Source organism: Rattus norvegicus, chromosome 10 (assembly GCF_036323735.1).
Source record: "Rattus norvegicus strain BN/NHsdMcwi chromosome 10, GRCr8, whole genome shotgun sequence".
NCBI classification, from domain to species: Eukaryota; Metazoa; Chordata; class Mammalia; order Rodentia; family Muridae; genus Rattus; species Rattus norvegicus.
In genome coordinates this window covers 4,842,668-4,986,846 of record NC_086028.1, presented here as the reverse complement: position 1 = coordinate 4,986,846, position 144,179 = coordinate 4,842,668, and the positions used below count along the sequence as shown (strand labels likewise).

At 43.5% G+C, this 144,179-nt stretch overlaps 3 protein-coding genes and 2 long non-coding RNA genes across 11 annotated transcripts in view; 2 read left to right on the top strand and 3 right to left on the bottom strand.

The window, feature by feature from the left end:
• Nucleotides 1-6,700, bottom strand: part of Zc3h7a (zinc finger CCCH type containing 7 A) — a 39,491-nt gene extending 32,791 nt beyond the window's left edge. For 2 of the 6 annotated variants that reach the window (XR_594546.4, XM_063269282.1), the window contains exon 1: nt 6,562-6,700. The gene's annotated coding sequence lies outside the window, so the exon portion shown is untranslated. Of the gene's footprint in view, nt 4,511-4,552; nt 4,747-6,338; nt 6,474-6,561 lie in introns of those variants that run through there. The other 4 variants (XM_008767490.4, XM_063269280.1, NM_001108262.2 and 1 more) reach the window with 4 other exon arrangements.
• A 36,420-nt stretch (nt 6,701-43,120) lies between these two features.
• Rsl1d1 (ribosomal L1 domain containing 1) lies at nt 43,121-55,008 on the bottom strand. Its single transcript, NM_001329198.1, has 9 exons — nt 54,853-55,008; nt 54,008-54,144; nt 53,122-53,257; nt 51,122-51,270; nt 50,937-51,038; nt 48,612-48,705; nt 48,409-48,531; nt 44,812-45,066; nt 43,121-43,919 (listed from the first exon to the last, which is right to left on the bottom strand). Exons 1-9 carry the CDS (start codon nt 54,955-54,957, stop codon nt 43,659-43,661), a joined length of 1,362 nt encoding a protein of 453 aa, NP_001316127.1. The 5' UTR covers nt 54,958-55,008; the 3' UTR covers nt 43,121-43,658.
• A 52-nt stretch (nt 55,009-55,060) lies between these two features.
• LOC100911627 (uncharacterized) lies at nt 55,061-65,955 on the top strand. The gene is made up of 2 exons (NR_131094.1): nt 55,061-55,444; nt 63,470-65,955. It is a non-coding gene; the product is annotated as an uncharacterized LOC100911627 (long non-coding RNA).
• Nucleotides 65,956-82,660: 16,705 nt separating this feature from the next.
• Nucleotides 82,661-119,160, bottom strand: Gspt1 (G1 to S phase transition 1). 2 transcript variants are annotated; one of them, NM_001003978.1, is made up of 15 exons: nt 116,756-117,298; nt 103,498-103,536; nt 103,355-103,396; nt 102,118-102,348; nt 100,238-100,271; nt 98,290-98,367; nt 95,929-96,109; nt 94,409-94,563; nt 94,092-94,232; nt 91,356-91,449; nt 90,195-90,275; nt 86,965-87,138; nt 85,403-85,492; nt 84,785-84,953; nt 82,661-83,153 (listed from the first exon to the last, which is right to left on the bottom strand). In NM_001003978.1, the coding sequence occupies exons 1-15, from the start codon at nt 117,102-117,104 to the stop codon at nt 83,101-83,103; spliced, it is 1,911 nt and encodes a 636-aa protein (NP_001003978.1). In that variant the 5' UTR covers nt 117,105-117,298; the 3' UTR covers nt 82,661-83,100. The 2 variants fall into 2 exon arrangements, with proteins under 2 accessions (NP_001003978.1, XP_017452485.1); XM_017596996.3 differs by having other exon boundaries at nt 82,678-83,153; nt 102,118-102,345; nt 116,756-119,160.
• On the top strand, nt 117,548-122,359 carry LOC120095016 (uncharacterized). Its single transcript, XR_005489990.2, has 2 exons — nt 117,548-117,715; nt 119,092-122,359. It is a non-coding gene; the product is annotated as an uncharacterized LOC120095016 (long non-coding RNA).
• Nucleotides 122,360-144,179: the final 21,820 nt, after the last annotated feature.

Below are 144,179 nucleotides of genomic sequence, written 5' to 3'. Positions count from 1 at the left end.
CTTCCCCAGGACCTGATTCTATTTTCGGTATCCACAGGGCGGTTCACAACCATCTATCTGTACCTCCAGTCCTAGGGTATCTAGTGCCCTCTTCTGGCCTGTTTGGGTATTGCATACACTCAAAACACCTCGATGTGTAAGAATTAACAAATGAAAATCTGGGGCGCTGGAGAGATGGCTCCATGGCTGAGAGCATCAACTGCTCTTCCACAGGTCCTGAGTTCAATTCCCAGCAACCACACGGTGGCTCACAACCATCTGCAATGGGATCCAATGCCCTCTTCTGGTGTGTCTGGAGAATGACGGTGTACTCACGTAAAATAAATCTTAAGAAAGGAAGGAAGGAAGAAAAAAGAAGAAAGAAATCCAGGAACTGGAGTGATGGCTCACTAATAAAGCACTTGCCCACACATGGAATTTGATCCCAGTACCCATATAAATGCCAGGTCCAGGAATGTGCACCTGTAAAGCCAAGGGAGGATGATCCCTGGGGCCTGCTGACATCAGCCTGTGCCCTCCACACACATATGAATCATTAAATTAAAATGTGATCTATCATTTTGCTGTAAGCAATAATGTTAAAATACATATAAATGTCCCTCCCTAGGGACTCTCCCGTTACCCAAACATTTAGTAAAACTCTATCTATTCTACACTGACACACTAAAGGTCATCTTTCTCATATACAAAATTTTATAGCTGTTGACACTTTTTTTATTGATGACTCTAATTGTAAATTCATTTTTAAACAATTTCATGTTGCTACATGTACATGCACTAGGAGAGAGGAGGGCCCTGGATCCCCTGAACGGGGTTACAGATAGCTGTGAGCTAGCTAGCTACCATGTGGGTGCTGGGAACCAAGCCTGTCTCCTCGGAAGAGCAGCAATGACCTTAACTGCTGATCTAATTAATCAATTGGCCCCACTAACTGTAAGTTTTTTCCCCCAAACCTAGCCAGTTCCTTGATCCAGAAACTCAGTGCAGACTGCTCTTTTGTTCACAATTCCACATTCTATCAATCACAAGCCCACCAATGACAGCACGGGAGTACTGAGCACCCCAGCCTGGAAGGCCTCCTCCCATGCCCCTGTTTCCATCCACTTCCCACAGGGAACGAAGAGAAAGGCTCTGTAAGAACACAATCTAGGGCTGGAGAGATGGCTCAACGGTTAAGGGCATTGACTGCTCTTCCAGAGGTCCTGAGTTCAATTCCCAGCAACCACATGGTGGCTCACAACCATCTGTAATGGGATCTGATGCCCTCTTCTGGTGTGTCTGAAAACAGGTACAGTTACTTATATATAATAAACAAATAAAATCTTAAAAAAAAAAAAAGAATACAATCTAAAAGCTGGGAATGATGGTGTGCTCCTGTAGTTTGGCTGTTCTGGAGACAAGAACATCACGAATGCAAGGTCAGTCTCAGCTTTAATAAAACACCATATCTCAAAGAATCAAAACAAACAAACCCTGCCCCCCAGCTTCATTGTGTGGGAAAGTCTATCAGTGAGTGCACTTAAAAGAAGAAAACCTTGCTTCCTGGCACTAAAGGAGCTTCCCTTCCAATGACTCCCTGCATGCCCTTCCTCCTCCAGGCCACATGGGCTTTCGATGGGCAGTGAGACAGCCTAAAGCACACGACACTCAAAAGCACTGTGCTTGCTGCTCTCTGTCCACAGCATACATCCCAGTCTTCCACAGAGCTGGCTCTTTCTCATTCCAGAGTCCTGGCTTAAATGGCACATCTTGGGACCTTACCTTATCACCTCAAATTGCCACAATGTCCACCTTAACCTCTATCAATCCCTTAAACAGGGACCTTGTCTCTTAACACTGACTGTATGAACAACGGACATCAGGAACTCTGTAGAACTGTTCACAGAACATGGAACAAGCCGCACACAGCAGCATGCACCTGAGGACACAGCCAGAAGATCAGGAATGCCAGGCTCTTCAGGGCTACAGGAGGAGACTCTGCCTCAAAACAAGCAGTGAAGGACAAGCGAACAAATGAAGCACCAGAAGAAAGGGTCCACACAGGGAGTGGCTGGAGGGAGGGCACAGCAGCTATGGTGGGACTCAACGTCCAACTAGCCGGAGAAGCAAGATGAGAATTAGGAACAGACATAGATAGAAAGCCTCGAAAAACCATAAGGGACACCACATGGAGTACGGCAACCCTAAGGGACACTCCCAAGGAGTACAGCAACCATAAGGGACAGCCCCAAGGAGTTTTGCAATCCATTTCCTACACCAACAAGAAAGTGAGGGAGGGCTGTTAGCAGTACACATCCAATCAGAAAACCCAGTTCATTAACTCTAACAAGCTAGAATCTCTGATCTCTTTTCGAGATCAGCTGCCTTAAAATTCATTGTTTGCCTTAAAATTCATTGTTTGCCTGAAGTTATGTGAAGAGGAAGGAAAGCGCCCTGGATCCCCATTCTAATCCCGTTTGATCAGTGTCTGTTAGTAAAAGGCATTGATTGTCCTTCAGTCTGGCACAAGCCTAGTATGGTGAAATCCATGACCTTTCAACTTTCACAGCACGAGGAAAAACAGCTTCCATGAACAGATCCCAAGAACAGTGAGATGTTTCTACAACATCCTGAGACAGAAATGGCAGCTGGTGTTCTCTCTCCTGCCACAAGCTATGCCAAGTGCTTTACCTGCAGTTAAGTCATCTGACCTCAGTGCTCTGAAGACACATAAAGCTGGCCTCAGGCCACGGAACTAGGAAGTGGCAGAGCCACACTTCAAAGCCAGCCTGGCTCCCATGCACCTCACTATTCTGTATCAAGGGCCCAAGGCTCCTGGAGGAGGGTCAGTGCCTGTCTTAGGTGGCCTGGGCAAAGATGGGCACTGGATGGTCATTCAAGAGGAATGGCATTAACATGCTCTGCACATACGTACACACATGTGCACACACAGAGACATACTCAAGAGGAATCACTGAAAGCCTCCTAGCTCAAGCTGGGCCAGGAACACATCTAAGAAAACTGTTCCATGACTACGCTTGGCCAGGACATGTTTAGATACAAATACTCATGTGAAGCAACCTTCTTTACAAGACAGACCAACAGACAGACTACTAGTGGGCCTGACTCAACTGCCATTATGGGACTGGCAAAGCATCCTGGATGTGTATATGATCAAGATATGTGTATGAAATTGTCAAGATATAAATAAAAGATTATTTTTAAAGGGTGCAAGAAAGTAGTCTGGTATTTTTGTATTGTTGCTTTTAAAAAAATCCCTAAGGTTTTATTATTTTTGTGTGATATTTGTGCATGTCTGTGTGCCATGGCATACACATAAGAGTCAGATAACAACTTTATGCTGTCAGTTCTCTCCTCCCACCTTTATGTGGGTTCTGGGGATCGAACTCAAGTAGTCAGGTTTGCATAGCAAGCACCTTTACCCACTGAGCATTTCACTGCCCAAGTGTCCCTAGTTTCAAGTAAAAATTTTAAGTGTAATTCTCTCCTCAGACTTAACTTTCTGTGAACCAGATTTAAAGCAACCACCAAGTCAGATGATGGTGGTGCACGCACCTTGAGTCTTGCCACTCAAGAGGCAGGGGCAGGTGGATTTCTGTGATTTGGAGGCCAGCCTGATCTACAGAATAAGTTCCAGGACAGCCAGGGCTACACAAGAAACCCAGTCTCAAAGAACAAAACAAACAAAAACTAACAAAACAAAGCCAAGTGGTTCGAGTCACATTTGAGAACCTTGTCCCGCAATAGTGAGCCCTAGCTGACTCTTCACTTCTCCAGCACTGGGCAAGAGGGCAAAATGCCACACCCTGCAACCAGGTAGTCAAACCCTGCTAAACAGCTTCTCCCTTCTCTGAACAGGCTTCTCCCTTCCTTGAGACAGCTCCTCTCCTGGAAGCTGGAAGAGCCTACACCAGACAGCACCAGACTTGGCTCCTCCTCTGAGCCAAGTCCTCCCTTCACCCCAGCAGGAATTGTTCACAGGAGATTCTATATTCTAGAAGGGAAGCAGCCTCCAGCCAGACAAGGCAGCTCACAGGGAACCCTGCATCTCACATATAAACCTGGGCTTCTTCAAAAGAAAAGCTTCCATTGAGATAATCTGTGCCACACAATGACTGTGTGCCCCGATGGTTCTCACCATGCATGTTCTAGCAACCCTCCCTCCAAACTCCCATCCTCTCTTACCTTTTATGTTATGAAATTAACTAGACAACACATTGCTAAACTTGTGAAATTAAAAAGCAAATTTCCAAAATTCTTGTTGGGGAAAAACCTGGCAAAGTTAGGTAACCTCACTTTTTTTTTTTTTTTTAATCATCAATGAAGTCACTTAGAAGCCATGACAAAGTTGCTGGACAAGTTAAGTCAATACTGCCAACCTGATGACCCTAGTTTAATGCCCACCCCACAGGGGGACCATGTTTCAAAAGAAAAAAAGTATGTGTGTGTGTGTGTGTGTGTGTGTGTGTGTAGAGGATGGGAAGGAAGGAGGGAGGGAGGAAGAGAGAGAGAATGAGAGCTCACAAACCACTTTTTCTTCATTTGTATATACCTCAGAAGTGGGTTCCAACTGTTTTGCTGTTTGCAGTTTGAGGTGAGACCTCACTGCTGCCCAGGCTGGTTTGGAACACCAGGGCTCCATCCAAGGTGCCCTTCCATTTCACTCTTAGTGGCTGAGAACACAGCACCCAGCTGACACCCGGCAGGCACATTTCACTTGAAGAGTGAGGAGAACATGTGGGTTTGCTGAGACAAAGCACACAAAGGTATTATCTAGAATGCAAGTTTCCTCCCACGGCGTTCTGTCTAAAGTTTTTGATTTCTATCTCCTTCTTAACTAGCTACTCAAAACTATTTCCACAGTTGACTATCAACCAGTCATTCCCAAATGGATTGAACACAAATCAGCAGGTTTCAAAAGTCAGTCACTATTAACAACAGTAAACCCTTACAGCTGGCGAATGGACTGTTAGACCTGGGAACTAGAGGGGAAGAGCTTGTAGGGCAGAATATAACCCCAAGCAAATGTCACACGAACACCGCTGGGAAGGAGTGTTTCGGTTCATCTGGAGGACACTAATCAACCTGTTCTCTCTACAAATATTGAGAGAACACAACTCAATGTTATTCCCATCTGTAGCTCACCCTGCTGGTCCAACAGAGCACAAAGGGGAAATTTTCAACAGAGAAAACTGTCTGTGCACTTGATTTAGTCCAAAGATGAAGAACGCCACACCCAACACATACCTACACACACACACACACACACACACACACACACACACACACACACACACACGTCAACTGAGGTGAAAAGAACCTTGGATTCCTTAAGGACCTCCAGGAAAGGGAACCACTTCCAAAAGCAGCAGGAAAAGAGCAGATGGCAAGGGCTCCCAGCCCCTCCCCCATGCCGATGCTCCACTAGAGCGTTGCCCAATCGAAATACGATACCGGCCGTAAGTGCCATTTTAAATTACCAAGTGGCCATACTAAAAAAGTAAAAAGAAACGGCTAGATTGTTTTATTCTAACGTAACCACAACAGGTACCACCTCAAGGAACTACGTAACACATTACTTGCTAAACACAGCTGATTTAAAGCATAGGGGCTTCCTTATTTTTTTCTCCCAAACTAAATCTTTCAAACTTTAAAACTGAAACCAGAGCCGGGCAATGATGGCACACGCCTTTTAAATCCCAACATTCGGTAGGTAGGGGCAGGCGGATCTCTAAACTCGAGTCCAGTCTGGTCTACAAAGTGAAACCCTGTCTCGAAACAAAAAATTGAAACCAGAAGTGTATCTCAATTCTTGCTACATTCCAGTGCTCCGTGGCTCCACATGACCAGTGTCCACATTACTGGACAGCGGAAGTCTATGCCAGACCCTCTTGGTCTTAAATACCTAACATGATGATCCTCTTTGATCCCTTAACATCTGGGGACCCGAAAACGCCCAACCCCGGAGTAAATTCACCCAATCAGTTCGCAGGCGCCACCCCTTGGGCCCAGCCAAGACCTTCCAACCTGACCACACCCCTGCGCTGACTACCCCTAACCGGAAATTCCCGCTAATGGGAACTGACAGGTCTCCATTCTTTAAGGGTGGGGAAAGGAAAACCGAGAACCCCCGTACAGTCTCCGAACCCCGGCCGAACACCGGAAACCAGTCGCCACCCATACACGGGGTGGGCCGCGCATAACACCCGCAAGGGGCGAACCCGATAACCGCGAGCGCGCACTCCGCTGGCATCGCGCGCGTCCCCAAGTCGAGACAACTTATTAACACGGACCCCGGCGACCACCCAGCACCCGAGAATAACGAAATGCTAAGCCACCAAAAGCGAGTGCGCGGATGTCGGACAGGCAGTCCCAGTGGCAGGGGCAGCCGCGCGTGCCCGGCTTGAGACCCCTGAGGATCCCGTGCAGCCGGTTCCGGGGTCCGCGCCCCTCCCCCGCCTGGAGTCCGTTAACGGTCGTCCGTGCTCACGAGGGACGGCGGCGCGAGCGATTGGGAGAGCGCGACCCTCCCCGCGGTGGCCGTGGGTTCTCTTCCCTCACCTGCGGGGCGGCACTCTGGACGTGGAGGTTGCGGAGGCGACAGCGGGATGTGCGTTCACCCGCTCTAGCTCTCAGTCTCACGGCTTCCCTGGGCGACCCACCGCAGCAGCCAGCCCGCGACGCTCGGGGCGGCGCCCTCTGGCGGCGGGAGGCCTTGCGTGCCGCCCCGCAGACGCCACCATTGGCTGCGCTGCCAGCGTCAGGCCAGGAATGGAGGCGCCACGTCGGGGCCTTGGGGCTGCGGAAGCGGCGGCGATAGGCGGAACCCGAGGTGGTCACACGGAAAGGGGTGAGCGACCGCAAGCTCGTGAGCCCAGTGTCCTCGCCCTCTCCCACGGCCCTTGGACTAGAGAAGGAGACCTAGATTCATCTGCGCACAGGTGTCACTTTCTCCGGAATTTGTTCCTTGCAGCAACTTATGCCGAGCGTCCTTCTCTGCATTCCGACTCCGTTACCGTCACCCTGAAAAAAACAAACAAAAAACCAAAAAAATCCAGCCATACAGTTGTCCTAATCAAATAAATGGCAGGTACCTAAACTCATTTGGGCGCCGGGAGCGTCATTCTCTCCGAAAGCTGTTCTCAATTCCCTATTCCATAGGTAATTATTCTCAGTCACTATTTTTATCGTCTTGAAAACAAGATGCGGGGTTTTTTGGTTTTTTTGTTTTTGCTTTTTTGTTTTGTTTTGTTTTTTTTACAAATGAATGGTAGGGACGGACCTCGAAGCCAACACAAGCTCCATAATCTTTTTCTCCCTGACCTTTAGATCTCAACTTAGATGTCGCTGTATTCACCCGTATTTCAGTGGCCAGGTGTACACTAGCTCAGACAGAGCACTGGGTAAGGCTGAGTCCCTGCGACTGGAGAAGTGGAAAGTGCTCCTAGGCAGGGCAGTAGGAGGAGGGAGAGTGCCCCCAGGCAGTGGGAAAGATCCTGAGTAGCTGTGGGACAGGGAAGACCAAAGTGGTGTGTGTAGAAAGCTCAAAGAAGATGAGCCACAGCCTGAAATTTGGAATTCAATGTTTGAGATGGAAATCTCAAGGTCTAATTTACCGTTTTAGGAAGTTTTCTTCATGCTCTGGGGCAGATACTTAGAACAGACAAGAAGAAAAGTGAAAGAAGCTGAGGATGCAGCTTAGTTGACAAAGTGCTTGCCTAGCATGCACAAAACCTTGGGTTTGATTCCCAGCACCAAATGAACAGAGCATGGTGGGATATCCTTGTCATAGCAATACATGGGGTGAGAAGGGCCAGGTCTTCTTTGGCTGTGAAGCAAGAGATACCCAGGGCCAGAACCACTGGGGACAGAAGAAAGAGTTCACATTAACAGGAAGACCCTGAGATTCACTCTGTCTGAACCCACAGTGCTACTGTAAGCCCAGGAAATTGTCAGTATTATGCCAACACAAAGTGAAACTTGATGAGTTTGTATGAATTTCCTGTTACCTACATTTTTGTTGCCTTAAAACAAAGGAGTTCTAAAGGATCAGAGTCTTCAGTAGGAGTTTCACTGGGCTGAAGTCATGGTGCTCACAAGGCTTGTTTTTTCTGGAAACTCTTAAGGAGCCCCTGCCTCTTTTTAGCCTCCTAGAGCCTCCTGGGTTCCTAGGGTATGCCCTTCATCTACAGAGAAAGCATTTCCCTCTTTGAATGAGGTCCCTTCTTCTTTCTCCTTCCCTCAGAAAGCCCTGGTGGTTGTACTTGAACCATGTGGATAACCCAAGGAGGACCTGGATCCCACTTGGAGATTCCCAGTGATTTTCCAGGCAAGGTAGCAATAATCAAAGGTTCCTGGTAATAGGTGATATTTGGGAACCCATCACTATATGTACTGTTGGGAGCAAAGGAAAAGGAGGGCTACCTTCTCCAGCCTTGGAGAATACTATGTGATGTGAGAGTTTCTGTTTCTTGACTTCTATACTAGTGGGGAAGTTTGCTGTTCCTTACTTGGGTGCTGTAGCAGACAGATGCATTTGCTGAAGAACGATTTTATGCTCCTACCTCCCAAGGGCTGGCATTAAAAGTGCACCACCATCCTAACACTCTGTTTTCTATCCCCTGGTACCTTACAGAGGCTCGGGACACATACTGTTATATGATCCCTATGAGATTGAGGCAAACCTGGTCTATGTAGAGTTCCAGCCAGGGCAACGGAGTAAGGCCCTGTCTCAAAACAACATAAACCGTCCACATGCTGACTGCCTGAACACCAATTTATACCTATAGCTAAATGCAAGCCAGCCACTAGTCAATGCATAGAAAATACAATGTATACCAAGGGCAGGAGAGAATAGGAGTCGATAGGACAGATTTTATATTTCCTCATTCAGTATGATATGCCCGAGAACTGGTGGTGGGATAGAAAGCCTTGCATATGCTACACAAGCGCTCTGCCACTGAGCTGTATCCACAGACCTTTAAACTTATGTTTACACATCAAAACCATCATGATCAAGTAGGCTTCATTCCAGGGATGCAGGGATGGTTTAATATAGGGAAATCCATCGATGTAATCCATTATATAAACAAACTCAAAGATAAAAACCACATGATCATTTCATTAGATGCTGAGAAAGCATTTGACAAAATTCAACACACTTTTGTGTTAAAAGTCCTGGAAAGATCAGGAATTCAAGACCCATACATAAGCATAGTAAAAATATACAGCAAACCAGTAGCCAACATCAAACTAAATGGAGAGAAACTTGAAGTAATCCCACTAAAATCAGGGACTAGACAAGGCTGTCCACTCTCTCCCTACTTATTCAAAGTCCTAGCCAGAGCAATCAGACAACAAAAGGTCAAAGGGATAAACAAATTTGAAGGGAAGAAGTCAAAATATCACTATTTGCAGATGATATAGTATAATTAAGTGGCCCCGAAAGTTCCACCAGAGAACTCCTAAGCCTGATAAACAATGTCAGCAAAGTGGCTGGGTATAAAATTAACTCAAATAAATTAGTAGCCTTCCTCTACTTAAAGGATAAACAGTCTGAGAAAAAAAATTAGGGAAACGATACCCTTCATAATAGTCCCAAATAATATAAAATACCTCGGTGTGACTTTAACCAAGCAAGTGAAAGATCTGTATGAAAAGAACTTCAAGTCTCTGAAGAAAGAAATTGAAGATCTCAAAAGATAGAAAGATCTCCCATGCTCATGGATTGGCAGGATTAATATAGTAAAGATGGTCATTTTGCCAAAAGCAATCTACAGATTCAATGCAATTGGAATCAAAACTCCAATTCAGTTATTCATAGAGTTAGAACAATGATCACTTGATCTTCAACAAAGGAGCTAAAACCATCCAATAGAAAAAAGAATTTTCAACAAATGGTGCTGGTTCAACTGGAGGTCAGCATGTAGAAGAATGCAAATTGATCCATTCTTATCACCTTGTACAAAGCTTAAGTCCAAGTGGATCAAGGACCTCTACATGAAACCAGATACACTCAAACTAATAGAAAAAAATGGGGAAGAGTCTCGGACACTGGGGAAAACTTCCTGACCAAAACACTAATGGCTTATGCTCTAAGAATTGACAAATTGGACCTCATAAAACTGCAAAGCTTCTGTAAGGCAAAGGACACTGTCATTAGGACAAAACAGCAACCAACTGATTGGGAAAAGATCTTTACCAATCCTACATCTGATAGAGGGCTAATATTCAAAATATACAAAGAACTCAAGAAGTTAGACTCCAGAGAGCCAAATAACCCTATTACATAATGGAATACAGAGCTAAACAAAACATTCTCAGCTGAGGATTATCGAATGGCCAAAAAGCACCTAAAGAAATGTTCAACATATTTAGTCATCAGGGAAGTGCAAATCAAAACAACCCTGAGATTCCACTTCACACCAGTGAGAATGGCTAAAATCAAAAACTCAGGTGACAGCAGATGCTGGCAAGGATGTGGAGAAAGAGGAACACTCCTCCATTTTTGGTGTGATTGCAAATTGGTACAACCTCTTTGGAAATCAGTCTGAAGGTTCCTCAGAAAATTGAACATCGCACTACCTGAGGACCCAGCTATACCTCTCTTGGGCACAAACCCAAAAGATACTCCAACATACAACAAAGACACATGCTACACTATGTTCATAGCAGCCTTATTTATAATAGCCAGAAGCTGGAAACAACCCAGATGCCCTTCAACAGAGGAATGGATACAGAAAATGTGATACATCTACACAATGGAGTACTACTCAGCTATCAAAAACAATGTCTTCATGAAATTCATAGTCAAATGGAATGAACTAGAAAATATCATCCTGAGTGAGGTACCCCAATCACAGAAAAACACACTTGGTATGCATTCATTGATAAGTGGATATTAGCCCAAAAGCTCGAATTACCCAATATGCAATCCACAGACCACAGGAAGCTCAAGAAGAAGGATGACCAAAGTGTGGGTGCTTTAATCCTTCTTAAAAGGGGGAACAAAAATATCCATAAGAGAGGATATGGAGACAAAGTTTAAGAGCAAAGACTGAAGAAATGGCCATTCAGAGCCTGCCCCACATGTGACCCATACACACACACACACACACACACACACACACACACACACCACAGCCACCAAAACTAGATAAGATTGATGAAGCTAAAAAGTGTATGCTGACAGGAACCGGATATAGATCTCTCCTGAAAGACACAGCTAGAACATGTCAAATACAGAGGTCAATGCTAGCAGCAAAACACTGAACTGAGAATGGGAACCCCTTGGGAGGAATTAGAGGAAGGATTGAAAGAGCTGAAGGGGCTTGTAACCCTATAAGAACAACAATACCAACCAACCAGAATGCCCAGGAACTAAAGCACTACCCAAAGACTATACACGGATTGACCCAGGACTCCAGCTGCATATGTAGCACAGGATGGCCTTGTTGGGCACCAATAGGAGGAAAAGCCCTTAGTCCTGCCAAAGCTGGACCCCCTAGTATAGGGGAATGTCAGGGTGGGGAGGCGGGAAGTGGGGTTGGTTGGGTGGGGAAACACCCTTACAGAAGAAGGGCAGAGGGATGGGACGGGGGCTTATGGAGAGGAAACCTGGAAATGCAAATAAAAATATCCAATAAAAAATTAATACAAAACAAAACTTATGTTTAGGGGATGCAGGGTTTACGTGCTCCAACATGCATGTTGCGGTCCGTCACTAAGGCAGTGAAGGCAGGAACTGAAGACCAGAAGCAGAATGCAGGGGGTGCTCAGTGGCTCACTCCTAGGCTCTGGTGCAGCTACTTTTCCTTTTTTTATTCCTTTTTTTCTTTATTTTTAAATTTTTTCATATATTTTGATTATATTTCCCCTTCCCTAAGCCTTACCAGATACAAAGGATGGAATTTTTTTAATCGATTATTTATCGAGGAAGGATTTCATTATGTAGTCGTGGCTGGACTAGAACCTGCTATGTAGACCAGGTTGAACTCCAACTCACAAAAATGTGCTACCTCTAAAAGGCATGTGCTACAAATAAAAGATAGCCATAAGCTACACTTTTTCTTTTTTCTTTGCAGCAATTTACTTTTATTTTTTTAATATTTTTAAAAAGATTTATGTGCATTGGTGTTTTATCTACATATATGTCTATGTGTCAGACCAGAGTGTGTCAAATCCCCTGGAACTGGAGTTACAGACACTTGTGGGTGCTGGGAATTGATCCAGGTTCCCCTGGAAGAGCACCGAATGCCCTTAAACTCTGAGCCATCTCTCCAGACCTAAAATTTATTTTATTAATGTGCACATATGTGCGTATATAGATGTACAAACCCCATGAGGCTGGAGAGATGCCAGGATGCCCCCCAGACTTCTCTAAAGGCTTAATTGCCTTTCCAGCTTCTGGAGACACAAACAGCCAAACTCAACCCTACAGAGGGAAAAAAAAAGCCCAAGATCAGGCTATAAATTTCACCAATCCCTGAGTTTGCCCCAAGATGAGGCCATCCCATCCCATCAATTCAAGGCCACCCTGTAAAGCTCTACCCACTCCCCCAAGAAACCCCATATAAAGCCTGCCTCCTGCTCAGTTCTCTGCTGGTTCTCACTGGAGCAGTAGCCATCACCCTCTTGTGAGGTTTGTTGTACAGTAGACTTTGTAGTATTCCTCAGCTCCTCACTACCAGGATACCTTTCCCCTTAGAGCTCTAACACTCACATATACGCACACTCAGGAACAGGTGCTTGAGGAAGCCAGAAGTCCTCTCCCTGGAACTGGACTCAGGAGTTCCTGAGAGAGTCCCGTTGTGGAGCTGAGAGCAGAGCTGCAGTCCCCTGGAAGAGCAGCCTGTGCTCTGAAGCACTGAGCCTCTCTCCAGCCCAGCCCGGTTTTGTTTTGAGACAGGGTCTCACTAAGTTGCTCAGACGTTTTTGTTTTCCTCTAGACTGTGCCCTGGCTGTCCTAGAACTCTCTCTGTAGACCAGGCTAGCCTCCAGCTCATAGAGATCTACCTGTTCCTGCCCTTCAAATGCTAGGATTAAAGGTGTAGCTACCATACTGGTCCTGGGCTATGAGATCATTCTGTGACCCGGCAGGCCGTGAGCTGTGATGCTTCTCTGAACCCGAGGAGCTGGGGTTTCGCCACCAGCCCCTGCTTCTAATATTATCATCGTTGTTTTGGGTTGAAGTGGTCACATGCTGCTCCCAGAGGTCAGAGGACAACTTCCAGAAGTTGGCGATGACTCAGTGCTTAAGAACACTTGTTCTTGGGGTTGGGGATTTAGCTCAGCGGTAGAGCACTTGCCTAGTGAGCATAAGGCCCTGGGTTCGGTCCCCAGCTCCGAAAAAAAGAAAAAAGAAAAAAAAAAAAAAAAGAACACTGTTCTTGCAGAGAACCCGGCACCCAGGTAGTGACTCACAACCATCCATAACTCCCATTAGAGGACTGAGTGGCCTGCTCTGACCCCTAAGGGCACCCAAAAAAAAGATTGTCAGTTCAATTTGGTAATAAGTTAATATTATAGTACATGAGTCTGCTTGTATTTTGTATTTGGGGATGATGATACATCAAAGCATGGCATTATGTTGCTGTTGTTTTTTTTTTAATTTAGAGAATACTTTATTAGTTTTTGTAATCAAACCCACGTATATAAGACCTTACATATTTAATACAGTGTGTTACCCCTGGACAAATGGAAAAAACTTAAGTTCAACATTTCTAGACAAATATGGCTGTTAATTTCTGTACAGTGCCAACTCAACACAGTAAACGGGGATACTTTTTTCAAAAGTTGACAGCACAGGTAAAGTTTCAAAAAATTCAAATTATATATCTGTATATATATATTTATATTTATATAAAAAGACCAATAATAGCAGTGTGTTATGCATCAACAGCAGCAACAGCTTTTCCAGGTTCTGCAGTCATCTGAACAAAACTGTAGAGACATCCAGCACACTCCATTAAAAAAAAAAAAAGTAAAAAAACAAAACCCAAGAAAACAGCACAGTTCTGTTACTCTTGTGGTACCTGGCGCCATTTTTTTTTAAATTAGCTTCTCAATCATCATCTGGAAAGAAAACATTCTGAGCAACATCATTAAAAACAGCTCTGATAAAGCACGGTCACTACTACGTATCATAAAGCAGGTACAAGCTATTTTACATCCACAGAGGTATGATACAGTACTGTCCTACATCTATAATACTAGAGGATACAATTTAAAAGGCATTATTTGAGACTTGATTCTACTTTTCCAGCAGAGGGCCCAAAGGATGGTGTGACACAGCTTTGTAAAGAAACATACTCTAGACAGGATTTCCTTTCACTAGTGGCACACTTCTAAGGATTCATTCTCTCCATGAATGTCAGCTAAAACCGTTATTAAAAAAATGAAATATCCCTAGAACAAAACCGTATAACCACCGGATTCACATGAAGATGACCTAGTGGAGACAAGCTGGACCTCACCTTACCAACAAGCTATCAAATCTGTTATGTTTAAACAGTGAGACCTCCAAGGAAGGAGATGCCAAGTAGTGCTTCAAAGCTTCGGACCACAATCAAACACAGCATCCTTTTCAACAGAAGCAGAAGCTCATCTGAATATGCTCATGGATGCTGACATCAACATTTAATCATCTCCTCACTCATCCAGGAAGAGGGGGAGATCAGTTACTACTGTACTTTATTGTGTTCAACCAAATCACCATGTTACAAAAATAGCAAGCTGCCATAATAAAAAATAAGGCTCCTCTATCCAGCACCAGATAGCATCATTTTACTTTCAAGCCTAGAAATTGCACACTTGTATATAAACCAATCGAAGATGAGGATTGAGAGTTCATCTTGGTGGATTTTTCCTTTGATGAATATGAAGTGTCCTTCCTTATCTTTTTTGATGACTTTTAATTGAAAATTGATTTTATTTGATATTAGAATGGCTACTCCAGCTTGCTTCTTCTGACCATTTGCTTGGAAAGTTGTTTTCCAGCCTTTCACTCTGAGGTAGTGTCTGTCTTTGTCTCTGAGGTGTGTTTCCTGTAGGCAGCAGAATGCAGGGTCCTCATTGCGTATCCAGTTTGTTAATCTATGTCTTTTTATTGGGGAGTTGAGGCCATTGATGTTGAGAGATATTAAGGAATAGTGATTATTGCTTCCTGTTATATTCATATTTGGATGTGAGGTTATGTTTGTGTGCTTTCATTCTCTTTGTTTTGTTGCCAAGACGATTAGTTTCTTGCTTCTTCTAGGGTATAGCTTGCCTCCTTATGTTGGGCTTTACCCTTTATTATCCTTTGTAGTGCTGGATTTGTAGAAAGATATTGTGTAAATTTGGTTTTGTCATGGAATATCTTGGTTTCTCCATCTATGTTAATTGAGAGTTTTGCAGGATACAGTAACCTGGGCTGGCATTTGTGTTCTCTTAGGGTCTGTATGACATCTGTCCAGGATCTTCTGGCCTTCATAGTTTCTGGCGAAAAGTCTGGTGTGATTCTGATAGGTCTGCCTTTATATGTTACTTGACCTTTTTCCCTTACTGCTTTTAATATTCTTTCTTTATTTTGTGCGTTTGGTGTTTTGACAATTATGTGACGGGAGGTGTTTCTTTTCTGGTCCAATCTATTTGGAGTTCTGTAGGCTTCTTGTATGTCTATGGGTATCTCTTTTTTTACGTTAGGGAAGTTTTCTTCTATGATTTTGTTGAAGATATTTACTGGTCCTTTGAGCTGGGAGTCTTCACTCTCTTCTATACCTATTATCCTTAGGTTTGATCTTCTCATTGAGTCCTGGATTTCCTGTATGTTTTGGACCAGTAGCTTTTTCCGCTTTACATTATCTTTGACAGTTGAGTCAATGATTTCTATGGAATCTTCTGCTCCCGAGATTCTCTCTTCCATCTCTTGTATTCTGTTGGTGAAGCTTGTATCTACAGCTCCTTGTCTCTTCTTTTGATTTTCGATGTCCAGGGTTGCTTCCATGTGTTCTTTCTTGATTGCTTCTATTTCCATTTTTAATTCCTTCAACTGTTTGATTGTGTTTTCCTGGAATTCTTTCAGGGATTTTTGCGACTCCTCTCTGTAGGCTTCTACTTGTTCTCTAAGGGAGTTCTTTATGTCTTTCTTGAAGTCCTCCAGCATCATGATCAAATATGATTTTGAAACTAGATCTTGCTTTTCTGGTGTGTTTGGATATTCCGTGTTTATTTTGGTGGGAGAATTGGGCTCCGATGATGCCATGTAGTCTTGGTTTCTGTTGCTTGGGTTCCTGCGCTTGCCTCTCGCCATCAGATTATCTCTAGTGTTACTTTGTTCTGCTATTTCTGACCGTGGCTAGACTGTCCTATAAGCCTGTGTGTCAGGAGTGCTGTAGACCTGTTTTCCTGTTTTCTTTCAGCCAGTTATGGGGACAGAGTGTTCTGCTTTCGAGCGTGTAGTTTTTCCTCTCTACAGGTCTTCAGCTGTTCCTGTGGGCCTGTGTCTTGAGTTCACCAGGCAGGTTTCTTGCAGGGGAAAAGTTGGTCCTACCTGCGGTTCCAAGGCTCAAGTTTGCTCGTGGGGTACTGCCTAAGTCCTCTCCGCGGTGGCAGCAACTGGGAAGATCTGCGCCGCTCTTTCCGGGAGCCTCTGTGCACCAGGGTTCCAGATGACGTTTGGTGTTTTCCTCTGGCGTCTGGATATGCACAGAGTGCAGTCTCTTCTGGTTTCCCAGGCGTGTCTGCCTCTCTGAAGGTTTAGCTCTCCCTCCCACGGGATTTGGGTGCAGAGAACTGTTTATCCGGTCTGTTTCCTTCAGGTTCCGGCGGTGTCTCAGGCGCAGGGGTCCTGCCGCTCCTGGGCCCTCCCCTACGGGAACCCAGAGGCCTTATACAGTTGCCTCTTGGGCCAGGGATGTGGGCAGGGGTGGGCAGTGTTGGTGGTCTCCTCCGCTCTGCAGCCTCAGGAGTGCCCACCTGATCAGGCGGTGAGGTCTCTCTCCCACGGGGTTTGGGAGCAGAGAGCGTTGCTGTTGTTTTGTAAGTTGTGTGTGTATGTGCACACACAGAGTGGGGCACATGCAGAGGTGCATGTGTGGCTGTCAGCTGGTGACTGTGCGGAGTTTTTTTTTTTTTCTTATGTCATGGGACAAACTGGGTTCCAAACTCTGGTTGACAGACTTGTCTGTTTGTGCCTTTGCCCACTGAGCCATCTTATCGGCCTGACAGAAAGAATTAGACTGAGCATGATGACACACATTCTTAATCCCAGCACTACGGAGGCAGAGGCAAGACGATCCTTTTGAATTTGAGGCCAGCGTGGTGTACATGTAAGTTCCAGACTATCCCAGGTATATAGTGAAACCTTGTCTGTATTCCCTAAGCAGTACACTTCAAAATCCATCAAAGTGGTTGGCCCCTCCTTCCTGCCCCAGCCTATGGCTGCCGTAAAACGTCCCCACAGGAGCTGTCAAAAATGGTAGGCTCCTGTCAAAATGGTACCTCAGACTGCAGCAGTCACAGGATCTGTCCACGGTGGAATATCTTCCCCCCCCTCAGCAGGAGCTGTCCGAAGGGCTAGGCCTTTCCTGTCTCAGCCCACAGCCTTCTTAAAATGCCATCTCAGGAGCTATACATCAGGAGCCGTCCACAGTCGCAGCACCTCCTCTCCAGCCTCCCCAAACAGCTCCACAGAGATGGTGCCTCAGCCAAAGCTTCCTGCAACCAGGAAGGACTTCCCATCCTAACCCGTGGGCCCAATGCAGGGAAAAGGGGAAAAAAACCCACTAATCTCTGAACAGAAAAAAAAACCCACCCATCCCTCAGATTCCCCTAAAAACTGCCTGAGCCCAAAAACCCATCAATTCCCGAGCTCGCTAAGCTCAGGACTTGAAATCCCACTAACTTCAATCTGGAAATCTCTGCCCAGAGAAGCTCCACCCCCTCAGAATCCTATATAAGCCCCCCCTTTGTTTAATTTCCTGTAATCTCATTCTGGGGGCAGAGGGCAGCCATCCTTGGATTCCTCCTCCACATCTTGGACCCTCCAATAAATCATTTTCATGAGACTTACTGCCTGGAGTGGTTCTCTCATTGGAAGAAGCCAAGAAGTAAAGCAATGAAGAGCAGAGGCAAAAAGTGGAGCAGGGCGGGGGCTCCTCAGCTCAACTGGGGATTCCTTACCTTAGGCGCCTCAGTGCTCTGCTGAGAGGCTTGGGCTGAGAATGAGCTTCCCTGGGGACATTGTCCCCCTTCCAAGCTGTGTCCCCTGAGCTCTGTGTCTCAGGATACCCTTCTACTGGGATACTTTTCCCCTCAGATCTGTATGGTTCCTGGGTATCTTAGCCCAAGGACACCCTCCCATCTGAGTAGAAACACGAAGTCTTAAAATGGATTCTTTTTTTTTTTTTTCAAGATGATTTCATTGTGTAGCCCTGGTTGTCCTGGGACTTGCTCTGTAGACCAGGTTGACTCAAACAGATCTTCCTGCCTCTGAGTCCCAGGGGCCGTAATTTAAAAGCATGTGCTAATGTGCCAGTATCAAACATTTTTTAAAAGAAAGAATGAATTGGGGCTGGAGAGATGGCTCAGCGGTTAAGAGCACCTGACTGCTCTTCCAGAGGTCATGAGTTCAATTCCCACCAACCACATGGTGGCTCACAACCATCTGTAAAGAGATCCGATGCCCTCTTCTGGTGTATCTGAAGACAGCTACAGTGTACTTATATATAATAAATAAATAAATAAATCAAAAAAAAAGAAAGAAAGAAAGAATGAATTGTATCTCCAAGAGTCTCTGGGGGTAGGAGCATAGGAAGTCTGGCTTTCCAGACCCAAGTCCTATTACCTTCCAGTCTTCTCTTACAGCGGGAACACAGTCTGTGTTCCAATGTGCATTTGCATTCACAACTTCTGGGAGTTTATTTTCCCAAGACTCACGAAGATGTAGAGCTCTCAGCTCAACCTGCACCATGCCTGCCTGGATGCTGCCATGCTCCCACTTTGGTGATAAAGAATTGAACCTCTGAACCTGTAAGAAAGCCCCAATTAAATGTTGTCCTATAAGCCTGGCCTTGGTCATGGTATCTGTTCACTACAGTAAACCCTAAGACCCCTGCATATGTGTAAGTGCACCGTTTGTCCTTGCGATGTCTTTGGAGACCAGAAGAGGTTGTGGACAGTCATTAGCTATCACAGTGTAGGTGCTGAGAAGTGAACCTGGGTCCTCTGTAAGATCAGCAAATGTTGTGGAACACTGAGCCATCATCTGTCCAGCTCTGTATTAATTTTTTATATGTGTGTCTGTATGTGTAAGTGTGGATGTCCACAGAAGCCAGAAGAAATCAATGGATTCCCTGGAGTGATTGTGAATTCTCACCACATGGTTGCTGGGGATGGCTAGTCCTCTGGAAGAGCAGTAATCACTCTTAGCTGTTGAGCCACCTATCTGGCTATAAAATATCTATCTTCACTTATGTGTGTCTATTTGTGTGTATCCACATGTGTGCAGGAGTGTCAATGGAGGCCAGAAGAGGCCATCAGTGCCTCTGCATCCAGAGCTATATGTAGTTGCTATGGGTAGTGGAGGAAGTCCTGAATGTGTGAACTCCTGAGTGAACGTTTCCTGTTGAGATGAGCCAGCCATATCAAGAACTCTCAGATCTATGGAAAAATGGCAGAGTTCCTCCCCATCCATAATGGGGGCGCATAAGGTTCAGGCGGCGGCAAAGCCTTCCTTCTGGACCATGTGCTGCTGTTAGTGTGTGCAAATAGTGTTCACCATGAAGCTCAACAGATATTTACAGCCGGAAGACTGCTGTCTACAGAGTCAGATCCTTCCAAGATTAACTAAAAGTACCTCCTTGTTCAGCCGTATGCAGTAATCGGCCACTCTGCTGGTCTATATAAAAAACATGCTGGGTTTCCTAAGCTTCCTCCATCAGGGAGCCCAGACTCCCTGGTCCAGCTTTCCAGTGTGTCCGTGTGTGTGTGTCCGTGTGTGTGTGTGTGTGTCCGTGTGTGTGTGTGTGTGTGTGTGTGTGTCCGTGTGTGTGTGTGTGTGTCCGTGTGTCCGTGTGTGTGTGTGTCCGTGTGTCCGTGTGTGTGTGTGTGTGTGTGTGTGGGTGTGTGTGCTCTTCATACCTTCATAACCTAGTAAGGTCCATCCTGGAGTCCTGCAGGGTAGCATGTAGGCTATGATTCATCATCTGACATGGGTGCTGGAGACTAAATTCAGGTCCTCTGGAAAAGCAGAGTTCCGAACAGCTAAGCCAACTCTATAGCCCCCTCATATATCCCAAATTAATCTCAAACTTGCTATAAAGCCCAGGATAATTTTGGATTTCTCATCCTCTTGGTTCACTTTCCTAAGTGCTGGGATTACCAGAATGTACTGTGCAGTCCCAGCATAATATTGTATTTTTCAGCCTTAAAGATTGTCACTTTTTTTAAAAGTGAAAACTGGGGATCCTCGGGGCTCTAAAGAGTGTGGGAATTTACAAGGGGTTCATGCTGGACGTGTGCATTCTGAGAGTCTTTCCTGAATATGCACACCACACTATCAGATGAGCTTAGTTCATGTGGTGTCTGATATGTACTGCCAGCTGGAGTTTGTAACATGCATTTGGAATCTTTTAAATTGGTCCAATCACAAACATACCATTTGGATGAGGGGAGGGTCTTATGAGGAACAATTGCTGGGGCAGTGTGTGTGGAGGGGTGACACTTTCTCCAGTAGTATAGCCACTGGTACATCAGTGTGCTCAAGCATGCAGCCATAATTAAATTCAGTGGATCAGACCACACACAAGACACGAAAGTGGAAAATCTCCTTAGGGAGACTTTCAGTAGAAAAGGAAGGGATGGAGCTGTGCTATTTCTAGGGGAACTCCTTGTGGTACTAAGCAAAAGTGAAGTTGGGGAGCAGGGAGGCTGGATAGTCTTACCACAACAGAAACAGATCGAGCAGAGACATGGACAAAGACAAGAAAAACAGAGGCCAAATTGTCAAAGAATGTGAGGTACTGAACATTTGGGGTCCTATAAATAATTGAGGTCTCAAGATACATAACACTATAGAAGTGGATCCCCTAATGGGGAGAAATAGTATGGGTAAAAGGGTATGAGAGAAATAGAATTAACAAAAAATAACCCACATTATTTCTGTGGGCACAGAGACATGCACTACCACAGCTGTGAGGGCAGAGAATAGGTGGTTTTTCTCCTCCAACCATGGAGTTCCTGGGAGGGTCAAGCTCAGGTTCAGTCATCTTGCCAGCCCAGATATTTGTACACAGAAGGAACGGATCTTGAGTGAGTCACCTGGGTCACCTCTGTGTAAGCTTCAAATTGCAAGAGTCAACGTGAGACTCCAGGAAGAGCAGGTAGCCAGCCCTGCAGCGTTGGGAAGAAGAGAATAAAGGAGCTGGAGTCAGGTCCTGACGATATGGGCCCCTAGACTGAACTTCCTCAGAGGGGATCTGCAGTGCCACAGAAAACAAAATCAGACCTTTGAGGATTCTTTTTTTTTTTAAGATTATTTATTTATTTATTTATTTAATGTATATGAGTGCACTGTAGCTGTCTTCAGACACAGCAGAAGAGGACAGCAGATCTCATCACAGACGGTTGTGAGCCACCATGTGGTTGCTGGGATTTGAACTCAGGACCTCTAGAAGAGCAGTCAGTGCTCTTAACCACTGAGCCATCTCTCCAGCCCCCTTTGGGGATTCTTGCTTTTGTTCTGTTTTAGGAAACAAGCTATTAAAAGACTGTTTTTATTTGTACTTTTTAATGTTCAGACTATAAGTTCAGGGGGCCTAGGATATCAAGTTCAATATAGAGTTACAGTGGAGTGGAAACATATGGTTTCTTTGGAAAGTCAATTGTGTTAGATGGTGTTTTGCTGGGGCAAACACATGAAGGAGTGTTTTCCTGAAACAGACACAGGTGAAAGTATATTTTACTAAATAAAGCATGTGAAAGGACACGTGATGAAGGATTCTTTCCTAACAACATGCATGTATTGGTTCACCTTCTATTACATAGCTGAACTCCATTTGTCATGACTCATCAAAAAAACTTCTGATGGTGCTCTGGGGCTTCTTGCCCCTTCCATGGACTCAGCCTGCTTGTCAGAGTGATGTCAGCTGATACAAGCTCACATGCTGAGGCAAGACACATAGTGAGGCAAGACCTGTGGAGGACACATGATGTTTGGAGGGAGTGTAAGTAGGACTGAACAGACAGTGATGGAGACCTGCTTGCAGTGCTAGTTTTGCAATGCCTCTTGGTAACCTGCTTTGCTGATCTTCACTTAGTTGAGAGAGGCACGGCAAAGAACTTGTGGTGTGGTCCTGGTTGCTCCTGCTGGCTTGTGCCGATTCAGCTGAAGCCTGGCTGGTTCTGCTCGTGCCACTGCCACTGCACTGCTTGCTATCTCAACGCTACTGAAGCAGTGGGCTGGTCTATTCATGAAGAGTTTGTGAGAAGATGGAGCTGCTGCTGCTGCTGCTGCTGCTGCTGCTGCTGCTGCTGCTGCTGCTGACTCCTATAAACTGAACTGATGATTTCCTGACAACGCAGATGGGATTTGCTCCAAAGAGCGATTTCCCAACAGGTCCAGTTCCCCTGAACCCTAACAAACTTTCTTTTCCACTACCTCTGGTAGGTGGTGGGCTGTAAGGGAGGTTAAAGCATTTAAGAACGCATAGTAAACATAGAGTTTGAAAAACCAAAACCATCATTACAGTCTGCTGCTGGCCAATTCCAAAGTCTAGGAATTGAATAACGGACTCTCTGCCTTCCTTTCTTCCTCTGGTCCTTGTGTCAAATTCTCATTGTGCTGAGACATAACTGCCACATAACCGAAGACAAGGATAGCAAGGCTTGCGGCCATTGTGCATATTCCAACAAAGAAAGTCTCATGGCGGGAGCGGTCTCAGAGGAGGAGAATGATTCCCAGAGTCAGAGAAACCATGTCCACATGGAGATGACGAGTATGTTACCACAGGCAACATCCAAGTGATAGACAGCAAACACACTCCTCTTCAGGTTCCTCCTCCCTTCTTCCCAGGAGGCTGCTCATAACAAGCAGTTGGAGAGGTTGGTTCAATGTGGTTATTTTCCTACAGTGGTTGATGGGGGGAAATATGCAGGTCTGAATTTGGGCCACGAACTGTGCCTACCACAGAAGAACTGGTAAGGTTGCAGTAAAGTTCAGAACCCCCAATAAAGCATAAACAAGAGCGGCACAAGTACAAACAAGCTCCAGGAGCACGTGACCAAGTGACAGCTCACTAGGAAGACCACCTGAGGCCCTTCACCACACAGAGCATCCCTAGCCAAGCCAATAGGAAAGCAGCTACCCTGAGATTCCACCACAGCCCAAAATATAAGGTCCCTGTTTATGAGGAATAAAGTGCATGAGTTCCTTCTCCAAAGATCATGTAAAAGTGCCTGTCTAATTGGGCTGTAACAATCTAGGGAAAAGCCTCTTACGCTGCACCTTTAGTCACTGGATCTCAGAGGCTCCAACCTGGGCTCCATGCTGCAGCCTCACTGCCTGGCTCCAGCTACCCCACAGAGAGGCATAACACCGGGCATTCTGGCCATTTCCAAGCACTGAGAGATTTTTTGCTCCTTCTGGCCAGGCTAAGGATTTCCAACAGGCTATGCCCCTGTAAAGACCGGCAGCTGGCATCCAGATGTGGGGCCTGAGCAGCTGACTCACTACAGCTGATACCCATGCAAATTCAATGAAACTCTGGACACTGAAGGTAGGCCCCACCCACAACCTGTCATTTTCCCACTGTGATTTCAGGCAGTGCCATCACGTGGATTTGGACAACTGATGACTTCTGGCCATAGCTACTCTTTGGTGTGGGCTAAAGGGACCTTTAACCCCTTTCTAAAACCTGATAGCCCATAATGGAAATCAGCAAAGGCTCGCTAACTTCTCCTTATAACAACAAACCCTCCCAAATCCCATGGGAGAGAGAGCTGAACACACAGAAGTGCGGACAACCCTGAGACTGCAGGGCAGGACAGACTGCTACTTCTGCCCACCTTTGCCCACATCCCTGGCCCAAGAGGAAACTGCATAGTGCCTCTGGACACAGGAATATATGAGCAGTCAGCTGCAGGAGCCCCACGGTTCAGATCTGCATCAAGATCTGAACTGAACCAGTCAAATAGCTCCCTGCACCCAAATCCCATGTGTGGGGAGATAGCTAGAAACTCAGAAGTGTGGACACCACTGAGAAACCAGAGGAGACTACTCTCTGCCCACATTCCCAACTCAAGAGGAAACCACCTAGTGCCATCTGTGTCCCCCACGCACAGGTACCTAGGAGCAGTAGGGGCAGGACCCTTCTGGTTGCTGCCCTCGCCGAGAACTGAAAGCTGCCAGGAGCGACTACACACCTGAGAGCATAACACTTTGTTCTCATAACTGGCTGAAGGAAAGCAGGAAAACGGGTCTACAGGAGGCTGACACACGGGCTCTTAGAAGGGTCAAGCCACCATCAGAAACAGCAAGACAAACTAACACCAGAGACAATCTGAGGGCAAGAGGCAAGCGCAGGAACACAAGCAACAGAAACAAAGACTACTTGGCATCATCAGAGCCCAGTTCTCTCACCAAATCAAACACTGGATATCCAAACACACCAGAGAAGCAAGGTTTAGATTTAAAAATCACATTTTTATCATGATGATGGAGGACTTTAAGAAGGTCAGAAATAACTCCCTTAAGGAAATACAGAACAACACAGGTAAACAAGCAAAAGACCTTAAAGAGGAAACAAAAAGATCCCTTAAAAAACTACAGGAAAATACAACTAAACAGGAGAAGGAAATGAACAAAACCATCCAGGAGTCAAAAATGGAAATAGAAACAGTAAAGAAAGCACAAACAGAGACAACCCTGGAGATAGAAAACCTAGGGAAGACATCAGGAGTCATAGATGCAAGCATCACCAAAAGAAGACAAGAGATAGAAGAAAGAATCTCAGGAGCAGCAGATACCACAGAAAACATTGACACAACTGTCAAAGAAAATGTAAAACAGAAAAAGTTCCTAGCCCAAAACATACGGGAAGTCCAGGACACAGGAGAAGATCAAACCTAAGGATAATAGGTATAGAAGAGAGTGAAGACTCCCAACTTAAAGGGCCAGTAAATTTCTTCAACAAAATCATAGAAGAAAACTTCCCTAGCCTAAAGAAAGAGATGCCCATAAACATGCAATAAGCCTACAGAGCTCCAAATAGATTGGACCAGAAAAAAAATTCCTCCTATCACATAATAGTCAAAACACCAAATGCACAAAACGAAGAAAGAATATTCAAAGCAGTAAGGGAAAAAGGTCAAGTAACATATAAAGGCAGGCCTATCAAAATTACACCAGACTTCTCACCAGAGACTATGAAAGCCAGAAAATACTGGACTGATGCCATACAGACCCTAAAAGAACACAAATGACAGCCCAGGCTACTATATCCAGCAAAACTATCAATTAACATTGAGAGAGAAACCAAGATATTCCATGACAAAACCAAATTTATACAATATCTTTCTGCAAATCCAGCCCTACAAAGGATAATAAATGGAAAAGCCCAACACAAGGAGGAAAACTATACCCTAGAAAAAGCAAGAAAATAATCTCCTTACAACAAAACCAAAAGAAGAGAAGCACACAAACATAAACCCACCTCTAAATACAAAAATAACAGGAAGCAATAATCATCACTATTCCTTAATATCTCTCAACATCAATGGGCTCAATTCCCCAATGAAAAGACACATATTAACAGACTGGATACGTAAAGTGGACCCAGCATTTTGCTGCATACAGGAAACACACCTCAGTGACAAAGATAGACATTACCTCAGAGTAAAAGAAAAACATTTTCCAATCAAATGTTCTGAAGAAGCAAGCTGGAGTAGCCATTCTAATATTGAATAAAATCGACTTTCAACCAAAAGTCATCAAAAAAGATAAGGAAGGACACTTCATATTCATTGAAGAAAAAAATCCACCAAGATGAACTCTCAATCCTTAAATATCTATGCTCCAAAAACAAGGGCAACTACATTCATAAAAGAAACCTTACTAAAGCTCAAAGCACACACTGCACCTCATGCAATAATAGTAGGAGATTTCAACACCCCACTCTCATCAATGGAAACAGAAATTAAACAGAGACATAGACTAACAGAAGTTATGACCCAAATGAACTTAATGAATATTTATAGAACATTCCATCCTAAAACAAAAGGATATACCTTCTTCTCACACCTCATGACACCTTCTCGAAAATTGACCATATAACCAGTCACAAAACAGGCCTCAACAGATACAGAAAGATAAAAATAATCCCATGCATCCTATCAGATCAGCACAGACTAAGGCTGGTCTTTAATAACATCAATAAGGAAAGAATGTCCACATATACATGGAAGTTGAACAATGCTCCACTCAATGATAACTTGATCAAGGAAGAAACAAAGAAATTAAAGACTTAGAATTTAATGAAAATGGGGCTGGAGAGATGGCTCAGTGGTTAAGAGCACCGACTGCTCTTCCAGAGGTCCTGAGTTCAAATCCCAGCAACCACATGGTGGCTCACAACCATCTGTAATGAGATCTGATGCCCTCTTCTGGTGTGTCTGAAGAGACTGACAGTGTACTTATATGTAATAAATAAATATTTTTAAAAAAAGAATTTAATGAAAATGAAGATACAATATTCCCAAACTTATGGGACACAATAAAAGCTGTGATAAGAGGAAACTCATAGCTCTGAGTGCCTGCAGAAAGAAACAGGAGAGAGCATATATCAGCAGCTTTATAGCATACCTAGAAGCTCTAGAAAAAAAAAAAAGAAACAAATACACCCAAGAGGATTAGAAGGCAGGAAATAATCATCAGATAAAAACATCCCCCAGGTTATGGAAATATGTGCCCTAAGACACCATGGAATAAAAATAGCCAAAAAGCAAGCCTCATTGTTTTGGGAGGAAGTCCTTCAGATAACATCAGGCCTGGCCAATGGTAATATTTACAGACCCGATTCATAGACCAAAGTACCTCTCTCATCCAATGCAGGGACACCCAAGAAGGAAAAAAACTATTTTTTTAGAATTTATTTATTATATATAAGTACACTGTAGTTGTCTTCAGACACAGCAAAAGAGGGCATCAGATCCCATTACAGATGGTTGTGAGCCACCAAATGGTTGCAGGGATTTGCACTCAGGACTTCTGGAGGAGCAGTCAGTGCTCTTAACCATTGAGCCATATCTCCAACCCCCAAACCCCCTCTTGATTTTTGCCCTTCTTAGCTCCAAATCAGCAATGTATAGAACCAGCTAAAATAGGACAGGCCTATAAACACCACAGCACCAGAGCCCCCTCAGCCAGATGAGCCCAAAGATCAAAGTCCTAAAAACCACAGTATTTCAGACCTCACAGCCCCTACCCAGTTAATACAGGAAATAAAACCCATTTACTTACCCTTTCTACCTGTATGACCCTTCAGACGAGGCACTAAACAAGCTCTTGGCCCAACTGGCCTTTCCTCTCCTCACCCAATAACCTAACCCTCTACATGGTTCCATTAAAAAACAAGTTCCCGGGCTGGAGAGATGGCTCAGCTGTTAAGAGCACCAGACTGCTCTTCCAGAGGTCCTGAGTGAATTCCCAGCAACCACATGATGGCTCACAACCATCTGTAATGAGATCCGATGCCCTCTTCTGGTGTGTCTGAAGACAGCTACAGTGTACTTATATATAATAAATAAATAAATCTTAAAAAAAAAAAAGCAAAAAAAAAAAAAAACAAGTTCCCACTTGCCCTCCCCAGACTGCTCCACTCAGTCAGAAAGAGCAATTTCTCCTCCCCAAGTTCTCACACTGGCTCCTCCTGCATGTGAATGCTGAAGGCCCTATTCCCCAATTGGTTCTTGATTGATCAATAAAGATGCCAGCAGCTAATGATGGGCCAGAAGAGGTGGGACTTTCAGATTCTTGCAGTCTAGAAGATGCAGGAGGGGGAAAGGGATTCATCATGCTTTGGAGGGAGAGAAAGTCACTAGGCATGTGAGATCTTGGGTGGGGTGACCATTGGCCACTTCCCCAGGCCGCAGATTAGAAATGCAACTAAGCTAAGGGCAGACGTAGGGTGTCGATCAGGGAGAAGGTAACTAGGCAACTAAGCTAAGGGAAGATATAGAATGTTGAGCAAATAGTAAAGGAAAAGCCATGCTAGCTGTGGGAAGCTTAGAAGAGCCCAGCCACTGAGCCATAACGCAGTTATGGGTGAGCTATGTGTGTGTATCTTTCAGACTCAGATCCAAGGGAACTGTCTTAGGGTTTTATTGCTGTGAACAGACACCATGACCAATGTAAGTTTTATAAAGGATTTAATTGAGGCTGGCTTACAGGTTCAGAGGTTCAGTCCATTACCATCAAAGCAGGAACATGGCAGCATTGCAGCATCCAGGCAGGAATGGCCCAGGAGGAGCTGAGTTCTATATCTTCACCCGAAGGGAGCCAGGAACAGACTCAGCATCCTCAGGCAGCTAGGAGGAGGGTCTCCAAGCCCACCCCCACAGTGACACACTTCCTCCAACAAGGCCACACCTTCTAATAGTGCCACTCCCTGGGCCAAGCATATACAAACCATCACAGGAACCAAAGTGGTGGCTGGTAGTGTGGTCTGCCTGGAGCTTAAAGCAGTGTAGTAGAAACTACATGCTACAACCTTCCTCCTTCCTAAGTCAACAAAGCCAGAAACCTACCAAAAACAGAGACAAAAACTCACATAACTTCACAGCCCCCCACTCTCAGCCCTCTACCATGCAAGAGCTTCATAATTCTGCCTCCCATTCAACTAAGGACTCCTGTGTGGAGTCAGAATCTCAAAACACCCAAACAGCCCTCAGTGTTCATCCCAACTTGAAACAAAACCGCTCAACTGACATAAAAGGCCTTTCTTCTGGAGCAATCCAAACTCTAAATATTGTCAATGCAGCCATAAAAGACATGGCTCTTGCCAGATATGACCCAACGATGCCCATTTAGCTCCTTAACTTTAACTCCTCCCCAACATTGTGGGAGCTCTGTCTCAACCTCAGGGTGTGCTGGAATGGCTCCACACCCCATTGGGTGGCACACCCAGAAATCTAAATGAGGTGAATGCACTTGCTAATATGACTAAAAATGGTAGGGAAAGAGCCCTAAAAACTTTGTCATGGTCTTTTCCTTCTCAGATATTCAATGGCTAATCAAAACTCACTCCCGCTATCAGCTCGATAGGATTCCCAGGACAAAATAACAACCACTATCATGATGAAAAATTGGTCTCTGTCCACCCTCTGTTATGATGGCTGCCCTCAAACTATTTTTTAAAAAACCATAATTGGAGCCCTGTAGGCAAAATTTTTTTGCAACATATTTTTAATAATGGTTTAACCTCTCCTCTAGCACAACAACCACCAGAGATATTGGAAGAGAAAAGTTATTCAGATATGGGGGAAGTAGACCTGATCAGCAATAGTTCCTTGGGGCAAGATTGAGAGCTTGATCTTTTTTGGTAGCAGTTCAACCCACAGCAAGCATCAAATACAACTCAGCAGCTGCAGACCAGTCCTCTAGGCAAGCAACACCACACACTAACTGGCAGCTACAGTCCAGGCCCTTCAACAAGTAGACACCAGGCAGCTGTATTTCAATCCTGAAGAAACTGCCAGGCTCACCAACCAGGGTGAAGCAAGACTACTGAAGTGGCAAACAGCCTCAGGAACCTCAGGAGCAGTTCTTGGGTAACTTTCTCTCAATGACAGTGTTACCACAAGTTAAGCTCAGCAACTCTATGTAAGGTGAACAGATGCATGCAGGTCTTTAGAGAAGAATAGTGAGGTGGAGCAAACCAAACAAAAGCCTAGTGCTCATCTTCTACTGTCTGTGGGCTCATATTTATACTCCATCATAGGTCCTTTCATGTGTTTGGTATATGCAAACTTCCTTTTACCTGTGTCTGCTTCAAGAAAAGTCTTTCATGTGCTTGCTTTAGCAAGACATCCTTTCACCTGTGTTCCCCAGCAAACCATCTCTTGACATAAGTAACTTTCCAAAGAAACTGTAAGTTCCCATTACAGAGCCCCCTCAATGTTTATTAATGGGGGAAAGATGCACACAGGGCCTGGACTACCTTGCCTACTAAAGGGTATTTGTCTCAAGATATCTCAAAAATAAGGCAGGGAGCTAATGAGACTTTTCAGGAGTTTGTCCATAGATTAATGAAAGTGGCAGGGAAGGGCTGGAGAGATGACTCAGTGGTTAAGAGCACTGACTGCTCTTCCAGAAGACCAGAGTTCAAATCCCAGCAACCACATGGTGACTCACAACCATCTGTAATAGGATTCGAAGCCCTCTTCTGGTGTGTCTGAAGACAGCTACAGGGTACTCATATATAATAAATAAATATTTAAAAATAAAAGAAAGTGACAGGGAGAGTGTTTGGAGATGCTAATGCTGGAATGCTTTTAGCAAAACAATGGTGTATGAGAATGCAAACATGGCCTGTCAGGCCACAATATGGACTGGAACTATTACAGATTGTATTAGATTACAGTCTGACATTGGTGCCTCTTATGTGCAGAGTGTGGCCGTAGCCACTGCACACAGAAATAAACTATGCGTCAAGTTTTGTTTCAACAGTTGAGAAAGGAAAGCAGAGGACTGATGGGCCTCTTGGAGGTTGGTTTGCATGTAGACAGATCAGGCATCAAGAGGGATTTTCCAAATAGAACTAAGGAAAATAGTAATGAGAGAAAACCAAGTCTCTGTCCTAGATGCAGGAGAGAGACACATGGACCTAATAAATGCAGGTCTAAGAGAGATGACTTAGGAAATCCTCTCCCTTGGGGGAATGGAAGAGGGGGCCAGCCCCAGGCCCTGAAACAGTGTTTTGGGGCAATACAGTTCATTCCTCAGCAAAACAATCCTTTCAATATCTCTTCAGAGCCACCACAGACCACACAGGAATAGACTGCCATCCCTCCACCTAAAATTATGACTACTTCACCTACCCATATTTCTGTCATCCAATCAGGACAGAGAATTGCTCAATTACTCCTTATACCATTGTTTATGACAAAAAAAATGTTAAAACTAATGTTTGAGGAGGGAAAAGGATTTGGTTCCTTTGATGCTTATTGGGTCCAAGCAGTAAAAACTGAAAGACCTGAGCTTGTTTTAAGAATAAATGGAAAAAAATTTACAGGGCTGGCACAGGAACAGATGTGTCAGCAACAACTTCTATTCACTAGCCTGGTTCTTGGCCTAAAACAACTACCATTACTCAGTTACAAGGGGTAGGGCAAAGTCAGAGTCCTGAGCAAAGCAGGGATCTCTTACATTGGGAGGATGAGGAAGGCCACCAAGGATACTTTCAACCTTACATTGTTTCTATCCTGCCTGTTAATTTGTGGGGAGGAGATATAATGAAAGATATGGAAGTCTTTTTATACAGTCCAAACAACAAAGTTATACAACAACTGTTTGATTGTGATTATTACAAGGGTTAGGAAAACAAAATCAGGGAGAATTAGAACCCATTATAGCTACCCCAGAGAAGGAAAAACAGGTCTATGGTATTTTTAATGGAGACCATTAACAAGCCTGCACTCCATGTGGATAAGATTACTTGAAAAAGTAATGTTCCTGTATGGTGGATGAGAGAAAAATTCTGGCTGCACAACAGCGAGTGCAGGAGCAATTGCAAGCTGGCCACATCGAACCTTCTAGTTCCTCCTGGATCTCACACATATTTGTAATTAAGAAAAAAATCAGGCAAGTGGAGATTATTGTAAGATTTATGAAAGGTTAATGAAACTCTGGAACTTATGAGAGCATTACAACATGGCTTACCTACTGTAGAGGGCCGCAATAACATTCGCCACCACAAGATGGCGCTGGCTCCCACTGCGCCCCACGTGGAAAGCCAGGATAGCTTTCGCCATTACAAGATGGCGCTGGCCTCCACCGCACCAGCTGACTTCCTTTCAGGAAGTTAACTGTGTGCGCATGTGCAAGAGTGCCTTCGTGCCAGGTCTTTGCCCACTCCGGGGCGTGCCTAATGAGATCATGGGTAAGCGACCAATCAGGTGTGGATGCGCCATGCTAGGGTGTATATAAGCCGCGCCATGCGGGCGCGCATCGCTCTCCTTAAGATTAATAAAAGGTTTTGGCTGCCGCAAGGATTCGTATGTCCCCGCGTGTTTTCTTGCTGGCGAGGTTGCGCGTGGGACATTTGGTGCCGAGAACCCGGGATAAAAAACGCCACACCATCGCCAGGCGCCAAGGGGAGCCTCCGTCCGCAGAGAGAATCCAGAAGCAGCAGGAATTGAGGTAAACTCTGAGAGACATGATAATTTCCGAATTGTTTGGTTTTGACCTATCGTATCTTTCTCCTTCTGCTGAGGGTGCTGTTGAGGCCTCTATTCCATGGTAGTCTGAGGCCGGGAGCGTTAGGAATTTGGCAGATGGTCAAGGATTGTTTAGGTAAAGATTTTTTCGTCCTATAATAGCGGCAGGCCAAGAGGCCCTGGACGAAATTCAGGAAAGCATGTCAGAAACGGAGCGTAGTGAAAGGTTGCAACGAAAAAATGATACTGATCGATCTCAAGCACCAGGCCCCTCTGCGGTCTTACCACCGACAGAGGTGATAGTACTGGGAAAGGACGCTCCGGGGACAGTGGCCACCTCGGCTACTGAGGTAGGGATCCCTGCAAAAACTGTGAAGAAACCGAAAGTTATGGATCCTTCGTGGACAAGGCTGGTAATTTTGTTTATTTGTTTTCTTTGTGTGGGAAGCCGTTACAGCCATTAGGACAGGTCAGAGGGTCCTTACAGAACAACAAGAAAGTATGTCGGAGGGAGAAAAGGTCTCTAAAGAAAAAACGAAAAGAAAAGGAGATAAAAGGAACACAGTATTTTGGGAGAAAAACTTTGTCTTTGTGCTGGTAAAAGGTGTGATCAGGCTCTATAAGATTTGCAGAGTCAAACTGATTAGGCTTGATAGAGGCAGACCGCCTGAAAATTTATTCAGGAGAATCAAACAAAATGACATCTCAATGCCCATGCACAGCTTGATGGAGTTAATGTAATTGGGTTGTGAGTGAAAATACTCAGGACTGTGTTTCACTTCCATACCATTGGCGAATGTCAGTCGTGCTGCTCAGATAATATATCTCAGTATCTTACAGGAATTGGGTTTCAACACGTTGATGGACTAGTCCAGGAATTGAGACAATCCATCGTCCATATCGACTCCACTCGAGTGGATAGTCACCGTGAACACCATCTGGTTTTTTCCCCTCTTTGTCTATTGTCTGTCCCTGGTGCACCAGGATGTCCCCATGTCTGTCAGTTTATGTCTGTGGTTCTTGTTTCTCGTTGTTTAAATGTTTTATGTTTCATGTTCAAAAGAAAAAATGGTAAAAACTTTATCTGCTGGTCGTTCACACCTTGACTTGATTTTAACTCGTTTCAAAAAGGAACAAATGAATAAAAAACAGTTTCAATCAGGCCTTTAGAGCCCTGTGCCTGGAGCCAGGTGTCTAGGTCAGCTGGAGAAGCTGCCCAGAGGCTAAGCGTCTGCACGAGCTGATCTTAAAGGCGCCAACAGCTTCTCAGCTTCTTTGGTACAAGAGCTGAGAGCTGTTTCTCTTAGAGAAATCCCTGACTTATTATTTGACTCAACAGGCGACAAGGTGCTTCTCTTAAAATCATAGCTAAAAAGGTAAAAATGGTGTTTGGTCTAAATATTAAAGATATGTGTAGCCACTTCAATTTTGTTTCTCATTGGTTTTAAATGTGTAAATATGCTCTACTTGCCTTGGTCATAGATTGTTGGCCTTTTTTAGTTATTGGATATGGTTTAAAAGGTATAATATTGGTAACAGAAAGTTGACATAAAGCTGGTAATTTGGATGGAGTCATCTCTAGACAACATGTGGCATGAGCCAACCTAGGGAAACAGATCTAAATTGAGATAATATTTTTATGGAATTCTTATTCTAGAAACCAGGCTTCTAAAAGAATTTAGGACAATGTCTCTTTGTTGAGGTACTAGAGACTACGCCATCGTGCGTTCATATATAGGAATTGGCAGTCAAACTTTGTACTAGTTTGTTGGAGGTCAAGTTTTGCTTTCCTAGTTGTGGTTTGCCCTGAGGCTATCTGTATTTTAATGCTAGTTCCACTGCCCCAAGGACAGCTGCCTAGTCGCGTACTCAGAACTCAGGTGACCTTGTGGTTGTGCTCTGGTGTTACAAGGAGAACTTAAGGATTTGATTAAGGATTGCCAGTGTTACATTGACTAACTCAAACTTATTTGTAATTGAGAAAAATCAAACAGGTAAAATCAAACAGGTAGAGATTGTTACAAGATTTATGAAGGAATGATGAGGTTATGGAACTTGTGAGAACATTACAGCCAGTTTACTTACTCCAACTGCCATTTCAAGATAGATTTAGAGGTTTGATTTTGAGTTTTCATTTCGTGAGCCTGCTTATAATTTTAGAGAGCCCATAGAGTGATGTCATCAGGAATGGCTAACGGCCTTGTGTTGTGTAATTTTGTTGCTTCTTCAATGTGAGAGGTTGGAACTTTGAATCTTTCAGTGTATATGGAAATTTTTACTACAAACCTTTGCTCTCAAAATGAGCTTTAATACTTGTGGAGTAGCTGTTGCACTACTCCAGAAAAGAATTTTTTTTTGGTTCTTTTTTTCGGAGCTGGGGATCGAACCCAGGGCCCTGCGCTTCCTAGGCAAGTGCTCTACCACTGAGCTAAATCCCCAACCCCCAGAAAAGAATATTTGAAACTAATTTTAAGCTTCTAAGGATATGTTAATTGGCTAAGTACCTCACCTTACCAGAGGACTTAGGTCTTTGTTATGCACATTGGAGATAAAGCTTCAGCTGTGTTAATACAGAATTGTAGACTAGAGTCATGGAAGTATTTTAAAAAGAAACCTGGTGAAACATCTTATTCCAAACAACAGTTAATTGGTTATTACAAAATACTGCTATTTGGCCTATTACATATACATATTTTTCAGGCAAAATTGATAATTTTACTCTTTGCATGCTTTTGTACTTCCTGTATATTTGTGCATACAACCCATAGGAAATGCGCTTAGTGTATTTATAGGTGGTTCATCTAATGAAAAGGCTACATGGACGATTGGATCACTTGTTTATTCTCTTGAGTTTCCCCTGCTTCAATACAGACTATTAAATTCCGTAGTTTAGCCACTGTTTTTAAATCAAGCTTTCAATTCACATACTGATAGCCAATGTGTGGCTTGTGGTTTACAATTGATTTCAATTACTTAATGCTTTATTAGAGACAGGTTTTCTACTTAAAATCAGTGAGTTATTTCAGTATAAATTGTCTGACAACTCACTGTCCTTTCAGTGCTCTGGCTCAGACAACTAAACAAAACCATAGACCCAGCTCTTTAGAAATGGTAATGGAGTTGATAACACTCCCTCATGAAAAGAGGAAGACTCCATTTGCTTACTTTCAACTCCCAGCCTCACCCTGCCAGCTCAGGGATTTCTAGTAAGACTGAAATTGGACAATATTTACAAGATTTGACATTTCTAATTAATGCTTATGTTTAGGTAAATAAAGTTTGTGAGGTGCTAGAGAAATGGCTTAGTGGTTAAGAGCACTAAGTACTGTTCCTTAATAGACCATTTAAGAACTCAAACTGGATTGCCTGGGCTCCTTAACAAGGGAGGACAATGATACCAGACAGATTGTAGGCCTTACATAGGAACAATTAGTCAAAAAATCTCATTCTTTATATATCACCAAAACAATAATGCTGGAGACAATAATTTGGTACACAAGTCAATTTATAAATACAAGTGCTCAGTGTCCTCAATTTAATCCTCGAGGACTTACCTTAATAAATAATATCTTTACTATATCTTAATAAATAAATAGGGGGAATTATCCCTGTATGCTAAATAATGCTCCTTTTATTTCAATTTTAAAATTTGGATGCCAAAGTTTATGGCACCCTACAACTAGGCATACTTCTGCCTAGGTGAAATAGAGAGATCCACATATTGACATGATCCTGTCCAGATATTTTATATGGGGAAGAGGGAATGTTTGTGTTTTTTCTACAGGATGCTACAAGAGTGTGCCAGCTGCCTGAGTGGCGGGTGAGACTTGCTGATCCTGGTTGCATGAAGATTCAGCTTTCGTGGTTCGAGTCTCTGGAGTCATTCCTCTGCCCTGAGAGGAAGATAGAAGATTCCCCTTCACCTTTTGTCATCACAGAGATTTTGCCGTTGCTACAGTCAGTGTTACCGCTACGTGCGTCCCGTCCCACTGTGGCCCGCTCTCTGACCCTCTGTGCACTGCTGCTTCCTGGAGAAGACTGGACTCCAGCCGTTGCTGCCTCCCTCATTTCCCTGGTGACTCTTGCTGCCTTAACTGGTCATTTTACAAACTGTAGCTTCACAGGAATGCCACCTTCGTAAAGCTGCTGTGGACTGGGGAACTTTGTCCTGGTTATACAGATCTCAAACATGTTTCCCTTGCCTGCTGGTTGTTCCAGAGAAAAATGACTGATCCTAAACTGTCCTGGAAAAGACCTTGACACTTTCGCTGCTATTGTAGCAGCCATTACTGCTGCAGACATTGTGTCTGCAGTGTCTGGAGTTATCCTCCCCCAATCTATTGTTAGACAAGCACAGTGGGTAAACTTTCTGGAGTAGTTACTAACAATTGGGGATTCTAAATTCTATTATAGGTCGGCTTGACTACAGCCCTTGGTGGTAACAGCTGAGGTGAACCAGATGAGGTGCCCGCTACTTATCGGGAGTGGCTCTGTTTGGTGCAGCCCTATGCTGTGGATTAGTGTTCATGCTATGGTTGGTTTGCAAACTCAGATCTCAACAGAAACGTGACAAGGCCGTTATCACTCAAGCACTTGTGGCCATTGTACAAGGGGCCTCCCCTGGAATTTGGTTATCTATGCTCAGGAATTAGTCGGTATCTGAGTTCTCTGCTCTTGCACCCCATGGATCTGTGGATCCATTGCACTGGGATGAGAGAGACTCAATGATCCTTTGACCAGCCCTTCCACATCGCTGAGGTTTCCTCATTGCATGCGATAGGGTGATCAGGACTATTGTAAAATAATATGATATAAATCAGGACTGTTATAAAATAAATAAATAGGGGGAGATGTAGAGGGCCGCAATAACATTTGCCACCACAAGATGGCGCTGGCTCCCACTGCGCCCCACGTGGAAAGCCAGGATAGCTTTCGCCATTACAAGATGGCACTGGCCTCCGCCACGCCAGCCAACTTCCTTTCAGGAAGTTAACTGTGTGCACATGTGCAAGAGTGCCTTCGTGCCAGGTCTTTGCCCACTCTGGGGCGTGCCTAATGAGATCATGGGTAAGCGACCAATCAGGTGTGGATGCGCCATGCTAGGGTGTATATAAGCCGCGCCATGCGGGCGCACGGCGCTCTCCATAAGATTTTAATAAAAGTTTGGCTGCCACAAGGATTCGTATGTCCCCGCATGTTTTCTTGCTGGCGAGGTCGTGCGTGGGACAACCTACCCCAGCTGCCATTCCAAAAAATAAGTTTAAAATTATTATAGATTTAAAGGACTAGTTTTATACTATTCCTTTGCATCCTGATGATTGTAAAAGGTTTGTATTTCCTGTGCCTGCCTGTAATTTTAAGGAACCTATGAAGCGAGTTGGAAAATTTTGCCTCAGGGAATGGCACTACATTATGTCAAAAATTTGTCACTGCTTCAATACAAGAAGTTAGGACTTTGTATCCTTTTGTGTATATTATTCATTATATGGATCATATTTTATAAATTGATCGCTCTGAAGGAGTTTTGTTACATGACTTTGCTTTTATATAGCAAGCTTTAAAATCTTGGGGATTAGTTGATGCTCCAGAAAAGATTCAAAGGCAATATCCTTTTCAATATTGGAAGCATCAGTTATATCCTAAACAAATTGTGGTACAGAAAATTCAAATAAGAAAAGATAATTTACTATCTTTAAATAATTTACAAAAGCTGTTAGGAGATGTTAATTGGCTAGGACCTCACTTTGAGCTCACCACGCGGAAGAGCTTAAGCCTGTGTTTGATGTTCTATGTTTGATGTTCTCAAGGGGGATGCAAATCCTAATACACACACACACACACACACACACACACACACACACACACAATTAACTGCTGAGGGACAAATAGCTTTGCAGGAAGTAGAGGAAGCTATTAGTCAACAACAGATACAGTATATAGACTGTGGCCAATTGTTGGCTGTTTGCGTTCTTGCTACTTCTCATGCACTCACAGCAGTTCCTTGGCAAAAGCGACCCTTAATGTGGATTCATCTTTCTTCATCTCCAAAGAAAGTTTTAACATCCTATTATGAACCTGTTGCTATGTTAATACAGAATTGTAGGATAGATTCAAATAAGTACTTTGGGAAAGAATCTGATGAAATATTTCTTCCTTATTCCAACAGTAATTAAATTGTTTATTGCAGAATACTGATATTTGGCCTATTGCATTTGCAAACTTTCCAGGCAAAATTAATAATTTTGAAAGACAAGTTGTTACAATTTGCCTCTATGCATACATTTGTATTTCCTGTAAATTTACACATGGCAGCCCATAGAGAACGTGTTTATGTATTTACAAGTCATCTAATGAGAAATTGGCATATGTAATTGGATCACGTGTCTATTCTTTTGCATTTACCCTGCTTCAGCACAGATAATTGAATTATATTCTGTAGCCGGTGTTTTAGAAATGTTGAAAAATCAAGCTTTTAATTTGTATACTAATTGCCAATATATAGCTCATGCTTTATGATTTCTTGAAACTGTTCCTTTTTTAGATACTGCTAATTCTCAAAATTTGCAATTATTTATCTATATACCCTTAATTTAAGAGAAAGTATTGTTCCTTACTTTATAGGACATTTGAGAGCTCATACTGGACTGTCCAGTTCCCTTATGGAGGGCAATGCCACAGCACATTTGCATACCAGGCAGATTATAGGTCTTACACAGGGACAGTGAGCCAAATGATCATTCTTTACATCATGAAAACAGCAATAGCTTAAGAGAACAATTTGATATTTCTAGAGAATGTACACATTAAATTATTAAGACTTATCCTCAGTGTCCTCAAATTCTTCCTCTACCACATAATGTTAATCCTTGAAGACTTGCACCTAATCAATTATGGCAAATGGATTTTACTCATATTTCTGATTTTGGAAAATTAAACTATATGTGACTATTGACATCTTTTCAGGCTTTGTGGTTGTAACTGCTGTAACAGGATAAGCAACTAAATATGTAATTACTCATTGTCTAAACTGTTTCTCTATGCTGGATGTTTCAAATCAATTTAAAACAGATAGTGGAACTGGTTATTGCAGTCAAGCACTTGAGGTGCTTTGTCAACAATTTAGTATGACACATTTTACTGGGATTCCTTATAATCCTCAGGGACAAGTTATTATGGAATGGGCCCATGGAACTTCATGAATATCTTCATAAAATAAAAAAGAATTATATCCCTGTATACCACAAAAATATTTAAATCATGCTCTTTTAATCTTAATTTTTAAAAATGTGAATGCTCATGGACATTCAGCTGCTGAGTGCCTTTGGCATCCTCACACTTCCACTACATATATGTCGGTGAAATGGAAGGATCCTATGGCAGGCCAATGGCGTGGACCTGGCCCTGTACTCATATGGGGATAAGGTCATGTTTGCTTTTTCACAGGAAGAAAAGGAGTGTGGTTTTTGCCAGAAAGGCTGGTGTGACATGTGAAACAATCCCACTTTCCTGCTGACTCACCTACTGATGACAGTTTCCACACACGGTAAAGTTACTGACCTACCACTGATGCATCCAGCAGTGTGGTGCAGACTGGAGATTCTCATGCTTCGATCTCCCTGGACAGAGGAGCCCTTACAATATGACCATGACTTTTAATGCATATGGTGATGGGATTCCTGTTTGCTTTGTAAAGAATAGTACAAATGATGGGTGTATTTCTGTGTTTCCTTAAAACTGGAAGCTTTTATTGATTGGTTATGTTAAAATTACTTTTATTTCTTCTATGGCTTTTAATGTAAGTTGTGTTTATTACCCACTTTCTTTTTTTTTTAATTTTGTAATTATATTTATGTACAGAAAACTTAGTGTACATTTAACCCAGTTTAGTGGTGAGTTCTTTAGCCTTTGCCTTTTCCAGCTTGGCAATGCGAGCCACAGACTTAGGACCCAGGACGTTGCCTCCCCAGTGGCGGCGGATCTCGTCATATCTGTCATTGTAATTGGTCCTAATAGCTTCCACCAGCTTAGCCAGAGCACCCTTGTCTTCCTAGTTAACCTGTATGAAGGCAACAGTGGTGCACATCTTCCTGTGGACCAGGCGCCCAGCCTGGCCTTTCCCTTGATGATGCAGTAGGGCACTCCCATCCTTCGACACAAGGAAGGCAGGAAAACCACCAGCTCAATGGGGCAGTCACCACCACCAGCTGAGCCTTCTGGTTCTCCACCGAGGTGGTGACTGTATTGACCCCTGCTTGGAGGACAGGTGGTCTCTTAGTGGAGGACAGGTGGTCCCTTAGTTGGGACGTCCCCTTTGCCAGCAGCTTTCTTCTCAGCACAGGCCAGCAGCCTTTGCTTCTTCTCCTGCTTTGTCTCTGGCCTATACTTGTGGGCAAGCTTAAGCAGCTGAGTCGCTGTCTGCCTGTCCAGGGCCTGGGCGAACTGGTTGATGACAGGAGGTACTTTGAGCCCTTATAGAGGATGGCTCTTTGCCGCTGCAGCCTGATGTAGCAGGACCATTTGACGAAGCGTGTGAGATCTCTTTTGGGCTGGATGTCCTGCTCAATGCCAAAGTTCTTAGGCCTTTTCTCAAAGGATTGACCACCTTTTTGCCCTCTTGTTTCTTGACCACAGTGGGGGCCGGGGCCACCTTCTTCCCCTTGAGCTTCTTTCCTTTGGGCATCTTGCTTGGCTGGAGGAGAGAACTATTACCCACTTTCTAATTGTGTTAGTATATTAAAATCTGGTATGTCTGTTATGGTGATCTATCAACCAGCTTTTATTGCCTGAGAGTATTTAAGGACCTTGGTATTCTGCAAAAGGCTTGCAAATACTGGAAGAAGCGAGTCAGGCTTTAAGCAGAAGCAAGAGGGTAGTGGGACTGATTACTGCTCACACACTAGTGTGGCTGACATTAATAGCAAAGTCCACTGCTTCTGTAATTACCTTGACACAAGAAGCGAAGACAGACACTTTAGTTTAGCAAAATCATTTAGCAAAAAATTGTTATAACTGAGTATTCAAGAAGATGTAGATAGGTGTTTAAACAATAAACTGATGCTCTTTATAATACTTCAAATTATTGGAGAAGAGGTTCAGAGTGAGAGAGCAAGAAGTCATCTCAAGTATAATGCTAAATACCAGAGGAAAATTCAGACACTTGCCATGTAGATGAGGCTGGCCTACGACTCAAGAGTACCTCCTTCCTCTTCCTCATGAGTGCTGAGACTAAATGACTCAACTCAGAAGGTTACTAACATGGGCGCTTTATAGCTAGCACACACCCTACACCAGCATTTTCCACACTATTTGAGTACAGAAATCATTTGAAAACTCACAACCCTGCCAAACCTGCCTGCCCTGAGTGTTGATATTACAGGATATCATAGAAGGCAGTTTGAACAGCATTTCAAAACAAGGGGGTTATGTATGCTAATCATTTTAACACTGAGCCCCATTCTCTCTCCTTTCCTAGCTCTGGAGTTGTTTTGTTATTAACTGGAAATTTGAATGTCAAGCAGGAAACATTTTAAACCTTTTAGGACAGACATCAAGTACTGAGATCTCTTTAGGAACGTGTGTCTTACTTGCTAAGTTATCTTGCTGGACCAGGACCAGCTACAACTTCTGGTTATAGGCAGCTTTTATGCTTCATGAAGTCCTAGAAAGCACTTTAAATCTCAGTATATCACAAGCTGCTAAGTGATGAGGTCATAGGCAAGGGACACTACTTTACACTGTAATGGGCAGCACTCTTGTGAAATGGGCTACTTCCTAAGGCATTTTTTTTTTAATTCAGAAGCCTCTATAATCCACTGTCTGTACTGCCACTTATGCTAAATTTGTCTAGTCATTTAAACAGAGAAGTCTGCACACATTTCACCCAGGATCAGAGGAACAAACATGTGTGTTAGAGTCAAGACTACAGGTCTAAGTCATTGTCCTGCAATATACTCAGCAGCTCAGCGGTGGGACCAAACAACTGCATCACAGCTAAGCAGTAGTGGAGCACCCCTTCAGTCCCAGCACGGGAGGAAGAAGCCTTTTTAAGTGCTTCACTATGTAGCCATGCTGGCTCCCTGCTTGGCTCTTTAGATTAAAACCACATAGTATTTAGCCTGGAGAGATGGCTCTGTGATTAAGAGAACAGACTGCTCTTTCAGAGGTCCTGAGTTCAATTCCCGGCAACCATATGATGGCTCACAACCATCTGTAATGAGATCTGATGCTTCTTGTGCTGTGTCTGAAGAGAGCTGCAGTGTACTCACACACCAGTGTGTTTGTGTATTACACTGAGGCACTCCATTAATACACTTTACCATGCCTATTACCAAAATGTTCCTAGACAAGCCATATGAAGCAACAAAGCCGTACCAAGTCTGTTCCACTTTGCTGATCTGCTGGTTTGGCATTTTTGTCTATATGGACATACATCTGTACACTATTTCTGTGCTGGTGCCAAGGCTCCAATTGCCTGCAAGTGGAGTTAAAGTTGAGAGCCATCATGGTCTTGGGAATTGAACCTGAACAGTAGGACTACTTGAACTATGTCTCCAGTCCTGCGGTCAATTTGTACATTTCAATTCCTCACGGGACACTCTGGGAATGGGTGCAAAAATTATCTTAAAAGCCCAATTGACTAAATTCTCTCGTGCAGATGGAAAGCTGTTCCTATGTCTTCAAAACTAGTCAGGTAAGATACGACAGCACAGTGCGTCTACCCAGAAGGGATGTAAGTTTAATTTCAAAAAAAGCAAATGTACAGAAGCATCAGGAAATACACTGAACAATTTAAAAAGATTGTGCCTGAAACCCCTGGTTTTTACAACAAAAATATTTATTTCAGAGGCACCCACAGAAACTTCTCAAAAACCATTTAAGTCCTGGACTCCTTGTTGAAAAACGCTGTGATGGAATAAACAGCAGAGTACCTTTTCTTGTGTGGGGTTTATCTTTTTTCCTTTGACAGCTCTAGGTAGTAAGGCCAGGATCTTGCATTTGCTGTCAAAAGTGTTATACCACCAAGCCCAGGACTTAAATCTGCCCTTTAAAGAATGAATCTTGGTGACCCCTTTGTAGACAACTAGGTTGTCCTCAAACTCATACACATCTGCCTATCTCTGCATTCCACCGTGCGTGCGTGCGTGCGTGCGTGCGTGGGCACACACACAAACGCCAGCACGCCCTGTCTAAATATTCTTGAAAAGCTCTTGTTAACTCTGATGTCTTTTATGCCAAATGCACTAATTCTAGTTTGAGTGGGCAGCCTGGGTTTTTTTGTCTCTGGGAGTGTTGGAAGCTTTCTTTCCAGATTTCATGGGAGTAGAGAAGGACTTGGCCCCTGGCTTTCTGAATTCCCGCACATCCTTTTTTTGTTTCTTCCCTGAGATCCCAGGATCTGAGGCTTCTGGAGTCTCTGTAGCCGGTAAGGCCTTCCTTTTTTTACCCTGAGGGGTTCTTGGATCAGACTTCGATTTTGGAGACTTCTTCCCTGTGATATTTTCTTGCATCTTAAAAAGAGAAAGGGAATTAGGTCTAGAACAATAAAAAGCAATATCTAACAGTCTTAGGGAGCCACTACTATGCCGCAACCTCGTGTGCACCAAAGCATGGAAGAATGAGGGCCTATTTACAGCACCAGACATATTTTCTTCTTGAGACAGGATCTTGCTCCTGCCTCAGCCTGAGATTATAGGCACATGTGTCATCTCATATATCATACTTCAGTATTAGAAACATTATTCCAGGGGTTGGGGATTTAGCTCAGTGGTAGAGCGCTTGCCTAGCAGGAGCAAGGCCCTAGCAAGGCCCTAGCAAGGCCCTGGGTTCGGTCCCCAGCTCCGGAAAAAAAAGAAAAAAAAAAAAAGAAAAAAAAAAAAAAAAAAAGAAAAAAAGAAACATTATTCCAGCTATGTTGTATCTGAGTACACTGAGAGGTCACATGGACATCTGATACTTTGTCCTTTCCAATGAACACCTACACGAGATACACGTCTAGAAGACGCCCTACAGGCCATTCAGATTAGCCAAGATTAGAAGGTGCCCTATTGTAAAGCAGCACAGCCTACTGTAAAGCAGCACAGGCCATCCATTCAGATCAGCCAAGATCAGGCTAAAGTAGTAGATCAGTGTCTACCTTCACCCGCCTTCCTGCTTCCTAGATTAACTCTAAGCTTTTTTTTTAATCACTAAGCACCTTTTACTTTTATTCCTCCACCTCCATCCCCAGTATTTCTTTCTGTAGTCCTGGCTGTCCTGGAAATCACTGTGTAGTCTAGGCTCAAACTCAGCCATCGCCTGCTTCTGGGTCACAGGTGCTGGAGTGAAGTCATAGGACCCCACCTGGCATTGCCTAGTACGTTTTGCCTGAAATACAGCAGCTACTAACAGCAATAAAAATACCTTCATATTTTCTTTATCCGGAGTTTCTCCTATTGGTACCAGTTGGGGAATTGTTTCTTCATACTCCTCTGTAACTTTCGGCTGTGTGCTGGCCTTGCTGGTCCTTTTCTTCTGGGCTCCCGGGCCCTTTGCTGGAGCACTGCTAACTAAGCCACCTTGAGTTAAAAGAGATGTAGCCTTCTTGGATTTCTTCTTTAACATTTTGCTTTCCTTCTTCAACTTTTGTTTTTCATGCTTCCTTCTTTTCTTTGGTTCCTATGAGAACACAAGATAAAATTTCTGTAGGAAATCATCCACAGAAAGCAGATGGCACAGGTTTAGAAACTGGAGCTCCCTGAAACATCACTGACCCAAGCAAACAGAATACTCCACTTCCAGATAGTTACATCTCAGTCTGTTTGTTTGGAGAGTGAAAGGTGTTTCAATCTGTAGCCCAGGCTAGCGTGCCTTGAACTCAATCCTCTCCTAACCTGCTTGCCACATGCTACCATTAATGACATGCTCCACACTGCTTTCTACACACACACACACACACACACACACACACACACACACACACACACACGTGTAGCTGAAAGCTGAAAACAGTACTGTCAGAATGTCAGTACACACCTGTAATCCTAACTACATGGAAGGCTGAAGCGGGAGGATTGCAACCTCAAAGACCAACTTATCTAGTTACTGAAGTTGGTTAGACTCGAATTGTGGGTTTAGTTCAGTGTTACAGCACATGTCTACTGTGTCCAGGGCCCTGCACATGTGCAACATTAACCACCATGAAAATGCATGCATGCAGGCAACCCAGAGGTGGAAGGGAAGGCCAAGAGGAACTATGCCCTTGTCCCTACATTAAGAGTCTATGGAATACTTTCCTCACTAGGGGCTACACTCCAGAAGAAATGTAAGCAGGAAGCAGAGCCCACGGCCACTAAGCCAGTTTTGGCTTCAATCATTACTCATGCACGTGTCCTTTGTATAAATGTGTGTGTATGTCCACACCACAGATTAGCTTAGAGCGTTCTTCAGGGCCACCCACTTGAAGACATGGTCTCTTCTAGGACCTTGGGCTTAATGAATGGCTACACTAAGTTGAATCTCTAACATCCCACAACTGGCTCTCAAATGGTAAGCACTTTACCCGCCGAGCCTAGCAGGCTTGGATCTCCAGTTCTCACAGTGTGACAGGGTGGTTGAATGTTCAGAGCACTTTCTCAGTTCCTGTCTCATAGGTAAAGTGTCAACCATCCTGTTCCTTTAACCATTTCTTTAGACTGTCAACTGCAGTGAATGAGACCTGAAATGGTCCAATATGAGCAGGGAGCCTATTTCAACTGAGAAATTGGACTGATTCCTTTAGTGAATGTGGGGCATCCCACCCAAAATTGAGGCAGTACATCCTGAGCTGCAGCCCAGGTTAAAAGGAGCATGAAAGGGAAGAAGAAAGGTCATCAAAATGCCTTTTACTCAGTGGGCTTTCCCTTTTGCTACTGACTTGATGTACCCAGTTACAGTGACATTTTTTGAGAATTTTAGTTTCTTTAAAAAAAAAAAAAAAAAAAAAACACAAGAAAGCTAGAAGTGGTGGCACAGGCTTTAATCCTAAAACTCTGGAGGGAGAAGCAGGTAGGTCCTTGTGAGTACAAGGTTAGCATGTTCTACAGAGTGATTCCATTCAGGTAGCCTGAGAACCACTGAGAACCCACAATAAGCTTCATTCTAATCCCTGATGTGGGACATGGGCTGCTTCACTTTCTGTAGCAGCTGACCATGATCTGCCTCATGCTCTAGCAGAGGCGTGGCTTTGCTAGCTGCAGACAGTCTCTGTGAATGCATCATCATCTGGAAATCTGCAAACTGTTCAGAGGACATAAAAGCGAGGGCAGTGATGGTGGGTGGTGATTACTGATCATTTAGGGAGGTTGGCTGTGGTTTGTTAGTCGTATGCTCAGAGAAGAAACAAAAGGAAAGCAATTAGAGTCAGGGAGCATGGGCACCCCCCTTCCCAACCTAATGACAGCGGATGAAGCTGGAGGGAATAAAAATGAGGAAAGAAAAAAACCACAAAGCAGGAAACCCCAGCTACACCCAGCTATGGGCACCAGCAGCTCTCCAAATCCCTTAGGCCTCAGTCACCAGGTTGAAGGGCTGAAGCACACAGGCACATGGACCCAGCAACTACTGAGTTCTCAACCTCTTCAGTGTGAGATATCTTGCTACGCTGAGACACGATATTAGCTGATGATGGATAGACAAACTGTCACCAAAATACCTGCTGTGTGTGTTAAGACGGTGTACTAAGGACAGCCAGATGAAAACCTAGGCATGGCAGGTAGCGCAGGCCTTTAATCCCTGCATGCGCTCTAGAGAACTCTGAGTTCAAGGCCAGCCTGGTCCACACAGTCTTTATGTAAAAACCAAACAACCAAAAACGAGAAAAATAAATGACAAGTAGAAATTTCAGCCAGTGATGCACATTTTTGATCCCAGCACTCAGGAGACAGAGGCAGGCAGAGCTCTGAAGAAAATGTGTGAAGGTCTGACTAAGAACGCACTTACAGGTTCTTTCACTTGAATACCTGGTCGTTAGGGATGGGACTGTTTGAAGATAGTAAGACACGACCTTGCTGGAAGAGATGTGGCTGCACATCTGCACATCTGGATGTGAGGCGCAGCTACTCTTCAGCACCATGCCTGGCTACATGCTGCCAGGTTCCTTGCCTATAACTTAACCTCTGAAACTGTGAGCAAGCCCCAAATAAATACTGTAGAGTTGCTACAACCATGATATCCCTTACAGCAATAGATCACTGACTAAGGCAAGATGCGACTCCTAGATATTAAGACATGAACCAAACACTGAAATGAAAGATTCAGTAGTGACGAAGATTAACATGGCCAAAGAGAATTCAAAACAACACCACTCCAAACAGTTACTGATCTCCGCTTCAACCACCCATCATTCGATTTTGGAAATAGTACCTATAGTACTAAGCCTATAAATCAAAACTGAGTTGGGGGCTGGGGACAACGCTCAGTTGGCCAAGGGCTTATATGCAAACACGCCACCGACACAGAAAAATGGGCACGATGGTTGGCATCTGTAATCTTAATTATGGGAAGGTGGGTGCATACAGGACCCCTGGACCTCTTGGACAGCCAGTCAAGCCAATCAGTGATCTCCACTAAAAGGTATTTTTTAAAAATTAAGATGGACAGCAATCGGGAAAGACATTCAAAGTTGTCCAGCACACACAATTAGGATGTGCCTTGTTGTGGTTAGAGAGATAGCTCAGTGGTTAAGCTATTTGCTCTTTCAGAGGATCCAGGTCCAATGCCCAGCACCAACAGAGCAGCTCACGACTCCAATCCAGGAGGTCTGACACCTGCACACATGCAGTCAAAACAAATCAGCCTGAGGCCCCTAAGAAACACTGAACCCGTACGCTAAGCATACACCTCACCCTGGGCCGCACCTTCAACATCTGTCTCCACTTATGGAAGACAGGGTCTTACAGCCCAAGTTAGCTTCGAACTTGCTGTGATCTCTCTTGGCTACATGTTATAAAGCCCACCCAATATTATAACTTTTATACTAACCTGTTTCTTCAGACCACGGAAGGAAGCGCTGTTTTCGTCCTGAGATGTGACAAACGAGGAAAAGATAGGAAGGGAAACCGACTTCTCAGTTTTCAGGAATAGGAGTTTCACACTCTGCCATTTCTGAAACAAAGAAATGATGACATCTACACACTCTGCCTGTTTAGAATGGAAAGCAGACTCATGCACTCGGCATACTGTACCTCTGGCAATTTTTCTGAAAGCATTTCTGAGACAGTCAGGATGTTTTCAATGATGTGCTGAATCTCCATTCCAGTGTGACCAATACGGATAGTACTAGAATTTAATAAAGCAACAGAGTAAAGTTTTTGCTCTTTAACTTTGTATTTTAAAACTCCACTCCCTGAAGTAAAACACCACCATGCTGAAAGAAACACACACCCACAGGTTGGACCTCGAGATGGCTTGGCTGGTAAAGGCACTTGCCACCCTAAGTTAAAGTCATGGAGTTCAATCCCAGTGATCAGTGTAATAAGAGCCTAGAAACTGCCTTCCTACACCTATATTCAAATAGACAATGGTAATAAGTTAAGACAAAACAGAAAAACCCATATGTTGACCCCAAAGCTGTTCTGGCAGAATCACCCCAACAAGGTCATCGACACCTCATGATTTTCATGTCCTATTCTGCTGAGTCGTTTTGAAGTAAAAAGTTCTTGCCTCTCATGGATAACTCAATGTTAGCAAGACCAAAGCATCTCTGCGGCTAAGCCACAGGGAACAGGAAATGTGTGGGAGGCCCAGCAGGCCTCCTGCAGCACTGGGTCTGCCTTCCCTCACTGGAGGCTCACTGGGTGGCACTTTACCAGTGTCACCTGGACAGCAGCTTCTCTTCTAGCTCCTTTTTCTTTAGTCAGACACTGGCCAGCTGTCTACAATGTATGTGTGTTTGTGAAAAGGAGAGGGAACGACAAGAAAGGGAGTCACTGTGCCAGGCAAAGAGAGCAAAAATAAAGAAATTCAAATTCACCATGAAGAACAGGCTACCCTCAAACCAGAGGACCTCTTAGCTTAGGCTCTCTAGTGATGGGATAGTGGGAGCCAGTATATTTGGTATCTCTAACCTTCTTTGACAGCAGTCTGTAACTGAGGAAGGGGTAGGACAGGCCCAATGACAACTCCTCTTAGGTATTTAAATGGAACCAATCAAGGGGCTTCCCTCTTGCAGGCAGCATGCAACGGGAATCTATTCGTATTACCTGTTATACTAAACCTTGCCCCACACAGACCCCATTTCTGACCACTTAAGTTGGAAAGCAGTTATCTATCTTTGTTTTTAAAGCTGGTGTGGTGGTATACAAGCCAACACTCAGGGTAGAAGTCAGAGGATCTTTGAGTTCCAGACCAGCCAGAATCATAGTGAGATCCTATGTAAAAACAAGAACTGTTATTTTTATAATTTATTCTGAGACAGGGTCACAATATAGCCCTACCTGGCCTGGAACTCTCTATGTAGACAGTCTGCTTCTGACTTAAGAGATTTATCAGTTGCTGCCTTCGCAGTGCTAGGATTAGAGGTGCGCTACCATGCCTGGCTCATTTAAAACTACGTGTATCTGTGTGTCTGTGCATGTGAACATGTGGGTGCCCCTTTGGTCCAGAAACATTAAATCCCTAGAGGGAAAATTACAGGTTGTTATGACCCACATCTACCATGGGTGTTGGAAACCATACTTGGGTTCTCTGAAGAATAGCGGAGCCATCTCTCCAGTCTTGCTTTTCTTTATGAGATAAATACTCAGGTATGTTTGTTTTGTGTGAGTGTCACAGGACAGTTTGCGAGTATTAGTTCTCTCCTTGTATCAGTGATGGTCCTGGTTGTCATGCTTGGTGGATAGATGCCTTAAATCTGAGCAGTCTTGTTGACTCTAAGGCTAAGTTATCCTGGTTCGGGATCCTGGGTGAGAATGAACCAAAGACATTAACATGTAGCTACTTCCTCCCAGAGGAAACATTCAACAAGGGGGACAGCAGGTCTAAACAGGTACAATACTCAACAGGCTCCTCCCCAAGGCTACCTGAGCTCAGGCACTTTCCGTGGAGTTGGCAGGGCTGTGCAGAACTCCGGTGCTAGCTTTCCTGACAACCTCATGCTGGGGGAGGCCCTTCATGACACAGCTGCTTACGACAGGCAAGCCATGTCTCTGTAAGGAACATCACACGTGCCACTCTGCGTCAGCACAATAAGCTCCCCGTTCATCAGGGCAGACTGTACAATCACTCCTTTGGTCTATGGTTCCTGCCCTACCTAGGGTGAACACATTTGCCTAGCTGTCCAGAAAAATCAGACAACAAAGACAACGAACTTGTTATTGGGGACTGAAGTTACTTCTACCTCTTCTTTTTCTCATAAGACTTAAAAAAAAAAAAAAAAAAAAGAAAAAAGCTTACTGGGTTTTAATAGAAGGTCCTGGTTTGATTAACATGATCCTTTATGGTTAAAAAAAGGACTCGATCACAGTTACATGTACAGTTTAAAGAAATCGCATATAAATGTTCCTTGTTACCTGCAAGAACCACGCTTAGAGATGTTTAAGACGGTCCCTGTGATAGTTCGGTTAATCTCTTTGGACAGATTCTTTGCCAGAAGGTTTACAGATACTGGAACTCTAAAAAAACAGAGGCATCAAAACACTGGAGACACACAGAAAATCCCATACCATTAAAGTCTGGTCACTGCAAATAAACTCACTTCTTCCTCTGATAGAAATGCCTTCCTATGTGTGTGGGCAAATGCCGTCGGATTCGTTCATCAGCAATAAAGACATCAAAGCTACCCAGGAGGCGGAGCTTGGCTTCATAGGCTTTATATTCTGTTTTTAACGTCTTAAAGGGGATAATCTAGAATACAAAAACAAGCGAAACACCATAAAGCATTAAGATCTAAAACAGGAGGAGAAATACTTAACACTTCTCTTCACACCAGTCCCAGGGCTATGCATGCCTCTCTCAGATTAATGAATTCCTAAGCAGCTAAAATATGCTGGAGGCCTTGCAAAACGCCGGAAGACCCTGAGAAGAGAACAATCAAGGAGCCTGGATAAAAACCCAGCATGTCAGCCAGGCACTGAAGGAGATGACATAACTGTTCTTGACTATCTCAGGTTGAAGAATACTAACTCTGAGGGTAAGGGCAGCCGAGGCAATTGATCAAAATGCTATCTCAAACGTAATAAAATGAGCTACAGAGATAGCTTAGTGGTTAAAAGCACTGGCTGCTCTTACAGAGGACATGGGTTTGATTCCAACACCCACACAGTAGCTTGTGGCCATGTGTACCTCTCCAGGTGCAGGGAATCCAAGACTCTATTCTGGTCTACATGGGTAATTGTATGCACAAGGTGCACAGATACATGTAGACAAAACACCCAGACACTTGTTTAAAAAGCACGGGTGTTAGGGTGGGGTGGCAGCACCTGGTGTAGAGGTGTACATCTTATATCCTAGCATGAAGGAAATTGAGTTGGAGGCCAACCTGGTCTACACTGCAAGTTTGGGGTAGCATGTGCATGGTTTTGGAATCAATTCCTAGTACCAGGAGAAAGATAAAGAAACAGAGTACAAAGATAAACAAATAGTCACAAAACAGAGCCAGATGTGATGCTCTACAAGTACACGAAAAGTTGGGTTTTTAAACAATCTGGTATCATAGATGGCTCAGTACTTCGGAGCTCTGACTATATTAGAGAACCCAGAGAAACAAAACAACCTTCTACAACTCCAGCTGCAGGGAACCCCATCCTCCTGGAGGCAGTGTGCTCAAGACACTGAAAAAGATGTGAAATCTGACATGCATTTAGGTTTTCAGTTACAAATCAAAATAGTGCCTTTAGCAAAAGCAAAAGGAAATAGAGCCAACCAAAAGCAGAGACGGTAAGATTAAAAAGAGAAAGGAGGGATGGCTCAGTGGTTAAGAGCACTGACTGCTCTTCCTGAAGACCTGAGTTCAAATCCCAGCAACCACATGGTGGCTCACAACCATCTGTAATGGAATCCAATGCCCTCTTCTGGTGTGTCTGAAGTGTACAGTGTACTCATATATAATAAATAAATCTTAAAAAAAAAAAAGAGAGGGCTGGAGAGGTGGCTCAGAGGTTAAGAGCACTGACTGCTCTTCCATAGGTCCTGAGTTCAATTCCCAGCAACCACATGGTGGCTCACAACCATCCTTCTTCCCGTGTGTCTGAAGACAGCTACAGTGTATTCATATAAATAAAATAAATCTTAAAAAAAGAGAGAGAGAGAGAGAGAGAGAAAGGGGAGCTGGAGAGACGGCTTGGCAGGATTTGATGCTCCCTTGAAGGACCGGGGTTTTATTTCCAAGCACCCATGAGGCAGCTCTCACCACCTGTAATTCCAGCTCCAGGGAATCTCAATACCTTTTCTGGCCCTGGAGGACACCTGCATCCATGTGGTGCACACACACGTTAGGAATACACATTCATACCCATAAAGGGATAAGTTAAAATTACAGAGAAAGGGGGTTGGGGATTTAGCTCAGTGGTAGAGCGCTTGCCTAGGAAGCACAAGGCCCTGGGTTCGATCCCCAGCTCCGAAAAAAAAGAACCAAAAAAAAAAAAAAAAAAAAAATTACAGAGAAAGTGGACCTAAAGGACCATAAATTATAGCAGTGTATGATACTTCATTTCTAAAGTCTCTGAAAGGACTTTAACACATCAGCACACCTCCTACCTGAGAGATAGTGTTTACTCCATGCTTTTTCAAAAGCTTTTTATAGAAACCCTCTGTCTGTTCAGGTGAATCACATTCATCTTTGGTAAACAGACAGACTTCTGAGGATTCTGAGAGGATGCTATGAGGCAAAGACCTACAAAACATGACAAACAAGGAGCAAAGTGTTATTCCAGAACATGTTTATCCTCACTGAGAGCTAACGAGAACATTCAATACATACAGGCAGGCCAGATGAATCAGTGGGTGAAAACACATGCTCAATGCCATGCCCAACAACCAGAGCTCAAACTCCAGGACCAACATGGAGGGAGAGAAATGATACTGATTCACTCCCATATGTGTGCACCTAACCCTCCAGACAGATAGACAAACACACGAACAGAAATAAATGCAGTTTAAAAATATTTTAATTTATCTATTTTCATGGCATCCCTGGCTATCTTGGGACTATCTCTGAAGACAAGGCTGACTTCCAGCTAAAGAGATCTCCCTGCCTCTGTCACTTCTGGCTCTAAAAAGAAAACAATGGGCTAGAGAGACCAAATGCAGGAATCCACACATTCAGTAGTTAAGAGCATTTGCTTCTTTCCCAGGAAATCTGATTTCTGTCGCCTGTACCCACACTGGGCTGCTCATGACCTCTTGTTTCTGCAGTCCCAGGTGATCTGACACCCTCTTTTGGCTTCTGCAAGCACTGGACACATGTGGCCCACATTCTTATACTCAGACACACTCTGAGTGAGTTTTAACTTTAACCCCAGCACTCAAGAGGGAGAGGCATATATATTACTGTGAGTTTGGAGCCAGGCAAGCCTTAGTAACAACCAAACCAGCGGAAAAACAAATGAAACAAAACAATGAAACAAACAGATAAATTACTTACACTCTGATCCTAAGTTCTTTCTTTGGAATTTTCCATAGTATCACCATTAAAAACAGATTTTCACTCCCATTCAACAGCAATTCATTATTTTTTCTGGACTTGGAGTTATCAAACAGAACTTCTACTGCCTTTCTTATCTGCAGAGACAGAAAAATCGATTAATTTCCTCAATCTATGTTAATTGCTTCCATACAGATATATTTGTTTCCTTTGCTCCTTTGGGGGGCTAAGGTTTCAAGAGAGGACTTTTCTGTATATCTTTGACTGTCCTGGAATATAGTTCAGGCTGGCATCCTACTGAAAAGATTCGCCTGCCTGTCTCCGGAGGGCTGGGATTAAAGGCATGTACCGCTACGCCTGGCGCTCCTCTTTCTATTAAGCAAATTCCATCAGCTTATTAGGATCTTACAATTTGTACCCAGTGCAACTTAAGAATGCATTTAAAACATCTAAGTACCTTGGATCTGTTTACAAGTTGTCTTTTCTACGTAAGAGAAAAAGCTATTCAGAAGCTTCTCCTGCCCTCTACGGGAAAGGAAACGATCAGGAAAAGCGAATAGTGCTAGGAGCATTTATTGTGCGTCATGTGCTCAGGGCTGCTAAAAACACTTTGTGCACGTACATATGACCCGTAATGCTGCAGGACGGAGCGCAGAAGCCCACTTTCAACAGGAGGCAAACAGGCCGTAAGTGTGGGAAAAGCGAGACTGCTGGGGTGCGTTTTCAGAGGCCTGCCTCGAGCTCCTGGAAGCCAACGCAGTCGTGGGCCCACTTGATTTCCTGGCCTCTTGCCCCACACCCTGCACCACCCTGCTTCCGACTCGTTGTCCCCGAAAGCCACTCGCCTGCTCTCTGTCCAGCTGTTCAAGAGCGGTCGGTTCCGCTTGCACCTCGGTGGTGGTCGCCGTAGCGGCCGAGGCATCGGGAGACTCGGACGCTAAGCACTTCATGCCGCCTCGTGTGGAATTCAGGAGTCAGAATGCCTGCGCACGCGAAGCCCCCAAACCCGGAACCGGAAGGCAGAGGGTGGGACTGCAGGAGACCAGTGGTGTCATTTCCGGTAAGGCAGCGTAATTAGATGCTGTGGCTGTCCTCGGAACTAGTTGTTGAGGACTGAAGCGGTGCCTAGAGTATTCCAGTGGAAAAGTCTCCCTTGCGTCCGGCTCTTTCTGAGGCTCCAGGCCTCGCAAACCCTGTCGCTCCTCTCCGGAGAACACTGAGAGAGCGCCCTAAGGAGAGGCCAGAGCCCTGTCTTCGATCCCGTGCAGTCTTCCGAAGAGCGGGAAGCCGTGGCTTCCCACCTTGTTGTGACTTCAGGCGTCGGTTTCCCCAAATTGGTGGTGTTCCCATGAAATAAAGAGGAACCGCCAACACTAGGCGCGTGATGCTGCGCGAGAAACGAAAAAATGAGTCGGTCTTTCAGGAGTTTCGGCCCAGGTAAGACCCTAAGTGAGTATGAAGGGATAACTCGTAGAATACTGTCAGAACGTTTTAAGAGTGGTTAGTTACCAAGCATACCCACTGTGCTGGTTTCGCGTAATACAGTGTATTTGAGGTTGTTCTCAGTCAGTACAAGGCGCTCAGAGTGGTACCACCAGTTTTTATTTTCGTTTGGTTCGAGACAGGGTCTCTACTATGGCAGTTCTGGCTGTTCTGGAATTCTCTGTGTATACCAGTCTGACCTCGAACTCACTGAGATCCTCCTGCTTCAGGTTGCAGAGTGCTAGGATTAAAAGCATCTACCAATACTCCCCCACTTAAGTCAGGATTTTCCTATATAGCCAGGATTACCTAAGTGAGCCTCCTTCCCTACCTCTCACAAGCTAGATTTACAATGGTGAGCAAATCCCTATCCTCCAACTTGTACCCGCACAGAGACATAATTTATTTAGGAACTTTTACGTGGATGTTAAGGATAGTGACAGGCCCCCCTCAGCTAGCTGTGTGGGAATAAAATGTTCTCTCTCCATTGTCAGTTTTCCAAAAGTGCTCCTTGAAAAATCATACTCTGCTAGTGTCTGCTGAGGACTTTGTCTTAATTTAACTTGTAGAATGCACTTTTAGAAAAGTCATTGGCACCTGCTTCTACTTGTCTCTTTGAGAATCTGGTATAGGACGGACTTTTAGCATATTGCAATGAGTTGGGCTTGAGGCATGCAGTCTTCCTGACATACTCCAAAGAGCATTAGTGGTCTTAGATGTTCTCTTACCTGTATTCAAGTTTGAGAACCAGACTTTTTTGGTTTTTGAAGACAGAATTTCTCTGTGAACAGCCTTGGCTGTCCAGGATCTCTCCTTGTAGGCCAGGCTGGTCTTAAACTCATAGAAATCTGCCTGCCTCTGTTGCCCAGGTGCTGGGATTAGACTTTTTTGTTGCTGTTGTTGTTGGTTTGTTCCAAGAGATTTATTATTTTTATTTTATGTGTGGATGTTTTACTTGCATGTATGTCTGTGCACCACATGTGAGCAGTGCTGGTGGAGGCCAGAAGAGAGTCTTAGATCATCCTAGAACTGGAATTACAGATGGTTAGAAACCACCACGTGGATGCTAAGAGTCAAAACTGTAGTCTTTTGGGAGAGCAAGCAGTACTCAAGTCCCAAGCACCAGACTTTTGGGCCAAGGAAATTACACAAATTCAGATGGTAGATCCTGGAGGCGTTTGGAAACAATAAGTGACTAGAGCCAAAGAATTGCAAAAGAGATGGATATGAGGCTATTAAAACTGACAAAGGAACTAGTTATCAAACTGCAGTTACACGTGAAAGAAAAAGTACTAGTAGCAAAGGAAAAGTGATGAATTACACCTTTAGTGTAGTTGGTAAAGTTGGTCTGGCTGTGGTATTGCAAGAAGAAAGATCTAGAACTCTTTGGTAATCTTACTTTCAAGTAATGGGGCTTCAACATACACACCCCACATTTTCACCGTGAGCTGATAGTGACTTGGTTCTTCCTACTAGTGTATTGGAAACATAAGATGTCAAACATGGCCTGAGCGGCCTTTTACAGAGGGATTGCCGTGACTTCTAAGCCATGCTTGGCTGCAGAGCAGTACTCTCACCCCAGTGTCAGTTCTGACGTTAGTGTGATTACTATCATGCATGTAAGTTTTGTCTTTACAACTCCCTCTCATTCACTCATTTGTAAGGTGGCCCTAGAGAGAGGGAAGCCAGACGAGACGATATGCTGTGAGGCTACTTTGTCAACCAGCTAGCCACCACATGCATGAAGGTGGGAGCAAAGCCTTCTCTGCAGACACGAGAGACTCCAAGTCAGAAGCAGCCAGCTATGCTGCTCCAGCTTTCTCATAAACACTGAAGAAGCCTTTGTTAATTTTAGCTACCAAAGGGGGTGATTTGTTCTCTATCAATTGGTGTTTGATAGAAATTTATAGTCCTCCCATGTACATATTCAACTGTGTAATCAATATTTGCATTTTTGTATCTCACATTTACCAAGATTTACCATGAACTCATATGATCCCCTCAACTTGCTTCCCATGTATTTCCTTTCTCGGTATTGAGTACTTCTAAGACAAATTGAATTATTTTTAAGTCTTTTCTCCTCATCCCTCAATTTGATGAATAGTAGTTTGCAATGTGGATTTGGTGGCTCACATCCCTAACACCAGGGCTTCGAATTATAGAATTAGGAATTTCAAAGTAAGCCTTAGATACCTGGCATGTTTAAGGCCAGTCTAAGCTACATGAAACCATCTACAAACAAAACTGTGGAGATACATGGAAACCTAGATAATCCACAAATTTCTGAGCATGAATTATTGGACAAATGGATAATACTAATAATTAATAGGATTTAAAATGAAGAAAAAGGAACAGATTTAGAAGCTCTATCTAGGTAATTCTGGGATGCAGAAAAAGATGTTTCTGAGTAAAGAAGAAAGCTTAGACATCATCTTCATAGGGATGGTTACAGCTATGGAAATATGGAAATAGATGAGAAATACAGAGCCAAAACAGAGCCATCATGAAATCTTTAATTGTGGATTAGAAGAGGAGAGAGCTAAGGAAAAGAAAAGAAAATGTGGGTGGGGAGCACAGATCCAGCATAAGAATAGCCATTCTCATCCAAAATACCACACTAGCACAATATCCCATATCAACCTCCTTAAATATCTCCTCACATTTGGAATACTTCTTTTTTTTTTTTTTTTTTTTTTTTTTGGTTCTTTTTTTCCGGAGCTGGGGACCGAACCCAGGGCCTTGCGCTTCCTAGGTAAGCGCTCTACCACTGAGCTAAATCCCCAGCCCCTTGGAATACTTCTTAATTGATGGATCAGCTAGGAGCAGCACTATTAGAAATGGTTGGGCGGTAATGGCCTTGGAGGAGATGTATCACTGAAGATGAGTTCTGAGGTTTCAAAAGCTCAACAGGCTAGAGTCTCACTCTTCTTGCTGCCTGTGGATCTGGATGTGGTACTTCTCCAGCACCATATCTGCTTGCATGCTGCCCTACTTCCTGCTATGATGATGGACTGATAACCCTCTGAAACTGTAAGCAAGCCCCAATTAAATGTTTTCCTTTATAAGAGTTGTATTGGGGGCTGGAGAGATGGCTTGGCGGTTAAGACCACTGACTGTTCTTCCTGAGGTCCTGAGTTCAAATACCAGCAGCCACATGGTGGCTCACAACCATCTGTAATGTGATCTATTGCCCTCTTCTGGTGTACCTGAAGACAGCTATGGTGTACTCATATAAATAAAATGAATAAATAACCCCTTAAAAAAAAAAGAGAGTTGTATTGGTCATGGTGTCTCTTCACAGAAATAAAACATTGACAGTTCCATAGTTTTCAACTTGATGCAAGCTAGAGTCATCTAGGAGGAGGAAATCTCAGTTGAGGAAATACCTCCATCAATGGAATTGGCTTGTAGGGAAGTCTATAGAACATTTTTTGGATTAATGATGTGTGGATGGACTCAGCCCACTCTTGGTGATGGTACCCTTGGGCAGGCAAGTGGGTCTGAGTTGTATTAGAAGGTGAGAGAAACAAGTCAGTAAGCAGTGTTCCTCCATGGTCTCTGCTTCAGGTCCTCCCTTCAAGTTCCTGCCTTCAGGTCTCGCACTGATTTACCCCAGTGATGGAATATTACCTGGAAATGAAATTAACCCCGCCTCCATGTATTTTGGTCAGTGTTTTATCATAGCAGTAAAAATTAAAGACAGATGTCTTCCTCCATTGCTTCCTCATCTTACTTTTTCAGATAGGGTTTCTGACTGAAAGTTTGCTGTTTCATCTAGACTGACTAGCCAGCAAGGACTTGCCATCCACCTGTCTCAGTTTCCCAGCTCTGGAGTTAAAGACATACACTATCGTGTCTTTACGTGAGTACTGAGAATCCAAATACAAACACAGCAAGCATTATACCTACTGAGTCCTTTATATAGCATTTACTGAATTATTTATAAGCACTTTGCCCAGAAAAAAATTAATTTCTTTCTTTCATTCTTTCATTCCCTCTGTCTTTCTAGACAAGGTCTCTTTTTTATAGCCTTGGATGTCCTAGGGACTCACTACGTAGGCCAGGTTAGACTTGAACTCACAAAGATGTTCCTGCTCTGCCTCTTGAGTGCTGGGATTAAAAGCCTTCACTGCCATGCTCAAAATGAACCTTTCAAGGTGACCTCATCTTTAAATCAGTAACGTCCCCTTTGCACTTCCCCTTTGTAGTTTACAATTTTGGACAAAGTGTCTTTTAGTTAAGGTTACTATTGCTGTTACGAAATATCCTGATCAAAGGAACTTAGGAAGAAAAGGTTTATTTTTCCTGTGCTTCCATATCATTGTCAGGGCAGGGCAGGGACCAGGAGGCAGGAGCTGAAACAGGCCATGGAGGAGTGATTAAAACGTTAGTAAAATGCTGGACTCTGTTCTAGCACCCACAGAGGAGGAGGATATTCCCACACTTTGAGCTAGCCCAGGACCTGACTATATCTGAAGGGAACTCTACACCTACAGTCCCAAGAGTTTATCCTGATTTGTCCTTACCGCCATCTGGCTGGCTCTCGCCCCACAGGCTGATTGTAAGCAGCTTTTAAGTGCCCTTTTTACCACTGATTAAAGGGATTAGATCACGACTGAGGCAGGAAGGCCTTTATGGGCCCAGGGGCCACAGGGTTAGATAAAGAAAAGAGCTGAGTGAATATTGCCCTCATCCTTATCAGGCTGGAATCCCAACACTGATCAAGGGAGAGGGGCTCTTGATACCTATCACCACGCACTGCTGACCAGAGTGAGAGCAGTGGCCAGAACACCATTTCATCTCCCAAAATATCTGAGATAACTTGGGAAAACCAGGAATCTGGGTTCCTGGAGCATCTCCAAAAGGCTTTGGGAATCTACTCCCATTGATGTAGATGTCACAGAAAACCGGTGGTCTGGTAACACTGGTTCCATTGCTCAGTCAGCCCCAGATACTCAAGTTATAGAAGTTTGAAGGATTTGAAGAAGTGAATAGGTCACAGCCATTAGAGATAGCTCAGAAGACCTTTTAACAGTGGAGATCAAGATGAGAAGAAAGACACAGGCTGGCCAGGACAGTGACAGCCATATTCAGAGAAGGGCCTGAGGGAAGCTCAGAGTACCTCAGACAACCATATCAGCCCTGAGCCAGGGTGAAGAAGGACCAGTGTGCCTACTGTAAGAGAAAAAGGACACTAGAAAATCAAATGCCTAAAACTTTATGGACAAGGAAAAAGAAAACTGATCTTAAATCTCACTGGATCAGATTGATGGGGCCAGGGCACTATACCAATGAGTCCCTAGGAGCCCATGGTCACAAGAAAATAGACGATGAAACTCTGGTTCCTGATAAATAGGGATAAAGCCTGTTCAGGGCTGACTTGACCCGTGGGCCCCATCATTAAGGAGAGAGCCACAGTTCAAAGGACTATAGAAACTAAATTTACCTCTGGAGCAACAACCAAGAAGTTAACCGTGGACAAGGTACTGTGACTCATTCTTTTCTTGTTATGCCAAATTGTTCATATCCCTTAATTAGTAGAGAATTGTTGTTAAAACTTTGTGCCACCATCACCATGTTAAAGCTGTTCTGGACCCAATGAGTCCATACTCAATGATTCTGGCAAATTTTCCCTTATTAGAAGAATATAAAATGGTAGAAATGCATACTGAAAAATTAGGAGCTGGCTGCCCACTCCTAACAGAATTACTGTTTAAGCTGTCTGCAGCAGGCATACAGACCAGTAATCCCAGAGTGGTCTCACTGTAGCTACTAGTTATTACTCTCTTGAGCTCAGCTTCGCCTGTAAGAGTTAAACAATACTTGCAAGAAACCCAAGCTGGCTCTAGAAAACATATGAACCACTTTAGAGATGCAGGAATTTTGTTCCCCTGTAATTCACCTTGGAGCTGTCCACCAACCCCTGTTGTTTAGCCAGGCACCCAAAACCACTGTTCAGGATTTAAATGTAAATTATAGAGTAGAAACTATTTACCTGACATACTTTTCTCAGCCTATTGGCTCCAGGAGAAACTATTTCTACTGTCTTAGACCTGAAGGATTCCCTTTTCTCTGTCTGGTGCCTTTTGAATTGACAGATCTCAAGTCAAGGTTCAATAGCCAACTGAACTGGATCTACTACCACAGAGGTCTAAGAACTCCCCCGTTCTGTTTAATGAGGCTCTTAGTGAGGACCTGTTTGAATACCCACAAGGGCACCTGAACATTACTCTCTTGTAGTATGTGGATGATCTCATACTGAATCATGAAACAGTGCCAAGTGACCAAGGAATTGCTTGAAATACTCCAGCAGCTAGGATACTGAATGTCTGTGAAAACAATCCCAGTTGTGCTTTAATAAGGTAACTAATGTGGGATATTGCTTGGAGGGAAGCAGCTGGACCATCCTTAAGCAGAATCCAAGTTATCTTGAATATTCCTGAGCCACAGGATAAAAGACAGGTGAGAGAATTCCTCAGTGTAGACTATGGATACCTAACTTTGCAGAAGTAGCAAAACTACTGTACCAGAGCCTAGAATGAAATAGCCCCTTGAGCTGGAAGCTAGGAAAAGGAGGCCTTCTAAAGTCTGAAGGAATCTCTGGTGTCAGCCCCAGTGCTCAGAGTACCTGATGCTGCTACTTGTTTCTGGAGAAACGTAATTGAGTGGGGAAAGGTGTATTGATTCAGACTTTGGGACCATGGAAGTGGCCTGTGCCCCATCTGTGTGAACGCCTAGACCTGATTGCAGCAGGATGGCCATCCAGCATCCAGGCCATTGATGCCACCACACTGTTGCTACAGGAAACTGATGAACTGACCATTATAGGACAGGAGTTGGTTGTCACTACTCCTCAGTCTGTTGAAATACTCCTTCAGGAAGCCTCTTAGGACTGGTGTCAAACACATGCCTCACCCATCATCAGGCTTTCCTTTTGGATGCACTCAGGATCAGATTCTCACCTTTCTGCTCTCAGCTCTTCTAGCGGCTGTTTGGCAGCTGGGAAAGCTTGTTGGTATTCATTGTCCAGTACACCTGAACGGCAACTCAGCTGAAGCATGAAGCAACAGATTTGTTGATGCCATTTCAAAAAGAGTGGCCACAGAGCCAGTAGGACCACTACAAATATTACATCCTCCTCAACTCTCACCCTCCTGCCTGAGCCAAACCTGCTAGAATAGCCTGTGTATACTATAGAGAAAGAAAATTGAACCAAACAACATGGGTTCACTGACAGCAGACTGGTAAGTTCTTCCAGATGGATACTATCCTGCCAGAAGCCCTGGCCCATCTCTTCTCACTAATTCATTGATTATACACCTTGGATTGACCAAATTAGAAGTTAGTTAGGAACCGGTACTTTCTACACTATCTGGATGAAAGAGTTGAACAAATCACGTGCCACTGTAATGTCTGCACCCAGGTGGATCTCAGAGGAGAAAAACCAGCACCTGTGGATCTTCGCAAAAGAGGGCTTAACCTGGTTACCACTAGGAATTGACCTCTACTGCATTTGCTCCAGCAATGTTTGGCTCCCAGTATTTGCTAGTTTTATAGATACTTTTTCAGGGTGGGCAGAAGCCTTTCTTACCAAGTCAGAAAAAAGCTACTTTCATTACTAAGAAGTTACTATTGGAGATCATTCCCCAGTTTGACATTTCTTCCTTTTGGGGGTCTGATAGAGACCTGGCTTTCATGGCCAAAATGTCTCAACACTTAGCTAAAACATTAGGAATGTGCTGCAGATTACACTGTGCCTCAGGTCACAGGGTTCGGGACAGGTAGAAATAATAGAACTGTTAAAGATTAATTAAATTCTGGGCCCAAAGTGTCAAAGCTGCCATTATTTTTTAAGATCAGGTGCTCCCTGTCCCCTACGAGGACAAGTTGATACTATTTGAAATATTTGGCCAACTGCATCCACTTATTCCTGTCAAGGGAAGGCCACAGATTATTGACATGTCTAATCATTCCTTCAAGTCTTTACAGGCACTGCAGCAGACAACTAGAGAATCCAGAGCCGTCTGTTACGCCCACCACCCTTGACTGAACAGCATACAGGTTTCAACTTGGAGACTTACCGCTTAGCTAGCAAGACTCTGGAACCTTCCTGGAAGGGACCATACCCTGTGATCCTGACAACACCAAGGACCATCAAGGTGGCAGGGACTGCAGCTTGGAACTACCACATCCATCTAAAGGCAGACACAGCCACCAGAAGAAAGGTGACAGAATGAAGGGTAACGCAATATCCCCAGTGCCCTCTAAAGGTGTGGCTCATGTGCACCTTGAACTCAGACTGGCGCTAATTTTGGGAATCTTTATAGGTCACTCCCAGCCAGTTAAAAATGTTGAAGCCTGGGATTGGGATCTGTCTCGAACCTCAGATAGGAAAATAATAGGTGTTTTCAGGAGTGTCAACTCCCAACCTGTGTTTAAATTTGACCTGTGTGATTTCTTTGATAACAATGAACTTATAGCTGAATGGGGAATTTATAGTCTAGTTCACCCGGGGTGTGGGACCAAAATGCAGGAAATATCCTTTTGGTCATCACCATTTTATGCATGCCCAGCTGATGGGCCTACACATTGTCACAGGTGGGAAAAGGATTATCATTGCTCCACCCCAGGCTGCGAGACTGAGTCTGACCACGGTGGCCATAAAGACCCATACATCTCCATTCAACGGGTATATCCTTCCCGGGATTGCAAACCTGGGACCTGTAATCCCTTTACTTTAAAGGTTGTGGCCTGGAATGGATTGAATGCCAAAAATTGGCTTACAGGCCGGACCTGGGGATTTGTACTTAAATTTAAGAATTATGGAAATAGTCCTGGGGTAGAATTCACTATACAGAAAAAGGTTCCATACTACCAAGCCAATCCCATAGGTCCTGAAAAGAGCTGGTTGCCTCAACCAGGGATTAGGTTGTATCCTTTCTCTCTCCTCACTCCTCAGGCCATTTCACCTATGGTAGTAAATCTATCCACAGTCATGGTCAAGGGGCTACAGTAATAGACAGCAGCTTCAACCCTATTCCAGAACACACTTAAAGTTTCATCCCCTAGTGATTCCCGAGCTTAAGACTTAAAGTTATTATATAATTGGATAAATCATACCCGCCCCCAGCCTTGGGAGAGATTATTGGTTTTGTCAAGGTCCCAGGCTTCTCTTTTATGTAGAGATAGAGGTCGATCTGTTATCCCAACTAGAAAATGTAAATAGTAAAACAAAGAAACTAGACTCACCCTGGGAGATTTCCAAGGAAAAGGTTAATCTCTTCTTCAGTTTGTAATCAGCTAGCTTCCCGTTCTAGCAAAGCCTGAGTACTCAGCTATACGTCACTGGTCTGAGCACATCAGCATGCACCTCCAGCGCCTATTAGCATTGCACTAGACATGGTGGGCCTGAGCTTGCTAGATATGTAACAGCTATGCACCTTGAATTTTGGCCCCAGAAAGTTAATCTCTCCCAAGGAAATACCCTCTCCCAAGTTGGCATGTATGCTGGAGAGAAGGGTAGAAAACTTTTGCCTACATATAAAGGAAGTTCCCATTGTGAGGTCCAGATAAAAGAGAATAGCAATTCCAGCTATAGAGTTAGCCCCTCCTCCTGAAAGCAAGAGTCACTGGTGTGGCTGCCTTGGGATGTCAGCCCTGGTTATGCAAGACCAGGATTAAAATGCTCAGTAACAAAGTAGACAAAGACATGCAGCACCTAAAGGACTCCATCAGGCAACTTGAAAAACAAGCAGTTTCCCTAGCAGAAATGGTTTTACAGAACCATTGAGGACTAGATTTTAATTGTGAAGGGAGGACATATGTTGTACTGCCTTAGGTGAAAAGTGCTTCTATGTCAGTAGCTCAGGAGTTTATGGGAAACATGTCTCAGGAAAAGCTTGAAGGGCAAAGGAGTGAGCTGAGGCTTCACTACCAGTCTCTCTTTTCTTGGTCCTCATGGGTTACCACCCCCATCTTTAACACCCACACTGGGCCCAGTCTTTTACTATTTATTCCTTGTCATCCCAGTCAGCCTTGCATTTTAAATTGGTGACTGGTGTGCATTAAAAGTAGAACCGACTCTGCTCTAGGAGCCCTGCAGGCTTGGTACCAATCTGTCCTCCAACACAGATCAATGACTGGATTCCATTCTGTACCCAGTACTGATTTTAGGCTTTGTCCTCTGACTTTAATTCTTGAAAGATAAACTCCTGACGTCCTGTCTCCCTCCCCAAAACGGTGTAACTGTGAAATGATTAGCTGCTGGCACAGGCTTTTGTAACTTGCTTAGAGCTGTATGCAGGGAAGTTTCTCATATAGTTGCAAATCTACCGAAAAATTAAGTAATTGTGGTTTTTGGTTTAAAAATCCTTCTCTCAACCCCTCCTGAGTGGTATGCTTTTGATTTGACTTTAAGACTGCCACCCAGCTAGCAGTTTTAATAAATTTATCTAATTGTAACTGGATTGAGTCTGTGATCCTTTCCTAGTGATCTCAAACTTCATAACAGCCCAGCATGAACTCCAAGGTCTTTTTTTTTTTTTTTTTTTTTGGTTCTTTTTTTCGGAGCTGGGGACCGAACCCAGGGCCTTGCGCTTCCTAGGTAAGCGCTCTACCACTGAGCTAAATCCCCAGCCCCTGAACTCCAAGGTCTTAATCCTTGTGCGGCAAGTCTTTCTGTAGTAAAATTCTTGAAAATGATTTCAATTTTTCTGAACTCATCAAAGTCTGGTTTTATTTTTGTTTTGGAGTTGCAGTTAAAACAGGGTCAGAACCTGGCTGGTTCAGAACTTGATCTGGGTTACCTGGGGCTAACCTTGAATTACTGATACTGTTTCAAAGTACTGAGATAAGGGCTTATCCAGTAAGTCCAGAGATTGTTGAATTTGAAACTATTCTTATGTTTCCCCAAGGGATTTGTTGACCCTTAAATTTCTATGCCTGTTAGGACTGGTGGGTGGATTATTTATTTATTATTTATTTATTTTGAGGTTTTTGGGGGGTTTTTTTTGTTTGTTTGTTTGTTTGTTTGTTTGTTTTGAGTCAGGGTTTCTCTGGGTAGCCCTGGCTGTCCTGGAACTCACTGGGTAGACCAGGCTGACCTCAGACTCAGAGTTCACCTGTCTGTGCCTCCCTAATGCTTGGACTAAAGACATGCACCACCACCCTACAGGAAGACTAGTTTTAAATCTAGGTAGTATATAGAAAATTACTGGTGTGTGTGTGTGTGTGTGTGTGTGTGTGTGTGTGTGTGTGTGTGTGCTGTACCTTTGAATTTACTAGGGAAAATATTTTTTCCACTGGTTAATATTTTAGGACAAACCTTAAATTAATCTATGTTTTTAAAATAATGCAAGTAATCTGAGGGAAGCACTTATCAAGAACTATATAACTTGACCAGAGCCAAGCACCATGCCTCTGAAAATGAAGAAATCAAGGACTTTCTACTCACAGCCCGGGGAAGGATGCCAGATCTGTCAAGGTTAGGAACAAGGATAACATGAAGGTCAAGGCCGCAGTAGCAGTATCTCCACACCCTGGTTGTCACAGACAGGAGAAGGCAGAGAGCTGAAGCAGTCCCTACCCTCAGGTTTGGCAGTGAAGGAGCTGAAATGAACCAGACCTGCATGTGACTATTAAAAACCCTGAAAAGTAAAAAAAAAAAATCCTAGATAACTTAAATTGTGTGTGTTTGTTTTCGATGATAGAATTTAACCTAAGGCCTCCTGCATCGTAGGCAGTCGCTACAAACTGAGCTGTCATGGAGCAGACTCTCCAAGGTCCATCACGCATTAAAAACAGTTTCCAGGCTGGAGAGATGGCTCAGTGGTTAAGAGCACTAACCGCTCTTCCCAAGGTCCTGAGTTCAAATCCCAGTAACCACATGGTGGCTCACAACCATCTGGAACGGGATCCAGCGCCCTCTTCTGGTGTGTCTGAAGTCAGCTACAGTGTGCTCATATAAACAAAAATAATAAATTTTTTGGGGTTTTTTGGTTTTTTTTTTTTCTTTTTTTCAGAGCTGGGGACCGAACCCAGGGCCTTGCGCTTGCTAGGCAACCACTCTACCACTGAGCTAAATCCCCAACCCCAAATTTTTTTAAAAAATAGAAAAAAATGATTCCAAATTTGAGAGTTCTCATTAAGCCAGCCATCAAATGCTCAGAGAGAAACAGTTTTCAAAGAACAACTCCAACTACCTTCCATGGAGCTTGCTTGCTTGCTTGCTAGTGATAGGGTTTCTTTATATAGCTCTGGCTACACTCTGGAATTCACTCTGTAGACCAGCAGAGAAACAGTTCTCTGAGAACAACTCCAACTGCTTTCTGCTGGAAGGGAGCTTGCTTGTTTGCTCTTTCAGTGTGTGTGTGTGTGTGTGTGTGTGTGTGTTGATCTATTGATCGATCAAGACAGAATTTCTCGGGCTGGAGAGATGGCTCAGCGGTTAAGAGCACCCAACTGCTCTTCCAGAGGTCATGAGTTCAATTCCCAGCAACCACATGGTGGCTCACAACCATCTGTAAAGAGATCTTATGCCCTCTTCTGGTGTATCTGAAGACAGCTACAGTGTACTTAGATATATAATAAATAAAATAAATCAAAAAAAAAAAAAAGAAGAAGAACACCTTATTTAAAAAAAAAAAAAAAGACAGAATTTCTCTGAAATATCCCTTGCTGTCCTGGAATTCACTCTGTAAACTACACTGGACTTGAAGTCAGATTCACTTGCTCTGCCTCACAAGTGCTGGGATTAAAGGCATGTGCCACCATACCTGTCTTCTGCAGGGAGCTTTTAAAGGCAAAAAAAGCAAAAAACAAAAAAACAAAACACCATGCACTGGTTGGCAGCTACAGATGAATAGTGGGCAAGCAGTTTAAAAAAAGCAAAGAGATGCATCTTGATTTCAAGTTCCAAGGACAGGGTTGGGTAATATTCTAAGGAATGTTCCCAGAGGAAGGGGTATAAGTCTGGGGAGGAGGGTGTCAAGTGTTAATTCAGAGCTTACCTGGCTGCAGCAGGCACAGGATGGGTAAACCTTGACCCTATGACCCAGGGCCAAGGCCTATGTCTTCTCATTCTCTCCCTCTCTTCTCCTTCTTCCTTCTTCGCACCCTCTTCCCCCCACCCTCTCTCAAAGTGTGCCTTACCGTATATCCCTAGCTGGCCTGGAATTCATTGTATGTAGACAAAGTTGGCCTCAAGCTCAAAGATCTCCCTGTCTCTGGAGTGTCTGGATTAAAGACTTATGGTACCATAACTGACCAAAAATTGTCTTTTTTTTTTCTTTCCCTCCTTCCCTTCCTAATTTTCTTTCTCAACAAAGAAACATTCTCTTTTTTTCTCTTTTAATTACTACTTATTTGTGAGTGGGACAGGTGGTGGTGTACACACACACACACACACACACACACACACACGCGCGCGCGCGCGCGCACACACACACACGCACACACGCACACAGACACAAAGAGAGCTACCTAGAGTTACAGGCATTTGTGTGCCACCTGATGTAGGTGCTGAGAACTGAACTCAGGTCCTCTACAAGAGGAGTACATGCTGTTAACCACTGAGCCATGTCTCCAGTCCCATAAAACTTTAAAATTGGGGGCTGGGGATTTAGCTCAGTGGTAGAGCGCTTACCTAGGAAGCGCAAGGCCCTGGGTTCGGTCCCCAGCTCCGAAAAAAAAAAAAAAAAAACTTTAAAATTGATGTTGATTCTACACCTTTTCATTCAGAAATTTTCATTTCATCCCAGCACTTAGGAGGTAGAAACAGGGGTATCATTACACAGACAAATAAAACAAGGCTTTGCTAAAAGCAAAACTTTGCCACGTGTGATGGTGCATGCTCTTAATCCCAGCACTCAGGAGCCAGAGGCCGTTGAATCTATGAGTGGAAAGCCAGTCTGGTTACATAGATTTCCAGGACAGCCAGAGATACATAGTGAGATCCTTTCTTGGGGAGAAAAAAAAACTAAGGTGAAATCTTATAAAATTTCAACCTAGGTTGGGGATTTAGCTCAGTGGTAGAGCGCTTGCCTAGGAAGCGCAAGGCCCTGGGTTCGGTCCCCAGCTCCGGAAAAAAAAAAATTTCAACCTAAATATTTTTTGACGATACCAAACAATTGTGACATTTCATAGTTGTGCCCTTCCAGATATGTCATTTATCGTTACATTATATTACTTCCATTATCAGTAGCCCAACTCATGACTAAGTTTAAATTCTTTTTTTTGGAGACGGGGTTTCTCTGTGTAGCCCTGGCTGTCCTGTAGACCTGACTGGCTGCAAACTACAGATCCCATGGCCTCTGCCTCCTAAATGCTGGGATAAGGGTGTAGGCCACCACCACCTGGTAAACAATTTTCTTTTTAACAAAAATGCCTTAAGCTAAGTTTGTTGTAACTGCTTAATCGTATAGTGTGTCATATAAGCCATTGGTAGATAGAGGCAGAACTATGTGAATCCATGTCAAACAACAAAACAGAAATACAGACCGTAAAAACATGGGCGTAGTGGTACCCATCTTTAATCCTGACTCTAGAGAGGCAGGAGCAGGTGGATCTCTCGACTTTAAATCTAGTCTATATAGTAAGTTCTTGGACAACCATGGGTACACAATGATACTCTACTTTTTAAAACCAAAACCAAAAACTTTGGAAAGACCACTGAGGTTCTCTAAGAGCCAGAGGAACCCTGACGTGTTCACTGAATGTCTGCCTGTGTCTTTGAGAACTGCCCTTACAGCCTTTTATACCCAGAAAATGCTAAGGATTTGTTTACATTTGACTTTGTTCCTGAATCTGCTCCTGACATTAGAAAAAAGCTCCAAGCCTCGAGTGCTTTTCAGGCATGGATGTTTACAGCTCCTAGAAGTAGCCCAAAAGGTCTTTAATAATCGAGACTCGTGAAGAAAGGGATAGGATGCCAGGCCACCAACTAAGCCACTTGTCAATAGGCCAATAACATGAAGGCCACACTCCAGTCAGCTAGACTTGACCCTTCAACTGACCATGTCAAGCCTGTAATGCAAAACTTGGTGAAGATGGAGAGGCCTCTGTTAGAAAAGGACGAGTGTGCTTACTGTAAATAAAGAAACATTGGAGAAATGGAGTTCCTAGAGGCTCCAAGCCAAAGAAGGTACTTCTGGGCTGCAGGGAAAAGTAATAGTGACTCAAAATGACAAAAGTGACTCAAAATGACAGGGGTGGTCTCTACTCTCTTAAGTCTCTGTGAGCCATTGGTCACAGCACTACTGGGAGGCCACCTACTAGTCTGTGGTGGTTACTAGGGTAGATATCTGTTTTAAGAACTCAGTTGAGGGCTGGAGAGATGGCTCAGTGGTAAAGAGCACTGACTGGTCTTCCGGAGGTCCTGAGTTCAATTCCCAGCAACCACATGGTGGCTCACAACCATCTGTAAAGGGATACTGTGCACTCTTCTGGTGTGTGTCTGCAGTGTACGCATATAAATAAAAATAAATAAATCTTTAAAAAAAAAACTCAGTTGAGTCCAGTTGCAAACAAAAGTGCCAGTTCTGGAGGTCACTAGTGTGGTCATGAACGATCACCACACCCTACACTAGAAAAGACAATATGCTTCACAGACATTTGACCCACTTCTTCGTGAAAGTCCTGGGGTGCTTTGCCCATAGATTACGACATCCTATGGAAGTTGAGTGTCACCTTTACACCTCTAGAGACTTAAATCTTATTTGTACCTGCTTATGAACTGCCCTGTCTGAAAAATATCTCCTAGCCTTTCTAGATCCCACAGTGGAAGCAACCTCTGATTCCCTAGAGCAACTTGCTCTAGGATCTACAACATTTTGTAAAGTTTATGGGAAAGAACAAACCCTCTGAGCTTGGGAACGCACCATCTACTTGCCATGGTAAGCCCCCTGGCTATAGCCACAACAATCAGCAGTATTCTGTGAGCCAAAGGCTGGGTTTAGGGATGGCTCTTCATATCAAGGTTGTTAGAATCAGACATCCTCACTCCATGCCAGTTGCCCTGGGAACACATCCTCTCAGTCCACAAGCCAGAGAACCCAGATTAGCTGCTGACCCAGGATCACTGGATCATGAAGAATCATATTGAGGCCATCCAACTCTTCCTAACCTGTATACTGCTTAGCTTCCTCCCAGCAGATCATCAGGTCCTGCACCTAAAGGAAAATACCACCTCCATTACCCTGGCAGCAGTGAGCCAGTTCATGTTTGCCTTTGAGTAGACGGATCCAGTGCCTGGTCAGGTAAGCTAGTTAGCCTGGACATGATTACACTAAGGGTTTAGAAATTCCCTGGCAATACTAGGAGAAGCCCTCTCAAAGGACTTAATGTGGTGGTTTTCAACCTTCTGAATGCTGCAAACCTTTAATATAGTTCCTCATGTTGGGTCACCCCCCACCATAAATTTTTTTTGCTACTTCATACCTAACTTCACTACTGTTATGCATCATAATCTGAATAATGATGAATAATCTGGTATTCAGATATTGATATACAATCCCCGTGAAAGTGAATAAACTGATATTTGGATATTGATAGACAATCCCTGTGAGAGGATCATCCTACCTACCCTCCACCCCCGCTGTCACAACTTCACTTCTGGGTATGTTATCTGAATTCAACCTTGTTCCTATACATGGATGACCTTCACCTGGCCTGACTCCACCAGCTGCTTAAAGGCACTCACGTAACTTCAGACACTGGAAAAATGTCTCAAATGAACAGCCTCAACTTTGTAAACTGGAGGTCTCCTTTCTGGCTTATGAGCTCACCCAAGGTAAAAAAAAGCGTTCTTTGCCTCTCAAAAGGGAGCTCTCCTCTGGATCACCACACCTCAGATCATGAAAAGTTTGTGAATTCTTGGGAGCAGGAGCATACTGCTGCCTATCAATTTCAGGATTTGCTAAAATAGTTCATTCCATCTGTTCAACCATGGTGGGTTCTAGCTCTTCAATTAGACAAAGGTGGAGGAATGGGCTTTCCAAGACTCAATGTGGGCCCTAACTCCAAGCTTTGGCTTGACCTGATATCATTTATCCACTCCACTTTTTCATCTTTGAAACCCATTGGGAAGGGTATCTTGACTCAGACACTGGACCCTGGTGCAGACTCCTGGCATACCTAGAGAAGCACCTGGACCCAGTGACCTCACAATAGCCTCCTTAGGTTCTATAGCCATGTCTTGGGGTTTTAGTGCTGTGCAGAGACACCATGATCACAGCAACTCTTATAAAGGCAAACATTTAATTGGGGCTGGCTTACAGTTCAGAGGTTCAGTCCATTATCATCATGACAAGAAGCATGGCAGCATCCAGGCAGACATGGTGCTGGAGTCCCTTGAGAGTTTTGCAGGCAACAGAAGGAAACTGCCACATTGGGCATAGCTTGAGAGCACAGGAGACCTCAAAGCTCCCTGCCCCTCAGTGACACACTTCCTCCGACAAGGTCACACTCTTTTTTTGTTTTGTTTTGTTTTGTTTTTCCTTGGTTCTTTTTTTTTTTCCCCCGGAGCTGGGGACCGAACCCAGGGCCTTGCGCTTCCTAGGCAAGCGCCCTACCACTGAGCTAAATCCCCAGCCCCGCAAGGTCACACTCTTAACTCCCCAGTGCTACTTCCCCGTGGGCTACACATTCAAAATCATGAGTCTATGGGGTCCATTAACTATTTAAATCAAAACAAGCCAGGCCCTTTATGTTGGTAAAAGAGGCTGACAAGCTCACCTCTCGCCAAGACCTTGATAGCCCCCTAATGCTGCAGAGACCCTCCTGCTGGGGCAGATGACCTATGTATGTCAAAGACCTGTATCAATGTCACGGCCTGCCGCTGTGCCAGCTCACTGCACCTTCACTACCATCCGGAGCCTCAACTCAGCAACATTAATGCCAATGACCTGAGGATCTTCCTCCATTGCTACGAGGACCTAATGGCTTCTCCCAGGCCAGCTGCCTGGATTTCCAGGATCTTCCCTTGCCAGGGCAGACATTGACCTCTTCACAGATAAATGCAGTCTTGTTCACAGAATCCAGAGGTCCAGGACAGTTGTTCCAAAATGCAGAACTGATCGTGCTCTACTAGCCTCTGCTGTGGGGAAGGGACAAGTGGGTAACCACCTATACCAACAGCAGGTATGCCTTTGCCAGCCTTCAATGTTCATGCCATGATTTACCAAACCAAACCAAACCAAACCAAACCAAACCAAACCAAACCAAACCAAACAACCAAACTTTAAAAATAAGGATGAGAAAAACATGGTGCAGAGGTAGGTGGATTGTTTTTGAGACAGGATGTGTGAGCCCCATCTATAGATCAGGTTAGCTCAGACTCACAGAGATATCTGTCCCCGCCGCCGCCCCCGAGTGCTGAGATTTCAAGGCCTTTATTTAATTGTGGATCCCTCCACTCAGTGGACTGTAGCTTGTGTCAAGTTGGAATCCAATATGGAATGAAAGGTACCCCAGGTCCACCTGAGGGGACCAACTCCTGGAGAGAGATGAAAGGTTGACTTCACTGAGATGAAGCATCCTCACACAGGATACAAATGTCTACAGGTATTTGTAGGAATCTTTTTATTTGTAGGATGAGCGAAGGCTTTGCTATACTCAGGAAGAAAATGCCCTGGCGGTAGTCGAGTCTTACAGGTTCTTGATCGATTCAAGATGCATGTGCCATTGACTCAGATAATGGACTCACCCATTCTATGACCTTAGAGGATTAATGTGGGGTTTTTTGAGACAGGGTTTCTCTTGAGTAGCCCTGGCTGATCCAGACTGGCCCTGCCTTTGTCTCTTGAGAGCTGGGAATAAAGGTGGTCCACTTGCCAGAGAAGTTAACTTCATTATTATGTCTTATGTATTATTATTATCCATGTTCTACACAGGTGTATGTCTACACAGTCCCAGAGGTAACCTGTCTTATGTTTCCTCTCAGGCCACCCCACCACCAACTGAGCATGGCAGGATTAGTTGCTCTAAACATGACCTAGTTAAAGGAAAGAGGCTTGTCACAGGTGACTCAACACAGCTGCTGATATCAAACATCTCCAGTTTTCCAAAGACATCCGTGCCCAGGTAGATCCCCTTGCAAAAATGGTTCTCCCAAACCAATAAGGTCAAGACTCAGTTTTTCTTTCTCAAGGTCTATACATGGCTCTGGGAGAGTCCTATTTCTGTGCTAATCAATCAAGTATTATACAAGAAACCCAGGGATGGAGAGATGGCTTAGGGATTAAGAGCACTGGCTGCTCTTCCAGAAGACCAGAGTTCATTTCCCAGCACTCACTCACATGGCAGCTCACAACTGTCTGTAAATTAAGTTCCAGAGGAATTGACATTCTTGCACACATATGCAGACACATCACCAATGCATGTAAAAACAAATCTTTTTTAAAAAATTAATAAAATTTAGAGACACAATTTAGAGACAGTCTGGGTCAAAGACAGAGTCCAGTATTTTCTGGTACCATAAAATGTTTGGACTCTCTGGCTCACAACCCTCTTCATTGGCCTTTCAGGATCATTGCTGCCTCTCTTCATAGGGCTCAGAGGGAAACCTTACAAAACCAACTGCTGTACAAGTTCTGTAAAACAAAGGGTGCCTCAGTTAAGTAATGACCTAAGGATCCAGTATTACTCATCTAATAAGTCACAAACTTGGAAGTAACTAGAATAAGGTGGGGGAAATCAAGTGGTCCAGGAGAGGTCAGCTTATCCTAACCCCACACTTCTCCACTGGAACCATGTTTTGCTTTGCAGAACCCAAGGTTTTTCCTTGTGAGAAATGTTCATAAGATGATTAACAGATCAAAGTGTTCTTTCCTTTAGATGATGCTTATGAAAAAATAAAAGCCACGACTAGATTGATAACTCAGCAGTTAAGGGCATTTGTTGCTCCCTGAGGACCCAGGTTCCATTCCCAGCATCCACATGTTTACAACTGTCAGTGGTAACTCCAGTTCCAAGAGATGCAATGCTCTCTCTCCCTGAGTGGTAGGCACACTCGACCCATAGCAGGTAAAGCTACCATATACACTGACAGACCCAGCCTACAGCTGGTGTTCTGTACTTGTGGTTTTGGGTTTTATAAATCCTACAGTCAAGAGTTTTGTGATGGAAGCCTGCTCTTGGTCACTGGCTTGAATAAAAAAGGAGTCAGAGGACCTGGGTTTGATAACCAGCACCCACATGAACATTCACAAACATCAATTAACTTCAGTTCCAGAGGACCTAAAGTCCTCTTCTGACCCTTGTAGGCAACAGGCATGTACATGGTGCACATAAAAATATGCAGCCAAAAAATTAATGCACATACAAAATATATACAGCTGCTAAATTTTACTTGATGCATTTGAAGAGAAATTTTAGCCTATTTTTTTTTTTTTTGGTTCTTTTTTTCAGAGCTGGGGACCGAACCCAGGGCCTTGCGCTTCCTAGGTTTTAGCCTAATTTTTTAAAAAGTGGGTATGCTCACCTGTGTCCACATGCCTTTGGGGGTCTGGTAATTGTGGTGTGACGTGGGTTTTTTTAAGCACTTTCCAGTCCCAATCCTGATTTTTAAACAGGATATCACAAATTACCAGAAAGTACTCTTGGAGCCAGTGAAGCAGCAAAATGCAATGTGGATGAATGGCCCCATAAACTCCTGTTTGAAAGTCTGGTTCTTCGTTGGTACATTGCTAGAGTAGGAGGTGTTGCCATGACGGAGGGGCTGTGTCATGGGGGAGACTGCCAGCCCCATTCTAGCTGGCTCTGCCTTCATCTTGAAGATGAGGTGTAAGCGTTCAGCTACTGCCCCAACAACATGCCTGTCTGCTGCCTCTCTGGCACGATGACGAACTCAGCCCTGAAACTGAGCAACCTCCAGGCCCCCCATTAAATTCTTTATTAGTTGCCTCGGTTATGGTGCCCCTTCACAGCAATAGGATTGTATCTCAGACAGGAGCTTGCAGCAAACCTGATCACTAGTTTTCTGGGACACAGATAGTGGGGGAGAATCCCCTATTAATTGTACATTCATTAATTGTACATAGTGGGGGAAATCACACTCCCACATATATCCATACATGTTAAATGTAATTTTAAAACAAAGTACTTCTCAGCTACAGGATGTTTTCTTGTTTCAGCTCATATCTTGTTTCTAGTAGAAAATTCATGCAAATAAATTTAGTCATCAAAATATCAAAAGCTGTATCCACAATAGTAAATTCTCCATATTTAAGGTTGGCATGTTGAATCAGTTCTACAGACTACATGTAAGGAAACAAGGATGTCAATACAACGAGTAAATTTCATTATGCATCATTAAAATGGTCAAAAAAGGATTAAAACCATCTGGACAGCAAATGAAAACCTTCTGAGACTTTTTCCCCCACATAACTATAGATGATAAACTGATACATCATTGTTAAAATGCTTTTCATGTTCCCTAAACTTTACCTTTACTGTGTGGTCATCATTCGTTCTAGTTTGGGAGATTCCACAACCCTTTACTAGAAAATTGTCCCAACAACTCATCTATGTTTTGGCTTTGAATTTGTCTAAAATAAGTACCATATGCCACTTGCTACAAAACTCTCCCAAGTCTTTTACCTACTACATACAGTACCCAAAGGACAAGATATAAATATGTCCTGATAGTGTTGAAAGCCTCGTCATTTGATAGAAAACCACAGGGTGACATAAAACACCACAGCTGTTGGCAGAGTATTTTAGCATATAGAATTTGATCCCTTGAATAGCAGTGGTACATGCTTGTAATCCCAGCATTTAGGAAGTAGAGACAGGAGGATTCAAGGCCAGGCTAGAACACATGACATTGTTTTTTGTTTTGTTTTTTTTTAAGAATAAAACAAACAAAAACCTCAATTCCTGTTACTTGGGAAGTTGAGCAAGATAAACCTGGGTTCAAGAACAGCCTGATCGGGTTGGGGATTTAGCTCAGTGGTAGAGCGCTTGCCTAGGAAGCGCAAGGCCCTGGGTTCGGTCCCCAGCTCCGAAAAAAAGAACCAAAAAAAAAAAAAAAAGAACAGCCTGATCTTCACAGCAAATTCCATTCCAGCTAAGGATACATAGTAAGACCCTGTCCCCAAAACAAAAAGAAAAATATAATTGCTGTGAAATGTCACATTATTTCTTACAAACTTTCTAATAATGTGTAATGCCAATGCCACATGCTCTTGGGTGTCTGAGGAGTCTGAGGTGTCAATCCCCTGGAACTGGAGTAAAAGGCCATCCTGACTGGTCTGATTTGGTGGAAACAAACTCTAGGGTCCTTTAAAGCAAGTGCTTGTAGTTGATGAGCAATCTCTGTAGCCCCGACGTAGAATTTTTAGGAGCCCTGCTTATCACACTCACCTTATAAGTTTTGTTTCAGCTATGAGTGGTTTAACACCACTTATCACAAAATTCTGCCTTTCACAGCTGAAGCAGCAATTCACTGTCTCAAGATATGAACTCCATGTGCAAGTCAAGCTGTGGTGGTCCACGGCACACACCTGTAACCAGCACTAAGGAAGCAGAAGCTGGAAGGTTGCCTCAAGTTTTTATGCTAGCATATTCTAAACAAGGAGATTGTCTCAACTTCCCTCAGCAAAGATGAGTGTATACGAAACACATTGCTGCCACTCTGTTAACCACTGTATGTACTAGTTCTGCACTCACCCTTGTACAAAAGAACATGCCATTTGATCTTTCTCTGTTATTTTACATGTACCAGTACACTATAGCTGTCTTCAGACACACCAGAAGAGGGCATCAGATCCCTATTACAGATGGTTGTGAGCCACCATGTGGTTGCTGGGATCTGAACTAAGGACCTCTGGAAGAGCAGTCAGCGCTCTTAACCGCTCAGCCATTTGGTCTCTTGGTATTCATTAAAAATCCTGAATTTCAGGGTTGGGGATTTGGCTCAGTGGTAGAGCACTTGCCTAGCAAGCGCAAGGCCCTGGGTTCGGTCCCCAGCTCCGAAAAAAAGAAAAGGAAAAGAAAAAAAAAAATCCTGAATTTCTAGGGCTTCATAGTTTGGACAGAATAATCACTAATCTGTCCAATTCTACTGCTCACTGAAAATCATACAGTGATGCTATTTTTATCAAGTATCTTCATAAGCCCTCGTGGAGGGTTGTCTTTATCCTCTAAGGTCCTTATACCATCACACGAAAGCCTCACACACCAAGCAAACATGTTTTAAATTCTGAGGTAACAGCCTATTAGGTCCATCCAACAAGTCTGTTAGATATTTCCAATATCTGACCCAGAAGCATTATAAAGTAGGACAGAGTACAGCCATGTAATTATAAACACACAAGCACATCAAAGGAAAGATGATAAGTTTTATTGTTACAAAACAAAAATTTTAAATTTCAGTCATTTGAGTAATTGCAAGAGCAGACTAAGGGCTTCATCCTCACACAGGCACCAAGTCAGGCACAGCAGGTAGCTTCAAATCATAAGGAAAGGGTTTCTTTCCTACCTAGAACCCTCTTTGGAATCAGGCTAACAACCCATCATACTAAGCCAGCTCTCAATCTTCTCTTTTAAAATGGCTCTAGGTATTAACCAGGTAAGTAAAAATTAGTCACTAAGTCCTGGCCTGAGAGAGCCACATTTCTCCTTTAAAACTAGTTAAGAAGCGTGTGCATTTCTGAGATCCCAACGTGTCCCTTAAAATGCAGACTTGCAGGCTCAGACATCAGTTCCACCTGATACATGCAGAAGAAATGGAGGTGAAGACCATCACCTGAGGAGGGCCAGAGCGCCACCCAGCTCCAGCACAGACCCTTCCCTGGGCAGCGAACGGAGGCAGCAAGGACTCAGGCTGCCATCTGCGGCACGAAGGGGAGCTTCAGGAAGCACAAAATGCCATTCAGCTATGCAGTGCACACACCTGAGGTTTCCAGGTCAAGACTTAAAGGGCACAGTGGCATATGTGAGAAGGCAGAAAAAGCAATACTTTTTCAGGTGACTTCAGAAATCTGTGTCTCCTGCCTGTTCAGGCTTAGTGCCTCTTTACTTTCCCCTTGCACTGGAGAACAAGCTTTCGGTCTCTCCCCCTCCCAGTACCTCCACACCCTCATAGTTCTCCTTGGTAAACAACTTGGCCAGCACATTATTGTTTCAAGGAAGCATAGGATTAGAGGTATGTGCTAAGTGTATTCACTGAAAGGAAGACTCATTAAGTTCTAGGATTCTAGAAGTTAAGAATATCCCAGAACCGAACCATCAAGTATCAAATCGACCCTATCTGAATTCTGGCAATAAAATTGGTTCAAATGTAATTAACTAAATTACTACTAGAAAATAACACTTTCTACTCTGCATACTACAAAATCTAATTTAATAATCGCTAAACCTATTAATTGAGTTGTGCATATGTAATTATACTTGATTACCAAGGTGCTGCCGTGGCAAGATCTCGTAAGGAACATGATAATGAATAATTAATGGCATCTGTCACAATCGCTGAAACAGTAGCTGGAATAAATAAATAAGGATTTGGAGATAATTCCCAAATACAGTGGACTGCTACCTATCTACTTTACATATAGGTCTGTGAGAGGATTGACTGAACAGCCTATTCTAAGAAAGTAGGCCAACAATGATTCTAGCATCTAACCATTCTACATCAGTTATAGTTCTGTAACCCTAATTTTCACAAATGTTCTAAAAATTGGAAGTTGCCTAACATTAAAAGCTACAGCTTTGCCCCTTGACTACTGACTCCACTGAATGAATGGATCATCCAGTGAAGCAGCAGTCGGTGAGCAAGTCCATGCCAGCGAGCAAAGGTGCTAGTGTGCTGTCACGTAAACACTCATCCACGATCATGGAGGAATTACTAGTATTCCTGGAGATGGTCAAGGAGTTTGGGTGACTTTTTTCTTAAATGTTCCCCATGGGTCCCTAAGTTGTAAAATTGCATCTGGTTGCAAGTATAAGCCAAAATATTTGCAACACTTCAACTGACGGCAGGAATTGTCCAACCAAACTGTCAAAGTCCCACATGTAAAAGTAGTGCTGGTGGCTTGAGAATCAGCAGACAAGCATGGATTACCTCGTTACAGAGAAGAGCTTGTACTTCAGCTTACAGGGTTTTTGCTTTTTTGTACATACAATTACCATGTATTTCAAGATTTTTTATAATTAAAAACAAGGAGAAAGTGTGTTTAATCATTTACAAACAAGTTGCTTTGTCATTAAATTCCAGGCAGTATACATTCAGTTCAACTTCTTACGGTTTGGTTTTATATAACGCCGCCCACTGGATAGCAAATTATGTATAATCAACAACAAAAAATGCAGCATTTCCTCTTCCACAGTAAGAAAAAGATGACAATGACAATGTTTTAAAATACCATCTCTTAAACTCCAATTTACTTGAAAGATTAAATAACTTAGCAGAAAAGTTGTATGACGATTTTATTATAAAATGGGGCAAAGCAGTCATGATGCTGACTAACAGGCCTGTGTTGATACAGCGAGAACACAAGACCTTCAGAACCCACGACGTGTGGTTATCCTATTCGAATTGTCAACCACAGAAACAGTTTACATTTGCAGAAGGCAGAATGATAGCAAAAAACTGCATTGCTCTTTAAAAATATAACATCTGCACATAGGTCACGTTTCATAGGACATTCCATCTCCTTATTGAAATGACAATCTGATATATAGCCACCACTTTAAAATGGATGGTCTAAATGGAGATACATACATAGTCCTTCAAACTTCAAAGTCCCTAAAATGTGTGGTGTTGATGAATCCTGTTGATAGAATTCCAATGAAAATGTTTTAGAATTACCCTGTCCTTACATTACTGTGGAGAGGTAGGCCTTTCAGAGGTGCTGGCCAAGTCACCTCACTTAAGAATCTCGACAACATGCACACAACATTCTTTACAGTGTGTTTTAATAACGGATATAACTTGTCTTTAAAAATATGTTTAATTTCAAAAGGGAACTCTTTGGAAATAATTTTAGTGACTCAAAAGTTCTAAAGATCATTCAGACTTCAGCATTTGCTTATACATTTACTTACTAGCATGGACATATATCACAGACGAATCAAAGCCCAGATATTTGCAGACATCCTAAATTTAAATTTCATGCAATTTAATAGCCATATGTGTAGTTCAAAGAAGCTGTAGGTATGACCTTAGCCCTGACCTTGAGACAGCAACTCATCATCTCTGCAGTTGGCATTTCACTGTATTTTGTTTTGTGACTGGAAGTGCAGAACAAGATTACAGGGGTGAACCACACCATGGCGCACATCATTAGAACTTATCTCAGGAATCATATTGTGAAAGAGGCCAAAGCTCACACACGGAAGCCCACATTCTACGCAAAGGAGGCCCCTGACAAACCTCTTCCACTCCCCATTCATCCTCCAGAAACATTGCAGGCATGGATGGCAGCTCTAGTAGAAAGTTACCCTCCAGCTGAAACCACCACACCACAACGCTGACTACGGTTCACCAAATAAATCATGGTTAGCAGATTCCAGCCTACAGTGAAGGAAAACTGAGGTAAAACCGTCCTGTGCTTGGCTCTATTTATTCCTGTTCATGTGAGTGTGAGCAGTTTGTGACGACTAAATCTGTCCATTTAGTCACTGGAATGAGAATGGCGGGGAGCAGTGAGGCTCTTTGTCCTTCACCGTTACTGACAATGTGAGGAACCTGTGGGACTGCAGTGCAGTGGACTGATAGGCTTCCATAGTAGATGCATGCAGCTCTTAGAGAAACCAAGGGGGTGCCAGTCTCAACTGCTTTTACTGTCAGCTAATAGAGGTGCCTGTAGGGATAGAGGTTCATTAAGCTTTATTTATAAAGCTGACAGTGATGCTGTTTTTAAATTTCCAAACAGCTTACTGTGTTTAAGAATTCATACTAAAATATAAATTGGCAGAAAATAACCAATAGACCGAGTTAGTAAAGCAGGGTTACAGTTGCATAAAGGTGCGTATGTATGCATTAACCATCAATTTAAGGGGTCAAACAAAACCTTTCCTTTAATACAAACTTGAGCAGTGGTTGTAAATGCTCCATTTAAAGTGAGTGGGGAGAGTTTAGAAAAATCCAAGTAATAAAATGTATTCAATTACTTGGCAGTTAAAAAGCTAATGGAACAATGTTACATTCAGATAAAAAACAGTATTCAAAAGCAATTCAAATACCGAAAGGGTTTCAAATTGAATATTTTATTAACATGGTAGTTGTCTTTTTAACATGTGCACACACACTTGCACACTCAGAATGATCTGCCTGGGGAGAAAAAGACTAACTATGCCTAAGGGGAAAATGAAAAATAAAAAACTTCCTGTAGGTTTCCTTATTGTAGGCAATCATGTCCACATCACTTACAAAGCTATTGCCAAATGTGTCCAAGGAAGCAAAGTTTGTGGGGCAAACTCTTGGGGAAGTCAAACTGGCATAGCCAAGCTCTCAATATGAGAAAGCTGACATGATGTGGACTTTTGCTGGGAATTTTCTTTGCAAAATATGGGGAGAGGTTTGTCAATGGGCAGAAAGTAAGAGAAGGCGGTGTGAAGTAGGCTTTTGCAGTCAATTTTCCTCACAGTATTGTGCAGGGTCATCAAGGAAATGCTTAGTCTTTCTCTGGAACCAGTTTCAGAACTTTTCCAATTGCAATGGTCTTACCTAGAAATGAAATTTGGAAGGAAAAAAATGTCTTTCAGTAGTTAGCAGCAAGTTTATGCAATACATTAAGATTATTAGCCAAAAGGAAATTTTGTCATTGTGCAAATTCCTGATTTAATACCTTTGTTTACCCAAACCATGGTATTTGGTTAGGTCATTTTAAATGAGTTTTACTGGGAAGTGGCCTACCACGACAGAATACCACTTGATGATAAAATTAATAAATTATAGCATTCAATAACATGACTAAAGAAAACAAAACAAAAGGGTCAGATATATCTGCATAGCAACTGAAACTGGAAAGCTCTCCCTATGTGATTAGAGGCACAGCATGTGACTCAGTGCAAACCTCTCAGGAGCATGCCTGTGGACTAACCAACGGGGGACGAACAGGTCACACTCATGACTCAGATTTAGGACTCAACACTGTTATCCTCCTGCGTCCTTACTTTCTTTTCTTATTCCTGTTAACATTTTGTCAGGCTCAGAACTGGGCACAACGCAAATAACCTCTAATTCTAGCACTTGGAATCTTGAGTTCAAGGCTAGCTGGGCCTTACATAGGATGTTTCAAAAAGAAATAAAAACCTGGGTTGGGGATTTAGCTCAGTGGTAGAGCGCTTGCCTAGGAAGCGCAAGGCCCTGGGTTCGGTTCCCAGCTCCGAAAAAAAAGAACCAAAAAAAAAAAAAAAAAAAAAAAACCTGCTAAACTATTAAGTATAAAAATGTCACTATCAACAAGTTTGAAAGAAACAGTGTTTAAAGTGAAGCTATACGTAGTCAAGTGTTTGGGGAACAGTAACATCACGAGTTTTATAGTGTGTTCTCTACCGCAGTTTACTATTAAATGGTCACCATCTGCATTTCCTGGTTAACCACGGAGTTTTATGCAGTTTTCCAGTTGCCACACATGGGGCCTCACACTTGTAATCCCAGCACTCAAGAAACTAAGGCAGCGGGACTGTGATGAGTCAGTCGGAGGCCAGCACAGGCTCCACTATGAGAGCCTGCCTCAAAAGAACACACGAGACTGGGGATACAGTATGGGCTAGGGAAGCTGCACAGCATGTATGACTCCCAGAACTTGCAACGCAGAGGCAGGAGGATCAGAAGTTCAGGCTCATCAGAGACCACACAGCAAATTTGAGGACAGCTTATACTACTTGAGACCTCATTTAAAAAACAAAACAAAACCAACAACAACAAAGTTTTAGAAACATTAGACCACAAGGGAATGTTCCAGAACAATCATTTCATTTTCATATCAAGAATGTTTGGATCATTAGAAGAAAATTACATCTATTCTGCATCAAAGGTAGTGTAGAAATGGATGCCCTCCAGAATGTGAATTTACATATTAAAAAAAATCAAGACATATAACTTGTATTCTTCATATTTACTATAAAAGTCTTCATTATAAAATTGTCTTAGTAAATTTAATTTTTTCCAACTGCACTATTACAAAATATTAAAGCTATTCTACTTAGAGCATTACTGGTAGTGTATGGTAATTGTTGTTTATTCAAGAACAGAACACAGATCTGGGTTTTCTTTAAATCCACAGCAATAAGAACAATCCTTAGATGATGCTGACAACTAAAGCCTGCCTTCAGAGACTGAGGAACTCTTACCTTCATCTCTTAAGGTAAAACGTCCCATCTGAGGGAAGTCCTTAAAGGTCTCCAGGCAGATGGTTCCTGCTGTCCTTAAACGAGCAATGCATACTTGATCTTGCTTTACAAAACGGGGTCGAGTCTTACTTTTTTCTCCTGATTTTTTGTCTACCAAGCAGATTAAGGCCTAGCCAAGAATAAAAAAAGGACAAGAAAAAAAATTAAAATGTTAAATGTAAGTAACTCTAAAAATATAAAAAATGTAACCTGGACATGATACTGAATACCTGTAATCCTAATACTTGAGAAGCTAAAGCAGGAAGATGAGCTCCAAGCAAGTCTGAGCTACCAGTGGGACCCTGTCTCACAATAACAAAGACAGACAACTTGGTAGCTCAGGTAAAAAAAAAAAAAAAGCACATGCCACGTAAGTCTCTTGACCTGAGTTTGGTCACCAAAGTGGAAGAAAACAAATGACTCCAAAAAGTTGTCCTCTGACCTTTACACATACACCACACCCCTCCTCCCAGAGTGGAAAAGAATAACTGTAAATACTGCTAGTCAGACGTCATCAGGACACAACATCCTTCAAAACTAAATGAACAAAGGCGTTCGTTATCCTGAACCCGGACTCACCGTTATCTCGACTTCCTCGATACAGGTGTGAATGTGCAGCACCGCATTATACCCTGGGCAGATGATGGACTTGTGCTCTATAATCACTATCTGTCAAGTTAAAAACAAAACAAAGTCCCCACGAATTTATCTTCAGTGTTTGAAAGGCACTCTACCCCAAGAAGTAACGGGTCACTCTTCACTGCACTGATCACTCTTCACTGCACTGATCACTCTTCACTGCACTGATCACTCTTCACTGCACTGATCACTCTTCACTGCACTGATCACTCTTCACTGCACTGATCACTCTTCACTGCACTGATCACTCTTCACTGCACTGATCACTCTTCACTGCACTGATCACTCTTCACTGCACTGATCACTCTTCACTGCACTGCACCTTGCTGTTTTGTTGATAGGATCAGTGCAGTTGCTCACCTCAGCTCTACCATAAACGCTGCCCTGCAGAGCAATGGGCAAGGGCCTGGCTGATGTCAGTTCAAGGGCAGACTTTCTAAGAAGCCTTCTCTGTGTGTCACCCATGGAATAAAGGAACACACTACCTAGATGCAACCCTCCCTAGCTTACCCATGTCTCAATGCTCAAGGCACAGGAAACAAGAGAATGTATTTGGCATTAAAAACAAACAAAAACTTAGTCATACATTTTGGGGGGAAGGATTAAGATTTATTTGAGTTTATGAGTCTTGCCTACATGTTTTGTCTGTGTACCACCTGCACGCCTGGTGTACAAGAAGGTCAGAAAAAAGTGCTGGGTGCCATGGAATTGGACTTAGAGGCAGTTCTAACCTGCAGGCACTTGGAACCTCGATGAGAGCAGCAAGAACTCTTAAGCACTGATCCCTCTCCAGCTCTAGTTTAACAGCATTAAGAGTTGCTACCGGGGGCTAGAGAGATGGCTCAGCGGTTAAGAGCACCTGACTGCAACTCTAGAGGTCCTCAGTTCAATTCCCAGCAACCACATGGTGGCTCACAACCATCTGTAAAGAGATCCGATGCCCTCTTCTGGTGTATCTGAAGACAGCTACAGAGTACTTATATATAATAAATGAATAAATCTTTAAAGAGTTGCTACCAGTCACTGTTCTTACTCTCCCAAGTAGGGCAGGTTAAATGCAAGTGTAACCCAAGTCTAAAACCACACTGGCTGTGGGCTGCTCCAGTCAAATCAAGGAGATTTTAAGATAAACATTTACTGATGATATAGCACGGTCTGCTGTTACAAAGTGAACATTACTTAAATTTTACCAACAAAACTTACAAAAACTAGTACCTAGTAAATTCTTTTTTTTTTTCCTTTTTTTTTTTTCCTCTTTTTTTCGGAGCTGGGGACCGAACCCAGGGCCTTGCGCTTCCTAGGCAAGCGCTCTACCACTGAGCTAAATCCCCAGCCCCATACCTGGTAAATTCTTACAGCATCTAGAAACTGTGAGATGCTATGGCTGTTCTGTACAAGTGAGCTCCTCTATTACTGGGTATGTGCATGTCACAAATACTCAGGACAAAGGCACTCACATTAAGTTTTAACAACCATGAACATGAAGGCAGTAAGGTCTTTACCTGGGCATCGAATGTGCGTCCAGAATGACAAAGATTATTAAGATCACAGAGGATGAATCCTGGAAGAATCTCTTCCTCTTCAATCCCTTTCAGTCTGATTTTGAGGTTTTCACCTGGAGCTACAGAGTCCGTCTCTACATCATCAGAAAGTATTCCAAGGACCTCCACGTTGTGCTAAAAGAGAAATCAAAGCTGGAGGTTTATGACACATGCACATTTTATAAGATATAAAATGACCTTGATTTCATTTTGTTAAGAAGCTACAAATTGCCGAGCTAGAGAGATGGCCCTGTGGTTAAGAGCACTGATCGCTCTTCCAGATGTCCTGAGTTCAAATCCCAGCAACCACATGGTGGCTCACAGCCATCTGTAATGGGATCCAATGCCCTGTTCTGGTGTGTGTCTGAAGACAGCTACAGTACGTAAATATAATAAACAAATGAATCTTAGAAATAAAAAAGTATTGTGTGGGCTAGAAAGATGGCACAGCTCTGAGAGCATTTGCTGCTCTCCCAGAAGGCCCAACATCAATTCCCAGCACCCAACTGCTAGCTCACAACTACTTATAGTTCCACTCCCAGGAAAGCCAATGCTCTCTGGCTGCTGTGGGCACCAGGCATATATACATGACGCAAAGATGCAGGCACAGCATTCATATACACAAAGTAAGAACCCGACAGACATGTGCTGCTGTGGTCATGGCCCTGGGTGATGGAGGAGTGATACAGACAATAGCATTACATATATTAACAAAAGCTATTTACCTAGAAAGCACTAAAAATATCAATTTGTTTCTTGGTATAACTTTGTAATACCTCAAAGTAAATATCACCAAATCTAGCTTTAAACCCAACAAGATTTGTCTGTTTTTAATCATGTATCTGGTTTGGGTGTGGGTGGCTGTTGGTGTGCATAACACATTTGGAAGAGGTCAGAGGACAGCTCTGTGGAGTATTTCTCTCCTTTTCCCTTTATGTGGGGTCTAGGTGTCAAAGGTCAAGTCTTTATCTGAGCCACCCTGCCAGTCCTTAAATACTTTTTCTTTGTATTTATTATACAAAGAAACAAGTATACCAATTATACCAAGAAACAAATTGATATTTTTAGTGCTTTCTGGGTAAATACCTTTTTTGTTTTGGAGACAGGGTTTTTCTGTATAGTTCTAGAACTCACTCTGTAGACCAAGCAAGGCTCAAACTCAAAGATCAGCCTGCCTCTGCCTCCTGACTACTGGGATTAAAGGCATGTACCGCCACCTCTGACTTAATTTTTATGTTAATTTTTTAAAGTTACCTAAGGTATTTCAAAGCTCTATATAACTTATTATGACCTTGAACTCCAGAATCTCCTCCCTATATCTCCCAAGTACTGAGATTACAGATTTGCACTACCACACCCAGCTTTGAAATATTTAATTACAAAATAAATTTTTAAAAAACGTTTTACATATATTGGTGTGTATACCAAGTGAGTACAGATGTGCAGAAGTCCAGGAAACATTATAGAACAGAGACAAGGAGATCTGTAAGCTGCCCAAACTGCTAGAACTAAATCCCGGTACTCTGCAACAGCAACAGGCACTACGTCACTAGACTAACCCCTGAACCCCTACAATTTACTATCTCTAAACATAAAGCTGGTATTGCTAAGTTCATAAATGAGTAAAGTTAATACTGTGAAGCAATCGAACTTCAAACCTGGACTCTACTCATGGTGCATGTGTGAAATTACACATACTCAATAAACAACACACTAAGCGCTTCACCATTATTTCTAGGGCTCTCACATAGATACATAAGTCCTTGTCGGGCTGGGACTATATCAGTGTCAGAATGCCTGCTCAGCACATACAAGCCCTTGGTTCAACTTCCAGCACCACAAATATAAACACTGATCATATCTGACTTTTTGTGATTGGTTTTCACAATGTCTTTATATAATGTCTTCTTAAGTTCATCCATGTTGGTGATGTTACAGCTTTCTTTTCTTCAAAGGATTGTGAGCTTAGTTTTTAATCTTTTACAGATGGTTGTGAGCCACCTCACATGAGTGCTGGGAATAGAACTCGGGTCTTCTGAAAATGCTGAGCTATTTCTAGCCCTGAAGTAGCAAGAATTCTATTAAGTGTAAGACAGAGCAAAGAAAGTTCTCAGCTAATGAGAAGGGTCCCAAATGGACTGCCATGTATTCCGGTGCATAGCTCAGTAAGTTTCTGCTGTATATATACGCCCCATTGTGTATCCACCTTTTGGCCATTTGGGAGCAGTGCTACTATGAGCATAGTTACAGTACAGGTTCAGAAAAACTTCTCCAGTAACAGACTACAAAATGATCTTTGGGGCTTGGGGATTTAGGTCAATGCTAAAGTGCCTAACTAGCCAGAATAAGTCCTTGGCTTGGGGCTGGGAGATTTTAACCACTAACAATAACACCCCAAAAGAGTAAGATGATGATGATGATGATGATGATGATGATGATGATGATGACAATACTGATAAATCCCTGGAAGTACAGTTGTAGACATACTGTTCTGTGGCATCTGAATGAAAAAGACCACAGACACAGAGACACACTAGGATAGATAGAGCCTAAGTTTTCTTCCTTGGCTCACTTAATTTGTATTGTTAACCAAAGCAGTTACTTAACCACTGAGAATCCCTTATTTTACCTGCCCCTGCTGATAGTTTCAAACCTTCGTGTTGTACCTTTTTTTTTTTTTTTTAAAGATTTATCGTATGTGAGGACACTGTTGCTGTCTTCAGACACACCAGAAGAGGGTGTATGATCCATCCCATTACAGGTGGTTGTGAGCCATCCTGTGGTTGCTGGGATTTGAACTCAGGACCTCTGGAAAAGCAGTCAGTGCTCTTAACCTCTGAGCCATCTCTCCAGCCCCATGTTGTACCTTCTAACAGGGTCGGCTAACCCTTTAAAAAACAAAACAAGACAAAACAAAAACCCCCTCTGGGTTTTGTTTATTTTTTAATCATTTTTAGATGGTTCCTGGGTGTCCTGGAACTCTACAGATCAAGCTCTGAGTTGTGAATGCTGGGATTAAAGGTGTACCTCCACTGCCCAGCCTCTGTTTGTTCTTTAATTTCACCTAAGAATTAATAAAATAATGATTACATATAAAGCCCATTTGTCTTCCTGGAAATTCCTAAGTGTTTGAAGTGTGGGCTTGTGCACATCTAGGAGACCGAGCTGCTGTAACACAAGCTAAGGCTTACCTTATTGGGCATCATTACGAGCTGCTGGCCTTTACAGATGGATCCAGATTCCAGCTTTCCCAGGACCACAGTCCCCATATCCTATTCAAATTCAGGATTAAAAAAACAGTAAGAACTTTCAAAGACTTTTTTTTTTCTTTTTTTCGAAGCTGGGGACCGAACCCAGGGCCTTGCGCTTGCTAGGCAAGCGCTCTACCACTGAGCTAAATCCCCAACCCCAACTTTCAAGACTTTTACTGCTGATTATAGCACATGAATAACCCAAAATGAAATTCTATTGGAATTATCTATAAAGGAAAAATATTTAGCTTAGTTGAATGCTTCCAACTGTTCTTAAACACAGAGAAGGTAACAAATACTCCATAATAATTTGTAACTTAGGCCTAAGTACACTTATATTAAATAACAAAGAATGCCTAAGGTTCAAAAAGAAAGCTTCGTGCAGAAAACAGCACAGAATTTTATGTTGGAAGATCTGAATTATTTGTACAAATTAGGAAAACTACTTATTTGTAAACTTAATAGAGTTAGTCAAAGGATAAAGACTTTTATCAAAAGTGAGTAAAACATGGCATGAATTGTTACTGTCGCAATCTAAAGACTGAGCTGAGGGCTTTGGGATGTAGTCAGTGCAGACAGCTTGCCTGATGCGCTGCTCGCTCAAACCTCTGTACTAGAAACAGCTGAAAATCCAACTGAAAACAGAGAAGCAAATTTGTTTGTAGGCGTTGAGATGTGTGGAATTGCTTTTGTGGAGACAGGGTCTCTCTGTGTGGCCCTGAGTTAAAAGACCCACCTATCTCTGCCTCCCAAGTGGTGAAATTACCTGTATGCACCACCACACGCAATGCCCTCACTCTGACTACAAAAGCCCTCAGGTTCTGACCCTATAATAACTAAATGCACTCTTCTTCTTCCAAGGCTACTTAGCAGTAGCTACCACTTTTATGTGAAAAATCTTTCACAACAGCCTTTTCATTGTATTATCATTTCAGCTAAAAAATAACTTAATGATAATATGCCAGCTAAGCTGAAATCCATAGCCTTATATAAACAAACATTCAAATGGATAAGAAAGTTATTAGTAATTTTTTCTATAACATAACAAAACACAATGATTTCATCTCCCCTGAAACACAGTAACTTTAATATTTGAGGTACCTTGTACTTATCCACAATTGGCAGCCTGATTGGTCCATCAACTGATCTATTGAAGTTTGGCAAATTATCCAGATATGGAATAAATGGTAAGCCACTGAGAACAGAACAGTTATAATTAAAGAAAGTTGACACAATAATTTTTAAAAATCTAAGAAGTTACATTACTATAATTTAAACAAACAAAAGACCATTTTTCCCATGTACATTTTTTTCATTTAATATATTTCTATTTCATGAAACCTATACCTCAGAAAACTAAAATAAAACAAAATATCTGGGGCTGGGGATTTAGCTCAGTGGTAGAGCGCTTACCTAGGAAGCGCAAGGCCCTGGGTTCGGTCCCCAGCTCCAAAAAAAAAAACAAAAAAACAAAAAAACAAAAAAAAAAAAAACCAAAAAAAAAAAAAAAGCGAAAAAAATAAAACAAAATATCTTACTTTTACAAAGCTCCCTAGGCTGTCCCAGCACTTGGGACACTGAGATAAGAGGTTAATGTAAGTTCAAGGCTAACCTGAGCTACATAGTGAGAGTACTGCCTCAAAATAGAACACAACAAAACACAACTACAAACACACACAGAACCTCTCTGGACGAGAGGACAGTCTGCAAGAATTGGTTATCTCCTTTAATGGTCTGGGCCCTGGGCAAGAACTAAAGCCATTAAGCTTGGCGGCAAGCACTTTGACAGGCTGAGCTGACCTGGCCCAGGTTCCCCATAAATTTACATTAACTTAGAAATATTTTGCAACAGCCTACATTGTAATATTAACTACATAAGGACAGGGAACGTAAGATTTTGCTATGTCTTTTAGACTTGCCTCAAGCTTAATTCTCCTGCTTCAAGTGCTGGGATTATAGGCATGTACCAAATGCCTATAGTCTATTTTTACTTTCTATTACCAAATTTCATGCATTGTAAAATTTAAAACCATGGTTCTATATCTGCTTTACAGTAATTACAAACTAAACCTAAAATATGTGTGGAACTTCAAGAGACTCACAATTCACAAAAGCAAAAAAAAAGGGGAGGAGGGGAGGAAAGAAGTAAGACAAAGATAACCAGTTGAACAGAAGAGATCTAAGAGAGGGGAAAAAACCCTCAACATTTATGGCTATTTGATTTCTAATTAAGAGTGATAATTACAGAGAAATTGTACCAGAATTAAATACCCATGTATCAAACAAAATGAGCTTAGCGAGGTAAAGACCATAAGCCTTTCACAAAGAACTGACCTGACGGCTAAAGATAAAGGAAAGGGGTTGTCACTTTAGGCCTGCCTCGCGTTCTCTTATGTGTCGTCAGTGTGCTGTCTGTATTTCTTTATGAACGTGTATCATCTGCATGCCTGCTATCTGAGGAAGTAAGAGACCATCAGATCCCCTGGAACCCAAGTTGCAGATGGTGTGAGCTGCCATGTGGGTGCTAGGAACATTTCTAGGTCATACCTCAGAGCAGCGAGTGCTCTTAACCACTGAGTGATCGTCTCTCCAGCCCTGAAAACCTAAAATCTTAACATTTAATTACTTTAGAAACTAGACTGGCCTTATCCTCTTCTGTAGGGGCTATATCTTTGTGACCTTGAATTGATCATTCATCCATTCATGCATTCATTCATTGTGTGTGTGTGTGTGTGCGTGTGTCTGTAGTGCGCCATGGTGCATGGTGGCCCTGCGTAGCTCATAGCACAACTTGCAAGAGTTTGTTTTCTTTTCTACCATGAGGTCACCAGGCTTAGCAGCAGACACTAATATGCTGAGCCATCTCACTAGATACATTTTAAAAACAAAACAAAGCATGGATTTGCTGACACACATTTGTAATCCCAGGACTGCTAAAGGAAGACAGGAGGCAGACTGGAGAATCACATGGATGTCATAGGCCAGTGGGAGTAGAGTGAAGCAGCAGAAGTTGAGAAGCTAAGCAGGAAGGGGAGAGAGAAGCAACGTGTGCCTTGGCCCTATACCACATGCCGTATCTGCGCTTGTACGCACAATGAAAAATAGGGGGGTTGAGGGTGTCAAGTGACCTGGACACACTCGGTGTGGGCAAGAGTCTCGAGTCTATCCAACATAAACAAATATGAATGACAGAAAGGGAAGCTATGAAGAAATTTAATATAGGATGGAAAAAACACTTGCTAAGTACTCATCATTTACCTAGTTTGGGTTTTTGTGTGCTTGAGTAAGTAGATCTGGGAAATTGAATGCCAGGGGCCTCATGTTTAATAAGGCAAGTAAGCTACTAACAATATAGGCCAAAGCCCCATAAAGAATTCCTATTACTCAAGAAAGACTACACAGGGCTGGGGAGGTGGCTCAGTGAGTTAAGTGCCTGCTGTGCAAGCAGAGATAAGCCTGGCCCCAACACCCATGTTAAAGCATCCATCTGTAATTCCAGCACCAGGGAGAACAGAATGATACAGGACTTACTAGCTTGTCAGTGGAGCCTAGTCAGTTTTAGGTTCAGGGAAAAACTGTCTTAAAACTCCTACTGTCAACCTCTAGGCTGCACAAACACAAACATGGGCAAGCAACTTCACATTGCACATATAAGCATATACCCACATCAATCAATCGATCGATCGATCGATTGATGGACCACAAAGTATTTTTTAGAAGAGAAAGGCCATAGTTCTTTTAAAACCAAGACTTTAGCCAAAACCTCTTTTTCAATTATTATTAAGATATATTCGTCCTCCCTTAAAAAAAAAAAAAAAAGTCAGAAAGGTTACTTACATGTACCAAGGACAGAAATCTGATTGCTCTTTAAGATTTGCTCCTGTCAGTCCTGAGCAGGGCATAAAATGAATGTCCTTTTTGGGATTGAAGCCAACTTTCTTTAAAAATGGTATTAATTTCTCTTTGCATTCTTCATATCTATGAATATTTAGAAATAAAATAAGTCAACTATGCCAACTAGACAAAGTCTAGTTTCATCAGTAAAGAAAGCTTAGAAAAACTGGAAGAAACAATGCAAACAATAACAAAACCAGTCTTTACTTCACTGACGTCTGTAAGGAGTAAAGAAAAGTGAGCAGAGCATCTGAGCGTACCTCTCATTGCTCCAGTTTACTGTTGGATCATCCATCTTATTAATAAGCACGATTAAGTGTTTGACACCTGCTGTCTTTGCCAACATCGCATGTTCTCTTGTCTGTCCTCCTTTTTCAAATCCAGTTTCAAACTCTCCTTTCCGGGCTGAGATTACCTATTCCAAGAAAGCAAGTAATTTATTCTTAGACATTCAGGTCATGTCCACCCTACACCAAATCTAAAACATCTACACCTTAACTTCTATAAGAAAGCTTTCCAAAAAGCATGAGTACATGTATTATGATGGGCACATCTGATCACATGGTGTCTGAGTGACTCAGAGATTTAAGGATTTAATGTCTGGTGGCTGCAGTGGTGGTGATGGCAAGAACCTTCTATCCCAGTACCCAGGAGGCAGAGGTAGGCAGATCTCTGAGTTCGAGGCCAGTTGGGTCAACAGATTGAGTTCCAGGACAACAGCTAGAACTATAGAAAAACCCTGTCTCAAAACAAAACAAAAAGGAGGGTTGTGGATGAGTGGGTATGGCTCATTGTTAAGAGTTATTTCCAGGGGTTGGGGATTTAGCTCAGTGATAGAGCGCTTGCCTAGCGAGCGCAAGGCCCTGGGTTTGGTCCCCAGCTCCGAAAAAAAAGAAGGGAAAAAAAAAAAAAAAAAAAAAAAAAAAGAGTTATTTCCATGTGCTGTACCAAAATATCAAAACAAATATACATGCTTTTTCTAACCCTGCAAATTTCCTAAATCTAGGATACATGTGCATATACGTCAAATGTTTGAGGCTAAGGATGAGATAAAATATGTATTTAGTAATTTCGGGGACCCGAGTCCAGTCTCTAGTATGTGTGTAGGTTCCTGCTGAGGCCAGAAGTATCAGATACCCTTGGATCCTGAGTTTCAAGCAATTGTGAACTATTCAACACGGATGCTGAGAATCAAACTCCGGTCCTCTGAAAGAGCAGTAATGAGCTATTACCTACTAAGCCATCTCTCCTGCCACGACTGGATTTAATCTCCAATACTACAAACAAAATAAAGCAAACAAACTGTAAGAGTGTATGCTAATGCATACTTGTAATCCTAGCATTTGGGAGTCTGAAGTGGATAATGAGTTTGAGGGGAGCATGTACCACCAAGGAGGAAAAGGAAAGGGGAAATGGAAGACTGGGGTTAGCATTCAAGAAAACACTAAAATTTGCATACATGGATAACAGCAACAAGAAAATGTTTAATGTATTTTTAATAAGTAAATTATAAATAGTTCTTGGGCAGATAAGAGTGACAGAAATGGATACTGTGATTAATGTATATGTTATAATGCAATACAACTTTTGGAAAGTGCTTAGGATATGAAAGTTAGGGTCGTAGAGCACACCTTCAATTAGAGGCAAGCAGATCTCTGACCAGGCCAGCCAGAGGTAGATGGTAATAAAAAACTTATATAGCAATATGCGAAGACCATTGGGTCAAGCCCAAACCTGGGCTATTAATAAATGTGTACAGAATAAAAAATGTCTTTCTTACCAGTACAGCCAAGTCAGCTTGAGAGGCACCACCAATCATATTTGGGACAAAACTCTTATGGCCAGGAGCATCTAGGATTGTAAAATGCTTTTTTTCCGTTTCAAAATAGGCACGGCCCACCTCTACTGTTTTACCCTTGTCTCGCTCTTCCTGATTTGTGTCTAAGGCCCAAGACAAGTACCTAGAAGGATTTTTAAAAGAATATGATTATCTTTAAAAATACTCCTCTAACATTAAACATGTAATTAAATGTGACAACCAGTTTTATGTCCACTATTCATGTGTCATAATATTAGTAAAATAAAAACAAGAGAATTCAATGAGTTGAAGAGAGCATCTCCATAGTCAACTAGTCTATAAGCGAACATTATTCATAAAGGCAAAAGTGTTGGGCATGATTAATCCCAGTATCAGGGAGACAGAGGTAGGAGGATACTGAATGTTTGAGACCGTCCTGGGCTACACATCAAATCTGTAAGGAAGGTGACAGAAAAATGGAAAAGCAAAGATGAGGCACAGTGCTAGCTAACACCCTGCTTTGAATGAAATGTCTCCCTCAGTCGTGGGCATGGACTATTTGGTCCACAGTAATGCTGTTTAGCGACGCTTAGAGGGTATGGCGGAGTCAGAAGAGAAATGTCACTGAAGACTGGCTTGGAGAATCGAAAGCTTTCCACTGCTTCTGGTTTGCTCTCAGCTTGCTGTTCTAGTCACAATGGCTGTGAAAGCCCTCAGCCACAGTGGATTTGTATCCCTCTAGACCCATAGCCCAAATAACTCTTCCTTCAATAAGCTGCTTCTGGTCATGGTGTTTAATCACAGCAAGAGGAAAATAATTAATAATACAACTAATTTTAAAACCCAAATCACAGACTGAGATAATCGTTCTTTCTTCCTTTTCTAACTATATGACAGAATATGATCACTGCAAAAACAAGAGTACTAAAGCCAGGCAGAGTGGGTCTTATCTGTATCCTAATACAGTAAACAAAAGCACATTTTTCCCCATGAGCCCACCATTCACATCATGTTAGGACAGTGGATACTAATTTAAAATCACTGATATTATTTCACTGTGTAAGAATTAATTACATATAAATTGGTTCAAAGCCCATGGTAATAGTGTGTAATCTTTTTTGTCTAATACTAATTAAGACTACTTCCACTTGCCAGTTGTGGTGGACACCCCTTCAATCCCAGCACTTGGGACACAGACAGGTAGATCTCTGAATTCAAAGCAGCCTGCTCTATATAGTGAATTCCAGGCCAACTAGAGCTACATAGACTTTTGTCTCAGTAACAACAATAATCAAATAGAGAATTGTGGTCCTTCCTGGAACACAGGTGTCTCAATGAGGTAAGGGCTGCAACCTTCTCTCTGCTCAAGTACTAGGCACTGAACCCAAGCTTCTCTCTCAGCCAGACATCACTCTACTAGGACCTGTACTCCAGGTCCATAAAGTTTAAAATCAGAGTAAGTAAGGTTACACAGCTTGCGCGCGCGCGCGCACACACACACACACACACACACACACACACACACACACACACACACACACTACTGAAAGGTAATAACTATCACTAACTCCCCATTTCCTTCCAGTCCTTATTTACACTATGCGTTATTATCACAAATCCTATGTACAATTATACTTCTTTTCTCTCCAAATGCCACTGCAACATTAAGTTCCATTTCTGTTTATTTTAAATTTTATAAATATAATCTCTTTTCCCCCTTTGGTTTTAAGACAGGATCTCTCTGTGTAGACCTGGCTGTCCTAGAATTCCCAGAGATCTGCCTGCTTCAGTCCCCCAGGTGCTAGAAAGAAAGGTGTGAGCCTTCACTGCCTAGCAATATAATCCTTTTTTTTTTTTTTTTGGTTCTTTTTTTCGGAGCTGGGGACCGAACCCAGGGCCTTGCGCTTCCTAGGCAAGCGCTCTACCACTGAGCTAAATCCCCAACCCGCAATATAATCTTTTAATGGTTACACAATCATTCAATTAAATGGATGACTTATAATTTATTAAACAATTCTCTTACTACTAGATGTTTAAATGACTCCCACATTTCCTTTGTGTAAATTAATAAACCATCAGGAGCAGGTCTCTATGTATGAGGTGAAAAAAAGAACTTATCTTTATTATCTAATTTTTAAACAGAAAAATGTGTTTAAAATCATTGTACTGCGACAGGGCCTCACTATTGTTACCCAGGTTGGCCTCAGATTTCTGGCCTCAAACATCCAGAGTAATGGGACCATAGGCATACAGCACTGGGCTTGGCTGGAAATACGTATTTGAACAGATTGCGAAAATGTTTCCTTAGAAAGTAACTCATAGTATCATTAAAGTTTACTATACCAAGTTTCTCTGTTTTTTTCTTTAGCTTCTCGTTCATATTTCTCAAGTGTTCTTTTGTCGACCATTCCAGTCAAATACCTGAAAATGGTTAAAGACAGAAAAGAAGGGCATGGTTAATCACTCAGTAAATAAGGACGGGGTTAGAGCACTTGAAGGGACCCTACACTCAAGACAAACAGCTACTTAAAAATAGAATTTTTTTTATTTATTTTGTGCATGTGCAAGTATGGTGTCCATGAGGCAGTCACCCCTCCTCATCTACCATGAGGTCCCGGGAATGAGTTCATGCAGTCAGCTTTGGAGGCCTTTGCCCACTAGGCCTTCCTTCTCACTAGCCCAAACCCCTGGCACTTTTAAAGTAAATGCACTGTCTCTAAGCTAGTTTGAATATAAAAAGAATATGTGTATCATTTCGAATTACTAGATAAAAACAGAGGTACTTCATAATGAGAACCCACAGTTTGTACCTTAGTACCAAAGTATCCTGAGCTCACTTTGTCAGTACTTTATAAAACAGATTGAATATGTAAAACATTCTTGACAATTCCCCACAGGACATAAAATACAGTATTTCTTTTTCTTTTATTCTTTTGGTTTTTTTGTCCTGGAACTCACTCTGTAGACCATGGTTGGCCCTGAACTCAGAGATCTGCCTGCCTCTGCCTCCCGAGTGCTGGGATTAAAGGCGTGTGTCATCAGTGCCCAACTTCTGTGATATTCTTAATTCGAGAAAGTATCAGTCATATCCAAACTGCAAAACATGAAATAGCCAGTTCAAATTCTTTCAATGACTAAAGTCGGGCTGGAGCATGCTCAGCAGTTAGGAGGCTTTGCTGTGCTTCTGAAGACATGAGTTCAGTTCCCAGCACTCTCGCCAGGCAGCTCTCAACCACCTGTCACTCCAGCCCTAGGAGAGGCAACACTCCATCCATACATACACTGTAAAAGGAGGGACTGGAAAGATGGCTCAGCACTTAAAGAGTATTTGCAGAGGACCCAGCACCTACATGGGAGCTACTCCTGCCTGTAACGACAAGCTTCTGTCTCCCAAACGCTAGGATTAATTAAAAGGTGTGTGGCACTACATGCCATGCCTACTCTACCCCCAGCCCCCCCAAAATCTCAGTGGTTAAAAGCACCGACTGCTCTTCCAGAGGGTCTGGGTTCAACTCCCACCACCCACATGGCAATTCACATTTGCAACTCCAGTTCCAGGGAATCTGACACCCTCACACACATACAGCAGGCAATACACCATTGTACCTAAAATATTTTCAAAAAGAAGAGGAAAAAACATTTTTTTAAAAAGCTGGAACGGGGAGATCATGAGCCATTCTTGCCTGTTCTGCAAGCATGAGGAATACGTTCAAACCCCAACATCTCCATAGAAAGCGGTGCATGAAGATGGATTTGTGGCACATAGCCCTGTCTCAAAATAAAACACACAAACCCAGAGCTGGGCATGGCTTCCTGTAGCTGTGAGCTCCGCACTGAGGGGTGGGATGGGACAGACACAGGCAGATTCCAGAAGCCAGGTGGCCTGCAGTTAAGTCAGAGACCCATCTCAAGGCAGTGTACAGAGACAGCAACAGCAAGACACATGGTGTTCAGCTATGGTCTTTACATGTATGGATACACAGATGTGTGCACCAATATATTCATGTGTAGACATCACAAACACACACACACACACACACACACACACACACACACACACCCCACTTTTTGTTTTGTTTTTTTAACAGTTTTTCAGAAACACAGTGTTCCATGAGTCTGGCAGTGATTAAAAATTCAATGACAACAAAATACTTTAACATTTGTCTTAAAATTTCTAACTTGAGGTAGTGACCAATTTTATCGTAATTGCACAGCCACATGATCACTTAAAACAATGCCTGAAATGTATTCAGTCAAATTAACTCTATCATTAGGTAAAAGAGAGACTTACATTATTTGTCCTCCAATGGTTGACTTGCCAGCATCTAAAAGGAACAGCAAAAATATTGGAACATAGGTTAAAAACAGTAGCCAATATATATAAATACAACATCAGTGATTTTTTTAAATCAGGTATAATCTAGTCTTGCAAAAGCAAGTGAACGTGTAATAGAATTTGGGGATTAAATTATAGGGACCCTTCCCACGTATTAAATGGGGCTGATTCCCAATATGATGACTGAGAAATACTTACCTGATGAAAAAGAAATAATTATTTTTAAGATTTATTTATTTTATGGGGTTGGGGATTTAGCTCAGTGGTAGAGCGCTTGCCTAGGAAGTGCAAGGCCCTGGGTTCGGTCCCCAGCTCCGAAAACAAAAGAACAACAACAAAAAAAATTTATTTATTTTATGTATGTGAGTACACTGTAGCTGTCTTCAGTTCAGACACACCAGAAGAGGGCGTCAGATTCTATTACAGACAGTTTGTGAGCCACCATGTGGTTGCTGGGACTTGAACTCAGACCTTTTGGAAGAGCAGTCTGTGCTCTTTTTTTTTTTTTTAAATATTTATTTATTTATTTACTTATTTATATGTAAGTACACTGTAGCTGTCTTCAGACACACCAGAAGAGGGTATCAGATCTCATTACAGATGGTTGTGAGCCACCATGTGGTTGCTGGGATTTGAACTCAGGACCTCTGGAAGACCAGTCAGTGCTCCTAACCACTGAGCCACCTCTCCAGCCCCAGTCTGTGCTCTTAACCACTGAGCCACCTCTCCAGCCCCGAAGAAATAATTTTTAAAAAAGATTGTTGTGAACCTTCAGCTAGCAGCACATTATCTGAATACACATTCCCCAGACAGCCTTAGAATATACCAAAATACGCTAAAGAAATTGTGTTAACAGCCCAGGTCAACCTTGAACCTAATTCTCCTGCCTCAGTCTCCTGAATGCCAAGATTACAGGCATGCACCTCCATGGCAGGCCATGAGTGCTCCTCCTTTCACCTGAGGAAACAGAATAGGCACTCCCTCAGATTTCAGAGGATTTCAGAGATAGTCTTCTGTACGGGAGGGAGGGGAGGAGTCAAGCATGCTGAGCCGGCCTGTCTGCAGCCTCCTATACTCGGGAGGCTGAAGCACAGGAAGAGCCTCGGTTGAGGGCCAGACGGAATTGCATAGTGAGTCCTTGTCTCAAGATAAGGGATAGTACAGAATTCACTACTTTCCTTATAACTTGATTCAGTCAGAAAACATAAAATAAGGTCTTGTTCCTTTGGCTAAATCAGTTTTTAACAAGCACCCAGAAGTTACTCTAAATTAACAATTTCTCATTTCATACAAAATTAAACTGAATAGTAATAATGTTAATTACCCCACTAAAAGAAACATATCAACTAAAGATAACACAAGAATATTACCAGTGAACTACAGACTAATTAACTATTCCTTATATACACCCTGAAGCTCATTTTCTTCTAACCCCTATACCACTATAAAATAGTTCCTCTACCTTAACTTCAAAAACAAGACAACAAAAAAATAACCAGCCAGTGGCGACACACACCTTTAACTCCAGAAATCTGAAAGCAGGCAGAGTTCTGTGAGCCTGAGGCTAACCTGGTCTACAGATCTAGTCCAGGACGGCTGGGGCTACAGAGAAACCCTATCGAAGAAAACACAGACAGGCACGCAGGCACGCAGGCACGCAGGCAGGCACGCACGCACGCACGCACGCGCGCACACACACACACACACACACGCACACAGCGCTTTACTGCAGTCGAGGATTACTTCACATCTCCAAGTAGCTAAACAGGATGCTCTCCACTCTTGAGTCTCCATAACTCTGGTCATGACTTGTGAGTTCTCTGAGGACAACTTACCCACATGCCCGATGAACACTACATTTACATGCTCTTTCTTAGGAGCGCCTGGTGGTGCCACCACTGACTTAGGTTTTGGTATTTCTTCTTCCTCCTCCATCATTTCTTGGGTGCTTTCCTCTGGTGGCCTTCCATCTCCTGAGGAACCACCACCTGCTGGCTCGGCTTCACTTATTTCTTCTTTGTGCTCCCATGATTCTTCTGGGGACATTTCTGTCTCTCCATTTTCTACTGAAGGAAGGTATTTTAATTCATTATCTTGAAAATGACCTGCCTGCATTTTAACCACACAGGCTTTAAAGGAGCAAATACAAGTCACTTAGGTCCCTCTCCTGACACCCATGACACAGGCAGAGATGAGGTTTTCGAGCTGGTCTAGGTGCTGACAGCGCATAGCCACATCCCAGAACTGATACCAGGACATACTGTGCTCTCCTAGCATAGTGTCACTTCCTAAGAGTAGACTACATGTAAATAAGAGAGCCATTACGCCCAACGCCAGCTATTGCAATGTCAAGATGTCCTGACAGATGGGGAGAAAAGGAAAATATAAAAACTAGAATAAAGAATGTGAAAGAATTTAAGAGACCAATTTTCTATGTAAATAACTATATGGCATTAACTTTAATAGTCACCTTTGAAACTGGAAAATTATAAGAGTAATAAAGTTATTTTTAAAAGGATAAAAATATTTGATGAAATGTTAGAGCTTGGCATAATGGGGGTGTGCCTGTAATCCCAGTGTTCTCCAAGCAGAAGCAATAGGTTCGGTAGTTCAAGGCGAACTTGCCAAGTTTGCTAGTCTAGGCTACACACACTCAGTTTCAGGAAATGACAAAGAAGCTGGGCATGGTGGTGTACATCCCAGCACTCTGAGTTCCAGGCCAACCTGGTCTACCCAGGGAGTTCCAAGACAGCCAGGGAAACAGAAAAACCCTGTCTGGGGCGGGGGGGGGGGGGGGGGACCTTTCCCCACAAGAAAGAAACAAAAAAGTCAAAGGAACAAGTATAACCTTTTAAATTAGCGAGAACTCCTCTACTCGGTTCCATTTGCAGTTACTAATTTGTCAAGACTGTGTTAATGCTCAATTTGTTATACCTTCTAAATTCTAATAGCAAAAAATTAGTGTGACTTAAGCACAGACATTTCAGTCATCAGAACACTTACATTTGAATCTTAAATCTGGAGAGTGAAAGAGTTTCATATTACTGTATTAATAAGGTCAGAAATTCTTACCAACAGGTTCTGAAAGTTCCATGCTAACAGTAGAATTTGAACCTAGAGGAAAAAATTAAAACAATACATATTCATAAAAAGTATATAATTTTACACATATACCACAGACAAATGTTTTCTTAGCTAGACATTTAAAAACTTACCTTCACACAATGACTGCTCTTGAGAGGACTCCACAGGTTCTGGTTAAGAAAAATGAGTGTTATTAGAAATGAAGCTGTATCTTCTTTGCTTATCTTTTAACATAATAAAAGCAGACATTTAATGACATCACAGGTCTCAGCAATGGCTGCTAAGTGGGTTTCAAATCAGAACTCTGTTTAGCCTACTTTCATGAACTCTACCAACTGCAGACAACTAAAAGAAATCTGGGTACCAGCAAGACGGCTCAGCAGGGAAAGCTCTCCACCTGACAACCCGAGTTCAATGCCTGAGCCACGGAACCATCGAAGAAGCCAGGCTGTGGTGATGCACTTTTAATACTGGCATTCAAAAAGGATGGAAGGACAACTCCACAGAGCCGTCTTCTGGCCTCTACACTCAGGCCATAGCATATTCACACCTGCACTTATACAAAATGATTAATTAAAAAACTACAGACAACAGCCAGCTTTCAATAATGGAAATAAATGTTTTAAAAATAGGATTTCTAAATCTTTCCTACACAGATATTAAAAATCTAACACAAGTTAACTGGATTGAAGTTATGCAGCGCATCTCCTCCACTCCTCCTCCTCCAACCCAAGAAGGTTGCAGCTGCGAAGGTAGCAGATCCCCGAGTCCTGACAGAAAGGGCCACCATGTGAAGCCTCTGGAATACATATCCACATGTCCAGAAAAGATGACTCCTGCTGGGATTTGATCAACACTCAGAAAGCAAGAGGCAGGCTGCTCTCTGGGTTTAAGGCAACCACGGGCTAACAGCGACTTTCAGACAGAGCTACACAGAGAAACTCTGTCTCAAATTATTATTTTTTAAAAAGTGATTCTGATGAAGCCAATTTGGTCCTATTCTAGAACTCAAAGATCAAACAACAGGTTGGTTTGCAATTATCAAACTGCAAATCTGCTTATGGCAACCCTGTAGAGCCAGAGGAGAGATGTACTCTGCTATCCAAGTGTGTGGGTTTCATTTCTTTATCCCCAAAAGCACAGATGACACTGCTAAAGGTTTTCCAAGATGCAGAAACACTCCTAAGAATTTGAAGTCATATGACAACAAATATTGAGTCTGTAACTTACAAATTTCATCTTTAAAACCATTGCCCAGACATATTAACACCTACAAGAATCAACACAGTGAAGGGGTTGGGGATTTAGCTCAGCGGTAGAGCGCTTGCCTAGGGAGCACAAGGCCCTGGGTTCGGTCCCCAGCTCCGAAAAAAAGAAAAAGAATCAACACAGTGAAATGGGTTTGGCAGCACAGGCCTGTAATCCCAGAAGCAGAAGGATCAGTTCAGCTAATAAGCAAATGTAAAGCCAGCCTGGTTATATGAGATTGTGCTTGAAAAACAAACAAACAATACACTTTCAATACCATCAAAATGCTCAAGAAAATAATCTCTGTTCCTGACAAAGAGCGGTCAGTTTATCATCATCACCACTACAACTGTTGCTGTTTGTCAGCACTGGAGACAAAACCAAGCCTAGAGCATCTGGGTCAATGCTCTGCCTGCATGTATGCATGCGCACTCAAGGGACCCTTGTCCTCTCCGTTAGACTACATTTCCTAATGCTAGCTAGCTAGGTCCATTCCTCTATTTGGCCATTTCCTCCTCCTGAGGCTGACCACCAAGATCCAGCTAACAAAGTCCTGAAGTCCAGCAATCAAAAGCCCCTTTGGCTCACCCAATTAGCATGCCCAGTCAAAATAAAACACCTCATCCTAACATGGGGTTTCCCTTTTTACCTCTATAAACTGCCATTTGCCTGTGGGCCACGTCTGCCTCCTCTCTAAGATAAATACTCCTTTCCCCTTCCTCCTCATTCCTTTCCCCCTTTCCTACTTCCTCTGTCTCCTGTCTTTGTCTCTCTCTCTTTTTTTTTTTTTTTTCCGGAGCTGGGGACGGAACCCAGGGCCTTGCGCTCGCTAGGCTGAGCTAAATTCCCAACCCCCTGTCTTTGTCTCTTATCCCTGCACTCTGACTCTCTGGTGCAATAAATCTTTCTGTGCTGAGAATTTGGTCTTGGGATGTCTTGAGCTGACTTTAAGGTTCCCTATATGCACCACATGCGTGACTGCTGGATTTCCTGGAACTGGGGTTACAGAGGGTTGTGAGCCAGCAAATGGCTGCAGGCAATCAAACCTGGGTCCTCTGGAAGACTCTTCGCCACTGAGCCGTCTCTCCAGCCTCTTCTTTTTGAGACAGGGTCTCTTCACTGAACCTGGGGTTCACTGATTAGACTAGACTGGCTAAACCAGCAAGCCCATTCTCTGCCCTTCCCATGGCTGGGATTACCAGCATGTGCCACCACACTGAGCTTTCTATGTGTGCACATGGGGTTGACCTTAGGCCCTCAGACTTGAGCAGCAAGTGTTTTTCAGACTGAGCCATATCCCTAGTCCCATGAGAATGGGAATCGAATCACTGTACCCCAGGTTCACAGTTAAAAACACTTACATATAAAGTAAAACAAATCTTTTTCTTTCACTAATGTCTATAGGATTTATTCTATGTAATTCTTTTTTTAATTTGTTTACACTCTAGATTTTATTTCCCTCCGGGTCCACCCCCTGACTGTTCTACATCCCATACCACCCCCTCCAAAGCCATCCCACCAATCCCCCCCACACAAGGATGCCCCCACCCTACCCAACCCACCAGACATCTAAACCTCCTGGGGCCTCCAGTCCCTTGAAGGTTAGGTGCATCTTCTCTGCCTGAACCCAGACCCTGGAGTCCTCTGCTGTATGTGTGTTGGGGGCCTCATCTCAGCTGGTGTATGGTGTCTGAGAGATCTCGGGGGTTCAGGTTACTTGAGACTGCTGATCCTCCTACAGGGTCACACTCCTCCTTAGCTTCCTCCAGCTTTTCTCTAATTCAACCAGAGGGGTCAGCAGCTTCTGTTCATTGGTTGGGTGCACATATCTGCATCTGACTCTTTCAGCTGCTTGTTGGGTCTTTTGGAGAGCAGTCATGATAGGTCCCTTTTTGTGAATGCCCCATAGCTTCAGTAATGGTGTCAGGTCTTGGGACCTCCCCTTGAGCTGGATTCCACTTTGGGCCTGTCGCTGGACCTTCTTTTCTACAGGATCTTCTCCATTTCCATCTGTGCTTTTCTTTCAGACAGGAAGAACTATGGGTCAGAATTTTGACTGTGTGATAGCAGCAACTCTATCCCTCACTTGATGCCCTGTCTTTCTGCTAGAGGTGAGCTCAACAGGTTCCCTCTCCCCACTGTAGGGCACTGCATATAAAGTTAAACCAATCTTCAAAAAACAAACCCCAGGAGACCAACCAAGGAAGACATTTGACCTCTACCCTCCATACACATGTACACAAACACGTGTGCAGGAGGCACGGACACACGCAGATTTTATGTAAGACAAGGAACAAAGAACTAGCTCTAACATTAGATCTATTGTCACAAATCCTAAAACAAAGTAAGTGGAAAGGGGCTGGAAAACATGGCTCCAAAGGTAAGCTGCTCTTACAGAGGACCTAAGTCCAGCTTCCAGCACCCACACAGCAGCTCACAACCACCTAGAGCTTTGGTTCTAGGGATCCAACACCCGTTTCTGGTCTTCAGTGTTACCAGACTCACACACAGTACAGATACGAACATGAGGCAGACACTCATACAAGTGTTTAAAATAAAAACAAGTCTGGGCTGGAGAGATGGCTCAGTGGTTAAGAGCACCGACTGCTCTTCCAGAGGTTCTGAGTTCAAATCCCAGCAACCACATGGTGGCTCACAGCCATCTGTAATGAGATCTGATGCCCTCTTCTTGTGTATCTGAAGTCAGCTATGGTGTACTTATATAAAATAAATAAATCTTTAAAAATAAATAAATAAAAACAAGTCTTTAAAGAAACTGTGGAAAGATCTTGGTGGTGAGATGGCTCAATGGGTAAAGGCTTTTGCCACCAACCACACTGTCTAAGTTCAGTCCCCAGGACTCAGATGGCAGAAGGAAGACGACCAACTCCCAAAAGTTGTCCTCTGATTGTCACACATACGCCATGGACTGCACCCACCAATAAATGCAATAAATAAAACAAAATTAAAGGGGTTGGGGATTTAGCTCAGTGGTAGAGCACTTGCCTAGCAAGCGGAAGGCCCTGGGTTCGGTCCCCAGCTCCGAGAAAAAAAAAAATAAAAAAAAATGGCCAGACCAGCCAAGGCTATGTAACAAGACTTTTAAAAGACCTTGTGTCAGACTTAACACAAAAAAAATAAGCCATATTTAAAAACCATCAGGGAAGGGTGGCCTTTAAGCCCAGCACTTGGGAGGCAGAGGCAGATGGATCTCTGAGTTTGAGGATAGTATGGTCCACAGAGGACAGCCAAGGCTACACACAAAAAAAGGTGCCTTAAAAACAAACAAACAAAAAATCCCAGGGTTACATATTGTATGACTTCACTAATACAGACTGGAAAAGAAAGGACTAGCAAGTAGTGCTTATCACTTAAAGAAAACAGGTTTCCTTTCCAGGTAGTGAAAACAGTTTATAATTAAGATAGTGCTAGTTATATACCACCCCCAAAACAACAACCAAAAGGGCTGGGGTGTGAGTGTCTCAATGGCAATACATTGCACTCAGGAGGTTCTGGATTAAAGCACATTAAAGTTCATAGTCCACACATTTAATGAATTTGCTATTTAAATTAATACTGCTTTGGTATAGCATGGTTTTTCTGAGACAGGGTTTCTGGGTGCAGCCCAGGCTATCTTTGAACTCAGAGATCTATCTGCCTGCCTTTGCCTCCTGAGTGCTGAGATTAAAAGTGTGCATCATCATCAGCCGGCCAGAACATTTAATTTTTTTTAAAAAGATTAATTTATTTATGTTTTTAAGATTTATTCATTTATTATATATAAGTACACTGTAGCTGTCTTCAGATACACCAGAAGAGGGGATCAGATCTCTTTACTGATGCTTGTGAGCCACCATGTGGTTGCTGGGAATTGAACTCAGGACCTCTGGAAGAGTAGTCAGTGCTCTTAACCGCTGAGCCATCTCTCCAGCCCTATTTATTTATTTTATATATGTGAATATGCCATTACTCTCTCTCTTCAGACACCAGAAAAGGGCATCAAATCCCATTATAGATGGTTGTGAGTCACCATGTAGTTGACTGGAACTGAACTCAGAACCTCTGGAAAAGAAGTCAGTGCTCTTAACCACTGAGCCATCTCTCCAGACCAGAACATTTAATCTTTAATGAATTAACTTAACTTTCTCTCTCTTCCACCCCCAACTTTCTTAACTCTGCCTGGCCTTGAGCTCACAGAAATCTGCCTATATGTATGTATTAATTGGTTGATTTTGTGTGTATCTAATGTGTATGTGTAAAACCGAGAATGCACAAGCAGATGCTATAGTGGCAATACCCATGGAGACCAAAGAACAATGTGTTTAAGAGTTGATTCTTGCCTTGCATGTTATTGGGGGCAGGGTTTCTCTTGCATCTGTTGCACTATGTACCCCAAGCTCTCCAGGCCCATGAGTTTTGGGGTGACTCTTTGGTCTTGGCCTCTCATTTTGCCATTGGATACATAGCACCACGTCCTGATTTAACATTGGTTCTAGGAGTCAAACTCAGGTTGTCATGTTTATGTAGCAAGTGCTTTATTTTGTTTTGACCTACTGAGCTGAGGTGACACTTGGCTCACTTCCTTTTTTTTTTTTTTTTTTAAAGATAAGGTCTCACTTTGGAGTTCAGATTGACCTTGAACTTACAATGTAGCCCAGGCTAGCTTTGCCCTGGTGGCAATCTTCCTGCCTGGACTATAGGCATGTACTTCCAGACCTAGTTTCATACTGATTTTCTGTACTTTTCCTCCCCCAACACCATGGATTCACTGAATTTTCACTACGATTGACTACAGTAAAAACCATTTTGAATGTGCCAGCTTTCTTAGTGAGGTTTTCAGAAGCACCCAGGAGACCAAACTCTCTCACCAAAATTCCATGTTGAGATCTCTTTCTTTCTCCCACAAGCAATACTGGAAAACAGTGTAAGGAGACAACAGAAGAAAGTCTGTTGAGCATATAAAAATGCCAGTGGTTTGCCTTGAACACGTCGAATGTTCTGAACATGAAAAGGCAGGTACATACTGTAGCATGCCTGTGCTCACTCAGGAGGAGGAGGATCACTGAATCTGAGGTCGGTCTGGAAATCCTGCTGAGTTCAGGGCAACAAGGCTGCCACAGCAAGAGCCCGTAGACAAACCAATGCAGTCTGAAGCGCCTGGACCCAAGGTGTCAGAATGTGAAGTACAAGCACGGATCACTCGAACCCGAGACTCCAGGGAAAGACTCAAGGTCAGTGAAGAAAGAAGGGGAGGAAGAGAACAAAGGTATAAAGGCAATGAAGCGGTTCAAAGCCATCTACACCAAGAAGAGGCAACTCTTGAACCTAGAGCCGAGCCTGGCATGCTGCTGCTGCTGCTCCTGAGATAGATGATGGTGTCAACAACACATCTGAAGGGCCAGTTTGGGAAACTGGTTACAAGGAGCTTTCCTGTTGGTTAGGAGCTGCTGTCATTAAAATAAGCTTTGAAACCAGAGCCCACTCCTCCATTTAGTGTGGGCATAATCTTACTAAGGTGTTCAGCTTTTCTAACCTGAAACTCCTGCATCTATAAAACGGGTTAGTAGTATCCAAGCATCTAAAAAGTACTATGAAGGCTAAGTGGTAAGCTGCAGTAACTGCTCCATAGCCTACAAGCATTTCAGTCCTGTACTTAAGGCATTTCCTTCTTCCACTGTTCAAAAGCATGGCATGGTAGAAAGAGACCTAAACTATCAGCTCATCTAGCAAATCAAGATTCCAGAGTCAACTGTTTCATTAACTCTAGGAGTCACACAACCACTTAGCATGCTTTTTTTTTTTTCTTTTTTTCAGAGCTGGGGACCAAACCCAGGGCCTAAGCGCTCTACCACTGAGCTAAATCCCCAACCCACCACTTAGCATGCTTATGCTTCAAGTTCTTTATCCAAAACTAGGTTGTCCTTTGGCTGGAGTCATTTCTAGCTGTGACATTCAGTATATCATTAAAGCAACACCACACATCAACCTGATATGGTTTTCTGTAGCACAACAAAAACTCCACAACATTTTATGTAATCCTAAGGTCGTATTTACGATTTATGTCTCATCTCTCATCTACTTCAAAAACAAAAGTATATTAAAATACATACCAAAGCCATTTCAGATAGTGTCAATAATATACAAAAATAGAAAATATTGTCCTACCACTGAAATGAACTACCCAAAGATAGACACAGAGTGCTCAGTAAAACACACTTGCTTTTTTCTTTCCTTCAAGTAAAAGACAATCATGTAGTTGGTACCTATTTAAGAAGCACACATAACCAGTCCTAAACTACAGTGATGGCAATGCTTAGAGAACTCTGACTGCTTCTTTTCCATTTGGAGAAGAATTACAATGGGGAGCAGTAATGAGTCCTCTTTAGAACAAAGCTATTTATGAATATGCAAACTACATCTACTGAAGCTCCAGACCTTCTTAAAATCTACAGAAAACAACAACAAAACATTTAGGTCCCCAAACCCAATGATGTTTAATTGAGAATGAACCAAGTAGTAAGAAGAATAATGTTCTACTTTGCCAAATTCCTGGAAAAGTTAAAAGTAATCCTACCACTTGGGAGGCTGAGGCATGAAGAGGTGAAATCCAGTCCAACCTAGGAAATGCAGTGACACCCAGCCTTAGAACAAAAACAAGGCATTCATAAAGGACCCCTGGCAGAAACCAGATGCCTTTAGTTGTTAATGACTGGAGTGACAAGGTTGAAAGCATTTACTGAGGAATCCTGAGTCTTCCCCCATCTCCACATCCTTTGAACGTCTTTGCACATTTGCAGCCTTCCACTACTGTAAACTTAATTGGCTCCTTTTAGACTCTTTCAAAGACCGTAATTCACTATACTAAGCTCCTACGAGGGCCTCCTTTCAGTGCCTTACCAAGCATCCTACATACACTTCTAGAATGGATATCTGAACAAAAAATTCCACTTCAAAAAATTCCATTCTAATATGTTAACTCACCCCAAAAGTTTAAAGTTTTTTCATTCCTTTCTCTTCAACCAGAAAGATAATTCTATTTTTAGCAGCTTTAAGCTATTTCTTCCCTGACAGACAAAAGCAAATCGAGACTTGTATTTGTTTTCTACAGCATTTCCCTGTCTGGAGGAATTTGGACATTGTCTCCTTACAGTGCCAAGGATCTAAATCTAACTCAGGGCCTTTTGTTTACTAGGCAAGATTTTATTTTCAAAATTGTTTATTGCCATTACTGTGTGTGTGTGTGTGTGTGTGTGTGTGTGTGTGTGTGTGTGTGTGTGTGTAGGAAGGTCATAGGGCATAGGTCTGTGTGTGGAGTTGGTTCTCTCTTTCACTAATCTATATGGGTTCCAGGAATGGAGCTCAGGCCGGCAGGCTTGCCTGGCACGTTCTTTTACCTACTAAGCCATTGCCTGCTCTGTCCACGGAGTGCAATTTCAACAAGGTGAAATATAAAGAACACAGCAGTGCAATAAACTGTTTATTGATATCACCAAATAAAACACCCTCCAAAGGCTTTTTCCAGGCAAATTCCTGTTTACACAGCTGCTCATCCTAATACTAGGCAGTGCTCCCTAAATCCTCCATTCAAGCCGCCCCTCGAACTGACCTGAGAACCAGATCTAACACTCCTCCTTCCTTGAGGCATCTAGTGATGCATGCTCTCCCCACTGTCCTCTCTGCTCAGCATTCCAGGGAGGCCTGTGAGAGGCTCACACATTTACTCCTGTAGGCATTGAAATTGTGAAACAAAGTCCAAAGAAAACACATAGCTTGGGAGGCAGGGCAAGCAGAAGGATGGTTCAGGATATGGAAGGCTTGAGACAGACAGACAGACAGACAGACAGACAGACAGACAGAGATATCTCCATCCTCAGGGGGAGCCCGGGAGTACACATACACCTTTTAGTCCCAGAACTTGGGAGGCAAATGTAGGTGGGTCTCTAAGTGAGGCCAGTCTGGTCTGTCTTGAAAAACAGAAAACGGGGTTGGGGATTTAGCTCAGTGGTAGAGCGCTTGCCTAGGAAGCGCAAGGCCCTGGGTTCGGTCCCCAGCTCTGAAAAAAAAAGAAAAAAAAAAAAAAAAAAAAAGAACCGAAAAACAGAAAACAAACAAAAAAGACCTGAGTTCAAATGCCTAGCACTCACTTTAAAAGGTAGTGTAGCACTATGGGTACAGGTGCATGTAACCTATGTGCTGTAGGGTACAGAGACAAGAACATTGCTGGGTTTTTTGACTGCCAGCCTAGCTCCGGGCTCATAAAAGATCCTATCTTTAGGGAGTATGGCCGAGAGTAATAAAGTTAAGACACTCTGCGTCTCCCTCTAGTTTCCATGAACCCCACACAGGCAACACACACTTACCCACACCTACACCCCATCTTAGTCTGGGGGAAGATGTGGCTAGACGGTAGAATCCTAGCCTAGCATGTACAAAAGGCTCAGGGTTTCACCATCAGCACCATTAAATAAGACTATCTATTCAGTCTTCAACAGGAACTGGTTAACATAAGTAAAGTATAAACGTTTCTACACAAATAACTACTACTTCGATTTTGGATAGCCTCCAATCTTCTTTCCTAAAGTAACTTTTAAAACTATTCTGGGACCAGAAAGCCAGCCAGGCATTAGCAAGCATCAGTGACTGTTCTGGGAGGTGGAAGACTAAGAAGACAGCCTGCCCTATATAGTGAGACCTATCTTTAAAAAACAAAAAGAGTCCAAAACAAGACTCAAGATCTAAGTTTGTATGCCTGAGTCCCAACATCATACACAGCGTGTAACTGTCTGTGGTGATGCAAGCCTGTAATCTCAGTACTTGGGAGGTAGAGGCACAAAGAGGGGTTGGGGATTTAGGTCAGTGGTAGAGCGCTTGCCTAGCAAGCGCAAGGCCCTGGGTTCGGTCCCCAGCTCCGAAAAAAAGGAAAAAAAAAAGAATAAGAGAGAACCTGAAAAGTCTTGGCTATGTAGCAATGGGAGACCAGCCTAGGGAATGTGACCTTATCTTCAAGAAAAATAAAATAAAAATAAAATAAAAGTCAACCAAGTAATAATAGATGCTTAACCTTGAGAATTTATTAAAACTTAAGTAAAAATTTCAGTCATTTTTAAGACTTCTATTTTCATTGATAATCACTAGCCCAGTTTAGTTGGCTTTATAGAAAGCTGAATTTAAATAGATTATGCTTAATTACGCTTAGATGAGTTCTATTTAACCATTGTTTGGAATTTGGTGTTTTACATTTTCAAAGAGAACAGGGTCAAGAACCAGTTCCCCAGTCTGACTTGAGATGGCTGGACACAGGCACATCTGTGAAGATTCAGGCCACCAAAGCCCTTCCTCTGCTGGCTGCTCTAGGCAGCACAGTATTTCAAAGAAACAAAACAAAACAAGACAAAACAAAAAGCAAATCATTCTGTTTCCAGGAGAAAGGAGAATCTAGCACACATGTCCTTAAAGGTTAGTCCAGAGCCCCTTATCACCGCCCTTCCACAGCTCTCCACCACATTCTGGATAACAACAAAGGAAACAACAGGTCACATATCTTACGGACCATTTCCTCACCATCAAAAACATCTGGATTCCCCTCAGCCAGTTACAGGCTAGATGCTCTTGCTGTTTGTTTTCCTGCTTCCCCTAGTAAGAATGATGGCAGCATTTATGGACCCAAAGATCCCAAACTTTTCCCATATAGCTCTAGAATTCTACTTAGGCAACATTCAGATATCACACACAGAATATTACAGTATTATTATTCTTTCTTCTTAAAAATGTAAGTTCTTACTCTAGCCCATGCTGACCTCAGTTTCTCAACTGTTTCAGTCATACAACAAAATTTAAGCTGGATGGTGATGGCACAGACCCTCGATCCTAGCATTCAGAAGACAGTCCAGTGGATCTCTTGTGAGTTTGAGTTCCAGGACAGCCAGAGATACGAGATACGTACATAGTGAGACTGTCTTGTGGGGGAGGGAGCGCAGGAAATACACACACACACACACACACACACACACACACACACACACAAACACACTTTATAGAAACAATTGGTAAAATCAGTAAGACCATTTTTGGTTAAAAAAAAGTCAAACATACTATAATTAAGGAACTTTCTGACAAACATATCCTCAAACTTAGTAAAACCACAAGCTAGCAAGTTATAGATAAAAAAAACTCCTGCACACCACATAATGCCTAGTCCACTAGGCATAGTGGCCACTCCAAATCATGACCTTGTGGGTGCCTATCCCTTTAAAATCTGGTCAGTGCCTGTAAATCCAGGCTCCAGTCCACTCGAAGCTGGTAGTTCAGAGGAAGGACGGAGAGCCCAGAAAGAAAATGGCTGAGACATGGAAGCTATAAGATAACGTAGAAACAAGTACTTTTAGCAATTTGTAAGGAAGCTAACAAGTAGCTGAATGTCTAAAAGAATTAAAAGTTGGATTTCCTTGTTTGAAAGGAAAAATATCAACTGCACACAAATAAAAGAAATGCCAGTCAATAAAACAGTCAAGTCCCCAGGTTTGAAGGTGGGCAGGTGAGTATGTCAAATCCCTCCGGCACAATAAAGCCCCAAAGTTCATTGCCCCTCCAAAAAGCCACTCTAAAACAAAACATACGTTCCTCACAAAACCATTTCCCTAAACACTCTAACACCCTCTCACTTCTAAAAAGCAAAGTGAAGCAAGTTTTCCAAGAAACTAAATTCCAAGAATTTACTTATTGTTTGTGGGGCAGGATTTTGCCGGACAGTCCGGGCAGCCTTCACCTAAAGATTGCACTGCCCTCACTTCCTGAGTCCCGGGGTTGCAGACAGTGCGCCTCACCTGGGAGAGCGAGGCGAAGTGATTAATGCCATTCGTTTTCTCTCTTTCTTCCTATCCCCCTATCTCAGCCTCCAGAGGTCTAGGACTATAGGCATTAACTAGTTAGCGTACCACCACACCAGGCCTAAGTCCAGAACTTAAAACAGAAATTAACAATATATTCTCACTTGAAATGAGCTTAAATTATCTGGCCCACCAATGTCCTCATTAAATAATCAGACTCGGCCTTTTCCCTCCCTGTTTCTTTTATTTTAAGACAATGCGGGGTTGGGGATTTGGCTCAGTGGGGGTTGGGGATTTAGCTCAGTGGTAGAGCGCTTGCCTAGGAAGCTCAAGGCCCTGGGTTCGGTCCCCAGCTCCGAAAAAAAGAAAAAAGACAATGCCATATTTACTCAAATAACCATCAGCATGAAGGCAATACTTAAGTTCACTCAGCAACACTGCTACAAAATCAGTACCTGAAAGCAGACTACCAAATATACAGCCGGTTTGTAAAAAGATGTTTAAAGACACGACAGAAACGTGCATCTAGTAGCTACTTCATGTGACAACTATTAAGTTATCAGAAGTATTCAAGTAACAGACTGGACTACTAATACACGAACGCAAACTAGGGTCTAAACGTGCCACTCTGAAGAAAAGTTTTAAATCCTGCTTTAAAGCGCACATAAATCAATGAGGTTTCCTACCACTTCCTCCTCAGTTACTACTGAGGAATCTTTCTGATATTTTAAAAAACTTTTTAAGTATTTAAAATGTTAAGGGTGAAAAAAGGTCTTTGTATTGACAGCCAACAGTTTCTGGCGGATCACAAGCCTGCAATGCATCTTGGGATTCCTTCAGGTCGGTTTAGTACCACAGATATTTAAAACGCAATTACAGTTCCAATAGTAGAAACTGCAGTAGGGGCAGCTCCCTGGGCCAGGCGAAGAGCAAGTCTTGTCCCGACCCCTAGGCTTTCACACCGTCCTCCTGCCGAACTTCAGGCCCTATCGGGCCCCACTTCTGGGCCTCGTGGCACACTGACTGGCCCAGGGCTGGCCCGGTCCCATACGGTTCCTATGTCTAGGGGGTGAACCGCGTCCTTCCGCGGCGGGGCAAGCGTCCCCGGGTCTCCTGATCTCTGCTCCTCCCGGCCCGAGCGCCCCAAGCCAGGCAGCTCCCAGACTGGAGGCGCCCCACCCAGACCAGCCGGCGCCGCTGTCAGCACCCCACGTGCGGGCCGACCTGGCCGCGCGTCCTCTCCATCCACCCCACCGCGGAACTCCGGCCCCAGCCCGCCGCTCATGCCTTGGGGATATCCAGCCCCGCAATTTACCCGAAGGGCCTCCCGCGCTGCTGCCCGCTCCGTGGTCACCGCCGGCCGCGCCAGCCGGGGATAGCGGCGGCTGGGCCGGACCTCGCAGGAAAGACGGCACGAATTCCGCGGCGTGGACGTTGGGGACGAAGGGCTTGGCGTTGACGTTGAGTTGCCGGCTGAAAGCCGCGCTGAGGTTCTCACGCTGGGCCTCGGCCACCGCGGCCATGGAGCCACCGCCGCAAGGCCCCGGCCCGGGAGCCTCCATATCGGTCTGGTCCCAGCAGTCGGGCGCAGAGTCGCTACTGCTGCTGCTGCTCCCGCCGCCGCCGCCGCCGCCTCCGCCACCACCTCCGCTGCTGGGATCCATGATCGGGGGGGCCGTGTGTGTGGTGAAGAGAGGGCGGGAAATGGAGGCGGGGGCGGCCGACCGGGGAGGAGCAGGCCGCAATGACCCAGGGAAGGTGGCAAGACTGGGGAGCTGGAGACCAACGACTCACTCGCCGGCGTCCTGGGCAGCAGCTACAGTCCAGACTGAGCACTCGCGACCGGGGCGACAGCGGCTCAACCTTCCTCGTGTGTGCGGAAAGGATCTCCTCCCACCCAACCCCAACTACCGCCGCCGGCCTCACCGCCAACCCCACGTCTAGCGAGAATTGACCTCTTGCTACCACCCGTACCTTCGCCTCGGTAGTTCTCGTCTGCGTCTGCCTGCGTTCCCGCCAACGAAGCGCAGCCTATAGCTAAACTACAAGTTCCGACAGCACTCCCGTAGACCTGGTGCGGTTTTCTCGGGGGCTGACGGGAGTCGGAGTTCAGCGATCAAGCGTCACCGGAAGCGGCTGGAGCTCCCGGCAGGCAGCGCGAGGAGGCTGAGGTCTGGTGGCCCATCTGTCGCTGAGTGGGGGCAGGGGCAGGCTGTACTCAGCTCGGGCAGGGCTGTGGGCCGTGCCCTTCCGCAGCGACGATCCATCCCAGCCTGTGAGCACACACAGTTCGCAGGCCTAACCTAGAGGAAAGGTTTTTTTCTCCCTTTTCAGCGCCTTTTCTGCCTTCTCTGTCTCCCAGTCTATATACCTTGTTCTCTTTCTCTCCACCGCCCCGCCAGAGTTTGCCCTACATTTCAAAGCCAGTGGGAAGCGTCTTTCCTTTTATGTATTCATTTGTGGAAGAGGCAGTAAAACCGTGAGATGTTACAGCTGAAACTGCGTGTGGCTCATAAAGAACTGGGCCAGTGATGTCCGGTAAAGGGAGCCTTAACTGGAAACTTTCAGTGACTCATGTTTGACCAGTCATTAAAAGCCCTCCCTTAAACTTTTTTTCTAACCTTTCCTCATCCCTGCCAGGAGATTTACAAATTAATCACGATTGCCATATTTTTTAGTGTACCCAGCGGTCCCTAATGGGTTATTTTGGTGCTTCCAGTTCCTTAGGTGCCATTAGGTAAAGTGGTTTCCTTTTGAAAGGCCGCATCTGTCAGCTATTCTCACAGTCCTTTTTTTTTTTTTTCACAGTCCTTTAATAATGAGTGTATCTCACACTCATTACTGCACGAAGTAGGAAGATCTGTTCTAAATACCTGTTAAATTCTGTAATTCACCCATGGATACCAAGACAAAAATATACTGTTAATTTTACTTCTTTTGAAAGGAGCCTAGACAGAATGCAACTAACCTACTTGGAAATTACAAAATAACATGTTAAAAAGTGTTCAGTGGAAAAAAAAAAAAAAAGGCTGGAGAGATGGCTCAGCAGTTAACAGCACTGACTGCTCTTCCAGAGGTCCTGAGTTCAATTCCCAGCAACCACATGGTGGCTCACAGCCATCTGTAAAGAGATCTGATGCCCTCTTCTGGTGTGTCTGAAGTGTTCAGTGGTTATTTTTTTTTTTAAATCTAGATCTAAGATATCTAAATTGGAATGCTGACTTTATATATCTGTATTATAGAGATAACAAGTGAGAATTTGGCCTAAGGAGACAAGTAAACCACAAAGTTATCATTTACTTCCCCCCCCCCCCCCCCCGGGGATGGGGACCGAACCCAGGACCTTGCGCTTCCTAGGCAAGAGCTCTACCACTGAGCCAAATCCCCAACCACATCATTTACTTTTTAAAGCAAGGTTTCAAACTAGGTTTTTTTTTTCCTTTTTTTTATGGTTGGTTAGTTAGGTTTTTGGTTGGTTGGTTAATCAGAAACAAATGAAGCCCAGGCTGGCCCTGAACTCTGATCCTTGTATCTCACTTTCCAAATGCTGGAACTCTGCATGTGTACCGCCATGCTCGACTTTAACTGGTATTTTGTAAATGACTCTTTTCTTGCATGTGTTTTAAGACAAGTTCTCTTTGTATGAACCAGACTGACTTGTACTCAAGATCCTCTGGTCTAAGCTGCTGGAACCTGTCCAGCATCATGGTGTCCATCTTTCAATCTGTAATAAGTCCATACCTCCCAGGAGACGTCCAGCCCAGCCCAGAGACAGCACAGCATCTGCGTGCAGCTAGCCTGAACCAGCTCAGCAAGCCCAGGACTCTGGGTGCTCACACTGTGAGAACGCCAACGTTTCCCAGCCAGGGGAATGAGCAGCTTCTTTGTTCATGGTGTCCATTAAAAACAGACACAGTGTCAGAAATCACTAAAAGCTGTTGTCCGGAAAAGTCTTTGATGAGCCCAATATGTTGATTCAACTCTGTAAACAAGGAGGACTAAAGCAGGAAGATCCCTAAGATTCAAGATTAGCTATTATTTAATCTGGGATCAATGTCTGTAACCCCCTGTGTTGGAATTATAGATGTACCACAATGCTGACATGCTTTGGTTTTCAGAGGCATTGGCCTACCAGAACAAGCTTCAACAGGGAAATAAGAAAGTGTTAGCAACCACCCCTGTTGTGCTAAAAGTGAGCAACCTGAAGACTGTTGTCTTGGTTGGTGCCACCTAGTATAAAGCTAGGCAAGTAGATGCAAGTAGTAAGTGTGAAGCGATGCTACTGTCCTTCATAAGCATGTAGGACTTTTGAGGTACAGAGCAATAACTCATTTACGTGTGTGTGTGTGTGTGTGTGTGTGTGTGTGTGTGTGTGTGCGCATGCGCGAGTGCACGTGTGAGTGCGAGAGCGCACGTGTGAGTGAGACAGCACACACATGGAGATCACAGCACAACTTTAGAATTATTCTCCCCTTTCCTGTTGTTGAGGCAAGGTCTTGGTCTTGCAATGCCGTGTCCTCCAGACTAGCTGACTGGAAAGCTTCTGTGCCATTCTTCTGTGATGAATGTGATGTAGGAACACTGGGATTACAGAATCATATCACCACATCAAGCTCTGTTGTTGTTGTTGTTGTTGTTGTTGTTGTTTGTGTGAGTCTGAGTGCTTATATGTCTGTGCACAAAGAGGCCAGATGAGGGCACTGGATCCCCTACAACACCTACAGATGTTGTGAGCCACCAAGTAGGTATGGGAATTGAACCCCAGTACTCTAGAAGAACAACCATTGCTCTTGACCACTGAGCCATCTCTCCAGTTCCATATCCAGCTTTTTTCATTTGGTGTAGTGGTTTGAATAGGGATGGCCCCATAAGCTTACATGTTTGAATGCTTGGTCATTAGGGAGTGGCACTATTTGACAGTGCTTAGGTGGTTCGGCCTTGTTGGAGAACGTATGTCACTGGGGATGGGCTTTGAGGTTTCAAAAGCTCAAGCCAGGCCCAGTGTCATACTCTACCTGGTACCTGTGGGTCCAGATGTAGAACTCTCAGGTATTCTCCAGCGCCATGTCTGCCTGCATGCTGCCATGCTCCTGCCAGGATGGTAATGGACAGATCCTCTGAACTGTAAGCCAGCCCCAACTAAATGCTTTTCTTTATAAGAGCTGTCATGACCATGTGTCTCTTCACAACAATAGAACATTGACTAAAATATCTTGTTTTGGGGGATCAAACTCAGGGCATTAGACTTGTATGGCAAGTACCTTTATACACCGAGCCATCTCTCTGGTTGAAGAGCCAGTTTTTCCAAAGACTCACTGCTGTTTGCTAGCATGTGTGTAATGGCCTGTTCCCTAGCAAAGCTAAGCTGCTTCAAGGCTTGAACTGCACTACAACAGAGAATTTCTATTTTCCTCTGTAAATTTCACCAGCTGTCATTGCTAGCAATTCTTTTACTCTCCCCCACCCAATTTGATGCTAGAACATTGAGCCTAGGATCTTGCACATGCTAGGCACACACTCTACCAGTGAGCCATGCACCTCTAGTCCATTTTTTTTTTTTTGGTCTTTTTTATTCTCCATAAAATACCATTGTATTTCAAAACTAAGTCAGGGTTTCCAAACGTATTCTTTTAATTCAACTATATGGTAAATTGTTTTGGTTTGGTTTTGAGCAAAAAGAAGTTAAGTGGATAAACTCCAGTGCAATATGATCTAGTTAAGTGCATTGCTCCCAAGTCAGATCTGGAAGTCCCTGACATGGACTTCTTGAGCACTAGGTAGTAAGTCCACTGGAGTTCTAAAGTAGTTTTGCCTGTAGTATGGCTGGTGCACTTCAAAATGCAAAGTGAAAAAGGTTGAAAACTTTCATATTAGCAAAAAGACATGTTTTGTGAACACTTGGAGCCCATATAAAAGTAGGCTGCATCCTGGCTTCCCAAGTCTTTACCAAAGGGTCTTATTGGTTTTCCTAAGGAAAATTGTTTGGGGCAGAATTGAGACTGTTAGAAATAAAGGACAACACAGAGAACCACAAATGCTCATACTTTGCCTGGAATCTCAAGGTTGCCATTTTTTTTTTTTATAGCCCTTGATACTTTGTTTCATGTTTTACAATCAGAAACAAACCTACTATTTTGCCTTTTTGATCCCAAAACAAGTTCAAACTCAGTGAAGAGGAAGATGACCATCAGTCCTCCTGCCCTACCTCCCAATTGCTGGTATTACAGGCCTACAGCATCTCCCATCAAGCAATGTTGGACAGGTATTCTATCCACTAAATTGCATACATCCTGACAACTGTTTGCATTGTTCTGCAACCTTCCCTGTTATCCCACATCAGGACTTTCAGGTCTATCTTTGCTGAAAGGTGTCTCACCATATTAATACCTCATAGCCCTTCTCCAAGCACACTGGCAAGTGCCCTTCTGCTTGCTGTCTGTACAAATGACTCTTGTAGGAATCTCCTGAAAGGGAAGTCAGACAGGACTGATCTTTACTGACTGGCTTTACCTTCACCAAGCATGAGGTCCTTCTGATCATCTGCAAGTCAGATGTGTCAGCATTTTCTTTTGAAAGAGATTTCCAGGGCTGGAGAGATGGCTCAGTCATTAAGAGCACTGACTGCGGGGTTGGGGATTTAGCTCAGTGGTAGAGCGCTTGCCTAGCAACCGCAAGGTCCTGGGTTCAGTCCCCAGCTCCGAAAAAAAGAAAAGCAAAGAAAAGAAAAAAGGAAAGAAGAGAAGAGAAAAGAAGAAAAAAAAGAGCACTGACTGCTCTTCCAGAGGTCCTGAGTTCAAATCCCAGCAACCACATGGTGGCTCACAACCATCTGTAATGGGATCCGATGCCCTCTTCTGGTGTGTCTGAAGACAGCTACAGTGTATTCATATAAATAATAAATATATCTTTTTTAAAAAAAGATAATCCTATTGCATTTATATACCACATTATTTATCCAGTCATTTTGTTGGCTATACTTTTAAATTTTTAATAATATACATATACATATTAATATGCATATATACATATGCATATAAAAATTTATCTGGGGGGTTGGGGATTTAGCTCAGTGGTAGAGCGCTTGCCTAGCAAGCGCAAGGCCCTGGGTTCAGTCCCCAGCTCCGAAAATAAGAAAAAGAAAAAAAAATTTATCTGAATTGTTCTTTTCGGTTTTTATTTGTCTTGTGTGAAAGTGGGGATCAAACCCAGGGCTTTACACATGGAATCACCTGGAACTAGAGTTACAGGTAGTTGTGAGCCATCATGTGGGTGCTGGGAATCAAACCTGGGTCCTCTGGAAAAGCAGTTAGTGCTCTTAACTGGTGAGCCATTTCTCCATCATGAGATTTGTCTTTACTGAAAACAATTGTTATCTTTTTTTATACATAAATTTACTTTACCGTTTGCTTATTTAGCGTGTTTGTGAGCAAACATATGAATGCATGCATACCTTTGAGAGTCAGTTCTCTCCTACCTTTAAGTGGGTCTCAGGGATCAAACTCAGTGGTCGGGAATGGTGGCAAATGCCTTTATTCACTTAACCATCTTGCCTGACGTGTGTCTGTGTATGGGTATGTGTTACGTGTGGCTTTGTAACCCCTGCCTAAGCTCTAGGAATGGACCCTGCTACCAGTCTCTACCCAAAGAATATTGCATCTGTGGATGAAAAACACAGACACACACAGTTGTTCAAGTTCAACTTGCCTTCTTGGCACAGTTGCTGGGCGTTCCTTGTCTCTGCCTGGAGAAGTGTGCCCTCATCTATACTCTTAGCTCCACACCTCCCTCCTGCCCTCAACTTTAGTTGCTCAGTTACATTTAGTCCCAACTCAGCACCTCCAACCTTCCTTCTGTCTGTGGAAGTGGTCACTCCATCTGAGATCTCACGTAGCTGCTTGACTTTTCTCTCTCCAAAGCATGGTGAATTCTCCCTCTCTCCTGCATCCGTCTTGCCTGTGGGGACCAAGAAGTCCCACCTATTCCTTCCACCCAGCAATTGCCCCCATGGCTTCTTTACTGATAGATCAAGAACCAATTGGGGAACAGGACCTTAGCATCAGAGCCATTCCTACCAGTATATCAGGTGCCTGCAAAGGCTGGAGACTTGGATCCCCCGGAGATGGAGATGAAGGTGGTTATAAGCCACACAGCATGGATTCTGAGAGTCGAACTCTGGTTCTCTGGAAAAGCAGTTAAGTGTCCTTAACCTACTGAGCCGTACCTTCAGCCCTGCTTTCAATTCTTGAAGTATCTATGTAGAAATAGAATTGATGAATCATAGGTTGTATATTTATTATTGTAAAGAAGCATTGCCAAGTGCTGGGCCTGGTGTCACACATCTCTAATCCCAGCACTTGGGAAGCAGAGACTCTGTGAGTTCAAGGCCAGCCTGGTCTACAAAGAGAGTTGCAGAATAGCCAGAGCTATACAGAAGCCCTATCTTGAAAAACAAAAAACAAACAAAAGAAGCATTGCCAGGCATGGCTGTGCATACCTTTGATCTCAGCACTCATCAGGAAGCAAAGACAGACAGATCTCTGTGCATTCAAAGCAATCCTGGTCTACATGGTTACATGGTGAGTTCCCAGATGGCCAGGGCTCTGTAGAGAGACTAAAAAACAATATATACTTATTTAGGTTTGGTCTCTTGCTATGTATATAATGTACATTTACCAACTTTTGTTGTGCAAACCTTGCTCCATAATTTAAAACTATTGGTTAATAAAGATGCCTATATCTGGGCAGAAGACAGGTAGGTGGGGCCTTGGTTCTTGGGCTTGGGGTTTGAGGAGAGACCATGAGAAGAGAGAGAATGACTAGGAAAAAGCTGCTGGCGTATAGGGAGAGCACAGTCATGAAAGTCGTCCAGTTGGAGTAGGGGTGACCCAGCTAGAACATGGCTATTATGATGTTATTGACAGAAAAGTAGACAAAACAGCTTAGAGGTTGATATCTACCCATCTCCAGTGCTTTTAAGGCGTATTACAAATATAAAGGTTTTATCTCGGGGTTGGGGATTTAGCTCAGTGGTAGAGCGCTTGCCTAGGAAGCACAAGGCCCTGGGTTCGGTCCCCAGCTCCGAAAAAAAGAACCAAAAAAAAAAAAAAGTTTTATCTCTTTTATTTGGGAATTAAATGATCTAAAATGGGATAGAACCCCCCAGTTAATGTTTAGTACTACACACACACACACACACACACACACACACACACACACACAGAGAGAGAGAGAGAGAGAGAGGGAGAGAGAGAGAGAGAGAGAGGGAGAGAGAGAGAGAGAACTACCTGTTTTCAACAGTAATTGTCTCTTTACATATGTCAATTATCAAAGCACACATTTTCCAGTTTCTCCATATCTACCCAGCACTTCTGTGTGTCTGTCATAGGGTCTCATGTAACCCAAGCTTGCTTCAAACTTTCAACAGAGCAGAACATGGTCTTCAGCTGCAGATCTTCCTATTTCTACCTCCCAAGGCCTTGGATTACACAGGCATGCTCTACCATGTCCAGTTTAGTCTGGCTGAGAAGCCAACAACTATCAGCGTGACCATGTACCTGCACTGGCATCTGAAGGCAACAGAAGCAGAAGACTCAAAATAGTGAGGTCAAGACTACATTTGGCTACATGAAACTTAAAAAAAATAAGTCAAACAATAACAGCAACAAAAAAAGACTATAGAGTTCTCAGGGTTTGTTTTTAATTTTCAGATTCAGGTATGTATGTGTACACATGCATGCCATGACATGGTGGGGTCCAGTCTCGACACAGGATCGGAGTTCTAACTGGAAGCAGGAAAAGCCCATAATAAACAGACACAAGCTACTTTTTGGGTACAAACTGACAGGCAATTTTTCAAGGCTTAACGTTGCTTCTCTCTCTCTCTCCCTCTCTCTCTCTCTCTCTCTCTCTCTCTCTCTCTCTCTCTCTCTCTCCCCCCTCCCTCCCCACCCTGTGTCTGTCCCCCCCCCATCTCTGCTCTCTTTCTTGCTCACTCACAGCTTGAGGCTGCACACTCTGCATTCTCCTGTGCACTCTACTTTTCTCCTGTGTGCTTTTCTTTCCTTGAACTCACACTCCTACACACCTCTGTGCGCTTCCCTTTCACTCACACACTCTCCATACACAGCTCACATTCTCTCTCCCTCTCATACACACACAGTCTTCTCCTCACATTCTCTCATGTTCTCTCCATTCATTCTCCACTCACCTCATGCACACCTCTTGGGTACCTCACTCTCTCTTCACTCGATCTTCATCCTTTCTCTTGTCTTTTATTGATACTCCAAAAGCAGGTAGAAACAAAGACATTGTATAATCATTGCCAAATCAAATTCAAAAGAATAACCACATCCCACAAAGAATTAAGAATTACAATAGTTCCCCAAAGTTTCAAGCTTCCCCTTTTCCCAGACCTGTGGCCACAATAATAATAATTGTTTTTGTTTTTTTTTTTTTTGGTTCTTTTTTTCCGGAGCTGGGGACCGAACCCAGGGCCTTGCGCTTCCTAGGTAAGCGCTCTACCACTGAGCTAAATCCCCAGCCCCAATAATAATAATTGTAAGCTTATCATTATTTAAACTTTACTTTTGGCTTATACTGCAGAGCTCGGAGCTCTGAGGTCAGCTACCTGCATCTTCCTGTGAAGCTCTAATGATAAATGACATGGGCAAAGCTGCCAGGCAGTGGCCAGGAAGAACCGAGTTAACCCTTAACTCAGTAGTTCTGCTGGCTTCCTGCTTCTGCACATTGCACACAATGACTCTCCTCAGAGCCCCAGTGTTGTGACTTAGTTTTACTAAGATATAACTTTATGCATTCTATACTTTCTTATCCAGGAACCACTCTTGTGTTTTGTTTCGGTTTTTTGTTGTTGTTGTTGTTGTTTTGGGTTTTTTTGTTTGTTTGTTTTTTTCGGAGCTGAGGACCCAGGAACCACTCTTAAATGTTGTGCAAAATTTATTTCATAACTTCAATAACTTTTACCTTTCTCAGGGCCCCAGTGTTGGCTCTATTTCATTTTCCAATAATTTCTTCGAACTTTCTTTGCAAGTCAAGCATTAACCCGGAACTACCGTTGTGCAGTCATTACATTGTTTCCAAGATGAGAACACACAGCATGCACCTGGGCCATCAGGGCTGTGCTGTGCTGTGCCCCTGTGCCTCAGTTTCCAATTGTTTAAGAATCATTACATCAAGGAACATGTAGTTTCACAGAATTCACCAGAGCAGAAGGAGAAATAGGAAAGTCAGATATAATAGAATAATTATGCACACCAAGGCCAACTGAAAAGCAGTCACGCACAAATGAAATCTATACAGCTGCTGTCTAGGGTTAAGGTTAGGAGAAATGGGAACAACTGGTTTTTTTTTTTTTTTTTTTTTTTTACAAAGACGTCTACTGAGACGTCTCCATCCCAGCCTGCTGCAGGCAGTCCCTGTCATGGTATGCTGTCCCCAGCAACAGCACATGTGTGGAAGATAAAGGACACCTTTCAAGGCTCAAGTCAGTTGTGGGATATAAGTTAGGTTGTCAGCCCTAGGCAGCCTTTGCCCCCTGAGCCTGACCAGCTCCTGAATCAAGTTCTTATAGAGTCTGCGCCAAACTCTTCATAGGTATTTGGGGTCTGGAGAGTGGCTGGATGCATGAATCATTTACCATCTAAGTATGAGGATCTGAATCCAGACAATATTCATCTCTAGTCTGTACACCTAGTCCCCCATGAGGTTAGAGGAGACCTGAGAATCCACAGAAGCTCTAGAACTAGACAGACTGAAGGTCTGAAGAGACCCTGCCTTGTGCTAAGGGACACAGGTAAGGTTGTCCTCTGACCTCTGCATTCATGAACATATACAAACATACAGAAATACGAGAGCCAGAGTAATATTAGCTCAAAGTGGACAGCTTCTGTATTTGCTACTTAATTTTCTAACCCAGCAAACATTCGCCAGTGTAGGAGACAAGTACTGCGATAACTTGGTCCTGTATTTGGCTTAGCTTTCAGATTTTATATATAAGGGTTGCTGTTCACATCTCTGTGTGGCATCATTCACAGGCTATACAGCTCACCCACTTCAGTCAAATCAGTGCTTCTCAGCAACGGTCACAGTAGTCTAAGCACCACCAAGTCCAATTCTGCTGAGGTGTTTTTGTTAGCTATGCCACTGGAGATAATATTTTGCTAGAGGAGATGGTAGGCAGGAAAATAGGGGAGAAATTAGACCATGTGTAGCGGTACAAGCCTGTGATCTCAACATTCAGGAGCCTAAAGCAGGTGGATTGCTTCAGGTATGTGTTAAGTGTGGGCTACATAGGTTCCAGGACAGTTGGAGTTACAGAATATAACCTGTCTTGTTCCTGCCCAATCCACAGGGAAAAAAGAATTACAATACACATAAATGGATCGTCAATGAGAAGTGTAAGGTGGACTGATAGCAAGTGCCGCTGCTGTTGGAATGGCTAATGCCAGGACAGTAACCACAGTAACACTGCACCAACACCACTGGCTTTCTCACACGTGTGTCTGTGAGTGAGCAGTGTGTCAATGAACTCCTGCAAAAACCAGTTGTTCTGGTTTCCCCAGGGATCAGGGAGGTTCCCCACAGCAACCCTTTCTCCTCACTTAGCACACTTCCTTTCTGTATTAAGGATGAGATAGAGAGAAAGAACCGCAGTGTCATCTGGGGCTAAAATACAGGCAGTGTCAGAACAAGTACTTCTCCTTGGGTCTTTGGTATTTCAGAGGACTGTGCTCTAAAATAGCACCTAGGAACCTGGCCAGCTATGTCCAGCTCAGCCCAGTATGAGCAGAAATGAGCTCTTAAAAGATGTCTTAAGTAGCACATCACCACCCTGGAAATAGTGCTGTGCTGGAAATGACTGTCGCTGTATGTACTATATCCCTTCTTTGCATGTACAAGCCCCTAACATAAGGCACAGAGACAGCCTGAGAGTCAGTTCTGAGTCATTGACAATGCTTGTCATGTTGTTTGCCCAAGAGCCTGGCTTTTACTCTTCTCATGCTAAGGTATGACAGGGCCCCAGACCTTAGCACAACTGAGTCCATGATGGAAATGCCATTCAGGTCATAAAACTCAGCCCTCAGATGGTAGCAGCATCTGCTAAAATGAAAACAAAGACCTAATCCATCAGAGTCCACAGTTTTGGGAAAGTCTGTAAATGTGCTAACCTTGCTTTCTGAGAAGCCCGCCACCATCAGTCTTGCTGCTCTCTTAAACCTGATGGCAAGTAAAGGTGCCCACCCATGGCTGTCACAGATGGGTACGTGGAGTTGCAATAGTTAGTTTTATTGAGATTATTTGGGCCCAAGACAGGTATCTCAGCCCAAAAGCAGAACTGATTGATCTGATCCAGGCTCCCAGATAGGGAAAGGAAAGTCCAGCACCATACACATGGGCAATCACTGTGCTTCTACTACTGGGCTTGTCCATGGTATGATAAAGAAACCAAGATTTTCACTGCTGGGGGTTGGGGATTTAGCTCAGTGGTAGAGCGCTTGCCTAGCAAGCGCAAGGCCCTGGGTTCGGTCCCCGGGGGGGGGGGGGGGGAGATTTTCACTGCTGTGAAAAAGGACATTAGGGAACCTTGGTCCTCCTAGATTTGACTTCCCCGACAAATTTCTACCCTCCACTCTGGAGTATATAAAAAAAGAGGACTCCCTTTAGGCAAGGAGTAGCTGGGCCACTGACCTGGCTGCCTGATAAATGACCCTGAGAGCAGAGGGGCCCATTGACATCCTGAGCTCAACCTGATGCTGCTGACAGTCCATGGTAAAGACAGCTTAACATGGAGGATGGTGGAGAGAAAGATCATCCTCCCGAAACAACTGGCAGAACTCTGGTAACTGACCTTTACCAGGCTGCTCAGCTGGGCTCCACAAAACCTTCTGAGCTGCTCAGACCAAGGTTTGTTATGCCTAGGCCACACAGACTAGTGCAGGATATCTCAGCCAGATTCCAGGTTTGGTTTTTGGTTTTGGTTGGTTGGTTTGGTTTCTCAAAACAGGGTTTCTCTGTGTAGCCCTGGCTGTCCTGAAACTCGCTCTGCAGGCCAGGCTGGCCTCAAACTCAAGGATTCACCCGCCTTTGCTCCTGAGTACTGGGATTAAAGGCATGTGCTACCACTGCCCAGCCAGGTGCAAGGTTTGTGCACAGGTAAATGCAAAGCAGAGAGCCCTCGCCCAGGAAGGAACCTGGATGAGAGAGCAAACTCTGGGAAAACTTGACCTCACTGAGACTGGCCTGTCAGGGGAGGAGGAAAGTACTTGCTGGTTTTTATAGATACCTTTTCTGGGTAAGCAGAACTGTTCCTCACCTGGACTGAAAATGCTAAAATAGTAGCTTAAAAGCTCCTTCAAGAGCTTTTAAGGTCCCCTAATTTGAACTTTCCCTAGTAATGGGGTTCAACAATGGTCTAACTTTCATAGCCAAAACCTCTCAGTTAATAGCTAAATCTTTACACATGGAGTGAAAACCTCATTGTGAAAATAGACCTCAGAGTTCTGGACAAGTAAAAAGAATAAATAGAACATTAAAAGAAAATTTAATAGAACTCTCATTATAGTTCAGGGACGTATGGACAGACCTTCTTCCATTGCTCGCGTCCACTGTATCCCATCCACACGGGATTTACCCCCGGTCTTAGGGTTTTACTGCTATGCAGAGAAACCATGACCAAGGCAACTCTTATAAGGACAACATTTAATTAACCTGGCTTACAGGTTCAGAGGTTCAGGCCATTATCATCAGGGCAGGAACATGGCAGCATCCAGGCAGACATAGTGCAGAAAGAGCTGAGAGTTCTACATCTTCATCTGAAGGCCACTAGAAGACTAGCCCTCAAGTGGTTAAGAGGAGGGTCTCATTGCCCACTCCCAGTGATAAACCTCCTCCAACAAGGCCACACCTGCTCCAAGGCCACACCTTCTAATAGTGCCACTCCCTGGACCAAGCAAATTCAAACCGCCACACCCACTGTGAGATTATATTTAGAATTCCCCGAGGCTTCCCAGGCTCAGAGACCAGCAGTTGGCAGAACTCTGTAACCGTTTTTCTCAAATCACCATAGGCCCTCCAGTCCTCCATACAGACTATTCATTGGACTATCTGAGACTGGACTATCCAGCTTTGTAGAGTTCATCAAGTGGGTCAAGTGTGTAGTCCAAGGGGTACTGGATCTAGCCTGGAAAGGACCCGACATGTGAATTCTCTCCACTCCTACTCTGTGGCTCCAACACTCCACGGCTTACACTGTGGGTCCTCCACACCCATGTTAAGGAAGTGAAAGCCGCAGCTGCTGCCACAAGGACTGTCTCTGTACTATGGACCTGTGGAAACGAAGTTTTCCCTGGACTCTGGGCCCTTCCACTTTTACCAAGCTGGCTCAGTCAGTCAACAGGTTCTCCAGGGCAGGAGTGAGGATTAAAAAGAAAAAAGACAATTAGACAACATTATAACATGACTCCAGCCAGTTCTGAGGCTGAAGTAGTTTTTTTATTTCCCAGTCTGCTTTTACACCACTTTAAGTACAGGCAAAATAATAACATCAGGTCTGGGTCAAGGAACGAGCAACACAATAAACAAAATTCTGTAAACACCTTTCTAGGGGCTGGTCAGGATGACCAAGACAAAAGGAATGCCACAAGTGCTTCCACTGAGCCCGCTCTGAGTTTTGCATTAACTCAAATGTAAATGTTCTTGAGCTGGGCCTGTTTCCTGAGTCCTGGCCCAAAGTCAGTCCTGCCTTGAGCTTATTTCCTTTGTGCTGGCCAAATTCCTGCCAAGTGTTTAGAAGCAAGAAGCCCTAGGGGCTGGGGATTTAGCTCAGTAGTAGAGCGCTTGCCTAGGAAGCGCAAGGCCCTGGGTTCGGTCCCCAGCTCCGAAAAAAAGAACCACACACAAAAAAAAAAAAAAAAAAAAAAAAAAAAAAGCATATCACTTCCTGCTCTCCTACAGTCTCCAGAGCCTTGGGCTTTGTATGGATACTGTTTGGTTTTAGTCCAACCCCCATTGACTGGGTTGGAAACTGAGGAAGACAGACACAGGGAAGGTAATGTGACTACAGACCAACAACACATATTCACCTTGACCTTTGCCCACTGATGTCCCCTTTAAGTGTGAGGTTGTGCCGGAGAAAGGAAGATACAGGGATTTATATTTTGAGATTTGAATACAGAGTTTATAATTCTATATATGCCCTGTTTCTGGGCCCTCTGCTTGCTAAAACAAGGCAGTTTCCATTGGCAAAGTTTGGTTTGTGAAACAGGTCCATAATCTCTTTGTCTGATTAACCTTTTCCCCCCAGTACCTCTGGTGGGTGGTGGGCTTTAAGGGAGGTCAAAGTGTTTAAGAACCCATATTAAAGTAGGTTTTGAAAAATCTAAGCCAACAACATCCTGATTAGCAGCATTGAGTTCCTTGGGCCAAGTTGATGTTTGCTGTCAGGATATCTAACTTTTTCTTCATCTTTGCAAATGACTACTTAAAAACCATAGCCAACAGCAGACAACCAATAACCCACCTCACCTCTGGGGGCCTTAGCATTTACCCTCTGAAAAGTCCCCAGAATTCTAAGTGTTATGCAATTGCAGAAACTCTGCACCTGACAAAACCATGCCTCTGCTAGAACATGAGGCAAATCATAGCCAGCTGCCGTGGACAATCTGAAGTAACCCCATATTTATTAAACAAAAATATATTCTTACAATATTTCTGTGTTTTTTTAAAGAAACCAAAACGCCCAAATTGTCACTCCAGACACTGGCCACGAGAAGCCTTCATGAGGGCACAGCAGCTTCTGAATGTTCAGTTCAGCGCGCTGGCTGTGTCCTCCTTTGACCTCATAAGGACAAATCAAGGTGTTCACTGTGCACTGGGGACGTGAGGACAAACCCCGAGGTACAGAGGAAGTGGTTATAGATCTCAAGAAGTGCTGGGCTCCGTCCACATGGAGCTGAAGGTTGAGGACCTGACAGTGCACGGTGATGGAGGACAGAGTGGATCCCACAGTGCACAGTGATGGAGAGGATCACATGCAGGACGGAGTGGATCCCACACCTCCAGGGCTTGAAATCAGACTGGGATCTTGAAGTCTCAGAACTGAGTTGCTTGGAGGCTTGTGGGGGGAAATTACTTGAGCAACTATGAGAAGAGCAGGAGAGTTGAAATTAATCTATCTATTCTGCCTGTCAACATCACCCTTAGTAATTTTTAAATTCTGCCTTTACTTAAAATCCATGACAGAGAGTCAGGATAGCTCAGGGTAAAGTGGGCAGACCCAGACAAGCCTCAAGGGTAATGGGAGAAAATATATGCGTGCATGAAAATGTCATAATGAAAACCATTATGATGTGTGATTGATATATACTCATAAAAGTTTAAAATGTCACAGCTAGAGAGATGGCTCAGCTGTTAAGAGCACTTGCTACTCTTACAGACAGATGATCTGGATTCAGTTTCTGTTGTTTTATAAAAATATAATAAATAAAAAAAGTATCTTTTATCCCCACTGGGTCTGGCACCCCAGTGCCTCAAGATATCTGCTAGATATCTTACCAGAATCACACATCCCAACTCTGTGGCGGCCCAGACCAGCTGCCCCACACTCCCTTACACTTAAATCGCTACATGAAAGATCACACAACACAATAACTTTTGACCCAATTGATAAGATATAATTGCCCACCTAAACATACAAAGACCTGTACACATCCATCCCTTAAAAACATTTATAACAACCTGTAATTGTACAGCGTGGGATCTTAACGTCACCCGCCGTATTGTCCTGCCACAGCTTCTCTCCCTCCCTCCTGTCTCTTCCTCCTTTCCGTTCCAGTCTCCTCCTCTTCCTTCAAACTTTTCTCCCACCCATCCTTCCTTCTCATCCAATGACAGGCCTCCTTCTATCTTGTACCTGCCTCACCTGTGACATCATCCCATATTTCACCCTTTTTGTCTAATTAAAAAGAAACTTTTTTCTCAAAATATAAGCTGAGCACAACTAATATCATTTTGCAATTAATAGTATAAAATACACCTAACACCCAGTCCAACATTTATCAGTTAAACAGAACATTTAGTTATCCATTCCAGCTTAAGAAAGGCTTAAAATCTATATTATATCTTGACTAGCTTGTATACTCTCTGATAGCTATCTAATAAATATGTATTTTCAGAGTTAAACAGCCTGATAGGCTTTTGTACTCTGTACTATCAGGAAATAAACACAAAATTCCCGTTAAGAGAATCTGAGCTTCTACGTGACAGCTTTCAACTTTCTGTATCTTTTTAGGCTTGTGTTATAAAGCAGTCACTACATGTCCCTAACCATGTAGCTAGACATGAAACATGGTCCTTACTCTGAGGGCTCCTGGGCCTGGTGACATGGCAGCAGTAAAGGCCCATTAGAGGGAAACTGTCCTCCTGGTCAAGAGGGTGATCCCTAATGTTAATCCAGTTGATCTGATCAGTTACCTGCTGAAAGACCCCCTCTCAGAAGTCAGACCATGCTTAGGAAGGTGGACTCACCTTAGCTATGCCAAAGACCAAATTCCTTTAGTAAAATGCTGGACTCTTCTCAGAGCTCCCAGCCCCAAGAGCTGCCTTGAGGTTTAGCTGAGTCTGCAGACACCGACCTTCTGGGTCCTGACTGAGAGAGGTACAAATTCCCCCTTTTCTTTCCTTTGTCCTTTCCTTCTGCCTCTCTATTAGATGCTTGCTAGAGCCTAAGTACTTTTGCCAGTGCCTTCTGCTTGCTTGCTTCCTTCCTTCCTCTGAAGCTCCCTACCCACCTTGTAGTGTTTGTCCACATGTGGCTGACCTCTATGCTGGCCTGCTCAACTAGCATGGCTGTCCCCCACCCCCTTCTCTCTCTTAATTTTAAACTTCTTTTTTTTTTTTTAAGATTTATTTATTATATATAAGTACACTGTAGCTGTCTTCAGACACACCAGAAGAGGGCATCAGATCCCATTACAGACAGTTGTGAGCCACCATGTGGTTGCTGGGAATTGAACTCAGAACTTCTGGAAGAGCAGTCAGTGCTCTTAACCACTGAGCCATCTCTCCAGCCCTCTCTCTTAATTTTAAGTAAAGACTTTTAGGTTTGATGCTGGTAAAATGGCTCATTAGTTAAGAGCACTTACTGCTCTTACAGAGGACCTGAGTTCAAGCCCCACATTGGGCAGCTCACAGTGTGCTGTAACTCCAGCTCCAAGGAATCTGATGTCTCTGGTCTCTACAGGAACCTGAACTACACGCACAGACCCACAGGAACACACATACATGTGTCTAACTTTTAACGTGTTTTAGATTTATTTTATTTTATGTGCATGAATATGCACAGGTGTGCCTGGGAGAGGTTTCTTGTTCTTTCCGCCTTTCCTCCATCCCCCTTCCTCCTCCCTTCCTTCCTTCCTTCTCTCTTACAGGGTCTGTCTATATGGCTCAAGCTGGCCTCAATCTCAAGATCCCCTGGTTTAAGTCTCTGCTACATAGTGATAATCGATCATAATTTCAGAAAATGTAGCTCTCTGATCTGGGCCTAGTAGAATGGCTCCGTGTGTGTGTGTGTGTGTGTGTGTGTGTGTGTGTGTGTGTGTCTGTGTCTGTGTCTGTGTGTCTGTGTGTGTGCCTGTGTGTGTGTGTCTGTGTGTGTGTGCATGTGTGTGTCTGTGTGTGTGTCTGTGTGTGTGTGCCTGTGTGTGTGTGCCTGTGTATGTGTGTGTGTCTGTGTGTGTGTGTGTGCGTGTGTGTGTGTGTGTGTGTGTGTGTGTGGTGGGAGTCCAGAATACACCAACATTCAGAAGTGTAGTATGGACTTTCTGAATCACATGTCCTTGTGACTCAAGGAAATATGGAAATTTGCCATAAAGAAGATGACTGAGGGCTGGACCAAGGTTCATAGATCTCTGTGAAAATAAGGCCATCCTGGTCTACAAAGTGAGTTCCAGGACAGCCAGAACTGCATAATATGCATAATAGAGAGACCCTGTCTCAAATACATATATATTAAATCGTGTGTGTGTGTGTGTGTGTGCCTGTGTGTGCGTGCCTGTGTGTGTGCCTGTGTGTGTGTGTGCGCGCCCGTGCATATATAACCATAGGAGAAGAGGGGGTCAGATAGATTCAGCATGTGCATTGATATCAGGTTCAGCAAGTGCAATGAGTCTGGGCCAAAGGCGTAAGGAATGTTCCAGTCACTCAGCACTATACTCTGCACTGGGCTGTGCTGTGCTCCTGTCACTGTTTTCAAAAGTCTGAAGTCAATGAAAACTAACTGCTCGGGTGTCAAATACAATTATAATAAAACAAGACAAGTAAATAAATAAAGATAACAAAATAATAAAAAACAAAAAAGAAAACCCAAAGTCAGGTTGGAACTATAGCTCAGCTAGAGAGCACATGTCTAACATACAGGAGGCCATAGCTACAAAACCAGCAGAAAAACTAAGCCCAAGAACAACACCAACAAAGTCCTAGAGAGAGAGATCCAAGGTGGAGACTGCATGCTGCTCTTTCAGAGAACCTGAGCTTGGTTCTCAGCACCCTGTGACTTCTGCTCTACAGAGATCTCACCACACTCACATACCCTCCCAACACACATACTTACAATAATACGAATCATAAAATTTAAAAAGAATGCTCTTTGCTCTTCCAAGGACAGAGTTCAGATGCTCACAACCCCCTGTAACTCTGGTTCCTGGGGAGCCTATACTCTCTTTTGGACTTTTTGGGCACCTACATGTATGTGCATGTACAAACTCGTGTGTGTATGTGAGAGTATGTGTGTGTGTGTGTACATGTGTACAAATATATGCTTAAAAACTGAAAACACAAGACAACAAAAGGAGGAGTCTGCCTTCTGCACTTTGCATTTTCATTACTCTTTTTTATTTTTCTTTTCTTCTTTGTCTAGTGTTAGGGACTGAACCCAAAGCCTGCCATATACTAGTGTTCTGCCACTAAGCAAAACATGGCCCTCTTTTTCCTATCAGTTTTGGGACAGGACTCGAACTTGTTGAGGCTAAAGCTGAGCTTCTGTCCCCAGGTACTGGGACTATAGGACTAGGCCATCAAATCCAGATTGTCCTCGTCTCAGATTAGACTAGCTACACCTGCTTCACAAATCCCAAACAACTGGATCAGGAGTCTAAATTGGTTGAATTTTTGTTTTATTTTAATGATAAGGATGATGATATCATTAGTATTATAAGACTATCATACTACATAGTCACTATGTAGCCCTGGGTAGTCTCAGACTTGATATATAGACCAGGCTGGCTTTGAACTGGTATAGATTCACCTGCCTCTGCCTCCTGAGTGCTAGGACTGAAGGCCTATGCCACTGTGCCTTGCTGTCTTCTTATTTCTAAGTGTATAGAATTTAATTAATTAAACCTCTTGGGCTCCTGGTGCACTGACCCTCCAAAGAGCTCTCTGGATTCATGAATCAGGCACAGGCACAGGCTCACAAACACACACGCCAGCTAATTTTGATATTCCTTGACTAGCTTAATGGTTGGGTACTTCTAAACCTCCCTGAGTCTAGCAAACACTCCCCTCTGGTATTCCTGAAATCTTTCAAAATCTATATTTCATGTCTGCTACCCCAGACCCAACCGTGGAGTGGCCATAGGGCCACTTTCCTGGATTCTTTTTTTTTTTTTTTTTTTTGGTTCTTTTTTTTCGGAGCTGGGGACCGAACCCAGGGCGTTGCGCTTCCTAGGTAAGCACTCTACCACTGAGCTAAATCCTCAGCCCCCACTTTCCTGGATTCTTACATGGCAGCTGACCTTTCAGTCTATTCTCTTTTCTTCCCTCTCATGGTGATTCTCTGTCTCTCTCCCTTGGTCCCACCCCATCTCCCTGCCCAGCCCCTGGCTATACTGCAGTTCTTTATTGCCAACCAAAGCCAGCTGGGGGCAGGGACCCTCAGATCCAGAAGAGTGGCTTTTGGGAGCCAAAATAAGACAAAGCATTAGAACCAGTTCCCAACAAAGTGCTACCAAGACATACATCCCCAGCCTGAAGACTTGTCTTTTAACATCTATTAGGCCACAAAACACCCACCTGGAAGAACATTATTTAAACTGTTCCCCACAACAAGCTACATTGTAGCATTGCACCTGAGAAAGTGCAGATCTTCTCCGACCTCCTTGATACTAGTTACTATCAACAGACAGATTGCCCTTAGGAGTTCATGAATAATACCAAGTCTGGGTCAGGAACCTGCTGGTGGGAAAGCCAGCGTTCTCCTTATTCGTGATGCTATAGGTTTTCATGCTAAGGATGGAACTGAGGGCTTCACACATACTAGACAAATGCAGTACCACTGAGCTAAAAACCTGCAGTCCAGAATGCTACTTTTCAAAAAAGCATCCTAAGGCATTCCTGGCATCCTCCCCTGCCTGCCTGCCCCTTCACAACACTTGGGGAAACTATATCCCAGAATTCCTGCTCTTGCCTTGAAAGATGCTCATGTACAAAGCAGTTAGGGATCACAGTCAAGGGAACAAATGAGGAGAGAGCAATACAGTCAGAGGATCATGAGAATCTCCCTCATGATCACGAGAGCCTCCCCTCAGCGGACTGTGTTCCAGTTCTAATTCATGGCTTGCTGTTCTTGCAGTTCCATACCTGGCTTCTGTTAGTGATCCATGATTCTTTTAAATGCATGTTTAGATGCCAGGGGGTATCCTAGAACTTTTGCAGCTATGGAATGTGACAGATGTACCAGTAGCCACATGGATTGTGGCTACTGAGTTCTTGAAATGTGGCTGGAGGAGATGTGTAGCTCAACAGTTAAGAGCATTGACTGCGGGCTGGTGAGATGGCTCAGTGGTTAAGAGCACTGACTGCTCTTCCAGAGGTCCTGAGTTCAAATCCCAGCAACCACATGGTGGCTCACAACCATCTGTAATAGGATCCGATGCCCTCTTCTGGTGCGTCTGAAGACAGCAACAGTGTACTGTACTCAGATACATAAAATAAATAATGCTTTAAAAAAAAAAAAAAAAAGAGCATTGACTGCTCCTCCAGAGGTCCTGAGTTCAAATCCCAGCAACCACATGGTGACTCACAACCATCTGTAATGGGACCCGATGATGCCCTCTTCTGGTGTGTCTGAAGACAGCTACAGCGTACTCACACAATAAATAACTCTTAAAAAAAAAAAAAAAAGAAGGGGCTGGGGATTTAGCTCAGTGGTAGAGCGCTTGCCTAGGAAGCGCAAGGCCCAGGGTCCGGTCCCCAGCTCCAAAAAAAAGAACCAAAAAAAAAAAAAAAAAAAAAAAAAGAAAAAGAAAAAGAAAAAGAAAAAGAGCCAGAGGTGAAATGTGACTGGAGACACTGAAGAATCGAATATTTTATTTAAGTGAATTTAATTTATTTAGATTGTTAATGTGTGGTTGTTAGTGAGACTGGGAAGTTCCAGCAAATTAGGGAAAATTCCTTGGATTGAGGGAACTGCAAGCAGATGTGCTTACCCTTCCTCCTTCTCCTCAAATTTAGGGTTCTATTTAGGGGCCGGAGAACTCCTGCATTATTGAAATGGTTGTCCCTGCCTTTCCATCCCTACATATGCCTGTCATTTTTCTTTGGAGAGAACGGTTCCATGCCTATCAGAAGCAGGCAGTACTAATTGAATTCAGAGTGTTATGAAGAAAACAAAATACATGGAGGGGAAGGAGACATGTAGGTGAATGGGGAGTGGATACAATCGATATACATTGTATAAGTGTGTGGAATTGTCAGAGTAGGATAAAAAGGTAAGGATGTAGCTAACTTGATAAAGTGCTTTCCATTAGGGGATGAAGTTCAGTTCCCAGAACTCTCATAAAAGCCTGGTTGTAGTGGGGAATGCCTGTAACTCTAGAGCTAGAGAGGAAAAACAGAGGACCCCAGTGCTGGATCCCTGAGAGACCCTGCCTCAAATAAGTAAGAGGGAGAGTGATATTAAAGGAAACCTGACCTTGACCTCTGGCCTCCGCATACATGCTTGTGAGTACACACACACACACACACACACACACACACACACACACACACACACACAGAGGAACTAAAACAGACTCGGACATATAGTCAGTAGAGTGCCTGCCCAATGTTTATGAAGCCCTAGGTTTCATCTCCATGGCTGCATAAATAGGACGTGGTGGGAAATGCCTGTTATCTTGGCCCTGGGGAGGAAGCAGGAGGGTCAAGGTCAGCCTGGACTACCCAGAAACCATCTTACAAAAGTTTAAAAGTAGCTAAAATGGTAAATTGTGTGTTATAGTTTATCAGCGTGCATTTTTTTTTAAGTCAGGAAGATGTAATACTATTAAATGTTTTAAGGCAGTAATTCTCACCCTGCTCCTTAAGGAAAAGTCCTGAGAATAAGTCATAAGTGGGAAACTATCTCAAGAATCCCTGACTGGAGGAAGGGAAGCTATGAGGAAGGAAGACGAAATTGCTAGTAAATTCTTCTGGCATGGTGCTTCCAGGCTGACGGCAACCTGACTCTGTCTGGTAGATAGTATAGGCTTCTGGTTTTTCAGGTTTCATTTTGTTTTTGAGGAAGGACCTTGCTGTGCAGCCCAAGCTGGTTTGGACCCACAGTTCTTTGACAGTGAGAAATTCTAGAAATAAAATGTCCTCCAGAGACTGACTGATCTGAATGAGATGAGGGGAAGTTGGGATGTTGCAGCTCAAGGGGATACTTTCCTTATTTTGGGCTAGCCTTAGATCCCTGCATAGCTTTAGACCCTTGCCTACTTCTGTGTCAGAATATCCTATAACTGTTAGATACACCCTTTGAAATATATTAACTTTAGCAGATTTCTAGCTTCCACTACTAGAAGATCAGAATGTCATTAGATAACATCTGAAGCCTATAGGAAAATGTCCCCATCTTGCTGTAACCATCTCTCTTGTGTACCCACCAATGTATTTGGGGTGTATCCTTGTTGTTGTAAAAATATAAAAAAATAGAAAAGTACAGTTGTCTTTCAGCTTGCCAGGCTCAGCACCGAAGTTGCTACCTCCCAGCCCATTGAAAATAACGCTGTGGGTTGAAGATGTCTCAGTTGGCAGGGTGCTTGCCTGGGAGACACAAAGCCCAGATTTTAATCCCCAGCACCTCAGAGACTGTCACTCCAGCAGTTGGGGAGTGAAAACAGCAAGATCATTAATTCAAGGTCATCATTGAATATTCAATGAGTTCAAGGCTAGCCTGAGCTTAAGTGTTACCAAGGAGAAGGAAGGAAGGAAGGAAGGAAGGAAGGAAGGAAGGAAGGAAGGAAGAAGCATGGTTTGGAGCTCACTACTTAGAATCTGGACTCCAGCGCAGTTACATCTTATAAGTTAATTATCTTATTATACTTTGAACCAGCCTGCCTGCCTCCATGCCTCCTTCCCTGCCTCCCTGCCTCCTTGTCTCCCTCCCTCTCTCCCTCCCTGCCTCCCTTCCTTCCTTCCTTCTTTTGAGATAGGATCTCACTATGGAGCCCTGGAACTCACTCTGTAGAGTGAGATAGTGTCTGAGTGATTGGTGGGGCAACTCCTGGACCCCCAACACCCTGTGCATCTCAAATTGATCTCAAATCCGAGATCCTCCTGCCTAAGCCTCCCGAGAGCTAGGATTTCATGTATAAGCCAGCATGCTTAGTCATGTATCTGTTTTTAGTCGATACATTCGTATGTATTCGTATGTATTTATGGGGCAGAGTGTGGTATAGATTAATTGGTTTATTTCTGTTCCTGCTAGCTTCCAAATGAATGATTTATTTATTTAGCTTTTGCACAGTTACTGGAGGATTACCCTGAATCTATATTTCTATTGGCTAGACTGTCTACTTTCCAGTTGTGTTACTTGGTACCTGCTGTTTGACTCTCACCCCGGTTACTTCTGCTCCAGCAGTCTGTCCTGTGTTGGGAGGAGGCATTTCACTTAGGTGCATGTTCCTGGTCTAATGGAGCCCTCCTGTCCTCTTTGTCCTCCTCCTCATTCACTCCCCTTTCTTCTCCTTGTGGTCCCTAACTGTGACCCCAGCCCAGTAACTCAAACTCTGCCTCTTCTATTCTCCCCAGTAATTGGCTGTAGCCACTTTATTTAACCAATATTTTTAAATTGGGGAGGGGGCGGGGCAAAGTTTCTATAGCATCTGCTTGGTGTATATGATCTTTGGGGCCAGTGTTTAGCATTTGAATACACAGCAACACCAGACCAATCCCCAACAGTGTAGCACTTCAGGGCATATGTTCCTGGAACTGTGCTGGGATTAAAAGTGTGTGCCACCATGCTTAGCCTAAAAACCTTTTTTAAAAATGCTGCTCAGGGGTTGGGGATTTAGCTCAGTGGTAGGGCGCTTGCCTAGGAAGTGCAAGGCCCTGGATTTGGTCCCCAGCTGGGGGGGGGGGGGATGCTGCTCAGCAAGGCATAGTGGTGCATACCTATGATTCCAGTACTTGGGAGGCAGAGGCAGTCGGATCTCTGAGTTCCAGGCCAGCCTCATCTATAGAGCTAGTTCAAGGACAGCCATGGCTATGTAGAGAAACCCTATCTCAAACAAACAAACAGAAATCTATTCATTTACTGTATGTTGGTGTAGGTGTACTGCATGCATGTGTGCTGGCTACTGCATGTATGTGGAGGTAGGATGACAATTTGTGGGTGTTCTCCTTTACCACGAGGGTGCTGGGGTTCACTTTAGGTCCTCTAGCATTGTTGATGTTGAATCAGCTCTCCAGGGCTCCTCCACGTTTTTTTTAGACAGGGTCTCCTGTAAAATAGGAGTAAAAAAGCTCACTACACTTCTGATTCTCCTGTCTTTACCTCCCAAATATTGAGATTGTAGGCACACACCACCAAACCTCTTCAATGTGATGCTAGGAATGGACCCCAGGGTTCCAAAATGAGCTCTTTACCACCTGAGCCGCACCCCCAGCCCACATTTCAGAGCCTTTCTGTGCGCACTGTCTAATACCGCCTGGAGCAAGAACAGGGCTTTCCCCAGCCATTCCCATGTTGTTAGAGAGGAGGTGTATTAGTTTAGAGCTTAGGAACACATTTCTATTTTTTACTTACCCCCCACAAATATAATTACACTGTGTTTCGTTGAGGTTGAAAGTGTGTTGTCAGATTAGCCTGGCTGGTGGGTGCTAATCCTCAAATTGTTACTAGACACTGCTAATGTTGCTAAGCTAATCACAGCTCCACAGTGAGACTGGGAGTTGATCGCCATCATTTCCAGCAGGGTGAATCGAAGCTGTTGATAATTGCCTGGCGGAGAGACTGGATGATTTCCAATGAACAGACTGGGGAAACAGCATTCATTGGTAAATTCTGTTCATTCATAATAAACGTACTGTTTCTATAGTCTAATTTCTAATTAAACATAGGTTTGAAGCATGGTTGTTTCTGACACTGGATCAACATTTGCATTTCAGTGGTTTTTGTTTTTAAGAAGCATGGGGTGCTTGTCTTCACGGTGCCATCTGTCATTCTGGAGGAGTTAGAGACTGGATACAAAGACCTCTGTCGGGCTGGATGTTGGGGTCTTGCCTATCATGAGCAAGGGCCTGCATTTGATCCCCAGCATCACGTACATGAGATGTGGAAGCTCGCCCCTCTAATTCCAGAACTCAGGAGGTGTGTTACAGGTGACCCTCTAGAAATGGACACTCAGACCCAGTTTATAGCCAAGTAAAAACTTCAGTCCAGCTGATTAAGAGCACTTCCAGGCATTTGGGGACCTACGTGTGGCCCTGAATGTCTACAGCACAGGTTTGGGAAGGCAGAGTCCAAGTTCTGTCAGTTCTGTCAGCTCTGTCAGCAGCTGCGGGGAGGTTCTGCAAGCAGGCGGTTTAACCTGAGATGAGTTAGCAGTGGGGTGGGGCGTCTTGACATCTGGCTCCTAGAATAGATTCCCATGGAGTCCTCCATTAAAGAGATCCAATTCTAGTTAAACCTGAAATGCCCTTAGCAAGAAGACTAGATGGAGGAATCTGCACTGTCTTTCCCCATCACAGGTGACCTCAGGAAGATCAAAAGTTCAAGACCACCTTCAGACACTGAGAAAATTTGAGGCCAGCCTGGTCTAATAGTGAGTTCGAGGGTAGTCAGGGCGATGCAGAGAGAGCCTGTAATAACAACAGCAGTAGCAGCAACAAGAACAACAGAAATAAACAACCCTGTTTGTCTGTGGAGCTGGGCCCCATGCCAGGACTCCTGAATGGCAGGATGAGTTGGAGAGGCCCATGCTCTCCCAAACGGACTGCCCTGCAGCCTTGGCCATTGTTCCCTTAGTTGTCCATGAGTAGTGTGCCATCCTACCTCTTGGCATCCAGGACACATCATTGCATGTGCCGGGCAAGGAAGCTTCTCGGGAAATGTCTGGAGGGGCTCCAGCAAAGCTTCATAAGGAACTTGCTGACCCTCAGTGTTCAGTCACTGACAGAATTTACACCCTGGATGACATTTCCTACTGGAACTGGGCTCCCAACATCAAGGCATTCCTCTCAAATCCACCTTGCCTGAGAAAAATTTTTGATTGGGCTTCTCTAATTTTTTCTCTTTTTTAAAAAAAAACATAACAGAGTTAGTTGCTATTGTTACTAATATTATTAATTATTATCATCATCATCATCATTCATTAGCTTAGGGACTTTACTTTTTTGTTAAGTTTGCTTTCTTCTCTCTTTTGAGAGCTTTTTACATCTGCACTATTCCTGCTTCCTCCGTT

Bases quoted from the DNA above. Each gene is read 5' to 3' on its own strand.
- Rsl1d1 (NM_001329198.1), bottom strand. From the start codon at position 54,957: ATGAAGTGCTTAGCGTCCGAGTCTCCCGATGCCTCGGCCGCTACGGCG. The intron at 53,258-54,007 runs GTAAGTAATTTA...CATGTTTTGTAG, and splicing joins AAAGAACTTAGGATCAGAGT to GTCTTTGCCTCATAGCATCC. The intron at 48,532-48,611 runs GTACAGTATGCC...TCTTTGTTTCAG, and splicing joins TTTCAGAAAAATTGCCAGAG to AAATGGCAGAGTGTGAAACT.
- Gspt1 (NM_001003978.1), bottom strand. From the start codon at position 117,104: ATGGATCCCAGCAGCGGAGGTGGTGGCGGAGGCGGCGGCGGCGGCGGC. The intron at 98,368-100,237 runs GTAAGTCTCTCT...AACCATTTTCAG, and splicing joins ACCATTGGAGGACAAATAAT to GTATTTGACTGGAATGGTCG. The intron at 96,110-98,289 runs GTATAGTAAACT...AAATCCTTCTAG, and splicing joins GAAAAAAACAGAGAAACTTG to GTACTTGTCTTGGGCCTTAG.